At 39.5% G+C, this 144179-nt stretch overlaps 1 protein-coding gene and 1 pseudogene across 4 annotated transcripts; one reads left to right on the top strand and one right to left on the bottom strand.

Moving 5' to 3' along the window:
• The first annotated feature begins 46104 nt into the window (after positions 1 to 46104).
• Positions 46105 to 109714, top strand: TMEM260 (transmembrane protein 260). Of its 4 annotated transcripts, XR_002523366.2 has the most exons (17): positions 46106 to 46576; positions 51456 to 51487; positions 52218 to 52369; positions 69631 to 69808; positions 71374 to 71487; positions 74908 to 75087; positions 77993 to 78033; positions 81680 to 81763; positions 82930 to 83044; positions 84352 to 84521; positions 87319 to 87490; positions 91152 to 91300; positions 98989 to 99165; positions 101478 to 101617; positions 101698 to 101863; positions 102987 to 103077; positions 107439 to 107616. XR_002523366.2 is itself a non-coding variant. In XM_021941252.2 (16 exons), the coding sequence occupies exons 1-16, from the start codon at positions 46417 to 46419 to the stop codon at positions 107691 to 107693; spliced, it is 2124 nt and encodes a 707-aa protein (XP_021796944.1). In that variant the 5' UTR covers positions 46110 to 46416; the 3' UTR covers positions 107694 to 109714. The 4 variants fall into 4 exon arrangements, 3 of the variants coding, with proteins under 3 accessions (XP_031523946.1, XP_021796945.1, XP_021796944.1); XM_021941252.2 differs by lacking the exon at positions 101698 to 101863 and having other exon boundaries at positions 46110 to 46576; positions 101478 to 101531; positions 107439 to 109714; XM_031668086.1 differs by lacking the exons at positions 71374 to 71487; positions 101698 to 101863 and having other exon boundaries at positions 46105 to 46576; positions 101478 to 101531; positions 107439 to 109714.
• Positions 109715 to 139056: 29342 nt separating this feature from the next.
• Positions 139057 to 141514, bottom strand: LOC110743783 (annotated as a pseudogene).
• Between the last annotated feature and the right edge of the window lie 2665 nt (positions 141515 to 144179).

The raw sequence follows: 144179 nt of genomic DNA, 5'->3' as shown, positions 1-144179 counted from the left end.
TATTATATTACTATAATGGCTGTGATATTCCTAGTGAATAGCCAAGCAGCCTATAGTGTTGAATTAAATGTTTGCTATTTATATGATAAAAGTCAAAAGTATCTACAAGGTTTAAACACTTAAAAAGTAAGACAATTCTTTTTCAAATTTTTGCTTATTTTATTTTAGTGTAAAGCTATCGCTACATCCATTTGATGAGTATATCTATAATCAGGTGCAATTATTTCAGATAAAATGGACTTCGTGTGTGTGTTTGTTAATCATTAGCAATTCCAAACAGCTTCCCAATTTTAAAAACTGGCCTCATGAGCACATCAAGCCCTGTAGGCTGAACTACGCAAGTGCCTTGGCCTAGAAATGTGAGTTTCACCCTGGAAACTTATTATAATAACAGAAAAGCAACAGGAAAAGACAGAGAAGAGGGAATGGTCAAACTAAGAATCTCTCACAGAAGTTTAATCCAAGGAAGTTTAAACCATTGTGATAGAAAATGATTGCCAGAAGCTTATAGCTAAAGGCAAGTATTTCACACATGACAGTTCACGACACATCACCAAACATTTGGGCTGCAATGGGACAGAGTATTTAAAATTGGGACTTCCCTAGAAAATCTCACTCCACAAGGGTTTCCTTATGAGGGATTCTGATGCTATCCTGGAAGAAAGTCATGTTAATGATGACTTCTCTGGCTTCTTCCTTAGCTCTGCAATTTGCAGTTACCTCATCAGCTGCTGTCCTCAAAAAACTTTTCCTCCACATGTGTATACAGACAGGCTCAAGCACAATCACTCATTTGTTTTCCAATTACGAAAATATCCCGTGTCTAGTAGCATCCATGTCTCCTAAGGAGAAAATGTGAGTTTAGCAAAAATATGAAGCTTAGTGCCAATAACTTGCTGCTTAAAGGCAAAGGATTTGAGGCAGGTCTTACGGGCTAAGAACATATTAGTAAAAGCTTAGATAGAGGGAGAGACAAGAGTAGTCTCAGAATTGTTTTCTGTATCTAGCTGTTGGAGAAATCTTTTCATGTAAATGGTCTCCAAACCTTTTAAAAACCACTTAGCAAAGCAGTAAGGCTTAGCATCCCTGCCTTTTTTTTTTTTTTTTCAATATCCCTAAGCAGAGACTTTAATGGTGTTCAACTGAACTGCAGCCAATTGTGCAGCATTTGCTGTCATCCAGGGGAAATTATAAGGCAGGTACTTACATAGGAGGATACTCAAACTTCTCTATTTGGTGGGATTTCAACATGGTGCCTTGGGTGGCTACTATGTGCTAGTCACTGGGAATATGATTAATAAGATAAGGTCCTTTGGAGGCTGCAAAGCATTTATGATGAAACCATCCCAAAGTGATAGATCTTATAGTTACTTGCCTAATCGTTCTCCCTTTGCTCCTTGCTAAAATAATCCTGCTTTGGGTTCTTTGTCCAGATAAAAATACTGTTTCCTGGCCTTTCCTGCAAACAAGTAGCCATCAGACAGGTTCTGGACAATGAGATGCTGGATGGGATTGCAGGGAAGTTTAATTAAGAGAAGCAGCCTAAGCTGTCAGGTTTCTTTGCCTCTCTGTCTTTGCTTCTTCCTTCTAGAGATGTAGCAGCCATATGGCAATGATGAATACAAGGACAAAACCCAACATACTCTGAAGGACAGAGTGGAAAGACACAAGGAGCCTGGGACCCTGGGATCTTTGATCCAATAGAGCAACCCTAGATGGCGTCCTCATGAGCTCTTGTTGCATGAGTCAAATAAATGCCAACTTCCTTAAGCCACCAATTATCAGATATTCTGTTATTTGCAGCCAGAGTCATTTCTGATGATAAGCTAATGATGTCTCAGAACTTCATTTTCCTCATGTGTGAAATGTGTATCTAGTCTTTGCCAACTTTGAAGCTTTGCCATAAAGCCTAGTTGGTATATGTATAATTCCTAGCCCAGTGCTTGGCTCACAGTAATAATTGGAGATTATTATTAATAATATGTAATTATTATTATTCAGAATAAAATGAGTCTTTTTGGGGGGAAACTTAAAGAGCAGACCCAAACTTATCTTGAGGTGGGACTGTCTTCTGGGCAAGGTGTTGAGGCCATACTGGAGTGGAAACCAACTGGCTGAGTTCAGCTTTGTAGACCCTTACCTTGTTAGGATGGTCTGTAAATAGTTTCTAAAAACTGTGTCCCCGCTGCTCTGACTTTCGGAGATTTCTCTGCTTACGGCTAATGCATGCTCAGTGTTTCTAACACTTGGAGAGCAAGCTGTTGCTTTGTTTATAGTGAAACCAAATCCCGTGGCTGCATTTGATTCCTGAGTGGTTATCACACCAGCACATGGCAAAATTAACCTCTATTAGAGCATTTCAATGAGAAAACAGAAACATTCTTTAGATGCCCAGTTTTTGCCTCCAAACACTGAACTTCCCACCGCCCGGCCACTCCTTTTTTAGTCAGTTTTTTTCTGAGTATGTAAAATTGTGCTAATTCCAATTTGTTTAGTGTTATATGCATTTGGCCTTCATTTTAGTAGACAAAATAATCATTTGTTGTTCATTTCTTTAACCTGTTAATTCATGTTATTTGAAGCCCGCTGATATTTTTGGACAGCATAGTCAAGGTATAGGGGCTTAGAGATGTATCCTGTGTAAGATTTAGAGCATCTTCTGCCATGCACATCACAGAAGAAAGGGATGAGATTCCTGCCGGGATTCCTGTCCTACCTGAGGCCCCTTCTGGTGCTTTGCCATAATGCAGTTCAAAAACCTAATGGTGAAATCTCTTTTTCTGAACTTTGGTTAAGCCAATTTGGAATGTAGTAAATGAAGGCTGAGACTCAGTCAGGACCAGGAAAATACCCCACCTGTTTGTGAGGCGCCTGTTTGAGGAGTGATAAGTAGAATAAGTTGCTAAAATGAGCTCTCTTGGTCAGGTAAGTAGAGGTTTTCATGCTACAAAGATTTTAACCGGCTGGGTGTGGTGGCTCACGCCTGTAATCCCAGCAGTTTGGGAGGCTGAGGCAGGTGGATCATGAGGTCAAGAGATAGAGACCATCCTGGCCAACATGGTGAAACCCCGTCTCTACTAAAAATACAAAAATAAGCTGGGCATGGTGGTGCATGCCTGTAGTCCCAGCTACTCAGGAGGCTGAGGCAGGAGAATCACTTGAACCTGGGAGGCAGAGGTTGCAATGAGCTGAGATCGTGCCACTGCACTCCAGCCTGGCAACAAAGCGAGACTCTGTTTTTTTTTTTTTTTTTAATTAAAATTAAAATATTTTTAAAAAGATTGTAACCAACTGTTGCTGAATATTTTGAATTTCTCAGTTTTCTAGAGGAAGCTTAATGCCATTGTTATCCAATAAAAACATAATGCAAACCATAAATATGAGCCACATATGTAATTTTAAATCTTCCTATAGTCATGTTTTTTAAACAAAAATATATAGGTAAAAATAATTTCAATAATATATTTTCCTTAACTGAAAACTATACCTAAAATATCATTCCAACAAGTAACTGATTAAAAAGTAGTGAAATTTTTCACATTCTTTTTTTCATAGTAGGTCTTTAAAATCTGGTGTATATTTCATACTTGCAGCATATCTCAGTTCAGACTAGCCATATTTCATGAGTTTAACAGCCACATGTAGCCAGTGGCTAACATATTAAAATGTCCTGTGCTATCTCGACATCATTGAGATTCATGCGGACTCCCAAAACTGAAATGCAGTTTCTTCTGCTCTCTCCCCAAAATAGTAGGAATGGCTCCCTACCCAGCTAGTTCCCCTGACAGCCAGAGTAGCCACTGCTCACCTGGTTCTCAACCTAATGAGCCATTTCCCTGCCAGCCTGCAGAATTATCCAAACAAGCTAATTACATCCTCCTGTGAGAACCAGGAGTCATCTCCCCATCTTGTTACTACAACACCAGCCTTCCACAGCCTCTGCTGGTTCACCTTGCCCCTGAGTGCAACCCCTGCATGACCCTGGCTGGCATACAGCATCCTCCTTCCTAAGTATTTGAGTGTGAGAATATGGGACTAATAACTGCTGTCAATCTCATCTGCCCAGTGTCCAGCGTCATGTATTCAGCTCTCTCCAGAACCACAGGGCGGCATTCCCTTCCTCACCCACAATGCGGTTGTGGTTCTGCAGAGAGGAAACAAAACATCAGCGTGGGTCTATACTTTTTAAGAGAGTTTTATAGTCAATTTTTCAAACATATTTGGAAGAATTTGGGCTTGTCTCCTAGCCCTCCTACATGTACATTGTCCAAAAATGTTTAGTTGTGGCTCTCCATAATTTTTCTTTTTTTGTTAGTATTTCTAGTATCTTCTGGTGCTTTTTAGTATCTCATGGTGCTTACATTTTAGGCCAGCTCTACAGCTGATGTGTGTTGGTTTAGATCAGCTTTGCAGCTGATGTGTATTATCTTATTACACATCTTCTGGTCTTCAGCAATCACGCTGATGGTGACCAATCAAATTATTATTAGACACTAACATAAATTTGATTCAAAAACAAAGGGCTGCTCCATGGATGGGCTGATAAATACCTGACCAGCGTGCTGCCACTGCTCTTGCCATGCCTGCAGCAAGATCACCCAGCCAGTTCTCCACCCCAGAATCCTCTTGGCATTTGAGATGAAATCTGATGGTCACATCTGGCCTAGAAACTCTGGGCTATCCTTGAGTCTTCTTCTTAATCCTTAATCTATATGCAGTAATCGGTGGACTGTCTCTCTACCCCCACCTGAATCATTCCACCGCCAAAACCTCTTTTGAATATGTGTCCTTTCCTCTTCATGAATGAAGGAAATAATGTATGTAGTGGTCCATTTCCAAGAAAAAGTGCCTTAAATCGGCTTAGGTCAGCAAACTACAGAAAAAACAGAATATACTAGGCCCCTGCTTTGATAACTGATGCCTACTTGCCCAGTCCCCCTACCCTTAGTTACCCTCACCCGAACCAAAGAAGTTTAGTCTTAAGATAAAAGTTTACTAGCCTGCAAAATAGCTCACTTTGTCTGTTCTTATCAGCCTGCCCAACTACGTAGGTCATAAGTCAAAGACTTTAAAATCCCCTGACCTGATGAGGTTGTAGCAAGGCAACCCCTAAAGAAAACTCCTAAAGCCCCAACCCAACAACCAATAGGCGACGTCCAGAAGTTTGTGACCCCACAGTATTCAGCCTATGAGAAACCGGAACCTGTGAAGGACCTGCGCACTAGGGGATAAATTGCTTGTTGAAACTGTGCTGGGTGTGCCCGCCCATCTGATCTTGCAAGAGCATCATTAAAAGTCTCACTTTGGCTGTTCTCCAGGTCTCTAAGTCCATTCTTTAGGTTTGGACGGGTGGGTTTGTTTCTCACAATGAACATTGTGTGATCTCTAATCCAGGTTTTTGTTGTGTCTAAGGTGATCTATCAGACTCGAGTTCCAGTGGATCTTTCTGCCCCCATACCCCCTGGATTCCCCCCCATCCTCCACTCTGCTGCCTATGTGATCCAAGACTCAGAGCTCATTGATGACCTTTTGTCTTAAACACCTCCAACGGCTCCCTGCTGCTACCTGATATCAAGATATCTTAGCGTGATAATCAAGACATGTAATTAAGCCCCAATCTATCATTTCATTTTAACCTTCGGCTATGCCTTCTCATTGATTCCCCTTCCAACTATTTCCCATACTCCAAACAAACCTGGCACCTTCCTACTCTGGTGCCTTTATGGAAGCTGCTCTTTACTTCACTTGCCCCTAGGTGCTACCTCAAGGAAAGAGCGAGAGATTGAATGAATGTATTAAAGGAAAACCCCCTGAAAGGTAGACCCTTGTGTTCCTCACTAAGTCCTACCAAGCATCCCGAAGGCTGTTGTAGAATGGGGCCTTCAGCTCAGGGGACATTGCCAGCCACAATCCCTTGAGCTATGAGCAACCCAAATAAGGTAGAGTCTTTTATTTCTCTCATTTAAGACACCAAAATAGTAACATAATTAAAAAGAATCTAGTCTTCTAAAAGACAAATTACATGTAACTTCCTACAGTCTAGGCCCTAATCAATAATAAATAGTATGTCAAAAAAGGTACAAGATCCTAGAGAATTTAATTAGTTAATTAACTAGTTAATTAAGTGCTTAGTAACTTATTTACTTAATTAAAAATATGAAAGCAAAAACCTGCTTCAACGGTGCTGTTTTCTGCATGCATTTCAGATTTGAGGCCTTGAGCAGACACCTGTGGGCAGAACAAACAGTGGGACAGACAAGTAAGCTGCCCAGGCTCTTGTTTGCTGGTTGTGCACACGTCCATTCACCCAGGTATGCTAGTGGTGAAGTCTGTGTACACCAGAGGTAGCCCAGAGTCATCAGCTGTGCCCAACAGATTTATTTGTGTGATTTGCTTTATTGATAAAAGTAAGTGTAAAGAAAAAGTCCATCTATAAACCCATAATAAAATAAAAATTACATTTAACTTCAATAAACTTAGTTTATTGAGGCCCAACTTTGTGAGAAAGGATTCCATAACACTGTAGGGTAAAGAATACCATCTTTGTATTCATTTCAAAGGAGCTATCAATCCCAGCATAAGCAATTCGTTATTTAGCCTCTCAGGCCTCAGTTTTCTCATCTGAACATTGTAAAATGCAAACAAGTTAACTATGTAGAATTTTTAAAGGATGTAATGAGAAAATCCATGTTATGTACATATACAACATATGCGAATATTACCATTATTGTAAATGTAATACACTTATATATTTTAAAATATATTTATTTTTATTTTTCCAACTATCACAGAAATGTGTCTTAGAAAACTGTTTGCAAAAATGCTTTAGTAAATGCCTGCTACAGAATATTGAACCCCAAAAGTCTGTTTTGGCTTTGCTTATTTTTCTATATCACAACCCCGCCAGTAATTAGAGTCAGAGAACAGAGGTTTTTTGATATCTCTAGTGCCTGGCACCTAATAAAAGCAGAAGGCTTCTCTATCCACAGACTGCTGGCTACACATCTACTTTTAGAATTTCACTTCACGTGTCAGTTATTTACTCACATTTTTTCAGCCTGGAGAAAGTTTAGATTTATGTCCCTGATAATAGGTGCTTTATACAGAAGACATGGAAGCATAGGGTGAAGAAGCCTCACCAGGGAGGAAAAGGGGCACAGAAGAGAGAATGTGCCAAAACAAATTTCTCCCACTTTCACCACTTCCTAAGAAGGGAGTAAATATTTATTGGGTGTCTAATTCACAACATGTACTTTGCTCAGTATTTTATATAATAATAAAAACAGCATTTGCTATTATTTATTAACTAATAACCATTTGCCAGGCATTGCACTAATTGTTGTACGAGTATTTTCAGTTAATTCTTATCACAATGTTATAAGCATTTAGGTAGATATCTTCATTTTATGGAAGAGAAAAGTGAGGCTCAGAGAAGCTGAATCATGTGTCAAGGTCATGCAGCTAGTTCTAATTCCAGCTGGAGCTAGACACTGGAGCTACCTGACTCTGGTTTGTCTGCCCGCTGTTTTCCATGTACCATGACCTCTCCACTGGAAAACACCTCCATGGGAAACACTGCCATTTTCTAGTAGTCTTCCTGGGCCCAATTCCAGTAGATCCCTCACTCATAGTAGGCACCCAGTAAATGTTTATAGAGTGTATAAAAGTAGAGAAAAGGGCTGGGCGCAGTGGCTTACACCTGTAATCCCAGCACTTTGGGAGGCCGAGGCAAGTGGATAACTTAAGGTCAGGAGTTTGAGACCCACCTGGTCAACATGATGAAACCCATCTCTACTAAATATACAAAAATTAGCCAGATGTGGTGGCATGCGCCTGTAATCCCAGATACTTGGGAGGCTGAGGCAGGATAATTGCTTGAAGCTAGAAGGTGGAGGTTGCAGTGAGCTGAGATCGCGCCATTGCACTCCAGCCTGGGGGACAGAGCAAGACTCCATCTCAAAAAAACAAAACAAAGGTGGAGAAAAGACAAGAGGAAGGTAGGTAGGAGTGTTAATACATTGCAAACTGAGCAAGAGAAGGAAACAAGGGACAAGTGGGTGTCCCTCAGAGTGACACCATGCAACATATAACATTATTCTTGGTCGGCTACATTTAACAATGCCCATACCTGATTTATATAGTCAGAAATAAACTCATCTGCAGCGACCATCATTTTGTGAGCCTGGCTGGGTTCTTTATACCTGCTGATTTACATTAAATGCTGTTTAGAAAAATGATTGTGTAACTCTGCCCTGTTGGCATTAAATATAAATCATTGATTTGGCTGCTAAAATATAACATTCAAGGTGAGCAGAGAGACAAGCAATCTTTTTTTCTTCCCCCACGATGCTTTAACTCAAGACAGGAGCTCCCGGATGGCTTCCCATCGCAATTTGCCACACATGCACTGATGGCTCTGCTGGTGGTGCTGGGCTGCCGACGTCACGGAGCCATCAGTCGTGGATTATGGCTGCAAGGGGTGCCCAGGTTTAATCTCATTTTTGAATGAATTAATATTATTAGTTTTGAAGAATTAATGGTATTAAATGTGCAAGGTTCATATAAATTATGTCCACATCCACCTATTACTAAATGTGTCTCATTCTTGTGCAAGAAAGCTTCAAGAAGCAATTCAGTGGAATCCTCTCTTTTCTATTTTTCTAAAATGCCCTCCTAAAAGAGTTAGAAAGATAGAAAGAGTTAGAAAGAGTTAGAAAGAAAGTAATATATACCTAGGACAAGTGCTTAATGATACAAATCTGTACTTTGGTCCATGCTCAAGGGGATGACATAATTGAGTTAGTTACCAGAGGAAGACATAACTTTGTGGTGGTTTATCATAGGCCCTTACAAATGTAGACATAAGTATACACCATCCAAGAAAATCCTATATTTTGGAAGAGCCTTGAGCTTCCTCACTCTCATTTCCCCCTGCAATAAAAAAAATAAGTGCTAAGGTATACCCAATTTGTAGCATTGAGAGAGAGAGAGGAAGAGAGAGAGAGAGGATCATGTTTATGTGTATCTTTTTCAATCTGAAACCAATTTTTGTCCTTACCCAAGTCTAAATGAAATGCATATTGGACTGGGAGCAGTGGCTCATGCCTGTAATCCCAGCACTTTGGGAGGCCAAGGAGGTGAATCGCTTGAGTCCAGGTGTTTGAGATCAGCCTGGACACCATAGCAAAACCCCATCTCTACAAACAGTAAATTAGCTGGGCATGGTGGTGCATGCCTATAGTCCCAGCTCCTCAGGGGAACTGAGGTAGGAAGATTGCATGAACCTGGGAGGCTGAGGCTACAGTGAGTCGTGATTGTGCCACTGCACTCCAGGCTGGGTGACAGAGTGAGACCCTGTCTCAAAAAAAAAAAAAAAAAAACACAAAAAGAAATCATTTAAAATAAAAGCAAGAAATGCCTATTGTTGGAATCCTATGCTAGCAAGACTAAAATTCATCTTTGTGGTAGAAGCTTTTGGGAAGATGATGATCAAATGTGGATGAGTCCAGTGCCTCTTTTTTCTGAATGATATTTCTATTAACTTAAGGGATCTATAAGGTTGAATCCTGTGAAGTGAAGTATACTTACCTTTTAACCTGGACACCGTGACACACTGATTGTTACATACAGCAATTGTCACCTTTATTGCCTGCTTAAAAACTCAAATTGCATTCAGGTATATGGGTGAGATGACTTGATTTCAAGAAAGATGAAGCAATATTTGCTTTACTGTGGCAGTTTGGATCCAAACTCACAGTTATTTCTGAGGTGTGCCTATATCTCAATTTGGACTGGTCATTACTAGCCAGACTTTCTAACTTTTTCCCCAGTATAGCTTCTCAACCTGCTGACCTGATTAATTTCATATCATGCTCAATATTTTGAAATGTTTGTTTTTCCCAGCCTATCAAATTCTCCCTCCTTTTATATCTTTCAGTTTAACAAGCAGTTAATATTTAGTGCCTACTATAAGACAAAGAAAATATTTCCTACCTCTAAGCTGAGTACACATTTGGTGAAGAGAGCCACAGTCCGAACAATGGGCTTCTTCTTTTCTGTTCTACTACACTTTACATGCACCTCTCTTACAGCACTTGTTAGGCTTCCTGCACGTAGGGAATAGCTATGGAGACAGGACTGCTTCCACTTACAGAAGAGATTTTTGTCTGTACACTAGTGTTAAGTAGGATTTTATATCATAAGGGTTTAAATTGGAAGGGATGCTAGAAGGTGTGATGGTTAATTTTATGTGCAAACTTGACTAGACCACAGAATCACAGGATACCCAGATATTTGGTCAGACATTATTCGGGGTGTTTCTATGAGGGTGTTTTTGGATGAGATTAACATTTAAATCAGTAGACTGAGTAAAACAGGTTGCCTTCTCCAATGTGGGTGGGCCTCACCCAAACAGGCCAGAATAGACAAAAAGGCCGACCTTCCCCTGAGTAAGACATAATTTTTCCTGCCTGAACACCTTTGAACTGAGAAATTGGCTTTTTTCCGCCTTTGGACTAAAAATATTGCTCTTCCTGAGTTTTGAGCCTCCTGGCCTTTGAACTGGAACTACAACGTCAGCTCTCCTGGGTCTCCAACTTGCTGACTCACCCTGCCTCCATAATGGCATGAACTAACTCCATATATAAGCTATGTATACACACACATTCACACACACAGGGTTTGAATAGGCTGTGAATAAGGTTCAGAATAGGGTCTGAATATAGAACAAGGTTCTGTTTCTCTGGAGAACCCTAATATAGAAGGCTTTTCATCCAAACTCCTCATTTTAGAATTGACTCAACTAAGGACCAGAGAGGCCAGTGACTTGCTCGAGGTTACACAGCCACTTGGGAATAAATCAGGATCAGAAATAAGTTCTCAAATTCTTACTTCAGCGTTCTTGCACACGGTGCCACTTGTGCACTGTATTACATTGGTGTGCACATACACACTCACACAGACATGCATGTACTTTCAAAACATGAAAACAACTTATTTAAATGAGAATTTTGCATTTGTACCAAACAGAAAAGGATATTTGAAACTCGAGTAAATTGTGGTGGAAAGTCCACCAGGATTCCATGGAGAGAATTCATTAGCTAGAGGATGCAAATAAGATTGGTGGAGAGAAGACTGGAGAGACAGCAATAATAGTTTTCCAGTAAGAATGGAAAAAACTGACTGAGGTTTTGACTAGGTCTGCAGATCTGGGTTAGTGATTTTATGAGTAAGCCAATTCAAGATGGCAGGATTCTGTCTGGCCTGTCTTCCTACTATAGTGCATTCCAACCCAGAAGTATTAGACCCTTCAGAAGCTCAGGTGTCTGGGCTAGAAAACAGCCACATTGGATTGAGCTAGAGGTCCAACAACAGGCTGAACACAACAGAGGATGGACACAACTGCTGAGAGAGCCTCTCGTGGCTAAGGTGTGGTAAGAATAGTAATAGCCATTGAGTTATATGGGCGAGGCACTCTTCTAAGTCCTCTCCTTGAATTGACTCATTTAAGCCAACAATAACTCTACAAGGAGGTACTGTCATTATCCCCTTTTTACATGTGGCAAAATTGAAGTACAGAGAGATCAGTAAATGGTGGGCCTGGGATCTAGAGCAGGTGGTCTGGCTCCAGAGCCTCTGCCCTTAACACTGTAACACCCCTTACCTGCAGAAGCCTAGGTGGATTTCCTTGGAAAACTCAGAAAGTCTTATGTTCTATTGAACTATCCATGCTAAGAAAGGTTGCGACCTTCTACACTGCTTCCTGGATGAGAATGAGGAGACTTGGGTCTAGCTCTGCCATTCATTAGCCACCTGGCCTTTGGCAAGTCACATGACCTCCCTAGGCATCCACGTCCTTCCTTACATATGAATTATGTTGTTAGGCTGATTCCTACAATCACATCTAGCTATGAAATTCTATCATCCTGATCATTATGAGATTATACTATTCACAAATGTTTTTTATCATTATATATATATATTATTATTACAATCTTTTTCATTATATTTGGGAAATACTTTTAATGATAAATAGATGACTTACTAATTTGTGAGTAATAAATCTTCTGAGGGAAAATGTCTTATCCCTTGAACAATATGTTATCATCATGCCCCTTCTAATATTTTCAAATGAGATCTGGAAAGAAAAAAGAGTAAGGGCTGAGCAATGCATTGTTAATTTCTAAGTATACATGGAAATATCATGAATGGGGAAATACACAATGCTTTGATTAATAGAGAGCCATTCATACCATAGTTCATATAAGTAATTGCCCAGTAAAATCTCTATGGTTTATCTAGGCCAACTTGAGATGGGAATTTCAGATCCAGCTCTGGCATAAGCTAGACCTGTGATCTTGAGCAAATCCCCGTGCCTCCTTGTTGTCAGTATTTGAAGGAAGATGTTTGGGCCATCTGGTTTTCTTATGAATATGATGATGCAGATGTGGGCAGGGCTTCCCTGGAAGAGCTCTGTTCCCAAGGCAATTCTGCCAGTGTGGACCCAAGTCAATTGCACCTGAAAGGAGGCCTCAATCTTGGCATCTTTGACAGGCTCCATAAGATACATTGCTAAAGGTGGAAATTTCCAAGTTACATCTAAATAATGTTCAGAAAATGGCAGAGGATATGACATCTCTTACCATCTCCCCAACTCCATGCATAGGGTTCACCAGGAGAAGCTGCCCCAGGTATCATGCATGCTCAGCAGGTAGGTGCTACAGGACCACCCTTCAAAAGCTATTGTTTTCCTCTGAGTATAATGGAAGGTTGTTGCCTCTGTGAGTAGCTCCCTTAGAAACAGGACTGTCAGAACTATTCCCAAGTCCCAGCAGAGCTGCCATAAGCTGTGCTTGGCCCTTTAGTATGAAGGCCACTTTAAGTTCTATCTGGTCCTGTCCCCCAAAACCCCGTGTAATTCAGTCTCTTCAGTTCAATACAATTTGCCTCTGAGTGCACCATTTGGGGAGATGAGAGGTTCAGCCTCGGCTCTCTCACTGTCTAGACCTGTGATCCTAGGCAAATCTTCTCCACCCACTCCTACCCATAGCCTATTATCTGCTCTAGCATTTCCTCATTAGTGCTCTATCAGAATTCCAGAACTCTGCCAGGCACGGTGGCTCACTCCTATAATTCCAGCACTTCGGGAGGCCAGGAAAGGAGGATGGCTTGAACCCAGGAGTTCGAGACCAGCCTGGGCCCTGTGAAGAGATCTCATCTCTACAAAAAGATTTTTTAAAATTAGCCTGGTGTGGTGGTGTGGGATTATAGTTCCAGCCACTCTGGAGGCTGAGGTGGGAGACTCACTTGAGCCCAGGAGTTCGAGGCTGCAATGAACCATGATTGTGCCACTGTACTCCAGCCTGGGTAACAGACCCATCTCAAAAAAAAAGAAAAAAAAAAAAAAAGGAAAATTAAAAAAAGAATTCCATAATTCCTAAGCTAATCTTTCTATATTTTGCTGGTTGGGCAACTAGTCAGTTAACTACTGTACTGGTAAATTCTATAATTCTACAGGTAAACACAGGCAACTGCTCATTTCCATGGCCATCATGAGTGTGGTCCATGTGCATGTGTGTGTTTGTGTGTGTGCGTGCCCGCAGTTTCCCAACGCTTTTTCCAAACTTGGGTTTTGCAATTCTTAAACACCTATTCGGTTCTTCTCCAAAGATTCTGAGTGTTCCTTTTGTACCAGTATATTTGTACCACACCTACCAACCCTCAAGTAAGCGCTAATCCCCCACAGTAATTAGCCCTAACCAATATTTAAGTGCTTAATTTTTTTCAAGTTCTGTTTGTTTTGCCCATGACACTAATTTATGGTTAGGTTATAATGATGGCAACCATGACCATTTAAACTGCTAAGAAATTCATAAGCTTTTAGGGACCTTATTTTGGGGAGGCAACTCCCCCCCCAAAGTGTTGTTTATTATTATTATTTTTTTAAAATTCTCCCAGGATTTTCTCTCCGCGCTTTACCTCATTCTAGGTATTTTAGGAATAACTAACAGTGAACTTGTCTGGGTAAAACTGCCCTGAGCTATTCTTTAAGTTAATTATCACTTCTTTTGCTTCTGTGAATGGCTGTTCAATGACACTGTCAGCAAGTGGAATGAACCAAATTACTTTAATTATGGAGTAATTGCACAGAGTGATGGTAATTAAATCTTGATCAGTTTAAGTGAGTGAATTAATTGCTCTAACTTGGAATGCACACCACAGCAAGAGGAGTTGTTTTGTAGTTTAATTAACACCATCCACTAAAGTCACATCATATCTAAAATGTAGACAATTAATGAGTTTGATATTATTCTCACCTTTGCAAGAACTAGGACAGAATACATGCTGAGAAAGGTAGTGTACTAAGGGAATGACAGAAAACTTAATATTCTTGTCACTTGTATAGATATATTGGTTGCAGTCTCTACTTTGCCTTCTGGAGAAATGTGCAAATAGAAATATTTCCATATAATTAGCTTCTGGCCCCATTTCATTTCAATATTCCCTGATCTGTGCAACAGTATACATTTCCAAATTTGTTAATGTTTTAAATTTCTACAGCCTGAATTTCACAGTGAATCTATCCATCATTTACTTCCTTTTTGTTTGAGAAATTCCAACCGTTTTGAAGGTGTGCTTTAGGGTCTTCATAAAATTTGATTATTTGTCAGTCATCGTTTATTGGAAACAGATTTCCATGCTTCTTCTATTACCCATTCCCTAGCACTAGGAAATGCTTTGTGTTTTTATGGCAACTTTTCTGCCTTTATCTAGATCAGCAGTGTTCACTCTTGATGTTGCTTTAGAATCATCTATGGAATTTTAAAAAATTGCCAGTGCCTAGGCCTCACTCCAGAATTTAGAAGGGTGAGACCCAGGCATGGGTATGTTTTTAAAACTCTTCAGGTGATTCTAGTATACATCGCCAGCTGATAACCACTGATTGAGAAATTTCATCTGTCTCATCCCATTAACCCTTAGAGGAAGATGGTATTATCACAGATTTCCAGATGGAGAGCTCTCTGTGGTCAGGACAGAGTCTGAGGCTTGAGAGCTGGACCTAATCCTCAGACAATCTTCCACTGCCTCTCTCTCTTAATAGCCAATTTATCTAAATATTTCACCACTATGCTCCAGAATAAATCAAGTTGGTAAGTCCTAGTTTATAAACTAGAGAAGCAAAGAAGCAAAAGAAATAAACACGGTTTATTTAGCAGTCTTAGGCATCGTCCTATTAAGCTTCCAATAAGAAAAAGATGTGTTTCTCTCTGTCCCAGGATCGTGATATGTGTGCAGTTGCTTCATTAAGTGTCAATGGGTAGTAATGATTGAGTAGAATCGATGGGGGGAAGTAGCATTTGCCAATTCTGCCAGATATGTGTAATAAGTGAGATTCTCAAGGTTGTACATTGTCAAAGGCAGGAGGAATTAGGTCTTCTCTGATTTCCATGTCCATACGCATTGAGGCTCTATGCTATAGGCTCCAGCTCAGAGTTAACACAAGACAATGGAAACTTGATCCAATTCTATGAGTAGATTCTTGGATGTATTCACATGTGAGTTAAAACGTGAATTGGGTTTTGAAAAATAAAATTTTTCTATGCAAAAAAAGGAAGAAAATGTCCTACAAACCAAAGGTACTTCTGCAGGTCCAAAACATGTATGTCTGGAAAACTTACATGGTCTTGGCATGACTAGAGCATGCACTGTGGAGGGAAGACATTTTATTAAAGCCAATGGACCAAAACTGCCAATCATCCACTTCTAGGCTGAAAAGGTAAAAGTATTTAGCTTGTTGTAGCAAGAGAGAATGAACGGCAGAGAGTTTGTGGAGCAGCCCAGTAATACGGAGTTGGGAAGGGCTTATTATAGGGCTTGTGCTTTTGCTGAGTGGTTCTAAGGTTTAAAAAAGTGCAGGCCCATTCTGGATTGAGAGCCATCAAGAACAGAGGCACTTCAGTGATTGGGTATTGAATAATTTGATTGAGGAGATAGAATAATTAAAGTGGGGCTAGCATCATCAACAGTAAAGTCTTTTGTGTTAGCTGGGAGACGGGGAGCGTTGTAGTCATTTCCGTGGTTGCGGAGTATCCTTGTCTCTGTTTGCTTCAGACACGGTCATGGAGGGAACTTGTCTGATCCTTGCGCTGTGAGCCTAGTTTACGTTCAGCTGCGGCATCAATGCAGTTGCTTCTCACTTTGTCAAGGGACCAAGCCCTTGACTGCCATTTTAAGGAGCTAGGACTTAAATGTTGAAAAGTTTTGAGAAGTGAAAAAACAAAATTTCTGTCTTGGAAAGACCCCTCAGGTGGCTGTATGCAGGGTGGCTTTTAATACAAGACGAGGTATAGATGGCCGCATAGGAACAGAAGAAAGAGAATGCTCCGGGCAGTAAGGCCGGAGAGCAAAGGACTGAGAAAAGATGCTTTCGGGGCAGAAAAGAGAAAACTTGTGCTGCTTAACAATTCAAAGAGAAGCAACAATAACAAGTTCCTTGGACAAATCATAGCAAGCCTCTTTATCTTCATGATTTAATGGGGGGAAATAGCGTTTTAAAAAGTTTCCTTTTTCACTGGGCGCAGTGGCTCACGCCTGTAATCCCAGCACCTTGGGAGTCCGAGGTGGGCGGATCACGAGGTCAGCAGGTGGAGACCATCTTGGCTAACACGGTGAAAACCCTCTGTACTAAAAATACAAAAAATTAGCCGGGCGCGGTGGCGGGCGCCTGTAGGCCCAGCTACTCGGTAGGCTGAGGCAGGAGAATGGCGTGAACCCGGGAGGCGGAGCTTGCAGTGAGCCGAGATCGCGCCACTGCACTCCAGCCTGGGCGACAGAGCGAGACTCCGTCGCGAGGAGGGAGAGGGGGAGTTTCCTTTTTCTTGAAAAGTAAAACCCAGTGTTTACTAAGTTCCTGCCTGGACAAATAGCTTCTGGGGTCACCTAAAACTTGTAGCCTTTTGGCTTCAGCTCTGGTAATGCCCCTACAGTAGCCTTTCCCACTTAGGGTGGAAAGAGTTTGCAATATGTTCCTCCTGGCACAGTTCAGAGGAAATATACCAAAGCAAAGAGACAGCTGGTTCCAGATTTTCTTTGGGAGATAAACTCTGTCTGTTTGTCCACGACTGTGAGTCCTGAATCACCTGCCAAGAGTCTGAGCAGCAGAGAGAGGGACAGGTGAGGAAATAGGTGAGGTCACTCTGCTCAGGCCTGGTTCTCCAGCTCTCGCTTCATCTGATTTTGCCCCAAAGGAAGAGTAAATGGGCCATTCTGGAGAAACAAGAAATTAGTAGAATACAACAAAATACTGGAAATGAGGAGAAAAAAAGGGAGAAAACTTTGGTGTCAGGCAGGAGGTTGGCAGGATCTGGGCAGAGAGGAGAGGGAACGGTCTTACTTTTAAAAACCGGGTCCTAATTATATTGTTTTCCTGATTTTTTTAATCCACAAGATTGTCATTTACTGATGTAAAAACAGACAGAGAAGACTCACATGATAGAAGGAAAGATTAACTGAACGATGAAATCAGTAACAGCAAATCACTTAGTATTATAACTACTAATGACCATAAGGAATTTTAGTTATTTGGGTGGAGGGGGAAGGATATGAAGAGATCCAAAAGTCTTTTCTTTTAGTCTTTTTGGGTAGGGGGGAAATTGCCTCAAGTCGCTTAACTATAATCTGTGACAGCACATTTATGTAAATAGCTTTGAGCAGAGTGCTTCTCAACATTTACTTCTATCCCATTTAACATAAATGTTTTGAGGAGCAGATATTGGTTTGAGAGCAACATTTTATAAAATTCAGATGACTTATTTACCCAGTACTTTTACAAGCCTATTCTGCAGATTAATTTTTCTAAAACTGGTTTTTTTTTAAAGCCAAATGAAACCCTCAGAAAGTGAGGATTCCATTAGTTAATGACCTTATGTTTTAGTGGCGAAAAAGTGGCTTTGGAACCCATAAAATGTGTTAATGTAGGGATAGAAATCTTTATCCTTCCACTTATACTAGGTCCAATCAACAGAATGGATTGGGCCTAAATAATCTGACATTAGTATTAAAACAAATATTTAAAAACACATGTATCCATTACTGGTACATTACGTATGGAGTTTAGTTCTTGGTATTAAGATACATCTTGACCCCAAAAACGTTCAGTAGAAACCATCACTATATGTGAAGTTAGGTAGGGAATACAGATTATGATTTATATCAGTTTTTCAATTAGTAGCTGAGAAAAGATTTGATGGCCATTTACAAATTGATTAGCAAGACAGCAGATTAAAAAGATGGTACCTTGTGGCATTCTCTGCTTTATTGTCTTTGCCTGTGACTGGCTGCAGTGTTGAAGGACATTTGCCATGAGCAAACCGTGCACCGATTTTCAGATTTCACAAGTAAGCAATGCTGGCACTAGCACAAAAGGCATGCCAAAGCCTCCAAAAACCATAAGCCAGTTCAGTGATCAACAAGGTGGAAGTGGCATTACCTACGGCTATATGGTTAATTTTAATTGTTTTCCAAAAATACAGTTTTACTTATTGCAAAATATATCTCACTTTCCATTCAATTGCCCAGGTTTTCCAGTACCTAATATGTTAATTACCCAATAACTCAGTGGTCTCCAGCCTTTTCGGCACCAGGGACCAGTTTAGTGGAAGACAATATTTTCATAGGCTGAGGGGTCGGGGCGATGGTTTTGGGATGAAACTGGTCAGCATCAGATCATAGGCATTAGTTAGATTCTCCTAAGGATCACATAACCTAGATCCCTCGCATGAGCAGTTCACAACAGGATTCATGCTCTTATGAGAATCTAATGCCACTGTTGATCTGACCCCAAGGTGGAGCTCAGGCAGTAATGCTCCCTCACCCGCTGCTCATGTTCCTGTGTGCGGCCCAGTTCCTAACAGGGTGAGGACCAGTACAGGTCCATGGCCAGGGAGTTGAGGACCCCTGCAATAACTCATTTCTTTAGCATATATCATTTTGAGCACCTGCCATTTGTTTTCATTCTGTCAAACCCTCATGAGAGTCTATACATAGATGCATAATACATGGCCCCTGCCCTCATGGAGCTTACACTTTACATGAAGACTCATTAAACATTAAATGGTGGTCTGTTAAGAAGATAACACTAAGTCATTAACCAAAGGCACAGTAAATTGCTTAAGTGTCAAATAAGTGGAATAGCTGGCATAAGTGCTCTCAGCTCATGTCAAGCAGGAAATCACTGTTGGGTTGGAGTTGTCAGTTGAAGCTTCATGAGAAAATAGGTAGCAAGCTGATTCATGAAAGATGAATTGGGGAAGAGGTATGCTGGTAAAAATCAGCTTCTGGGATGGGGAGCCTGATTTGTAGCATTTGTCAATGTCCACAAATACTCCCACCATGGCTGACTTAGAACTGCCAATCAAATATTAATGAATTAGAAGTAGGATGCCCACACTTGGCACACACGAGCCACACTGGTGCAAGCCAACTCCCGCACCACTGAATGGAAGATTGACAAGCGATCAAGATTCATTCAGCTCAACAAGTATTTTGAAAAAGGAAAGAATGGTATGGTTTTAAGTTCTCTCAGTAAGTACAATAGCATTTTACCTTACTTCCTTCTCCTCCCCAATTCCCTCTGCATAGTCCTAATTATAAACTGAATACCTTCTAAAACTGCATGAAGCACCTTTCCTATTAAAGGTGACAATGCTGACATAGCACCATCACTGCCTTTAAGGTGCTTTTCTCTGGAGTACTGGCCTCACCCTAATCCATTTACTTCATCTTTCTCAGCATCTCTTATGAACAGGACACACATTTCCAAGACAATGGGTCCAGAGCAGAAGTGCAGGCTGGGCCCCCAGAACACATCAAAGTTACATACAAGCACAGCATTAGACCACATTTAACACTTGGTAGAACTTGGCTGATTTGCTCCCTCTTAGCTATCCATTTGAAGTGTGCAGTGAGGACCCCAAGTCCTGATCTCATCATTCAAGAGGTGTTAAAATGCCTGTGGTGAATCTGACTTTAATTTGCCACGACTGCTAACACGGAGGCTTTGGAAACTAAAGCAGTAGCAAGTCTCCTGTGTGAGGCCAGAGCTCTTGAGGGGGCATTTAGCAGCAGCAGATTTTACATGTATGAATCCAAAAAAATTAGTGTGTCTTAAATATTTCTAGCAACCTTCCAGGTTCCCAGTTCATGGCTCAACAGGGGAAAGGCAAGGGGCTCATTCATTCATTCATTCACTGCAAAAGGATTAAAATAGATCTCGTTTTTTCTGGCTTCAACCCTTGTCTCCTTTTTCCTTTTTCTTTTCTCACCCCTGCCCCACCCCCTACTTTTTTTTTTGCTACCTCCCCTTCTGTGAACCCTGACTAACAGACAACTCACATGCTTATAAAAACAGCTCTTGAAAGAACAGTTCTGACAGTTACTGGGATGAGACTGCTCCAGTGCTCCCAAGCAGGAGGCATAAAAAACCCAGAGCAATCTCCAGCTGTTCCAAAGGCAGATTGGACAGCAGTTAGAGATACAGAAAATTGCAACCTCCACCAGACCACAAGGACAGGCCCCCACTCTTCTCAATCTTTGAGACCCCCAATACTGCTTCATCTTGGGGAGTTTCTGGGTCTTCAGATCTAGATTCCCATCAGTTGAATAAAGCCTTTAACCTGTATTTGAATCACTTGAACTATTGATTTTTCCCTGACACAACAAATGTATATTGACCATCTCCTCTTGCCAAGTACTCATTCAGGTGCTTTGGGTATGTTGAGGCTCAGAAAACAATATGCCAAAGTAAAAAACTTAGAAGCAGCCTCAGAAGCAAACATTTTTCTCTGACCTTCTCCTGCTCTCTTATTCCGTAGTTCCATTCTCCCTCAAGGCAGGTCATAGAAACCAGAACCACCTTTCCCCAACGCCAGGCATAAAACCTAAAAAAGCCTTACTCTAACTTTCCCGCTGCCTTTCTATGTAAAAACTGGCCATAAAGAAATGATCTGACTTACCTTGTTTAGGTCATTAGACCGCCATTCCAGAGAAGGAGGAAATGCATGCTCAGAGAGGCCAAGAAGAATCTAAATGGGCTTTGCTGGGCTTCCCAGCTCAGTCTATAGCTAGTATTAGATGTTACCCTTTCTACCCAATCATATTTCTACACAGTTGTCCAGACTTTGTTGAACCTAAGCATAAAAATGGACAGCTCCTCTATTATCCTTGATTCTTCATTCTGAAGGCTCCTGTGTATACACATTAAAGAAATTTGCATGGGTTTTCTCTAATTAATCTGCCTTTTGTGAGTTGATTTTTCCGCAAACTTTCAGAGGGCCAAAGGGAAAGCTCTCTCTCTTGGCCCCCGCAGCTGTATCAGCTAACAGAGTAAAGAAAAGACTTCCTGCTCTCATGGGAGTCTACAGCCTGGCCATCCACAAAACCATGGGCTGCCTGCTTTTGGTTGGGACAGCGGTTTCATATAGGGGGGCCATAAAAATAATGACTGAAGTAGAATTCTAAGATTCCAGACCCACTGCCCATTCCCCAAATATTGTTTATGACCATAATCCTCTCTCTGACTTCCTGTTTTCATTCTAAATTGGAATAAATGACCTGGTCTTTACCAAACACTGCATGTTCCAGAAAGGAATTCGAAAAGGACTTTCCAGAAAGTACCAGATTCTTAGCAATGGCGTGAGGTAGGAAATTAAAAATACATTCTTAATTTATTTGATAGGAGCAATGGGGAGGTCAAATAGCTTACTGATTTCTCTAATTGTATGTCTAAATCACCCAACTCATTGTGTTTGCTAAGAATTACTAAAACAATAAACGATTACTACCAGAATGGTCTTTTATTGTCTAGAATTTCTGGTGTATGGTGATAATAAAAAGTGAACTGACTTTTAGTTGGTTTTGTTTTTAAATTCTCTCCAGACAATGTACTCTATATTGCCTGCACCCTGATCTGACATTCCCACCCTTTCTCCTCCCTTGGGACACCACAGCTCTTATTTCAAATGTTTTCTTAGATCTATCTCATCTAGAAAGTCTCTTCTGACCAATCCATGCCAAGCTGACTCCCAATATCTGTTTCTTCTGCGATTTCTGTAGCTGTTATACTCTATCTCTTTATAGCCCTTATTTAAATGCAATGCTAAATGTGTTTAACTATTTCTTCCTGTAAATCATGTTTCTCCTCAAACAGAATTTAATGAGGATGTAACTGGATCTGGCATCCATCACCTTCCAAATGACAGAAATTGTTCATCAATTGGTAGTGGATGAAGGTGTGCACTTGCCACGTGCAAACCAGTACCTCTCAAAGGCCCTGCTCCCATGCTGTAGGAAAGCGTATCAATGCCCCAGCCTGTGCCCAAGTTGTGCTCCTTGCAGAGACTCAGCTATGTCTAGCAATGTCTAATGACCTAGTGCAGTAGCCCACCAAGTATCTCCTAGGAGGGAGTGGGGAGTCAGGCCAGTGAGCGTAATCTGGCAGCAACATTTCAGGAATAATGGGCAGAATGATTCTGAGTACAGGGCGGGCACTTAGCCTAGGGTGAGAGAGTAAAAAGGAAGAATGTAAAAGCTCCTCGAAACTTCAGGGCCCCAGTCGTACTGCTGGGGGCCTCTGTAACAAGTCTTACAAAAGGTTGGGACCCTGCCCACCTTTGCCACAATTTCTTGTGCAGATTCCACAGCATGGTCTCCAGACAATGACAGGAGCCCTGTGCAGAAGCAATATGATGAGAAGAAATAGCATCAGGAAGGGGTCGTAGTGTCTGACAAAGGCAGTGCCTGTCAGCGATGGTCAAGCCCAGCAGGTGCCACCTATTAATTGTAAAACCTTAATATTTATTAAAAACATAACCTTGCTCCCAGCACTAAGCTAGTGTACTTTATGCATGTTATTTTATTAATTGTTCACCATCTTATGAGGTAGTTTGATCTCATGGATACAGTGTTATAGAATCAGCATGGCAGCTGACTGGATTTGTTCAAGAACACACAAGGCACACCCCAGGAAACAGACACACTTGTGGGGTGAGCTCTCCAGGAGCTGAATATCGGATGAATGTTTCCAGTGGCTGTTTTATTCATGTGACCCCATTCTATTTCACAGGTTGGTGAACCCCTGGAAAATGTGGGTGGTAATAATAAAGAAATCATTCTGGGTTAATAAGAAGGTAGATAAACACAAATCATGAATAACGCAAAATAATCTATGCTCAAATATCCGGAGGGATGGCACTGTCCTGACAACCCCAGGATAGCTCTGTAACTAGGAGCAAACTGATTAGCACTGATTGCTAGCAGATTGCTGTCCCCTGCAGGGCGAGAAGAGTGAAGACACGCCTTGGGAGTGTGCATGAGGGTGGGAAGCTTCTCACCATCCTCCCTCTCCCCCTGCCACCCCTAGGGGAGGCTAATTAGCTGGTGCCTGTTCCTAGGCCCCAAAGAAGTGACTGCTCCTTAACTACACTTAGGTCAGTGGTCTCAACTTCAGCTACTGGCTGTTAGAACCACCTGGGGGCTTTAAGAGTGTCCCCATTCACCCTCTGAGAGATTTATAATGTAATTGGTGTAGGGTATGGCCTGGGGGCATCAGGAATTTTTAAGGGTCCCCCAGCTGTTTCTGATGTGCAGTTGCCAAGGTTGAAAACACCTGGGTTACAGCAAGCCCTGACAAAGGAGAATTGATTGCACCTACATTTATTGAGCAACTATTATCCCCAGCCGTTGTGTTGGGTGCTTTATACAGATCCTTTATAATCCTTAAAATCAACTTGCAAGTGGCTATGATCATCTTAAGACTGAGTCAAGGTCACAGACAGTCCATTCCATTTGCCAGTCCCCAAACCCAATCTTTTTCTGCTAATCTGTTTCCTCTTCTGGAAGGACACCACCATCATTCCAAACACTGAAAGAGAGATAAAAAGAGACCACAGATTATCTTCTCAAACACTCTTTGTTAAAGATATCTGTGAAGAATTGTAAAGAGAGGCTCTATGACACCTTTTCCACCAAGATTGCATAATTGCTGTTGAACCTGCCTCCTTCCTCACAGTTTTGCTGCCCATACCTCCAGAAAGGGTCTGTCTCTGTTACTTGGTACTTCCTTTTTCTCATCCTTATAATGGTGCTATGCTAGGTGCTAAGGGATATAGCAGAGATAGAGTACACAGTGCTGGTCTTCAGGAAAATCCTGACTTCAGTGATTGACTGAAGTGACAAGTATTAAATGAAACTACTTTGGAATAGTAATATAGGGCAGGGGGCTAATTACACGAAAGGCAGTGAATTGCTCTAACCCCTTATTTAAAATGTGACCCTTAGACCAGCTGCACCAACATCACGTTAGAACTTATTAGAAATGCGGACGCTCAGGCCCCGCCCAGACCTGCTGATTCAGAATCTGCATCTTCAGCGATCTCCGCGTGATGCATTTGTACATTAGCGTTTGAGAAGTCATGGTCATGAGCCGTAGCAGCATTACTTTGGTCCCATTTCGTTGCCGTAGGAACATCTGTTTTATCCCTTTTTTTTTTTTTTTTTTTGAGAACTAAAACTCACCGCCCCTCCCCCAACACACACAGTTTTTTTAAGGGCATAGTTACAATTCTCCCTGCCCTTCTTAAAGTACAGAAAACCAAGATGAGCAGAGAACTGGGATCTTGTTCATAACTAAGTCTTTTGTAAGGCTTCCTTATATGGCCCCAGGTGCCCTGGCACAGCTGCTGATATTTAGTTACGTTCTGCACCAGCAATTCTAGCATTTGGGAATGAAATTCATTTTTCTCTCTCTGGATTATGAAGGCCTGGGGCAAAGGAGGTGAAGAAAGCGGCACTCGGAGGAAATCTGTATTGGAAGTATCAGGTGTGGCAGCGAGGTCAGAAGCATTTTCATTTTAGGTTCTGGCGTTTTATTTAGGCCTTGGCAATCTATCCCTTTAAATGGAGATGGGAGAATTTCTTTAATAAGGCCACAAAGAAAGATTTGTAGTTCTAAAGGGCTCAACATTTGACTCACAAGCCCTCATATTGAGTTACACCCTAAATAGGGTTTGTGTTCTCTCTGTTTGCAATAATTACTCTCGGAAACGTTCAGTGAAGTCTTCTCGATCATGATCTTCAAACACTTGTAATATTAATTGTTCCGTTTAATAAGGAAATCGCAGCCCCATTTAACCTTACGTCAGTGTATGATTTTCATTTAGTCAAGTAATGAAGGGAATAGGTTCTTCAGATCCTGGATCTCTTTAATGAAACTGTTCTGCAACTTGTTTTATCATTAAGAATAAAGACCCACCTTTGCTATTGAACATAACCGGAAACAAAACCTGCTCAAAGGGAGGAAAGAATGTGCACAGACTGGGAAACTCTGGAGTTCAAAGGATGTGGGTGACTTTAAAACAAACTGTGTTGATTCTTGCGAAGTTGCAGAATTATGCAATATAATGTTTGCATTTAGGAAAATTAATTACGATCCCGAGTCATGGGTTAGAAATATAATTAAACTGATTAGTGTCATAGGATAAAAATAAAACACGAGGCTGTGACAGCTTCCCGCGTCCCCTTACCCTCCCCCAGAAAGACTCTTAAAGGAACTTTTAAAACATAAGCCTTTGTTCCCTCAATCTATGGTGCCCAGGTCAGGTGGACCCTGCGGCGTGGCTGAAATATTTCAAACAGTCACTCACAAATGCGTCATTTGACCTGCTGTTCTTCCAAAGAGGTATGAAAAATATGTTTCTTGCTGAGATAACTTGAAATCAAATAAACATAATCTTTTTAATTCTTTCTAAATAGTTCCATATTTTAAGTCTAAACACAATAGAACACAAAGCTTCTGGCTTTAAAAAAAGTTTTTAAAAATTTTTTATGTGTGTGGTGGTGGTGGATTTTTCTTCCTTTTAGTTCATATTAGTTTGAATGTAAGAGTATAATTTACATTTAAAACCGTGGGAATATATTTCCCTTGGTTTGGAGACACACACAGCATATGGCAATGAGGTTACTTGGTTAAATGTGTAAGTTTGCTTTTATGAGTGCTATCTTTAACAAGGACAGATGTTCTTATTTATATTAACCATCACTTGATAGACCAGGGGAGTCTTCACCACGGCTTGCAACAAATTGAACAATATTTTCTTATGTAAAATTGGTTCTGGTCCATTGTTTTTATTTATCTGAAATAATGACATTCACTCAAGTTTGTAATAACACTGTCATGGCTGAAGGGAGTTTGCTTTAGGTATTATATCTATTATCTGCTCCCTCTCCTTTCTTTAAACAGAATCTCTAAGGGGAAAGTCTAAATGTGGCTCGGATTTAAGAAGAAGAAGGGGAAAAAAAACAACCCCAAAAGCTTCCCTAAAACCTCACAGTGTAGGATGTTATTTTAGATTGTTTTAAGATTTTTAATAATTCTTGTTTGCTTGCCCTTGGCTTTGAGCATTGGATAAAACAGAACTTGCCTTATTCTTAAGGGAGAATTATATGGCGTGGAGCTGTCACACAATGCTCCATCCATTTTCTTTGCTGTTTTATGAGGCAAGCCTACCTAACCTTTTGCCCAAACAAGAAGTGTTTACCTAGGACTCCCCAGCAGTGGATACAGTTAGCAGTTTGGAAGTGTTTGCTTTTCTTCACCACCACTAGAGTATGCTCTAGTGCCATGAGATTTGCATGTTTTTTTCTTTAGATCGTTGGCAAGGTGGATGATGAAATGCCTAGAAAAAAACAAAACAAACCCCCCCCCCCAAAAAGGCACCTCTCTATCTAATTACAGAAGTGTCCCTTTAATTATCTTAGTAAGACTGGATTATGTTCGCCAGTTTGATTAAGGTGGAACTGAAGACAACTTCAACATTCACACATGACAATATTTTGAGTGAGTTTATATTTTGTATTTGAAGTTGTTCTACTCAGTTCCAGTGCAGTGGTGAGAAATACTATGTCCCTTCCACTCATGAGCTACATTTTCAGGCAATAACTCTTTCACTTTACTTATAAGCATCACTGTGGGCCCAGCACATGAATGTGTGGTGAGGTTACTTGGGCAGAATTAACTCCTTCGAAGACAGAAAGGTGTCTGCAAGCCAGATGGATGTGTCTCCCATTTTTGTTCATCCCCACTATCTTTAAAAAACAAAAACAAACAAAAAAACCTAATCACTATCTGAGTGGCAGACCTTCATCAATATCAATACGTTCTCTAGAATTAGAAGGCTTAGCTTGAGGATCTGCTGCCCTCGTCTCAAACCCCTGGCAGAAGCGCCCGCACTTGATCTTGAGTGCCCGGGGTGGTGGTAAGAGCACAGTGCAGGATCCCCGTGGTGGCTGCCTATGCTGGAGAACTGCTCTGTGTTCATCACTGTGATTCTAGCACATTTGAGCAGCACCTCCTCCTTCATCCCTCTATTAGAACATCTTCATTCCTATCTTCCATCTTCCTTCTTCCCTAGGAGGGGGCAGGTCATGGAGATTTTCTCTTGGCACTGTGGGCCTTCAGTTCCTTTTATGCCTCTGGTGACCTAATGTCCTTTTGCTCCTCGACCTTTAAACAGCTTCAAATCCCAAATAACTTCCTCCTCCAGTACGTTAATCAGAATTTCTCCGAAAAGGCTACAACGAGGTCCTTAGAGCTGGGACTGTCTATCTCCCTGGATGTCTAAGACTCCTGCTCAGGGTTCAGTGACTACCACCTCTGGGTCTCACATTCTCCTTCTGACCAGGGAAGGTTGCCCAAGACTGCTTTCCCAAAAGTATGTGACTGGGTCTGCCTGGACAGACAGAGGCCCAGCTCAGGGGGAAGCTTTGTGGGCCAACTTGAACAGATTGGCTCTGGAGGGACCACAGCCCAGAGAGCCACCTGAGATGGCCCAGGATGCCAAGCTTCCTTTGCCTCTAGATGGGTTATAGGGACCCCCATAGATGTCAAGTACCACCTGTGTGGTATTTGATGATCCTCTATTCCTGTGAACATCAAGTTAGATTCCGAGTTGACAGTGTTCCAGCTTCCTTTTCAGGTGGTGGGCAATGCTCTTCAGTTGAAGTTGTCTCTTGCACAACGGGGATACAAAGAGGTATCTTGGGAGATTTAGAAACACCCTCCCAGTAATCTCCACGCAGCCCCTTTCAAAGCCATCCCAAATAAAAGTAGAATCTAAACAAAAGCAGTGCACCTGCTATGCAGGTACAACTTGAAGCCAAGTCATGTAGCGAGAGGCCCTTCAAAGTTCTAACCAGAGCCCCATCCCTATGGACATCAAGTCATCACTCTTCTGGTGTGAAGACCCCCCCGACTCCTGAACAAACCCTTAAGATTCCTGTTCCAGAGACTTAGGAGAGCTAGCCCCTACTGGGCTCTAAGCCTCTGGGGACAAATGAGCACAGTCTGCCCTATTCCTTATCCTGGGGTTCTGTCAGGACCAGGAGCCCCCGGAATGCCAGGTTCTGTGGACCACAGAAATCTGTGAGAATACCCACGAAGATGGCTTATGTGATTAACAAAGCTCCCACACTGACTGTCACTGACCCTAAGTCTCCTCTTACTCTCTTGCAGTCTCTTCTGCCTCTGTGCTTGTGTGACTTGCAGACATCTTTGGGCATCAAAAGCAAAAGCAAACCCAGCAATCTTCTTCTTCTTACCTGGGCAGCAGCATAAAACTATGCACAGAAAAAGCACAGGCTCCAAATTCCTCCACTTGTTAGTGGTGTAATCTAGGAGGACTATGCAAACTTTCTGTGTCTAAGTTTTCTTTTTTGTAAAAGAAAGGTAACATGTGACACCAGGCTTAGTGTGGCATACTGCCATCCCCAAAGTGAAAATTAGTGCTAGTAATTGAGGCAGAGAATTTGTCAAGCTAAGTGCATTAACTGATCCATTCATCTGAAGTTGGTTTACTCAATCATATTTGTCAAAACCTCCTTTAAGAAGGAAGTATTATATTATTCCTTCATGGATTTATATCACTTATCAAACAAGCTGTAATTCACATGGCAAATGTTTGACAGACTTGAAAAAAAATTCTGAGGTTTGCAAAAGCATAAATATGTTTTCACACCATGCTATTGCATTTTCCCCACCAAACGTATCATAATATATTGACTTTTTTGGTCATTATGATTATTTAACTGACATTTATTAAATGTACTATGGGAAAAGTTGGAGGTATAAAAATGAAAAAAAAAAAGTTCCAATTATAAGCTGCTCATATCCCACCTGGGGATACAGCCACACACCTAGGAGCTGTAAAGACAGTTTGTCAAATAGAATTCGTGCATAATTATGGTTGCTCAAAGTTTATGACGATGAATGCTATTTGATACTCTTATATCAAAATACAAATGCATTTATATTTGGGAGTATTTTCCCCCAAGGTACTTTACCCATTGAATATAGTGACAGGAATGTATATTATAGAAAGAACTTTGGACTAAAACCCAGTTTCAGTTCTGCCATCAACCAGCTGTGTGGCTCAGGTGAGATGCTTAACCTCCCTGCTGTCAGCTTCCTTACCTGTTAAATGAAGAGTTGTTGCATGTTCTCACAAGTGGGAGCTGAACATTGAACACACATAAATGTGGGAACAACAAACACTGTGGATTACTAGAGGGTGGGGGGTGGGGTGAGTTAAAAAACTACATACTGGGTACTCCGCTCACTGCCTGGGTGACAGAATCAGTACTGCAAACCTCAGCATCACACAATATTCCCATATAACAAATCTGCATACGTACCCCCTGTATCTAAAATAAAAGTTGAAATTTTAAAAAATCTGAAGGGCTATACCTTTAGATCACTGGGCCCCAGACCAAGCTAATCAATACCTGGGAAGCTCTGAAAATGTTCAGCTATTCAGGTTCCATCTGGAACTACTAATTAGCATTGACAGGGGTAAGCCCAGGAATGGGCATTTTTGAAAAGCTCCACCGGATGTTTCTGATAATAAGCCATGTTTCAGAAATATTAATACTCATTAGAAGGCCGGGTGTGGTGACTCATGCATGTAATCCCAGCATTTTGGGAGGCCGAGGTGGGCAGAGCACTTGAGGTTAGGAGTTCAAGACCAGTCTGGCCAACATAGTGAAACCTTATCTCTACTAAAAATACAAAAATTAGCTGGGCCTGGTGGCGCACACCTGTAATCTGAACTACTTGAGAGGCTGAGGCAGGAGAATCACTTGAGCCCAGGAGGTGGAGTTTGCAGTGAGCTGAGATCACACCACTGCACTCCAGCCTGAAAGACAGAACGAGACTCTATCTCAAAAAAAAAAAAAAAAAAAAAAAAGAAAGAAAGAAAGAAAAGAAAAGAAAAGAAAGAAAGAAAAGAAATACTACGTTAGAAAACTGGCTACAGTTGGTCTTTCATTGGCATGGCTCTCTTCTCACTCTATTTAAAGAAATACCTGAAGAAGAATCTCTCAAATTCAACTCATCTCTACCATCACCCTCCTTGCTCCATCCTGACTGATTTCAGGACACGCTGCTTTGCACCTGCAGCCTTGACCACACACCTCTGCTCCTCCTGTGTCCTTGGGCCCTCCTCCACTGGGAGTCCTGTGCTGTCTGACTGCTTGGGTTCTGCCCAGGTAGCTCACTAATTCCTATATCTGAAGCCAGTTATGGGGATAAATCCAGTTCCTCCTACCCCAATCCCACCCCCACCACCCCTCTTATGCACACACTCAGGCTCTGGAGCCAATTCTAGCCCGAGACAAGGACACTTAAAAAACTAACTCCAGGACTCATATCAAATCAAGTGGTATAGATGAGATAGCATCCTATCATAATTGGTACGTGGGCCCTGAGATGAAATTGCTGGGTTTGGATTCCTGCTTTGCTGCTCATTGGCTATGTGACTTGGCTATGTCAGGTAACCTGTCTATGGTTCCCTTTTCTCATCTGTAAATGGGAATACAATTTTTTTTTTTTTTTTTTGAGACGAAGTTTGCTCTTGTTGCCCAGGCTGGAGTGCAGTGGCGTGATCTCGGCTCACCACAACCTCTGCCTCCCAGGTTCAAGTGATTCTCCTGCCTCAGTCTCTCAAGTAGCTGGGATTACAGGTACTCGCCACCACACCTGGATAGTTTTTGTATTTTTAGTAGAGATGGACTTTCATGATGTTGGCCAGGCTGGTCTCAAACTCCTGACCTCAGGTGATCCACCTGCCTCGGCCTCCCAAAGTGCTGGGATTACAGGCGTGAGCCACTGTACCCAGTCAATATTTTTCTATCTTATAGGGTTACTGGGAATGTAAAATGAGATCCTGTGTAACAGCTAAGATTTTTGAGTGCTAACTTTGCAGCAGGCATTTTTCTAAGCATTGTGGGTCTATTAACTCATTTCACTGGTGGAGATAGGTCTCAGACCCAGGGAGGCTCAGAATTCATGGTCTCATCCACTATACTATAATTTATATAATGTGTTTGATAAAGTACTTAGCATTAGTAGGAGTGCAGTAAATATTAATCTACAGAAAGTCTGCCATGCGTTCATCCTGATTCTGATCCATTTTTTATTTAGGACAGAATCTGGATTATTGCTTTATATGCTGTAACTATTCTTTTATCCTACGGTCCAATTATTGGTGGATTCTCCAGTGTTCTCTGAGACTCCAGCTTACTACATTCTCCAGTCACCCATTTCCCTCAGGACTTGGGTTCTTTCTGTTTCAGCCATCTTCTAAGAGATCCTAGGGGATGGGCTCACTAGCTCATGCCTGTAATCCCAGCACTTTGGGAGACTGAGGCGGGCAGATCACAAGTTCAGGAGTTTCAGACCAGCCTGGCCAATATGGTGAAACCCTGTCTCTACTAAAAATGCAAATCCGGAGGCTGAGGCAGGAGAATGGCGTGAACCCGGGAGGCAGAGCTTGCAGTGAGCTGAGAACCGGCCACTCCCCCCAACCTTGGCAGACAAGGGGAACCCCCTCCAAAAAAAAAAAAAAAAAAAAATGCAAAAACTAGGCAGGTGTGGTGGCACGTGCCTGTAGTCCCAACTACTTGGGAGGCGGAGGCAGGAATAACGCTTGAAAATCGCTTGAACCGGGGAGGCAGAGGTTGCAGTGAGCCAAGATGGCACCACTGGACTCCAGCCTGGGTGACAGAGCAAGACTCTGTCTCAAAGAAAAAAAAAAAAAAAAAAGAAACAGCAAAAAAAAAAACACAAAAAAAACCCAGAGATCCCTCATGTCCCTCATGTGAGGCCTTGCTGACCCCTGTGTCTTTAACCCTAGCAATCTTTGTGTTCTGGTTTCTGTCATCACCATGAGAAGGACATGGTTGTGCTAATTTAATGGAAGATGAGAGATACATAGAAGAGAATTCAGTCACCCCAGTCCTCCCAGCCAAGGTCATCCTATCCCAGCTGGGAGCTAGCCAACTGACCCTCAGACAGGCAAGCAAGTTTAGCCAAGATCAGCAAAGTCACCTTGCCAATTTCCCCAGATGCATGAGCAGCAATAAACCCTTATTGTTGTATGCCGTTGAGGTTTTGTGGTGTTTTCTTACAAAACATTATTGAAGCAATAGATCCATAAATGTTAAGTGATAGCACATGGACGCAATCAACGAAAACCAGAATGTGGGAAATTATCGAGGATAAACAATGTAGTTTCTTCTCTTGTCCTGTATATTCTCTCATCCTTGTATTCTGGAGGAAGAAATGTTATAGATTAAAGAAGACTTACGAGACATATGAGCCAAAGGCAATGTCTGCATCTTTTTTTTTTTCAACAGGATCTCGCTCTGTCACGAAGGCTGGAGTACAGTGGTGTGATCATGACTCACTGCAGCCTCAACCTACCGGACTCAAGCAATCCTCTCATCTCAGCTTCCCAAGTAGCTGGGACCATGGGCTTGTGCCACCATGCCTGGCTAATTTTTAAAATTTTTTTTGTAGAGACAGGGTCTCCTTATGGTGCCCAGGTTGGTCTTGAACTCCTGGACTCAAGTGATCCTCCTACCTTGACCTCTCGAAGTTCTGGGATTACAGGTGTGAGGCACCACACCCTGCCAATGGCAGCTTATGTGAACTTTAATGCAAGCAAAACTGCTACAAAAATATTTATGAAATAATCAGGGACATTTAACACCAACAGCTTAGTAATATTAAAAAATTACTAATTTGGCTAGGCGTGGTGGCTCATGCCTGTAATCCCAGCACTTTGGGAGGCTGAGGTGGGCAGATCACAAGGTCAGGAGTTCAAGACCAGCCTGCCCAACATAGTAAAACCCCGTCTCCACTAAAAATACAAAAAATTAACCAGGCATTGTGGTGGGCACCTGTAATCCCAGCTACCCGGGAGGCTGAGGCAGGGGAATTGCTTGAACCTGGGAGGCAGAGGTTGCAGTAAGCCGAGATCACACCACTGTGCTCCAGCCTGGGTGACAAGAGTGAAACTCTGTCTCAAAAAAAAAAAAAAAAAAAAAGATTACTAATTTTTGCATGTCATAAGAGCATTATGGTTATGTGTTTTTAAAGAAGACAATACTTCTGAGACATAGATACTGAAACATTCATGGATAAATGATACAATGTCTGGGATTTTCTTTAAAATAATCCAGCGAGGTAGAAAGTAGGAGAGAGGTATAAATGAAACAAGATTAGGCATATACTGATAAGTGTTAAAGCTGGGTAATAGGTACCAGAGGCTTGTTATACTATTCACACTAGTTCTATGTATGTTTGAACATTTTTATAATAAAAAGTAAGAAAGGACAAAAAGGAAGGAGAGAAGGAAGGGAAGGATGGAGGGAGGAAATGAAACTTCCAGGGACAGAGGATGAGTCACAAAATGAAGTCAGGACTTGGGACCTGCCATGCAATATTACTTATGATGAGAACCCCAGGCTGAGCTGTTAAGACCTACTTGTGCATCCTTTAGTGTTGAAGTAGGAGCAACCATTATATAGCCTCAGAGTAAATGTGGGAAAAAATACAGTAGAAAATATGCACGCAAGCAATAATCTTAAGGCCAAAGAAGGTCTAATGGCATAAAATAGAATCAACAGATCTAACAAATGGGAAAATTCACACCTGAGGAAGTAAATACAATAGAGCAATCCTTAAGACATTAAGAAGAAAATAGCAATAATACAACAAAAATTGGAAGTTATAAGAAAGAATGTACAATTTCATATGCACAACATATAATTCAATTATGAAGTAAGAATTAGAAAAGTGAAGAATAAGAAGAAACTGGAAATCATGAAAGTGAAAAATACAGTTGATTATTATACCACTAAAGATTCATTAGATAGGCTAGCTGGTTTATAACTGAAGAGAATATAAGCACACTGAAAGAAAGAGCTAAGTCTCTCAAAATGTAGCTCAGAGAGATAAGAAATAGGGAATACACAACAGATGTAGAAACAAGGAAATGCCCAGAGTTCCAGAAGAGAAGGAGAGATGGTATGATAGAGAAACAATCTTTGAAAAGATAATGGCTGACAATTTTCTAAAACTAAAAGAAGATTCGAATCTTCAAGTTGAAAAGAACAAATGAGTACCAAACAGAATAAATTAAAAAAGATCTATGCTCAGATACATTACAGAAATATTTTAAAACAATAAAGACAAAGTGAAAAAAAATCCTAGAAGCTGACACAGTGAAAAGGCAAAATAGCTAAGGGAATGACAATTTGATTGATAACAGATTTCTCATCAATAGATTCCATGGGGAAAAGAAAATGGAATGAAGAAAAAGCACTAAGGGGCTGGGCACGGTGGCTTATGCCTGTAATCCCAACACTTTGGGAGGCTGAGGCGGGTGGATCACCTGAGGTCAGGAGTTCGAGACCACCCTGGCCAACATGGTGAAACCCTGCCCCTACTAAAAACACAAAAATTAGCTGGGTGTGGTAGTGGGCACCTGTAATCTCAGCTACTTGGGAGGCTAAGGCAGGAGAATCACTTGAACCCAGAAGGCAGAAGTTGCAGTGAGCCAAGATGGTACCACTATACTCCAGTCTGGGTGACAGAACAAGACTCTGTCTTAAAAAAAAAAAAAAAAAAGAAGAAGAAGAAGAAGAAGAAGAAGAAAAGAGAAAAGTACTGAGGGGAAAAATAATGAATCTAAAATTCTATACCCAGCTAAATCATTCAAAATCAAAATCAATATAAAGAAGAAACAAGTTCAGATATACAGAGATTCAGAAACTACTAAAAGATATATTTCAGAAAAAAAGAAAAATGAGTCCAGAAGGAAGTGGCAGATTAAAAAATGTTAGTAAATCAGAAAATTGCCTGGAAAAGCAAGGATCTGTATTTAAATATGAATATTATACTGTGTTTAATTTTGTTTTTCTTCATTTCCATTAACGTTACCCTGGATAGGACCAAAGTCAACTCTTACCTAGATTGCTGGGATGGTTATTTCTAATCACTTTCCCTGCCTCTACTGTTACCCACCTCTTCCTCTCCACTCTGTAGCCACTGTGAACTTTCTGAAATGCAAATCATAGACCCTTTAAATGTTCCCTAATGTGTTTCCGGATAAAGGTTCTAGAATAACATGTGACAAGATGAGTTTTGTTTTGAGTGTCATTTTTGCTGCTCTAGATATTTTTCCTTCCCCCATCTCAAGAAAGTAGTCAGATTTTTGTGTTTTCTTGGAGTCTGTGTTAGAGAACTGAAAGGAGAGGTTATCAGGAAGAAGATAACTCCTGTCACAGATTTTATTTGTGACCTTTGGGCTCATGGATGTTAGCTTGTCCCAGAGAAGGAGAGGAAGGGGTCAAGAGCTGGGTGTTTAAGAGTGACAGAAGTAGACAAACTAGAGGGCTGAGAGAGATTTCCAGAGTTAAGAGATGAGTTTCTGAAAGGTTTTCAATCAGATAGAGGCCCTGAGTCACTTGTTAGTAACACTTCAGACTAAGGACCGATGGAAGATGGTGAAGTGGATTAACGGGAACTAGGACGGTGCTATTCACAGAGAGCCATGTTTTTGGTATCCAGAGGGGGAAAACCTCTGCAGGCTCAAACGTGGCACTGGTGTTGCTTGCACCTGCTTTCAAGAGACCATGTGGATGTGGACAATGAGCACATCAGCATAGGCCACTGTGCAGATTAAGCCCGGAATGCTGTGGCTGTGTAAGCTCCCAAGACTCACATATGAACCTGGTGGGGTGGGGCTGGAGAAGAAAGGAGCCCCAGTAATGACTGAGTGAATATTCTGACAACAAAGTGGGACATGGATTCAAAACAGATTAAATTTGGCTTATTAAAGTAAAGCCAATGTGCCCTTGTGGTGTGAATTAAAATTCCTTGTCTCCTCCACCTGAGTTACCATCTCTGCATAACGTGTCCTCTCACAACCCATGCCCTCAGCATCACCCTTGACTGCCTACCCTGTCCTCGGCACATAAGGCCCACAGACCTACTGGCTTCAGTGCACCATTCCTCTTTAACTCTAGGTCTTCATGTGTGCTACCCTTTCTTTCTTCCCCCAGCAGCCCTCACCTGGTGAACTCCTGTTCTACTTCAAGTCTCAGCTTCTTTGAAGCCACCGTGATCCCATAACACCCTGCATTTTCCCAATGATACCCCTTTTTAATACAATGTTGTCATTGCCAGATTGCGTATTGTATCTCCCACTGGTCTGTGAGCTCTGGGAGGAGAGAAATAATGCATGCCATACTTGTAACTGTTTACCAGTGCACAGAGCCTGGAACACAGTACACTCAATAGATACTTCTAAAGTGAATAACAACAATAACCCACATTTGTTCAGTGCTTACTCTGTGCCAGGCTGGGTGCTAAACTCTGACTCTAGATTATTTTTATTTAATTCTCATGATATCTCCATTTAATAGATGGGGGAAAATAAGGTAAGTGAAGTAACTTGCCCAACTAGTGAGTGATGGAGATGGGATTTGAACTCGAAGTCTAACTCCAAAGACCATAAACATAACTATTACCCTACAGTCATGAAAGGAACATAGCTCCTGGTAGGCCAGGCACTCCATGCTGGTGGGCTCTAGCAAGAGTGACTTTCTGATGAGAGAACCATCTTCTTGCTCATGACAGTTTCCTGCAGCCCACGCGTGCTGCCTGTTCCTTCCCTGTTGCCACTCCTGCTGCTCTTGCGACCTTCCCCCACTTCTATAAACACGTGTGCTCTCTGTACTTCTCTTGTGTCTAAGGCATTGCTTTTCAAGATAAAGTCTCTAAAACCTATTAAACCTGTCTTTATTCAAGTACACAGGGAAGAAAATTCTCATGTGTCCCTTGGGTAGTATATTTGAATCTTAGTAACATTTGCAAAATGGTCCCCTGGACTACCTCCACTGATTTATAATCTGCTTATTCCAGATGTGCTGAGCCCAACCACATAGTTCAACAGAATAACATACTCAACATGAGGCATTACCACAGAGAAACAAAGCCCTTTTATTGGGTTTGTGGAAAAATAAAACACTAGGAATGGCATTACCTGCCCAGTTTGCCATTCCCCTTCCAATGCCTGATAGAAGTCTTGCATGTTCAGACAGTCTTCATTTCAGCATAAGGTTTACTGTGGACTTGCCCATGATATCCTCCCAAGATGAGGACTTAACTGTCGGCATCTCACTTTTCCCACGTGGGGAGATGCAAACAGTAGGGATGGATCTATGGCATCATCTAATATACATGGTGCCAGTCCCAGAAGTCTTGGTGTATGTGGGTCCCGGACCTACTGAAGTATTTTCCTCTCCCTACTCCATTTGCATTCCCATTCTTATTGGCACTCCCACTTTTCAGAGAAAAGGCAGTTTCCCACTGGGGTCTGTTATGTGAGAAGTAAAGGGCTTCTCCCTCACTTATTCACTCCTAAGACCCAGGCAAATGAAAAATGATCTGTCTTACCTTAGGAAGATAAATTTAACTTTGACACTCTTCCAATTGGTCGTGAAAACACTAACGTGTCTTTTGACTCCTGAAACATTTTTGAGCCAATATTTGCCTTCTTCTAAATCCCAACACTTAGTGTGGCTCTTTTCTAAAGGGGTAGGAAACTATTAGTCTCAGAAAATCCTTAAAATACAGTCTGACACCTATTATGCTTTTTTTTTTTCTTTCCAACTTCCAAGATTAGATAATCACAAACAAACTGACACTTCTGGAGACATTTCCAACTTTAGTGTTTAGTGTGGCTGAATGACTCGAATCATAAGAATTTCATGTCAGGGAGAAGGAGAGAGCATTAGCATACAGCAACATTGGCCATTGGGGTCTTGGATTATTGATGTTCAAAGTGCACCATCCAGGAACTCCATTGCTATATGCACAGAGACCACTCACTGCTAGCCCATAGCAGGCAAACTTTAATTATATGTGGAATTGCCATTTGTATGCATATGCATGAAACTATTCATTTTATCAACTACTTTAAACTCATCAAGATGTTATACACCTGTCTATCCCTTGGTTATTTTTCTTCAAATCTTGACAACATCAATGCAGGAAACATGAGATAGAAGAACATGTACTAGAGCAGGAGCCATGTACTGGATCATTAACTATGTCTGTGATCCGGAGCACATAAATCCTGTTACATGGAAGGTCCTTTAGTCTACTAATTAAATACCTTGATGATGTTAGGTCATCAAAGGTAGTTTAGAGATAGCTTACCCTAAGGTAAGCTAACATGATGTGCAGAAGAGAGGAGAGGAAAGAGTTTGCAAGGGCAAGTTTGGGAGAAGGAGAAATCAGGGGGAGAGTGAGCAGGAACCTGGGGAGATGGTTGTTGGTTGAACACTCTTCTTTCCATTCTCTTAGAAATCAGCTTGTTTGGAACCAGTGGGTTTTTTTTTTTTTTTTTTTTGAGATAGAGTCTCCCTGTTTCACCCAGGCTGGAGTGCAGTGGCGCGGTCTCGGCTCACTGCAAGCTCCGCCTCCCAGGTTCACGCCATTCTCCTGCCTCAGCCTCCCGAGTAGCTGGGACTACAGGCGCCCGCCACCGCGCCCGGCTAATTTTTTGTATTTTTAGTAGAGACAGGGTTTCACCGTGTTAGCCAGGATGGTCTCGATCTCCTGACCTGGTGATCCACCCGCCTTGGCCTCCCAAAGTGCTGGGGTTACAGGCGTAAGCCACTGCGCCCGGCGGGAACCAGTGGGTTTCTCTGGAGACTGAAGAAAGGACTAAGTTTGAGCTGATGCAGAATAGTTGAAGAGCTAGAGATGAGTAGAACAAGGCAGCAAGATTTCCTGGAAATATTGGGATGGGGTTTGGACTTGCACAAACCATGGAATTGAAGTTTTTAATCCAAGGCTAAGTCTCTAGGGAGCACAAAGCTTCCCAGATCACGTCCTGGTTGCGAATGGATAGTTTGTCTGTCTCATATATTTTCAGTTCTAGCTAATTACCTTTGAAATGGAAGTAGAAAAGTATCAGTTTTACTTGCCCTATTTTCAAATAATATCCTATAGAATTTCTTCTAAATGTTAGATAACAGTTAATATTTATTGTGACTCCCAATGGGCCAAGTTCTGTTTTTTGTGGTGGTGGTTGTTATTTTACTTAATCTTCACATAAAACTTAAGAGGATGGCACTGTCATCATTCTCATTTTTCAGATGAGTCATATGGGGGCCAGGTAATTTAAGAACTTTCAAGATCACAATGATAATTAGTAGAGCCAGGATTTGAATACAGGCTGCTCCCTGAATGATTATGAAAATACTTAATATTTTATAAGTTCCATAATTACCTTCTAAATTACCATTTATAATTATATACCTCTTACATTTCCTTTGTCATTTGGTTTGTATCTTGGGTCTGGGTTAGGAGAGACTTTCCTTAGGGTTGGGGGTTTAGATGTAATCTTTTCTGAAAGCAGTTAGCAAGGTGAGAGATCCTCTCTGTCCCTTCTACAGTCAATCTTCAAATCATTCCCGGTACTTACTATGTTCTAGGTACTGTGCTAGGTACTTGAATACATTCACAGTCCTAGTATTCATAATTTGTTTTCCATCTGATAGATTTTACTATCATTTTCTTACTAAATGTAAAAACTTAATTCTTTGAACTTGAAATAGAACAAAAAGATTTTGAAAATAACACAAACCTTTTAAAACTCTAATTAAATAATTCAAATATTAGCTGCATCAGATTTTGAAAAAGTATTAACTTAATATTTGTTAGAAGACTCTTTAGTGTTGAGGCCAAACAATATTTATTTTCCAAACTGCATATTGAGTTAACTATTTGAATTTTCCCACAATCCTGATTCACATATGATTGTTTCCCCCTTCAGGCAGAAAAAAAAATATTTGCCCCATATATATTTTTTATTTTTGTATCACACGTCTTGTTGGGGGATGTATAGATTAAAGATAGCTGCAAATTCTTTACGTTTGAGAGGTAAAGTCGAATTCCCCTCCCCTTGAATCTGGGCTGGCTTTACTGACTTGCCTGATCTAGAGAATATAGCAGAAGCAATATTCTGTGTCTTCTAAGCCTAAGACATAAAAACCTTGCAGCTTCTGCCTAGGCTTCTTATAACTCTGGAAACTTAGTTCAACTACTCTGAGACTGCAATGTTGGAGAAGCCACATGGGACCATTCAGATCAAAAGTCTCAGCTGAGCCCAGCATTCCGGCCATCCCAACCAAGGCATCAGGCATGTAATAAAGGCATTTTGGACTTCCCAGACTGGCCTATCTGCCAGCTGAATACCATCCAGTGACCCCAGTCAATGCTACACGAAACAGAAGACTCTCCTAGCTGAGCCCTGTATACATTTTGGACCCATAAAATTATAAGATATATTAAATGGTTGTTATATGCCACCAGGGGGATAGTTTTAACATAATAACAGGTAACTGGAACAAAGATTTTTGAAATACTTTATGAACATTTAATTTCTCTAATGTAGAAAAAATTATATTTAGAACATAAAATACAATGATTAAACAAGGGGATTTTTAAATGTAATTTAAACATATGGAGATACATATAGAGAGATATATGATATAGTATACACTTTTTCAATGTATACCTATTGTTTAGATATACATTGTGCGTATATAGCATATATAATATTATATATACACAATGTATATCTAAATAATATAGTTTAGTTTCACTATGGCTCACGCCTGTAATCCCAGCACTTGGGAGGCCGAGGCACGTGGATCACCTGAGGTCAGGAGTTTGAGACCAGCCTGGCCAACATGGTGAAACCCTATCTCTACTAAAAATACAAAATTAGCCACGTGTTGTGGCACACATCTGTAATCCCAGCTACTTGGGAGGCTGAGGCAGAAGAATCACTTAAACCCAGGAGATGGAGGTTGCAGTGAGCCGAGACCATGCCATTGCACTCCAGCCTGGGGAACAAGAGTGAAACTCCATCTCATAAATAAATAAATAAATAAATAAATAAATAAATAAATATCATTACCCACGTGTTCTATCATAACTTGTTCCTTTTGCCCAATATTTTGTTTGTGAGAACCACCCAGATTGTTCCATGGTAGCTAGCTATAGTTTGTTCATTCTCTTTGTTGTATACTATTTTATTGTATGAATATGAGAGGATTTATTGCTCTAGTCTGCCGTCGATAGATGTTTGAGGCTGTTCCTGTATGGGGGCTATTATGAACAACACTGCTATGGACATGTTGTATGTGTCTCCTGGCTTCTCTAGGTATAAACCTGGAGTAGAATTACTGAGTGGTAGACTCCAAACACCTTTGACTCCACTAGACATGTCTGTTTTCCAAGTAGTTGGAAGTGGTTTCTAACTCCTGGTAACATTTCTGTTTTTCCACACACTTGCCAACATCATATATAGCTAGACTTTAACTTTTGCAAACCTAGTAGATGTGTAGTATCTCATTGAGGTTTTCATTTGTATTTCTCTGATTACTAGTAAAGTTAAAGATGTATACAAATATTTACTTACAATTAATTCTAGGTCAAATTATATTAATATCTTTACAAATTTTTGATACACATAGATAACTTGACCTCTAAAATACTATACCAAATTCCTTTATCACCAATCCCCCATATTTATTAAATACCTTTGACAGTTGGAAAGGTAGAAATGGCGTTCCTTTATTTTTATTTCAAATTCCTTTGGTTACTAATATATTTATATGTTTAAAATTACTTTTCTGAGGCATTTGACAGGGGTATTTGTATCTCTTGTATTTTCCTATTGTAGGTGGATTACTGGATAGCATTCTAGGTATCTAATTTCTAGTCTAAAATTTCTAACCGTAAATTTCACTGATATTAGAAATATTAAGATATTGATCGTATCAAGTGGGGTGTGGGGGAATTAGACATCTAAGTTGTAATTTTTAGGTGAATTTCAGTGCATTAATGTCTGTGAAGCTACTCTGAATGCTCAGAAAGGATAAAACAAAGAGGAGTGACTTTTGCTTTCAGAAAGATGAAATAGGTATTTTTTTGCAAGACAGATGCATTTAGAAAACAATCACTCTACTGTAGCCAAAACCAAAGAATAAACCATGAGGAAGGCTGAGTGGAGAGCCGAGACTTCTACCCTCTCCAGGTGCCTCCACATACCACCAGGGTCATGTCAAAGAAGGCAAAGGGAGAAGCCAGAACTTTCATTCCAGTTGGGTGGTAATGAGAACCCTCTTCTCCATGGCAGCAGTGGAGACCACATGGGAATCTTAGACTTCCACCCCTGCCCAGAAATAATGAGGTCCCCCTCTCCTTCCCTTCTGGGGTAGTATCAGACGGAGCCTAGTGAGAGTCAGGACTTTCACCACTGTCCAAGGAAAAGGAGGCCATCTCCCTACCCCCGTAACTATGTGGGTAGGGAGATGTGGTGCTAGTGGAAACCATAAGTGGAACAGTGATGAGGCATTCCTTCACCTCGCAGCAGGGAGGCAGCAGTAGAGGCCCGGTGGGTAGGGGGAATGTCCCCCTCTGCTCAGCAATAAGGAGGAGCCACCTCCTTGGTTTCGATAGAAGCTAGATGCTGGCCATAAATCCCAGGAAGACTCCCAGAGCCAAATTTAGGGTACCATAGGGCCACGGATCTATGCATTTACTTTCCATCAATCTGATGTACTATATCTAATTCAGTGTTCCCTGGCCTCTGTGATGTTCTTTGAATGTATCAGCTTGGCTTGGCTACATTCCTGTTTTTCAATCAAACACAAATCTTGGTGTTGCTGTGATGGTATTTTGTAGATATGACTAAAGTTCATAATCAGTTGACTTTTTTTTTTTTTTCTGCAAGCAGAGTCTTGCTTTGTCACCCAGGCTGGAGTGATCTCTGCCTGGGTGACATCCTTTCTTTTTCTTCCTCAAGAACAGATGTAATGTCTGGAGCATTAGCAGCCACCTTGGATCAGTAGATGACCTTGAGAATGTAAGCTGAGTGGGATGGTGCAGAAAGATATGAGGACTTCAGCTTTGTCCCTAGTGGAAGCAGGGAGTTGCCAAGCCAGTGTTAGACTGACTTCCTCCAGACTTCTGACTTCTTTTACATAAGAGAATGATTGTTTTAATGTTTAAGACACTGTAGCAGGATCTGTCACTAGTAGCTAAATGCAATCCCTAATGGATACACCAATGATCTCTGATTGTTCATGTATTCATTTATTACATAAATATTTGTTTAGCACCCATTTTGTGCCAGGTGTCATTTTAAATATGATGGAAATTAGACAAAGTCTATCAGGTTTGACAGGCTATTTAGACATAGAAATGGAGAGGTTGGGGGCAGTCGGGTGTTTTAAAATAATCAGTCACTTAAAAAAGAGAAGCAGAGGAGGTATACTTTTGAGATATATTGCCCCATAGTTGCCCTTTAAAGCTTTAATATGATCATCTCAGGAAAGAAGACAGAAAGAGAGAAAAGCCTAGAACAGCCCAGGAATACTCTAGCATTTAGAGGACTGATAGAAGCAGAGCCAGGGCAGGGAGGCCATTGATAAGAGGAAAACCAAAGAGTGTGCTATCAATGAAGGTCAGAAAAGAAAATACTTCTGGAGAGGAAGGAATAGTCAGATGCTTACTAAGAGGTAGAGTCAGACACAAACAGAGAACTGGAAGTTCTTAATCTTCAAAGGAAAACAACTGTGAAGCGAATGAAGCTTGGGCTTCACAGTTCCTCTCTAGTCCAGGTGTCTTCCAATATCTGGTGCCTAATTCTGTATCTGAAGTTTGATTTATATCAGTTTGCTTACAGATAATTCTCCAAGTTTTATACACTTGCGCTTCACAAAATCTAGACACGCCTTTCTTCATTGTCCTTTACTTCTCTGTAACATCCTGACCACATGTACTTCATTGACTTTCCTTCTTTAACCTCTGATGACGCTTCATTCCCTTCCACTGTTCTCTTCCCTTCTCCAACCATTCCCTAAATGAGAATATGGGCTGACATTAGACCTCAGCCTTGTTCTTTCTACACTATCTCCTTATCGAGTTAGTCATTTATATCATCCTTACGCGAGAAACTCCTAAATTTGTACTTCCAGCTCTGATCTCTACCTCCCAGACACGGACAAAGAATTATTCCCCTTCAAAATAAAAAATTGTAAAATAAAACTCATAAGCAAAAGTGAAATCCACAAAAAGGAAAAGAAGTATATGCTTGACTCAGTCAATGTTACTCATTGGTATGTTCTTTCAGCAAAGAAAGAGAAGACAGCCTATCTTAGTTATCTATTGCTGATAACTGACATTACCCTGTATTTATCGACTTAAAACAACATGTATTATCTCGCAGTTTCTGTAGGACAGCAGTCTGGATGGGGCTTAGTTAGGTCCTCTGCTTCAGGGTCATCCGCAGGCTGCAATCCAGTCTTGACAGGATTTATAGTTATCTCAAGGCTTATGTGGGGGAAGGACCCACCTTCTAGCTCCCTCACATGGTGTTTCCTAGATTCAGTTCCTCTAAGGTTGTTGGACTGAGGGTCTCCGTTTCTTGCCAGCTGTTGACTAGAGGCGACTCTCAGTTTCTTCCCATGTGGAACTTTCCACAGGGCAGCTTACACCATATGGGGTAGGTGGTTTCATCAGAGAGAACAAATGAGAGGACAAGAGGGAGGGCCAGCAAGATGAAAGTTAGTCTCTTATAACCTAATCTTGAAACTGACATCCATCACTTTGCCTTATTGTATTGATAGAAACCAATCCTTAGGTTAAGCTCACACATAAAGGGAGCAGATTATACAGGAAGTGAGTGAGGAGGCAGGGCTATCTGGGAAGCCATTTTAGAAGCACTCTACCACACAGCCCCTCTCCTCCAGGAACTCACACTACAGCTGAGAAAATACCTGGAAAAGGTTGGAAATTGTATAAGTGCCTGGAAAAGACTAAGGTGTGCTGGTCCCATGACCGTCAAGGTACGTATATGTTACTCTATAGTTTAGTCACTGTGTCCCTATCAAACTGCATGTAACACATTTGAGATTGTCACTGGTTTTCAGTGTGTCTGCAAGATACATTCTATGGGGGTTGCCCTCCTCCCCTCCCACTCCAGGATAATTGCTTTAATAACATAAAATATAAGCTTAAAAAGCTTAATTGCACTGTTATGTGGTTGTCCTATTAACAAACCCGATTCTTTTTTTGCGTTACAGCTCATTGTAAAATACTGTGATTCAATTTCATTTCCCACTTTGTTGTGTCGAAAGCTCCAGCAAAACACTCCTCTTCATTAAACTAGGAGACACCTTTATCATGGTATGAGTTATTTGCATGAATACAGGAACTCAAATTTCCCGACTCATCTACAGAGTTTTCATCATGCTATCATGCTATGGAATGGAAAAAAAAAAAAAAAAGACTAGCATATTCTAATCTCTCTAAAAATTACTCAGTGATTTAATAAGTAGCACAAAGACTTATTGTAATTAATCATAGCAACGTAATAAATCGTAATAAATACATAATTGCGATTAATGTATTTATTGACTTACTTCGCACATACAGTAAATACACCACCCTTTGTTTTAGCACAGGTAGGGGATCCTGGCTGATCATGGCCCTTTTGTGCAGTTCCACCCCGCACCGTAGGGGGCAGGAGCAGCCCTTCCGCGCTCGCGGTTTTCGATGCTGCTTTGGTCTCTGTCAGACCCAACCAAGTCAGTATAAAAGGGGGCAACAGCATGGAGACGGTAGGGCCGTGGCCAGGCTTGCTTTTTAAAGGGAAGGCTCTCCCGGTGATTAGGAACCTTAAATCACATTATAAGTAGGTGAACGCCAATGCGTGGTGCACTGCGGGAAAACTCCCAGGGCCTGGCTCAAGCGAGGCCTGGCATTTTCTCCTCCCTGCGCTCAGACGGAGAAAGGTGCGGTCCAATCCGCGGAGGCTCGACCCGGAAGTCGCTGTGGCCGCCGCACAGGCTCCGCTCGCCTCTCGACTGGGGAACTCTGTGTCGCACCGAGTCCTTGGGCCAGCCGTGTCCTCCTCCCTCGGTCGCCACTGGCCCATGAGTCCCCATGGCGACGGCAGGGGCCAGGCCCGGGGGCGGGCAGTCCGAGTGGGGACGCGGCGCTCCGGGGGCATCCGCGGCGGCATCGCGGTGTTCGCCGCCGTGGCCGCAGTGTTCACCCTCACGCTGCCCCCCTCGGTGCCTGGGGGAGACTCGGGTAAAGTACTCGCAGGGTTGCCCCTCCTGTCCCTCTCCCCTGATCCTAGAACGGGCGGTGGCTGCGTCTGGCCCCCGCTCTTGGCATTGGGTTTGGTCAGCTCTGGGCCTCCATCCACCCACCTGTGCACAGGACACTATTGTGTGTTTCAGAGCCCACTTCTGTTTCCTTCCCTGTCGTTCTCGTTTCTTTAGTTCTCAGGCTTTCGAGATGGGGCTTATTGTTGGTTTCGCCTGGTGGGGCTTAATGATCTCTCCACTTCCCCAGATCTTTTTTCCTGGTCCTAAGTATTTGCATCCTTTTTTAATCCACAGATATTACTCACCGAGTCCTTATTATGTTTCAGACAAAAGAACAGTAGTGGCGAACAGATAATTGCGAGTGTTCCAGTGCGGTTAGACAATACCCAAGTTAATGAATAAACAGCATATTAAACTGGTGATAAGTTATGGAGACGGTAGGAGGGAAATGTGATTGAGAGTGGGGGTAAGTAGTGGGTCCTTCCGAATGGCTATTCAGGAAAGACCTCTGAAGAAGTGGTATTTTAGTCGAAACCTGAATATTGAGAAGGAACTAGCCATGCAGAATATTTGCAGAACTCTTAAAAAGGTGGAAGCCAGGTGCGGCTGTTTCTATGAAAAAGAAAAGCATGACTCATCGGCCAGTTAAATCACATTGTTTTATATTTGAGGCAAGAAACGAGATCTATGTTTTGTTTTTGGATTCAATAATGCCATATCGTGGCCAGGAATTTTGTCAGAATGGTGCTGTAATTTCAGGTGGTGAACCTGTGGACTGAAGCAGCAGTTTTTGCTGCATGACCAGTTATCCTTAAATTGAGCAGCTTAAACAGCAAACGTTTATCGTCTCCCGTTTCTGTTAATCAGGAATCTGGGTCCAGTTTAAGCTAGTTGCTCGTACTCAGAACAAGTTTGCTGTCATCGTGTGGGTTGGGGGCTGCGGTCTTTTCAAGGCTCAATTTGGGGAGAAACGCCATCTAGTTCTTTGCTGTGTGGGTCTCCATAAGTTAACTGACTTCTGTCAAGAAAAAGATGAAGGATACCTCTCTGTCTGACACCTCTGTGTCATTTTGTAGCCGAATACTGTAAGTGATATACCACTTCTCCATTTTATTCCTGGAAGTTCATCAGTAAACCCAACCCATATTCAAGGGGGAGAGGATTACACAGGTGAGAATACCAGGAGTTGGGGATTAGTGGGAATCATATTTAGGGCTGCCTACCACATTGAAGATCCTTGATGTTCCATCTTCAGATTGTTACCTTCTTTCGGGTCCTATTGCACAAATACGGATAGTGTTTCATTCGTGTAGCAGGGAGTTTCTGTACCATGTTTCTAAGATTTGTATTTCATAATGGAAGTAACTTTATAGTTGTGAGAGTTTTGATGCTGGAGGGCATTTTTCAGAGGTTAGGTAGTTCTGTTACCTGTAAAAAAAATACAAAGATTGACAGCTACTTATGATTGGTTGAGTGTGAAAGATGAGAGTGAGATTTATAATAACTGAAGTTCCTTGAGCACTTACTATGCGCCAGACACTGTTCCAAGTGCTTTATATGGGTGGTTGTTTTAACCCCCTCAGCTACCCTTAAAAGTAGGTGCGATCATTATTTTCCTTTTATAAATGAGAAAACTAAGGCTAAGCTATGCCCAAAGTCACACAGAGTAGTCAGGAAAAGAACCCAAGTATATTGACTTTAGAATATGCCCCCTTAACCTCTACTTTTTGTCAAAACATTTCAAGAAATTCTTTTCTAAATCCATCATCACATATGTAGTGATATTTAAAATCTACTTAAAATGTTTATTGCCTTGCCTTTATTAATACTGTATTTTATTTTTTCCCAGAAGAATAAAGTTGTGTATTCACCTTGAGTTACCAAACTTTAGGTGCTTCTAATTTGTTTGGTTTCATGTTAAATAGTGGTTGCTTCTAATATTTTTATGTTCATTTTTGGGAATGATAAATAAACTGTTTTCCAAGTATATGCCAATATGGAAAATTTGCTTAATTGTATATTTGATAATTGTGTTTACATGTTGAATGTACTATTCTTGAATATTTGTTTATGAATTATATTTTCATCAATAAACAGAACACATCTCAAAACCAATACAAAGCATGTATTCTTCTTCCTGATAAGTCTTACATTTTACTCCATAGATTCATCACATTGTGTGGTCTTGCCAAAATTATTCTTTGTACCACTTGACACACATAGTTCATTTATGGGCAGGGGTGCTCGTGGTGCTTTTCGGGGAGGGGGTAGGAAGCTGGCCTTCACTAAATTAGTTTGTACATGAGACTGTCTTTAACAGATGTGATGTGTGACAATCTAGTCTAATTAATATTGAGACCTATGATATAAAGGGAGCTGGTTGTTGTAAAGGTTAAGCATCCGCTGACGACTCTGGGCTTGCCATTAGTTTGTATTGCAGACAACAAAGCTGTGGTTCTCAAACTGGAACATATTTCAGAATTACCTGGGACACTTGAGCCCCCAGTGCCAGTGGGTCTTAGTAGATTAGGGAGTTTAGAGGTATGGGCAAGGAGCCTTCATTTTTAAAAAGCAGATTAATTCTGATGCAGGTAGACATAACTCTGAGGAACCCTTCGTGTACAGGATTGAGAGAAAGCCAAGACTCTGGAAGCTCTGAGGTTTTTTTTTTTTTGCTATTCACTTCCTCTTTATCATAATGAATTTAAGAGTAGTATTTCCCCTTAGATCTTTATCAAAGATACATTTAGAATGGGGGCATCTTTTCTATTTCTATTTTAGTTTAACATTTGATAAGAATTGATGGAAGTTTGTCACTTTCCAGATTTATCTTGATAGCAGCAGAACTCCGGGAAATAATAACAACACACTGACTTTTCCATGGTAAAAAGAAGTTAGAGAAAAATAGGCTGTTTTTCTTAATGTTAAATATAATTCTGAATACATTTTAAATGGAGGAGTATGAATAGTGACCTTGAAATTTTGAACTTATGGTGGCTTCGTCACAAAAACATACAAGAACAAAAAAAATCGATGAAAATAGTTTGGCGCTAAGGACTTCAGAGCTAATCCGTTATGGAGTAAACTGTAAAATCATATCCTTTACAGTAGTTAACAAAGGGAACAGTTCTTTGAGACATTGTGAGACCATAAACTAATTAAAAAGAAGCATTTAGGGTATAAAATGTGCTGGTTTCTAAGGTGCTCTTGAATATCTAACAAATGTCTGTAAGTAATTGACTTAATCTGTCTTCAGGTGCCCTTATAACACTTCCATGATGCAGTCACTCACCGAAGACAGGGGTGTCTTAGTAGCAAGGATGACAATATGATGTGTCTTTTTGTTGACCTCTATGTGCATGGCTTGAATTGATTGTGTGTGGCCAGAGGGGAGAAGTGTTGGTATCTTGGCAGGATCGTGAAATGGATAGGTTAATGTTTTTAAACTTAGTGGGAGAGAGAAATGAAAACCAACCAGAATATAAGGCAATCTAAAGTGCTAAATAGACTCAAGCAGGTTCTATGGAGGAGGAAGAAGTGATTAATTCTGATGGGGAGGCTGGGGAAGCAGGTGTCTAAGGAAAGGTGTTACCGAGAAGGTGGCAATTGAACTAGGCTTTGAAGGATTTAGGGAGAGAATGCTAGGGAAAATACTCCAGGGTGAGAAAATGAGTGAGAAGAGGTGCAAAAGAGGACCACTCCAGAGAAACAGTGGGTAATCAGATTTGACTGGAGAGAACGTAGGTTTCATGGATATAAGCCTAGAAAAGGGACCTTGAAACCATGGAAAGCTTGAACATCATGCTGAGGAATGTGAACTTCATTCAGTAAGCAGAGAGCAGCCATTGAGAAATGTTAGACTAGGGATGCAATCCAGCCGTGTGTGTGTGTGTGTGTGTGTGTGTGTGTGTGTGTGTAGGCAGGGGGAAAGGCAGGTGTTGATTATAAGTGATTTCAGTATGAACATGAATTGAAGTAGAAGATTGGTCAAGTCTGTTGCCATAGTCCAGGCCAGAGAGAGTAAAGGTCTAAATTGTAGCTGGGACAGAAATTAGAAGCAGAGTATTGCTAGCTATGAAAGGATAGGAAATGGACATTAGTATATTTCCTAATAGGTACTAGTAACTTTCATGAGTCATTCATCAATATTGATTCATTCAGGGTTGAGTCAGAAATAGTCCTTGTGCTCTGAATATGTAAAAGATTAACAAATAAGCATTACATTACTGCATTATAATTTTAGAAATAGTCACTAATGGTGAGGAACTATAAAGGACTATGTAAAGAATATTATTTAATGGTTTGAAAAAATGTCTTACAGTAGACCTTACCGAAATAACCTGCAGTTAATAGACACTTGGAAATCGTTTAAAGATATCCAATGCAATTAATGTGGAGAAGATATCCAAATGCCAGTTTTAGGGTAGTATGGGACATTTTAGGGAGTGTCCAAACCTCAGATGTCTGCACATTTTATGTTATCATAAGATTACATCTTTATAGACTTTCGTGCTAATTTATTGAGGGATAACAAAGCATGTTACACTAGTGCCCCAACAGTATTTGTATATTTACAAGTGGATACAACTTTCAAGAGAGAAAAAAAGCATTTTTAAAAAACCGGAATTTACCTATATTTCCACTGACCACTTCTTAAAGACTACCAAAGATAGTTTGTTCAATAAGACCTAAGGGAGAAAATGTTCTCAGACTATTTCATGCTGTTAAATCTCTACAGATTTACAGTTTTATCCAGTCAAATTAATGCAAAACCCCAATGCAAGCATTTGGATTTTGAAAACTTTGGAGGAGTGTCATTCTCTAATAGTAATTATTGGTTTTACATTATTTTTTCACAGGGGAACTGATCACAGCTGCACATGAGCTCGGAGTAAGTATTAGTTTTATTGTTTAATCAATGCTCTCATTAACAGTTTTAGGAATTAAGAAAGTTTAATTAAGCATGGAGTAAAGTAGATTAATTTATTTTCAAACCCCAGTTTTTAGTAACTTATAAGTACAGTATGTGACAATTTACTTTAAGTTTTAAATCCAATTAAACTAAATTATAAAGCAAAGCCTCTACTATATATACAGTAGCTGCTTATTATCACCCCAAATTTTGTATAAGCTGTGGAGAATAAAATAAATCGGGTTAACAGTTTTAATAAGTTTATTATTTAATAAACTTTATTATGGTGCATGATCCCTTTAGGCAAGACCTTACGACTGTCAGCATGGTGGTAATCCGATAGCAGTGTGGTCTTTCAACTTTCTAACCAATACGATATTTCAGAACCTGCTTTTTTTCAATAGCCTTTTAAATGACCCTAATGTACTGTGAACCCAGAGAACAAACTGCTTAAGAACTGACAATGAAATATGTCACCCTTTCTCTGGGTGATGCTCCATGTGATAGACGCTGCCAAATCCACTAAAGAAAATATTTATTTGTATTGCCACAAGAGGATTACAATAGAAAACCACTATTCAAACATTTAATCATTGGTGCCTAATCTTTATAGTTGCCTGAGAAAAGGGCTGCTTTTCAGTTAAGGCCTGTGTAACTCTTCCTTTCCTAGATGAAACCCTTCTTCTAACTGTTGCTAATATTTCTGTAGGTTGCCCATCCTCCTGGCTATCCTTTGTTCACGCTGGTGGCTAAACTGGCAATTACACTGTTTCCTTTTGGTTCAATTGCCTACCGCGTCAATCTTCTCTGTGGCTTATTTGGAGCAGTAGCTGCATCGTTACTTTTTTTCACCGTTTTCAGGTAAAGTAGTTGATTAGTTAAAATTAATTTTGAGCAGTTGGAGATATAGATTTCTTATGGCTGAAGTACATGCATTAAAAACATCTTTTGTTGCTTGGTTTCCCTAACACATGTGATTTCACTTTCTTAATTTATAATAATTTCATATGCATTTGACCCCTCAAATGCAGTTGGTTTTGTTTCATACAATGGAGTGAAGGTGTCGACAGTTCATTATCACAATTCTCTGATTAGGCAGAACTAATGAGGTTTGTCATTTTATGAAGATGCAGATGGGCCGGTTTAATTCAACAATATGAGGTTCATCTTTTGGTAAGTGGTAAATATCATTTAATTACTCACAGTATTGCTGATGGGCAGCTGCCTGTCAGGTCCAGGGCTAATTGTATTATATTCTAAATATGAACATGTATACTTTTTGAAATAAGGTTATTAACTAAGGAAATAAATTTGGGATGTGGTTTTAGTAAGGTTTCACTCTGCTCCATTATGGCTGTAGGAAAGGTAGGCAAATTAGATCCCAAGTACTTCACTGATAGAAGACTTTTTTAGTTGGGAAGGCTACCCTGCTTTTAAAACATTGGTCCTTAGTTTAGAATGCTGGTGACTCAGTTGTCTTTGATGTTTCTGTCTCCTTCATTCTTAACTCCGTGTATCCTATACCTAAGAGGATTATAGTGAAAAATACAAATTACACTTTCTGCAAAAGGAAAAACCAAATTAAGACACTTCTTCTAAAAACTTTTGCTTGTCTTATTATAAAACAAATGATTTCTGTATGTAAATATAATTTGAATAGGTACAATTTCAAATGTCATTTTTGGAGACCAATATTTTTATTTGTGTTAAAGTCATAATACTACCCTTTAGCTAAATTCTAAATCTCTTTTAATTATTCATAGAAAGATAAGAGTTAGTATAACTATAACTCAGAAGTTTACTTTTAATCTGCATGGGAAAAAACTTTCAGATTCAAGTATTATAACTTGATCTTCTCCAGAATTTTTGTATTATTACATTTGTTGTTATTTTAGTCTTTATGAAATATTTAAAATAATGTCTCTGCTTAGATTCATTCGTACTATTAATATTTTTCTTTTTCTCAATGGTTAGGATAATTTTTATTAGAATTGTTCCTTCTGAGTCTTTGGTGATTAAGAATCTGGCAGTATTTCCACTGAGAGAAAAAGTGGTTTTTGTTTTTAAATATCTAGGTTGAACAGGAACTTCCTTGTTCCGTATTGAATGAGTACATTGTTAATTTTCACAACATACTTTAGAACAAAAACATTTAAAGAAAACGAATATGTTCATTTGGATAGTCTGTATTTTAGATCATTTATGTAACATATACATCTATTTAAATGTTATGTAGCTATAATAGCTCTGTGCAAGTAAAGGGATTCATTTTCTAAAACTTCCATGTTTTTCAACATTATTAATTGGTGATGCCATTCCACATGAGAACCACTGTAAAAATCATAAATAAAAATCTTAAAAACAAATTTGCAGAATCCGGATAGCTCTGGACAGTACTTTTCTTTAAAAATAGCTTTTATTAATTATTATGATTGATTATAATGGGTTTAGATTAGCACACTAGCCTATAACGCTTTTCTTTTAATATACATGGCTAATGATATATTTTATACTTGCTGACATGTGCTTTAAATTCAATCTCTTATATGACTAAATTAGGTATTTGAGTGGTTTTAATGTGCCCTGGAAAAGTTGCTTTCCTTCAGAAAAGGGATCTAACAATATTATCTCTTACATAATTTTAATATGAAAATACTTCATTATTTTGAATACAAATAATTGACAAGGTACACGTCCTTTGGGAATAACTTAGTTCAAGTGGCAAATCTGTTTTGTCAAACAATAGACACCCTTCAAAAAGGAGAAGCCATCTCTATGGTAATAGGACTAACAGTAGCCTATTGATTGAGTGGAAGAAGACATTATACAATGTCAGCTGGCTTGTTACAATTTCATTTGTTGTATGACCTGAACTTAACCTTTAAAACCTTTCTTCTGTGAATATAAACCCAACAGCAGGACACAGTTTTTGTACAACCATTACAGTGATGGCTTTTTTCCTGTCCCAGCGTACAGTAAATGTGCTTCTTTGCAGGTTGACTCCCTTATCAGAATTTGTTTAGGAGACATTTCACTACTTTATTCATTTACAAACCAAATCATCATTCCATTTTGTTGTTGAATATTGAAGGGTTTTGATCCAGGAAACAGTTTTATTCTTTCTTTCCCCCATCACTTAAGAGACCATTACTGTACATGTAGGATTAGTGCTGACTGGTGTGCAGTAAATTAATTCTTTTAACAGGTTTAGGTTTTTTTCAGGTAATTGTTCACATAGCATTCACTATATTTAGCTCTTGGGGTGGACATAAAGACTTTCTGTACCTTTTAAACAAAGATTTTATTTCAAAAGCAAATTTCTGTTTAAATGTGTTGATGTAAAAAGCTCCATTTTTTTCAGTAAACATGACTTAGATTGAAAGACCAATTTATTCGTTGTTTCCAATTACTATGTAATTTTTGCTTTTCTTGCATCTTTCTCTTGCTTTTAAAAGCTGTAAGATGTCATTAACACTGCATTTTTTGTCAATCTTTCCTAATGGTTGGCAAGAACTCATTTATATTTGCTTTGCTTTAATGTAGAAAGCATGTGAGTAAAACAGCACATTGAAAGCCCTATGTGTCACTGTAGTTTATTGAATTAAAAATAGTGAGCTTGTGGCAGTTGTTTCCGTATGTATTTATTTATGTATTGTCCCCTTAAAGAGTATTTTTAAGCATGTATTATGTTAGGGGAGTTTAATCTAGTACATTTCATTTATATGAAATAGTATTCATTTTATTAATGTGTACATCTGTGTTTCTGAGACTGTAATATAGTTAGTGATTTCTGGGAACTGGGGTTTTCTTTTTTAAGGCTATTAAAGTAAATGATTTTTAAATTTAATAGCATAATATTTAAAATGCCCTATTCTATTTGAAATTCACAAATCCTATTAATATAAAATGTTAAAGTTATACGTAATATAAATAATTAACATGAACAGCATTTAACATTATTTAATGCTTGAATTTCAAAATTATCTGCTAGGAAATATCAAACTAGGTCTTATTTACTGAATAAAGAAGGAGTACTGAAGTCACTATCATTAAACATCTATATTCTAACCCTTCATATGTTCCAGTATCACTAAAAGAGAAGGGAGCATGTTGATAGCATTGTATAAAAATTCTTTACCTCAGGGAAGATTTAAATTGTTTATGATATCAGAGGAGGGTATATGTTATGTCATTTATTTTGGTAGTTACAGTGCAGGGGATATATTCTCAACAGGCCTGAGAGTCAGCCTATCCTTTTCAAAGTATTACCAGCCAAATGGAACTATAGAAGAATTCATTCCACGATATTTGTTGAACACTCATGTGAATTAAAAGTAAAGCTCTTAGTTTTTATAATCAAAATTCAGTGCTTATTTTAAAGTAATACAAAGTCACCATTAAATAGGCAGTTTTTCAAATATTTTTTCTAAAAGGTGTAGTTTCAGGAAACTTACATTAAAATGCTTTCTAACATCATTAATATTGCACAGTAAGACATCAGATCTCTTAATGTCGAGTAGACTACCTAGAATATAGGAATATTAATAATATTAAAGGTATATTGAAACTTTGCTTACTACAAAGAATGTACAATCATTTTCAGTAATCCTTAAATATCTTCTGGCAGATTGTTTTGTGCCAGTATTTAACTCATGGATTTTGTAATTGTATACCTTATATATTTTTAAACATTATGTTGCTTCTAAAAATTCGATTAAATTTTAGAAGGCGAAGACTTGATTCTGAGCACTGGGTCTGCTATTCTTTTAGCTTCAGCTAAGATTCCATTCAATAAACAATAGAAAATTAAAATGCCATACCTTAGAGAATGCAGAATCTCCTGCTTAAGGGACATTTGGATTTTCCAGCTCAAAGAGTATTTTAGATTATTGCCATAGAGAATAATGTGAAGCTCTTCCTAATTTCACAAGTAACTATGCATAAGTAACAAATAGTCACCAAGTTTTTGTAGTTGAAGAAGAATGGAAAGTACTAGAGAGTTAATTTCCATTCAGGAGAATATCTGTCTTGATCCCTGGTTAATTGATCATATATTTCTCTCGTACTTGTATTAAAATTGCATTGACTTAGACTGCTTAAGAATATTAAGAGCTTGGTTCATTTGCATTTTCTTATAAGTAGAGGGACATATTAGGCTCAAATAGCAGCGCTTCATTTTGAAGGGAAAAAAAGCAAGGCAAAAACTCTTTTTTAAGACTGTAGAGTCTTTTCTGACAGCTAGTCAGAGTTAGAATTAGTTCAAGGAAATGTTAATAATGCACTGCCTGGCCTAATCCCTTTGATATCACCAGGTATCCTCCTGTTCATGGGTTAATTGCTTTAAAAGCGAAGGCAATATTCTGAGCGGTGGGCCGCTTCACCTTTTCACAGCTGTTACCATTGAGTGACAACTAAATCCCATGTGTAAGATGAGGAAGAGCTCAATCTCCAATTGGGAGAAAATTTATGTAAACCACAATCCCTTCAGAATGTGCGGAAGTCATAGACTTTCTTGATTTACTCTGCTTTTCCCAGAAAGCTCTATTGTTCACTTTCCTAAGTCCCATCAACCCTTTGTAGCAGAATATCACAGCGGCAGCAGATAGCTTGAAATATATAAATGCTATCATAGCTCTGATTAATAGCAGTGCTTATGAGTCAAGTCTGATAACAGTGCAGCTCTCCACTCAATTTCAGATACTGCTAATGGAATCTGTCTTCTCCAATTGTAATATGAGAAGGCCTAATTTGCCATGGAGCTTGGAGCTGTCACCAGTAGGGGATTGTGGGGTCAGATGGGAGCTGCCAGGTTTTTGCCCTGCAGCTTGTATCTCTCACTTTGAATAGAGCAGCCCCCTGCCTGCCAGTTAGCTGATAGGCCGCCGTGGGGTTTATGCCACTATATACAATAGGAAAGGGCTACATAGGCTGACTTTATAATTGTGAAGCTAGCTCATATTTCCACAGCTACTGTGCTGCATAATTTCTAATAAGTGGTTTTAACAAATGTCAGATTATGAAAAGTTTCCTCAATTACAAAAACTTATAAAACATTTAAATTGCTAAATCTGTTTCCTGCCGAGATTTTGCCACTGGAACTAGTCATCAGTTATTATGGTTGTAATAATAAACGCACATATTTCTTTAAATTACAAATAACATTATAGCTCATAACTCATATAGATTTGGTGCTTTTCAAAGCCATAAAAATAGAAAATAGTCAATGAATTGAGATATTAAGATATACTTCATAACTTTGCGTAAGACTACTTAATATTAAATCTCTTGTTTATTAAGTTGGTTAGTATTGCTGATGAAAGTAGTTTAATACCCTCATTCTGTTGACTTTAGTTATTTGGATGTTTTACATTGACTTCCTATACTTTTTGTATCTTAACATTGTAAGAATTACACAGCATCTTCTAAGTTTTCAGTTAAAAAGGACTTAGCGTGATGATATGCCTTGGCCGGTGCCTTTGAGAATACTCTGATGCAATATCCTTTTAACCAATTTCAGTCTTGTTACTGAATGCAAAATACATTTTGAAGATTGAGTAACAAACTAATCTTGAGGTTTTATATGTTTTTATACATTTTAAACAAAATAGACTAAAGTCTGTAATTGGGGAGTTATTTTAAACCAGGCTGTACTGTTGTGCAAGTTACCTGGCATACTGTGAAAACTTAGTAAAACGTGAAGTAAATTGCGGTTGTTCCTATAAAGCCTAGTTCAGTGTTTTCTTCCACATATTCAGGAATACGTTGATGGAGTATAATAAAATGAGTTGTTTTAAACTTTGAATAGCTTTATCATTTAATAGCTAATGCACAACTCTTAATTCTAATGGAAATTGTGTGATTACATTTGATTTATGGGAGCTATTCCTAACCTTACTCCCTGCATTTTAGTTGTGCTTTTTTCCTTTTTGAAGACTTTAAATTTTTTACTCTAATTTTATGTAGTGGTTTTGAATCAGGAATAATACTTTATACTTTTCCTTTTAGAGTACTGGTAGTGAATATTTATATAGCTGAAAATTCTGAGTAAAACAGTTCTCCTTTTGATCAAACCTCATGAAGTAGAACTAACCTTAGTAAGATTTTATCTGGAATGACAGTAAATTTTTCTAAAATGTGGAAGAAAGGACTTATTTGCAAATTCATTAAAGATAGAAATATTTTAAATTTTTTTAGGTTCAGTGGTGATGACTTCTCAGATGTACCTTTTATATCATGTCCTAAATTATTGATTTATGTTCTTAGGTGTAAACTTGACAATGAGAAGATTTATATTCTGCTCTCTCAGTGGCCTCATTATAATTTTCCCACAGAGCACCTAGCACATATTAGATACCCAGAACATATTTGTCGAAAGACTGTTGAGTGAGCTGCCACCAAAAGAAGGAGGCTTAGCAGGACTTAGATTTTCAGTAACTTAGCTCCCTAGTTTGACCATTCTCCAGGTAGACTGGAGAGAGAAATACATGGTGTTGATTATGTGAGTGAGCCTAAAGGGAACTTCTATATCATTTTCGTGAACCGGACCCAGAAAGATAAGAACGTGGAAGGATAAGGGTGGTAGATTTGCCGTTCATTTTTATCCTCCTTTACCATACTTCTTCCCTGTAGTCAGCTGCACTATTTTAGTTGTCACTGTGAATTGATACTAATAGTAATTTATTAAACAATAACGTTCAGATGCTGCACTGTGGCCTGCCCAGTCAAATTCCATTTCAAGTAGGAATTCTCAGTACACTCAGTATAGACGTAGTGCAGTGTACCTTCCGTGTTGGGTTCTTTGCATACAAGTAACACTGAAGACAAATACATTCATGAATTTTATGAGGCATGTCAAATGTGTGTTCGGAAAGAATTTCAGGTTTCTGTTATTTGCCTTTTGATTAAGGGTTATACAAACATGTGACTACACATGAAAATCAAATACTGTGTAGCGGAAAGAAAAATATACCTTATCAATAGCAAACTTATGTCAATGGTGTAAATTGTAACCTCGTGATTTATCCATTGTGTCAACAGATGAATAGTATTCCATCAGTGAGAAAACTGCTACACAATCAGTACATTTCTTAGGAATTTTATCTAGGTCTCATGAATTTTGTGGACCAAAAAAAGAAGACAGTTGTGTTTTAAGCAGAGAATTCTGATGCTTACATTTGATGCTTAATAGCATCACATCATCCTTACTCCAGTGGAGAATTTCTGTCATTTGCATGATCTGGGTGAGATTTTAAACACTTGACTGCCCTACCCATACTATCTATCATACTCTTGGTGTGTCTTTTTTTGTTGACTAAACACTGTGCTCTCCTGGAATATAAACTACGTGGTTTTATTGTTAACCTAAGTAAAAAGCAATCAGGAAGATTTATCTACTTCAAATATACTGTAAAGCATATTTTTTATATGAAGTATAAAATTATTTATATAAAACAAAATGTACTTCAGTGACTTTTGGATTTGATATTTTGAATAATCTATATCAGTGCTTTCCCCCATTATTATGAGATCTTAGAATTAAGTTTACTTCTCTAACAGTGTAAAAAATTGATTTTGATTATTGATATTGACAGGTAAGTATCTGTTATAATACAAGGGTTGTGTTATTAAAATTGTCATAGTGGTAGTGTTTGAAGATTGTGATCTTTTCCTCATATGACCTAATATGATTTTTATCTTTCTATAAGTCAGGTTAGATGATAAAAATATGTATTTCATTTGAAGGGATCCCTCATTTGACCTTGCTCTATTGGGGCTCTGTGAGAATTAGATTGAGAATGGAAAACATGTTTTCTCATATCTAATTCATCATAAAGTGTTCTTAAGTTAAAATAGAAAAGAGTTTAAACTATTAGTCATGTATGTATCTGTGAGTTCTGGTGAAAAGAGTTCTCATTTATTCACAACCTCATTTGAATTTCTCTTTTGCTTTTACTTTGGTTGAATTAATAATCAATTTCAGTGGAAAAAAATGTCTTTTCACTTTAATGGGCTAATTTTAAGATTCTACTTTAGCATGTTATTAACTCCTTAGTTACTCTTTAAAAATAATAAGCATATTTGTTCAAAAGAATAAAATGGAAATTGAAAATAGGTATCCTGGATTGCCAAGTTAAAACACAATCATGTTTTTGATTATGTCATTTTTATTTGAAAAAAATCATCAGACTTACTCTATGGGTAGATGACAATTGTTTGTCTGTCTTATTTTGGGTGTAGTTTTATTTATAGTTCATCTACACTTTAGACTTTATGGATTACACAAGATAGCTTATTTTGTGAGCTCAGATTAACAATTTCATTTAAATCTCCTATTTAAATAATGTCAGATTGGACATTCCTTCCATTTATTTTTAATAGATTACTTAAGTCAGAAATTTGGACTACCAATTCATTTAATAGTATTGTATGCAAAAGATTTATGAATAATGTTTTACTCTACTTATATAATTTACCTCTGCCAAAAAAATTTTAAATATATGTTGTAGCCTTTCCAGGGGAAAATTTTTTTATAGAGTATGTCTCCTGATTAGAGTTATTCCCAAAAAGAGATTGCAACTAACTTGTCTGATCACTCACTCACAGGTTCCCTTCATTGACAGGGATGATGATTGGCCACGATCATAAGATAATAAAGGCCCCAGCGATCCAAAAGGATAGTGGATTAATTAGAAGCTCTAGGAATTCTGTAAATTCATAGGAAAATGACTTTCTTTTAAACTCGTAATAAACAGATGATAAAAGTGCTTCTCAGTAATCTCTCTTAGCAAGTGTGAGACTAGATATGCCTTCAGATATATTTGTTATGATTTTTGTAGCATCACAACCTCATTTGAATTTCTGCACAGGTAAGAAAGCCTTCTGCACATTTAACTTTTTTTTCCTAGCTCCAATATGTAGTGCCTTACTGATTTGGATGGTTCATTGTTGTTTGGCTCAATAAAATATAAAATGGGAAATTTGATGTGTTTTGTTTGAAATTTCACAAAAGTTTGAGAAAATTGAGGAACTGTCTCTACAAATCAGTGTGTGAAAGGCAATATGAGTAACTGTGAACCTATATTTTATCTTATTTTATTTTTTGGAGTCAGGCCTGTCACCCAGGCCAGAGTACAGTGGTGCTATGATAGCTCACTGCAGCTTCAACCTCCTGGGCTCAAGCCATCCTCCCGCTTCAGCCTCCCACATAGCTGGGACTACAGGCATGTGCCACCATGCCCAGCTAATTTTTATTTTTTAAAATTTTTTAGTAGAGATGAAATCTCAGTATGTTGCCCAGGCTGGTTATGAACCCCCAAGCACAAGCGATTCTCTGCCTTGGCCTTGCAAAGTGCTGGGATTACAGGGATGAGCCACCACGCCCAGTCTATATTTTATTATTCTCTTTGAAATATTTATTTTATAGACAAGGAAGAAAGTAATATGAAAATAGAAAGTTTTTAAAAATAAATTATTACTTCTATACCCTTGCCAAACGAATATTTAAACACTTGAATTAAAGTACAGCATGATAAAATAGTATTCCTTAGTTTCTGGAAAATCTGTCCATACAAACATCATTTTATTTAAGAAAACAAGAATCAATGTAACAAGTTTAAAATGAATTCTTTAACTTTTCCCTTAATAGCATTTGTTACCAAGACATCGTTTATATAATAATAAAGGACATGACTCTTAAAATTTACCCCAAGACCGAAACATCTTTTGTCTTAAAATATTTCTTTCCAAATAATGGCGTAAGTAATTTTATCCAACATTATTTGAAAATGTTTGGAGTTACACTGAGTTCATTAGAAACCATTGCTACTTGGAGAGCATTAAAAACTACAAATAAAGTATGTCTAAAATAATATATATATGGGAAACAGTTTTTCAAAAAATCAAATAGTTTTTCTAGGGACACACATATATGTGAGTGTGTGCATATATATATACACACACACATATATATTGAGATATATTTTTAATTAAAAAGTATATCAATATGCTGACAGATTATCCAATATTATCAATAGTCCAAAAATAATTTTTTGACTTTGTAATATATTATATAGAGGATTTTAAGTTATTCAAATCTGATTTCTTTATAGTGTTTTGATTAGGTTACAGTTAAAAATTTATATTCCTCAGAGTCATTTTTTTAATACAGAAAAATCTATTTCATAACTATTTATTGCGTTTAATTGGATGAGAACCTAGAGAAGGGGCAGGTATCCTAGTCTTAGAGAAAATGTTTCAGGGAATACTTGCCAAAGACGATGCTTATACTGAGTTGTAAATAGTTACATGGGAGTTAGCGAAGTGAAGGCAAAACAGTGTTCCACATACAAGTTAAGCATCCCTAATCAAAAAATCCGAAATCCAGGATGTTCCAAAATCTGAAACTTTTTGAATACTGACATGATGCCCAAAGGAAGTGCTCATTGGAGCATATTGGATTTCAGATTTTCTGATTAGAAATGTTTCACTGATACGTGTTCTTCAGATACTCCAAAATCTGAAAAAATCCGAAATTTGAAAGACTTCTGGTCCCAGGCATTTCAGATAGGGATCCTCAGCCTGTATAGAGAACCTCATTTGCAAAGTAACCCCGAAGTGGAGAAACAGCTTTTGAGTATAGGGACTTGCAAGTCATTTAGTGTTGCTGAAACATAAAGTTTGATGTGTTACGTTAAAAGACCAGATCATGAAAGGTTTTTTTATGTCATGATGAGGGGCTTATATTATGTTTTCTCATTAAAGGAGAGGTCATTAAAGGGTTGGAGTCAGAAAGGTGTGAGGTCAGATATGTTTTGAATCTCTTACTCTGTTGGCAGTGGCGGGCATAGGCCTGGAGGTGGCTTACCACGTTGTTGGATTGGTTTGAGTCTGAGGTGATGATAATAGCTAACATGGGATGGTGGTGGTATGGATGGAAGTTAGATGAGCTTTAAAAATTATTATGAAATGAAATTGGCAGGATGTGTTATTTTTGACAGAGAGAGAGAGGGGGAAAAGAAGCTTTGATGATCACTACCAGGTATCTTAACTTAAATAACTAGGTAGATAATGAAAGTCACTAAGACAGAGAATACAAGAGTAGGAAATCGTTTTTAGAAAAGAGAATGAGAAATTAGTTTTGTACATGTTGACACTGAGGTTCTATGGGGCATCCAGAGTTGGACTGGCATTGGGGTGTACCATAGTTGGTTGGAGATATTTAAGTCCAACAGTACAGGAGAGTGCAGTGCTGGGAACAGATCTGTTTTTTTTTCAGTTTGTGGTTAGCAGTTGAAATCAAGATAGTGGATAAAGTTACTCTAGCTAGCCAGAGTGTGTAGAGTGAGAAAAGCAGTTGTCTGAGAATGAAATCTGGGGAAATAACCAGCTTTAAAGAAATTAATGGAAAAAGAGGAGACATTCAGAAAACACACACACACACACACACACACACACACACACACACACACGGAAGATCCAGAGCCATAAAAGGAAAACCAGGGGGATATGCAGTCCCAGACATCAACTCAGTAAAGTGTGTCGAGAGGAGTGGTCATCAACAGGGATCAACACAGCAGAGAGGTCCAGAAAGCCTGTTGTCACTGGGGACCTCAGCAAGAGCAATTTCAATAGAGGGCTACAGTGAGAAGAGAGGTAGAGGCTGCAGATGTGGACATGTGAGGCTGATACTGAGCCTAGCCCTTACCCTGAATTGTGTCTTCATGAAATCATCCCTGATGCCAACCTGCTTTGTAGTCATTTATCTTTGTCTCACTAAGGTTAAATGAAGCATGCTCAGATAATGCATAGGAAATATGACTTGAGCAATATAATGAGACTATCTTCTTACAGAATCAGTGAATTAACTGAAGACTTGCAAAGTCTTCAGAAAATCATCATCCTTATCACTACTGGCATCATCCTTTGATGTGTGAGCACAAATCACAGACATGACTTGCTGTGTCCTGACGTGGGGGTCACAGCTCCTTAGTAGCATGCCTGTGAAGCCATGGCAGTGGGCCACAGACATTATTTCTACGTTGCTCTCAGCCTGCAGACTTACTAGTGCACATGTACCAACCACTGGCAGACTTTCAGGACAAATACTTAGTTTATTGAAAATCTTAGTATTTTGAGAATAGCTTTCTAAAACTGTATTCCATCATTGGCTGCTTTCAACAGTAGAGTCTAATCTTGTGTAACTGGCCTGTTCCATCCACTAACAATTTGATGTTCCCTTCTCCAACCCACTTTTTACTCCCTGGTATGACATTAGCTTTCATTTCACTCATTTCATTGATGGCTCACACTGTCTCTTTACTTCCTTTTCTATTCAGTCTAGGCCCCATGATTCATTACTTTAACTCTCCTTCTTGTCCTGTCCTTTTGCCCTTCTGTCCCTCTGACCTAGTAAAGCCCCAAAGGATGGCTCCATCCAGCTTCTCTAGGATAAAATAATATTTTATTTTATTATCGTAATAAAGCCTGGCTCAGACTCCTGCAGACCTATCCATAGCCATGTGTACTGACGCTGCTGCTCCATCTCCACAGTCGCTGTAGTCTTCAAACTCAGCTGAGCATTAATTGCTACCTACAAAGCCTTATTGTATCCCTCTTGAGCTGTGGAATTTTTCCATAACAGATGTTTCAAGTTATTTCAACCTCTTAATCTACTAGTTTGTATATGTTACATGGCAAGTAACAGTTGATTGATTCTGAGTCTTAGCATAAAGTAAAATTAAAAATTTTTTTTGTATTAACAGAGGAATCTTATTATATATATAGCTCTGATAAACTGGCTCATGATCTTCAGTCTGTTTTCGTTGCTGCATAACTGGATAAGGTGTGAAGGAAAAACAAAAACAAACAAAAAAACTCCTGATTTGGAAGACTTAGCTGAACCTATCTTTGGAAACAGAATCAATTAAACATGTATGTGTTACTTGGACTAAATACAACATAAACCCATACAAAATGGTAGTTCAAGCATCTCAAGTTTTTTAGAGAATGTTAGAATCTATTGTCTAAATTGTCTATCGTCCTCTTTGGAAAAATCCAAAGTCATTGGGTCTTACAAATTATTTGGATAATTTTTCTTCCAAAATGAAAAGAGATGATGATTAGTCAGATGCAGTAGATAATTTGGTCAACATTTAAATAAGCAGTAAATAGCCTACATATTAACTGTCATAAAGTAAACATTTAAAGGCAGTGTGTTGAAATATGTGCATTTTAAGGAGCATTCAGAGTTTAACTTATAAAATACTATTGAAATCAAAGAAATTCATACAGGCTTACCCCATATAGATTATTGTACGAAAACATGAATACTGGGTCCTCCAAAACATTTCACTTTCTATATATCCTATATATGGATGTACACATGACTTTCTGCTCTTAGAGGCATGCTTCCTGTCTTCTGTTTTGCACAAGACTAGGAGAACAGGAGCATTTTATTTTCAGAATTTCTTCACACTTTTCCTTGAAAAAATAATGGGAAGTATACTAAAGAGATAAGATAGTGTGTTTCAGTCAGGGTTCTTGGTTGCAAGCAGGTGACTCTGGCTGTGGTTAGCTGAAAAGAAACATAGTAAAAGGAAGTTGAGAAGGACTCTACAATTCAATAATAAAAAGACAATCCAATTTAAGCAATGAGCAAAGGATCTGAATAGACATTTCTTTACGGGAGATACACAAATGGCCAATAACACAGAAAAAGATGCTCAGCCGCATTAGCCATTAGGAAAATGCAAATCCAAACTTCAGTGAGATGCCACTTCACACTGACTAGGGTGGCTAGATTTAAACTAGATAGTAAGTGCCCACTAGGATGTGGAAACATCAGACCCTCATATGCTGCTGTTGGGAAACAAACAAATTGAAAGATCCACTACGCTTTTGTGTGCCATACATTAGGACTACAAGGCAAATTCCTGTAGACTTAGTTTGATTTCCGAGCAAGTTTATCCGATGCTAAAAAGGTTGAGATTTTAGATTTGATTCCCATTACTGATTTCATAATCAGTTACCTTGTCTTCTACTATTCGACTCAGCGGTCTCACAAATTATTTCTCTAATGCCAAGGAAAATCAGGTGAAAGAGTACATGGATTATTTATTGCAAAACCATCTTGACCTTAGTGGAGAGACGGAGAGAGAGAATTCAGATTATAGACCTTGCTGATATGGGATTAGTCTTCAGTAAAATACTCATGTACCTAACTTTGTGTAACAATCTAAGGTAACTAGATAAATGTCATCATTAAAGTCAAAATTTTTACCTTATATTCTTCAGTTTTTAAAACCTTATGAAATATTTGAAAAGACAGTTAATGTAGTTCATAATTCTAATCCCACCTCAGCCTCCCAAGTAGGTGGGACTACAGGTGCCCGCCACCACGCCCGGCTAATTTTTTTGTATTTTTAGTAGAGACAGGGTTTCACCATGTTAGCCAGGATGGTCTCGATGTCTTGATCTCCTGCCCTCGTGATCCGCCTGCCTTGGCCTCCCAGAGTGCTGGGATTACAGGCGTGAGCCACTGCGCCCAGCCTAGGATGCCTTTCTGAGTGTAAGAATATGTGTTAAAAGTCATTGTAGATTAGTGAATGTTGAGTTTTCTTCCTGAGGATTCATTTATATCAGGATTTTATTCCGCTTCGCTTCAGGTAACACATTTCTGCAGGAATGCTGTAGAAATGATGCTGTATTCTTTTCACTGGAATAGATTGGGAAGCATATGATGTTTGTCCTATTACTAATGCTGTTAATTTTGGTCACGTGGTTAAGATTGTGTCTGACAGTTTTCACCACTGTAAAGTTACCATTTTTCCCTTGGTAATTCATCTATTTATAGGGCGGTACCTTGAGACTGTACATATTCTGCTACTCTAAAATTTTTACCCACTAGTTTTGGTATTTATTGATTATTATTAAGATGGCTGCCAAATGGTGGTTTCTAATTCCATCATTTGTTCTATAATTATTAGTTGGCTTTCTACAGAAAGGCCAATGATGTCCTTCTCACTTTGTTATTTACATCACTAAATTCATAGATTCTTAGGTATTAAGTGATTTATAAGCAATTACTATAATTATTTTTGATGCTTACATTATCCCAGATTTGGCCAGTGGGAGCCTCTTTAAGCCAGCTCCTGTGTCCTTCTGTCATGCCCCCATCATTCTTTGAGCACTTCTTGACTTTCCGGCACAAGATGTTTCAGACTAATTTTGTGCTAGAGCTACTCCAGCTCTAGTATCAGCCATTTCTCCAAGGATGCTAATTTCGGTTTTAAGTTGAGGAAGGAATCTTGTATCTTATGCTGACTTTCCCAAATAATATTGACATATGAAACATAGAAGTTCCTTTAAAAATGTTAGAAATACTTTAACTTGTTCTCTTGTTCACTAAGTTTCCTTTGTGTGTTTGGGGCTAGATACTTCCAACATAAATGAAATTTAACTCCAATTCACATTTCAAAACCAGTGTTAAAGTAATTGTTACAGACAAATACTATAGATGTGCAGAATGGGCTGAAACCTAGGAATTGAAGAAACATTTGAGAAAGAAGTAGGATTTAAATAAATAGAAAGGAGCAGGGAGGACATTAGATTCAGGGGTACAGAATGAGCAAAAGTATAGTACTAGGCATAGGCATGTCTTATTAGGAAGTTTTGATGAGCCTGACTAATGGGTGGAGAGAATAATGTTGATCATTAGTGAGTGAGTGGGAGCTAGTTTATTGGAAGCCTGGATTCCAGGCAGTCTCATTTAGAACTTATCCCTCAAGCAGTGGAGAGTCCTTAAGTTTTTGGGCTGGGTAGTCATAAAGAATATGTTTTAGGAAACTTGATATGATGTTATTATTGCAGAATAGATTGAAAACCAGAAGACAAATTAGGGAATTCTTAATTAAGTGTAAGGCAGTAAAAATACAAATAGAAAGGAATGAGTACACAGGAAAGTAATTTGGAAGGAAGAAATAATATGTTGAATCAGGATCACTGGAAGACTGGGAAACTGAAAGAAATGGGAAACTGCTGATTTTTATAAGAGAAAGAAAACAGAAATAAATTGCAAACAGAAACTCAAAGAAGAAAGAGGTTTACTGATATTGGGATTTTTATGTAATCATTTAAAAATAATGATTGACTAAAAGCCATAGAACTACTCTGTAACTTTTTATACAAAAGAATATAGTTGAAAATTGATGATTTGGAGCTATAGAATATGGTAATTGTTAGACGCAGTAATGCTTGCTGAATTTTCTAACACTATTAGAAATAGGCATTTCATAATCACTTTCATTTTCATAGTTTTAGATTTATAAGGAAATAGAAACTTGTTTTGGTTTGATATGCATTAGTAAATTCAACCACACTACCAGTCTCAAATCAAATCTCTGAACTGAGATCCAGATTCCTGATTGTTTTGAATGGTATGGGTTTTGTTGGCATTTGTGGGTGAGAAATTTGTTTTTAAGTGTAGCATCTGATTCTTCTGGTGTTATTGAAATTTACATTCCCATCTTTAGAGAAAAAAATTAGTTTTAACTTCAACTTTGTCTAAAGAAAAAACCCTCGCAAACTAAGAACTGCACTGTATAAGATACTGAAATCATCAAATATTGTGATCAAGACATTCTTTGGCATATGCTGAGAGATGAAAATAAAAGGTACCTGGGTCCAAACATTGTACCTGAAGTGAGAATGCATTTTCCTGAATAAATATTTTTTCATTTCATTAATTTTTACAATCAAACATTTAGGTCTTAACTAGACCATCCTTCTTCATGGAGAGAGCAAGAAAATGACACAGGTTTGTTCTCTCTCTAGCTGCTATGTCTTCAGGTTTTCTGAACTGGCGTGAATTCTAGCAGTTACATCTGAAGACTGAACCTCATTCTAGCCATAGATTTGTTTATTTGTTCATTAATAAGTTAACATATGAACTTCCTAATTAAAATTTGTTGAAAGAAATTATTATATGAGGTAATGTATTAACCATATAATGTGTTGGAGTAGTGCTGGGTGACTGTCATAATTTCTGCTGGTACAGTTTACAAAAAGGAAAATAAAGTTAGTTCTTTTTGTTGGGAAAGAAGATTTCATGTTATCTGTGTTTGCAGGCTTTCTGGCTCATCTGCTGGAGGAATCCTTGCTGCGGGGGTGTTTTCATTTTCTCGTCTAACATGGCAGTGGTCCATTGCAGCAGAGGTTTTTAGCTTAAACAATCTGTTTGTGGGGCTGCTTATGGCTCTTACTGTACATTTTGAGGAAGCAGCAACTGCTAAGGAGAGATCAAAGGTAACCTATTTTGATCAAAGTGAAATCAGTTTTTGTTTTAATTTTTAGACAGATGTATTTCTTTTTAATGTTGGCTTAAATACCATTTATCTATTCTGATTACTGTCAGGATAATCTGGCATGTTGAGAGAGAAAATAATCTCAGTCTTTTTTATTATGGATGGAACCACAATAGCCCTTATAAAACATGGCGCTTTTCTTCCCTCAGAGTTTAAAAGTTTTTTGGAGAGTGAGAGGATTATGAAATCCCCTGTGTGTCCCGTGGGAAAGATAGGCTTGTTGGTTAGTTCACCATCATTTATTTGTGTATGTTATCAGAAAGTGCCAAGTTCTAGACTGGCCCCCTTAAATTAGGATACATTGACTCGCTCTTAAATTGCCAAAAAATGTTGAATTTGTAATTTACTTAACTAAGAGAAAAGTATCAAATGTAAACCATGAAGTAGTTCAGAAGAAATTACAATGAATTTTAAGGTAAACACTCATCAGAATCACTTGACATGTAAAAGAACCCTATCTTCTAAGAACCTACAGTCTATACACTGGGAAATGCCAAAGCATCTTAGGATAGGCAGCTTTGTGTTGTTAAAGAGTGTAGAAACAAAAGAACATCATGGTTTATATGTGGTTTTCTGTGATGCTATTAGAAGGTTTTTTTGGGGCTTAAAAAATGTCTGATTATGTTAAAATATTCAATAGACTTTTTATGAGAAGGCACACTGTTCAGGTTCAGGTATAGGGACAACTGCAATGGGGTTTTGTAGTAGGGGAAAGAAATCAGGCTCAACTCCAAATAGGAAAAGTGGGAATTTATAGCCCAGGAGCAGGGTGGGAGTCAGGGGATGGAAAATTACTGAGAGGAAACATCAGGGTAAAGTGACTGAATTCTTGCTGAAAGCAAGCCAGGGTGATCAGACATCACCTAAGGAATGGTAGTGGATGAAGAACTTGATCAGATATTGAGGATGAGGGTTCTGGCTAAACTGACTAGACAGGATTGATGCTAAAACTGGACAATGCAGAGATGAACATGGAAACTCAAAAGTCAGGACCTAATTGGAAAGAGTTTAGAGGAGCCTGACTTGAGTTTGGTCAAAGGAGAGAATCTTTGCCAATTATGAAACTAACACATGTTGAAAAAACTGAAAAACACCACCCAGAGATAACCAGGTTTCTAAACAAAACAGGCTATATTTCATTTGCTTAATAGGAGAAAAAACAATTGCTGAATTTCAATTATAGATTTAATTGAATAAGCATTACACAATACCCTATTACTATTACAACTTACCTGTTTATCATACAGGATTTTCTAAAAGTTGGTTTGAAAACAGTTATTTAAGATCAAACTACAATTATTTGATGAACATGGAAAATATTAACAAAAATAATAGTAACAAATATTAGTGATTATTTAAAAAAAGTATAACTGCTTGCATCTTAGAGGTTGATTTTAACCTAACTTAGGATACAAATGCTTGGTTTTAATATAAAAATGGCTTTTTGTTATTGTTCTTAGAGTGTTAGGTGAATTTTTTACTTAATTTTTTAAAATTTATTTTCAGATAGCTAAAATTGGTGCTTTCTGCTGTGGCCTTAGCTTATGTAACCAGCACACAATAATACTCTATGTTTTGTGCATAATACCTTGGATTCTCTTTCAACTTTTAAAAAAAAAGGTAGGTTTTTGAGTTTTGTAAAAATAAAAATGTACAATATTTTACTTAGGTTTTATATAACATTTTTATCATGAGAAAATTTCAGACTTTAATTTTTCTTGGGTTTCATGTAAAGCATAAATAACCCTAGGGCCTAACAATATTGACTGAAAAAAATAGGATTTACAGAAATTATGCGGTATTGATTGCAGTGGCATCTGGCCTGTTCCATAATTTTGTGACTGATTCTGAATAGCGTCTCGATGAAAGTAGGCTGAAAGGACTTAAAGCAACAATATAAAATTTTCTTAATTATCATTTTATACATTCTAAGACACAGAGTGGTGTGCCATCATACTTCATTTATTTAACTGTGTGCCGAGTCCTTGCCCTGTGCCATATGCTTGCTCCAGGTGCTGAAGAGTCAGCTCTCAACAAAACAGACATCACTGCTATTGTGAACTAAATAATAAAATCTCTGGTAACAGTGTTGTTTTCTCAAAATAGATTCCCTAGAATTAAAAAGGATTTATTGTTATTTCTTCTCTGAAAGAAAAAAAAATGATTGTGAATTAAAATGGCAATATAAAGCAACATAGGAAAATTACTTCATTAGGCAATGAGAGATTTAGGTACCCAGAGGTTAAAGTAGTCTATATACAAAGCCAGCACTAGAGTCTTTTTACCTTATTGTTTGTTTGTGTACAAACTCAGCTTTACTTATCCTTTTATTATTTGTTCATTATACCCAGTTATAATCAGAATTACAATAGAAAACATATAAAACAAATAAAATTATTATCTAGAGATAGGGAAATAATTATACCAAAGCTTTAGATAGCTTTATTTACTGTGCTTGAACACATTAGCTTCTTAACAGTAAAGCAAAAACGGTAATATGGAGGTTATAAAATTTTTATGATGTGATTAAAAAGTAAGTAAAAGGGGCTGGGTGTGGTGGCTCATGCCTGTAATCTTAGCACTTTGGGAGGCCAAGGCAGGTGGATTGCCTGAGCTCAGGAGTTCGAGACCAGTCTGGGCAACATGGTGAAACTCTGTCTCTACTAAAAATACAAAAAAAAGTAGCCAGGCGTAGCAGTGTGTGCCTGTAGTCCCAGTTACTTGGGAGGCTGAGGCAGGAGAATCGCTTGAACCCAAGAGGCGGAGGTTGCAGTGAGCCAATATCGTGCCACCGCACTCCAGCCTGGGTGACAGAGCAAGACTCTGTCTCCAAAAAATAAAAATAAAAAATAAAATAAAATGAGTAAAAGGGAAACATAGCAGTTGACAGGAAAGAACTTTTCGTTGGCACTGAATTTTGTGAAGTCAATCATGTAGGTCCTTATGTAAAGCTTATTAAACGGCATAACAAGCAGTGTCTTTAACAGTGGTTTTATAGTGTATAGTAAGTTCTTTATATGGCCTTTTATTATATAAATGCTTGATTAAAAATGGAGGTATGAAATATAACTCAGTGAATCTTTTCTGTGGAATACAAGAAAGAGGCCCAAATATTTCTCTTGTGAATCAGTGGGGGTGGATGGATTCATCTCCCTCTAATATCAGTCATCTTAGCCAGGCTTCTAACCTGAACAGACATCAGAGGGGTGCATTCTCAGCACATATTTCACGTTAATTGATTGAAAGGAGAGACATGTAGTTTCTGTAAAACATGGAGGATTCAGAGTTGATAATTTCGGAGCCTGTACTAAGGGCCTGTTTTCCCTGTACTGAGGTAAGCTACAGAGAGTGATGAAATTGTGAGAACTGTGACTCTTTATTTCCCATTAGTTAAAAAGCAGAGGCTAGAAAATAAGGCCTACCAATGAAGTAACAGGGTAGTTGGATCTCACTGTGAGGTGATTTGAGACAGAGCAGAAAGTCCTGAGTCAGTTGGTTTCAACCCTGGCTGCTTATCTGAGAAACTTTTTAAAAGTTCGTGTTTGTTTGTGTGTATATATACACAAATGTACCTATGTATATAGTAATGTAGGTACATATGTGTATGTGTATCTATATGTACATATATACATGGGGGTGTGTGTGTATATATATTTATTTATTTATTTATTTATGCTAAAACTTGATTCTACCCCAAAATAATTCTGATATAAATGATCTGGGGTGAGGCCCAGATATCAGTATTTTTAAGAAGTTCCCCAGGTGATTTTAATGTGCAGTTAGGATTAGGAACCACTTATTCCCCAACTCTGCAATAGCTCTTATGCAATTGTCTCCCTGTTTATTTTTCACACAAAAGGAAAATTCTGCAGCAACTCATCTTACCAATCTAAATTCAACTTTATAATATGCAGAAACTGTGCAAAAATAAGCATTTACTTTCTTTAAAACTAATTTTAAGAATAGCAAAGGCATGTTGTTAGATTAGTTATTTCTTACACTCCTTTCATGCCATCATTTTTTTGCATCTCATTACTGCTATAGAAATCTCAAATGAAATCAGTACTGTAATAAAACACTTCATTTTCAATTACGAATGTTTATTTGAAAATGCTAATGTAAATCAACTGCTTGTTCTACCTCTGGTGAATGTGAACCTTGATTCTTATATTCATTCTCACATATGAATTTCTCTTTTTTGTAAAGGAAAAATTGGCAATTTCCAAATACGATATTTGTGAGAGAACACCTCTCCCAGTTACTAAAGTAAGCAGTATTTGAATCTTGGTTCAGATACACAGGAATTGATTGAATATACCAGAATTCATATTCTTTTGGATTTAATATTTGTAAAACTTTGCCAATATTGTCCTTTAAGAAAAGTATTTTACAAATGAGAAATATGTTTTCCCAAATAAGGTATATGAAGCAGCATTTTTATAACAACTAATTTTCTTTAATTAGGGGAAATTAATTGTAAATTGAGGGGGGAAAAAAAGCATTTGAATGAGCTTGGAGTTTATATAAAAGCTAGTTGCATTTATGCCAACATTGAAATGTTCAAAACCCTTGTTGAAAGAATTGTCAACGTATAATCATAATAATAGATATAGTTGAAGTCTACTCCTAATGATGATGATAAAGTGAATTGGTCTTAGAATTGTATTTTGGGCATATTCAAAATCAGCCAAACAACACATAATCACTTCCAAGCAGGTTATCTTAGCTGTGCAATGCTGCTTGTCATGACATGGTTTTAAATGTAAGTGATGCAGTAAACATGATACTCATGAGCCTTTGCTAATATTGTTTGCTTCACTCAGCTTTCACCTGCCATGCAGAGGAGTTCAGGCTGATGCAATTTTCTAGTAATCCATAGTAATCAGAAGGTTTAACATAGTATTCTGTGGTGACTTAATATAAATTGGGAGATCAGCTCTGAGTAAACATATTTGGTGTTTTCCTTGATATGTTCTTGAAGTTCCAGGATGAATCTACTAAAATAAACATTGTTTTACCACCCGATGTGCTCTGATGCAGGAACTCTCCCTGGGCTCTTTGTTGAAGTTGAGCCTGTACTTCTCTGCTGGTTTGCTGCCCTATATCCACCTTCCCATCTCATCTTACCTTAATCACGCCCGGTGGACCTGGGGAGACCAGACAACGCTGCAAGGATTTTTGACACATTTTCTCAGGGAAGAATATGGAACCTTCAGCCTGGTAAAACTTCAGTGTTCTACCTGGGCCTTGATTAAAAAAAACAATATTTATCAGTGACAGTGGATCAGATTTTTATTTTGGTTATTTATGTAACAAACTTGCCCCTTGGAATAGGGCCTTTGATATATGTTAGAGAAAAGTTGGAATCACTTAATTTAACATCATGTAGTTGTATATCCTGAATATACTTTTTAGGATAGCAATCATTAAAAAGTCTTCCACCTACAGTTGAAGAATTTCAGTCTTGTTAGCAGTGAGTCACTATGGGCAATTGATCTGTGAATAAAACTATTTGGAAAAGATCGAAGGCAAAAAAAAAATCCTCCATTTAAAAAATTTTCTTTGACCAAACCACTTCTTATTATTTATTTTTTTACATATTTCATGAACAGTGTTTATGTTAGTATCTAGTTTTTAAAACTCAAGACATATCTGTAAATGCCTCATAAGATATGAGTTCACTAAATGGAAACAGTGTGCTCCAAAGAAGTTGAAAAGGCCTTGCTTTTCCTAAGACATATTAAGGGAACACACTAAATATAGTCGCAGTAAAGATAATCTGAAAAATGAAAGGATAAGCAGAAGATTTTTTATTTTCATATAGACAGTTATATCAGGTTTTTCTTTCTTGGTTTGTCCTTTTGTGTCCTACTTAAGAAGGCAAGTCTCAGAAGAGTATGTAGTATATAATACCACTTATACAGAACTCTAAACCATGCAAAAACTAAACAATCTATTGTTCAAGGGTACACACAAAAGTAGTAGAACTATGTATTTATAAAAAATAGGGAAATAATTAACACCAAATTCAAGGTAGTAGTTACTGCTGTGGGATAAGGGAGAAAAAGTCTTTGAGGGCTTTGTGAGATACCTTATGATCTTGATTAGGTTTTGTTTCTTGAATGATGGATCTGTAGATTTTTAAAAAGCTCTTTGACCCTTAAAGATGTATTATATATGTTTTTTGTATGTAGGAGATGTTTCATAATAAAATAGAATAATAAAAAGGAAAAATATTAATTATTTTGACTTAGAGAGTTTGATACTTTACATTTATATTCTGCTTTACTTATTTTGGTTATTCCATAAAAATATTGTCTGAAGACCATTCTAGATTTGAAATTTATATAATTCATACATAATTGTGAAATTATAGATGAACAGGTTGTAATGAATTTTAATCAAAGTGCCCATAAAGAGCTTAAGGAAAGTCTATCATGGAAGTATAAAAAGGTTATTAATTTATTAACATGTAAATCATTTTTGCTGGAATAGTTCAACTGATTTCTAACCAATTATTGTTTCTTTTTTTTTTTTTTTTTTTTTTTGAGACGGAGTCTCCCTCTGTCACCCAGGCTGGAGTGCAGTGGCGCGATCTCTGCTCACTGCAAGCTCCGCCTCCCGGGTTTACGCCATTCTCCTGCCTCAGCCTCCCGAGTAGCTGGGACTACAGGCACCCGCCACCTCGCCCGGCTAGTTTTTCGTAGTTTTTAGTAGAGACGGAGTTTCACCGTATTAGCCAGGATGATTTCGATCTCCTGACCTCGTGATCCGCCCGTCTCGGTGTCCCAAAGTGCTGGGATTACAGGCTTGAGCCACCGCGCCCACCGCTTTTTTTTTTTTTTGTTTTTTGAGACAGAGTCTCACTCTGTCGCTGAGGCTGGAGTGCAGTGGAGTGATCTCAGCTCGCTGCAACCTCCATCTCCTGGGTTCAAGTGATTCTCCTGCCTCAGCTTCCTGAGTAACTGGGATTATAGATGTGCACCACCATGCCCGGCTAAGTTTTTGTATTTTTAGTAGAGATGGGGTTTCACCATGTTGACCAGGCTGGTCTTGAGCTCCTGACCTCGTAATCCACCCACCTCAGCCTCCCAAAGTGCTGGGATTACAGGTGTGAGCCACCGTGCCCAGCCTGCCAATTATTACTTCTAAAATTCTTCCTAAACGATGTCCAAATTAGTTTTCACTGACTTCTCTTTAAAAATTCAGTAAGACTCTGAACTAAAGACTTTGAGTGAAGAGAAATGATACATTGTACATTTAAAACCTGTATCTTTTAGACATACACACAGCCAAAAAGCATATGAAAAAGTGCTCAATATCACTAATCATTAGAGAAATGAAAGTTGGAACCACAATGAAATACCATCTTACACAAGTCAGAATGGTTATTATATGAAAAAGTCAAAAAACATACTGGTGAGGTTTTGGAGAAAAGAGAATGCTTATACACTGCTAGTGGGAGTGTAAATTAGTTCAGCCATTGTGGAAAGCAATGTGGCGATTTCTGAAAGAACTTGAAACAGAATTACCATTCAACCCAGCAATCCCATTATTGGCCATATATCCAAAGGAATATAAATTGTTCTGCTATAAAGATACATATGCACATATGTTCATCACAACACTATTCACAATAGAAAAGACATAGAATCAACCTAAATGCCCATCAACAGTAGACTGGATTTTTTAAAATGTGGTACATATACACCATGGAATACTACACAGCCATAAAAAAGGAATGAGTTAATGTCCTAAGTGAACTAATGCAGGAACAGAACACCAAATACCACATGTTCTCATTTATAAGTGGGAGCTAAACATTGAGTACACATGAACACATGTGTACTTGAGGGCAGAGGGTAGGAGGAGGGAATGGATCAAAAAAAACTACCTATTGGGTACTATGCTTATTACCTGGGTGATGAAATCATCTGTACACCAAACCCCCTTGACATGCAACTTAACCTATGTTACAAACCTGCTCATGTACCCCGGAACCTAAAATAAAAAAAAATTTTTTAAGAAAACCCATGTCTTTTAAGTCAAGATTGTTAAAATACAATAGCCTAATAAAGCTTCAGTTTAATGCTTATGCAAATAAACGTTGGTCTTTTGTGTTTAGGCCAAATCTGAAATAGGATCCAGTATGTCTGAAATATTGCTGTGAGTATGAAATATTTGAAACTATTTTAAAATGAATTCTCTATTAGTTCCTTTAAGTGATTTTAGGGATTTCTGAGTTCATTTCTTTGTAACAAAGTGTGTCTGAGAAGTAGTTTTTACCTCTACAGTTGACAGTTGTTTGTATTTATAGTTGTGCCTCGGTATCCATGGGGTATTGGTTATAGGAACTCCTGAGGATGTAAAACTCCATGGGTGCTCAAGTCCTGATATAAAATGGCATAATATTTGTATATAACCTGTGTACATCCTCTTGTATACTGTAAATCATCTCTAGATTACTTATCATACTTAGTACAATGTCAATGCTGTGTAAATAGTTGTTATGCTGTATTGTCTAGGGAATTATGACAAGAAAAAACATCTGTATATGTTTGTGCAGACAGTTTTTTCCCCAAAGTTTTTTGATTTAAGGTTAGTTGAATCCACGGAGGCAGAACCCATGGAGGCAGAGGGCCAACTGTACTCTCAAATATTTTTAGCACCTCCCTCAATAAGATAGAGCTTAAAATGAGCAATAAACACAACAGTGAATATTAGAATACTATATAGAGTATTTATAGAACGAAAATGTTTCAACCTTGCATTGAACAACTGTTTTCTTGTTATTTTGGTTTTTAGTATTTCAGAGCTTAATTTATGTAATGTCTCCTATGACTTCCTTAGGCTATCCTTGCCATAAGCTCTATCTTTGGCTTCCGTATTTTTAACATCCAACCTTATTAGAGCTGGCTTAAGCAAATATATTTTCATCTATATTATTTAATAGTGTTCTTTGAAAACTGGGTTAATATTTGCTTTAAAACCTACAGATTAAGACAAGTGGAAAGATATCCATACCAACCTGATACAAAATTTTGGAAGAAAATAGGTTTCTACAACACTGAAGTGATGTCCTAACTAATTACTAATTTGGAACTCTTGGGGCTGTTTGGAAAAAACTGTGAGGAGAATATTTCAACTTTATACGTGAGGCAGTTTATGAGTTCTCACAATTTTGGTGTAATTTACTTACTAGCTTGCTTTCTTCCAGCCATCCTTCCTTCCTTTCTGTTTAAATGACTTCTTTTTTCTACTTCAAAAAAGGTACATAATCTCTATAGAAAACTTAGAAAATACAGGTAAGCAAAGATAAGAAAATTAAAACTACCTATAAATCCAACATGCAGAGATAACCACTATTATTAATCTGTTAATATTTTGGACTACATTTTTCTAATATTTTTAGGATTTTTGTTTCTTTTTAAAAGTAGGATCATAGTAAACATACTGTTTCATTAGCCTGCTGTTTTCTACTTTACATTATATCTTGGAAATATCTCCCTGCCATCAGTTACTTTCACATAACCTTTTGATGGTTCTCACCATTGATTTTAAATATTTCTTTTTATGTGTGAGACTTTTGTGGCTTTCTCATTTTCACTGGGAGAATGTAACAAGAAGCTCAGTTTTCTTTTCAAAGATAAAGATGGCACTAGGTGCAGTGGCTCATGCCTGTAATCCCAGCACTTTGGGAAGCCAAAGTGGGAGGATCGCTTGAGCACAGGAGTTTGAGACCAGCCTGGGCAACATAGTGAGACCTTGTCTCTGCAAAAAAAAAAAAAAAAAATGTTTTTTGAGGTGGAGTCTTGCCCTGTCACCGAGGCTGGAGTGCAGTGGTGAGATCTCTGCTCACTGCAACCTCCGCCTCCCGGGTTCAAGCGATCCTCCCACCTCAGCCTCCTGAGTAGCTGGGATTACAGGTACGTGCTACCACACCCAGCTAATTTTTGTATTTTTAGTAGAGACAGGGTCTCGCCATGTTGGCCAGACTGGTCTCAAACTCCTGGCCTCAAGTGATCCACCTGCCTTGGCCTCCCAAAGTGCTGGGATTACAGGAGTGAGCTAACACAACCAGCCTAAAAAACATTAAAAAAAAAAAAAAATTAGACAGGCATAGTGGTATGCACCTGTAGTCACAGCTACTCAGGAGGCTGAGGTGAGAGGATCACTTGAGCCCAGGAGGTCGAGGCTGCAGTGAGTCCTCATCGTATCATGCCACTGTACTCCAGCCTGGGCAACAGAGTGAGACCCTGTCTCGATAAATAAATAAATAAAATAAAGATAAAGACAGTCATATGTCATATCAATGTCTCTGAGCTTTCATTTTATTCTGCTTTGCTCCATGCAGGACTCACTGCCTGCCCTTTTCTATCTACCTTCCAGAGATTGTTATAGCATTAAGGATAGCTGTTATATTTTGCCTTAGCAAACCCTACATGAACTCCAAAGAACGCTAGAGAGTAATCCTAGACCATATGTCTAACTTTTATTAGTTGCACGTAAAAGTCATCTATTGAGACCCTTAACGGCCTCCTTCACATTAAAATAATAGCAGGCTGTATACCCAGAAAAAAAGACTTGACAAAAGTGATGACCACTCACACCCACACTTTTGTGTGGACCAAGTCGTCATGTAGAATGAAGGCATAATCTTAGCACTCCCTGAATGAGAATTTCTAGTCTTTAATTGTTTCAGGTGGGCAGGAATGTTGAAAAAGGCAACTGATAATTAACTTATGAGAAAATCCTTCAAAATGATAGAAGCTAATCATCTACCCTTTTCCAGTCAAGCAAATTAAATTTTTTCCCCATGCATATCTCTAAATTGCAATCCTGTACAAGGAAATTATTGAATCTAACCTTAGGCAGTGACCATCTTTTAGCGCTTACACTTAAGCAATAGATCTCCAAGAATTAATTTTGAGACTGACTTCATTCCTTTTGAAGAATGGTTTGAACTGGGCCTCATGCTGGAATCAATTTTTCAAGTGTATTTGAAAATGAGTAAGGACGTCTTCTCATAGTAGATGAGTCTTCATTAGTAAAATACACATTGTATGGTTTCCATAATTATGGTATCACATTTTCTCCAGTAAAATTGCCGGTAGGGAGAAGAAAGTTATTTGAGATGATGTATAGAGTCATTTCTTTTTTAAAAATTGGAGACAGCTAGAGCAGAAGCTATTTTAGAACTCACATAATAACTTAAAATGCATATGAGTTAATGGAAAAATTTAGTTTATTTGTAGGAAAAAGAATAATACATTTCTCTGAGATTGCTAAAATGTTTTTTGAACCAAAACAAATGATATAGAAAACAAGGAAACCATTTAAGGAAAAAGATAACCCACAAAAGAATGGCTGGGAATTCTCTCTCATGGCCTTTATTTTCTTCATATTAGATCTCCAGAAAGCTATTTGAATTAATTTTATTATTAGTTGCGAAATCACTAGAGGCCATGTCTACACTGCCAACAGAAAAAAGTTCAAAAGTTCATTTCAAACAGCTTCCTATCAAACCAGTCGCGGATATTCTATGCAGTATACCAATATCAAAAATACAGAAAAATTATTTGTCTTGATTCTATTCCAAATTATGTAAGTTGGTAACCAAATGTTACCATTGGAAAACATCTTGGAACTATTTAACTCTTTCTATTGCACTTTTTCTTCCAACTTTAAAAGACATAATTTGAAAATCTGACCCAAGCCCAGTGTATAATCAAATGTATCCTACAAGGAATGTTTTACATGGAATTAATGAAATTTGTTTCCTGCCAACAATAAGTTAGGTTGTTTTTTGCAGTTCTCAAGTAACAAATATGAGGACCGAACTCTCATTCAACATCCAAGCCCTTGCAGTTTGTGCAAATATATGTTTAGCAAGAAAGTAAGTAATACAATTCCTTTTCCTGTTATTTTTCTATGTTCATGAATTGAATTAATGTTTTCAGTATGTCACTGTAGGACATTGCCAGTATTATTTTATACTCCAAATAAATGACTCTCCTAACTATCTATTGAAATAAATATGTATTGTTTTCTTACTTTTATTCTGATTCTAAATCAATGATTTCAAGAAATTGAGCATTATATTACTGTCTAAGTAGGCAGTCATTTGATGTCCTAAACTTCAGGTTTGATTCCTTACTCTGCCATAACCGATTATTATTGCTGATTTTAAAAAGAAGCTATTATTTAAATTCCTCTGATGATAAAAGTAATCCCTGATGACAAAAGAAACCCTGGAAAATGCAGCACTGTAAATCTCCATTAATTTATTCATTTATGATCTAGTCTGTTGAATGTATGTATTTGTATGTAAATATATATTTGTACATGTATCTATAGTTTTGTTTACTTGACACTTAAACATTTTATTGTGAACATTTTTTCATACTATAAAAATACTTAAAATCATTTAAATGTCTATGTAATAGAACATCCTATGACCATAGGAGAATTAATTTAACCGTTCTTCTATTGAGAACTCTTTAGATTGCTTCCACTTTTTCCACTATTATAAGTAATACCAAAACATTTTTATGGATTAATCTTTATTTACATTTCTGGTTATTGTTTAAAGATTTATGCCTGCATGACAAATAACTGAGTCAATGATTATTAATATTTTAAGGCTTCTAATAAAAATATTATCAAATTAACTTTTCTGAAGGATTATACTAACATTTATTGTCATACCACTGCATTCACACCAACATTGAGATTTATTGTTCTTAAATCTTTATTATTTCAAGCATGAAAATATTTGTATTTTGCCTATATTTGATCACTTCTGAAATTTAACAAAATTAGTAGTTTGCATTTCTTCTGTGAATGTTAGCTTTATATCCTTTTACTGTGTAGTCCCAAGTTGTAGTTCGAGTTTATTACTATATTTTGGTTGTTTCAACTCAGATTTTAAAAACCGAGATCTCTCTTTGCTTCTAGTTAAAAATGGAAAGTTTTTATAGATCTAATAGTTTAAAGTCCTGTGATATTATATTTGACATTCGTGTATATAAATATTTTAGACATTTTTATTATTTTTTGTAGGGACCGACAGAATCCATCATTAGTATGGCTTTTTACTGGGATGTTTTGCATTTATTCATTGTTCTTTGCTTGGAGAGCAAATTTAGATATTTCAAAACCACTTTTCATGGGTGTGGTAAGTTTTACTTAGATATATCCTTTGACCAGAAAGTTTGTGAAGAATGTACAAATTTGCATTTCATAAATCTTGTAGAAGAGCAAATTACTTAAGGAATAGTTAAAATTTTATATACATTTTTATAAATCAAAGTTAAATTATTGAGCCAATACAGCTAAGGCCTCTTTTTAGGATAAAAAGAATGCATTGTTTCATTAACACAGTTGTTAAATAGAAAAATGAATGTAAAGTAGATTTAAGTCAGTCATTGTATGTGTGTGTGCTTGCAAATATAGGTACAACTGCATTTCTCCTGGAATTTTTTTAATAGCAAAAGAAATATGAATTATAATTGAGGGCACTTAACAACATATATCCTTATTTCTTACCTACCCAGTCCGAGGCCTAGGCAAAAAAAGCAACCGTGTTTCTGTTTTCTGTGGCAGCAGTCTCTGAGATTAGAGTATTTCTTCTACTTATAATAGAATCTCTGTAAATGTCAATAGCTGTTTTTTGACAGCTGAAACTGAGTGGTCTGTGTGTGTGTGTGTTTAGGAAGCCTAATAAATAATACCCTACTTGATCACCTGAGTTCTGAATCAATTGAGAAACAACGTAACACAGTACAACGGGTGGGAGAATCACTTTTAATCTGGTAATATTGAGATTGGAAAATGTGGCTTATATCTGTAGCCAAGGGGGCTTCCTCTTCCAGCATCCCAGAATAGGCAGATTTACCCACTAGTCATAGGCAGTACTGTGGAGGTCTAGCCTCTTCCCATGTCTCCCCCACCCAACTCGTGCCATAGAGATAGACTCTGGACCTGGACAGGTGCTTGCTGTGGGTAGCTCACTTCCAGGAGAAAGTGAGAGGAAAAGAAAGGGTGCTGCAGGTCCAGTCCCAGCTCCCAAACTCCCCAGTTGGATAAGTCCTTACATCCTATAGGAGGAAATACGTGAGGGGTCAGAGAGAGGCCAGGACAGTGGAGCTTCTCCCTGGGGAAGGAAATATCAGGAGGAAAGCAAAAGCATTCTCTGACTCCTTCGGCCTGTGTATTACTGGAGTTCAAGACGAAGGCCACAGTATTGAAGTGAATGTGTGGATCTAAAAAGGGAGATGCACTTGTCAAACTGGGAAGGAAGAATGTTTGAAAATAGAAAAATGAAATGACCTGGGCTTGGATTGGGGAAATCAGTTAACAAAACCTGAATGACAATAGGTACACACAACTAAATGCAGGCAGTATATTTTAAAAATATATAAGTAGCTGACTGATAGCATAAACTAGTCAACTGGACCTACTGATTGCTTGTCTCTTTCACAGGTGGAACGATTCTGGATGCAGAGCAATGCGGTAGTGGCTGTCCTCGCTGGCATTGGTTTGGCTGCAGTTGTGTCTGAGACTAACAGAGTGCTGAATAGCAATGGGCTTCAGTGTCTGGAATGGCTTTCTGCAACTCTTTTTGTAGTTTACCAAATATATTCTAATTACAGGTAACACATGGTTATTTTTATGAAAAGTAGCTGTCAAGCCAGAGATACCTGAATATTTAGATTCTAACACTTTATTTCATTTTTAACTTCTACTGGTTTTCAGGACTCAAAGTGAGACAGCTTGGTTGAATGCAGTAGTTCTTTAGCTTTTAGGGTTGTTAAACCTCCTGAACCAGAATCTTAGTATGGGCGACGTATGGTTTCAGGCCATTGCAAACAAGGGTTTAGGTGGTGCATGTAGACTATTTGTATCTTTTTCTCTAAAGAACTCAAGAGATACTTTTAGAATCCCTAGTATAGGTAAAATTTCGTGACCTAAAATACCACTTAGATGGAGAGTAAAATGATTTAGGGTTTTTTGTATACCCTAAAATAATTCACTTTATGCTTCCCTTTATGTCCAGTTTACTCTGTAGTAGTAAATATTAACTTTTTTTTTTTTTTGAGACAAGGTCTTATTCTGTGCCCTAGGCTGGAGTACAGTGGCATGATTGTAGCTTACTACAGCCTTGAACTCCTGGGCTCAAGCAGTCCTCTGCCTCAGCCTCCTCAGTGGCTGGGACTATGGACACATGCCACCGTTGGCATGCCTTTTTTCTTTCTTCTTTTTTTTTTTTTTTTTGTAGAGACAAGGTCTCACTATGTTGCCTAGGCTGGTCTCAAGCAAGCCTCCCTCTTCAGCCTCCCAAAGTGCTGGAATTACAGGTGTGAGCCACTACACCAGCCTTAATTATTTTAAAATTAAGTTCCAAAGTTTCTTAACTCATATATTATTACTATTACATATATGTTTCCAAATCTGTTTAATAACCATTTTAATAAGAATCTCAGTCTAACATAAAGATGTCTAAGTCTTAGACTATAGTTCGTTTATTTCTAGCAATATCAAGTACACATTATGGAACTGGAAGAGAGAGTCCCTTAGAATTTTGCTATAGTAAGATTTAACTGGTATTATTTTAAAGGATTAAATTTTCTCTTTTAACTTAACTTTAAAAACCAATGTTCTTACCATTCAACCCTGCAATCTTATTACTGGGTATATACCCAAAGGAATAGAAATCATTCTACCATAAAGACACATGCATGCAAATGTTTATTGCAGTGCTATTCACAGTAACAAAGACATGGAATCAACCTAAATGCCCATCAGTGGCAGATTGGAAAAAGAAAAAGTGGTCCATGTGTACCATGGAATACTATGCAGCAATAAAAAGAATGAGATCATGTCCTTTTTAGGAACATGGATGGAGCTGGAGGCCATTATCCTTGGCAAATTAACACAGGAACAGAAAACCTAATACTGCATCTTCTCACTTACAAGTGGGAGCTAAATGATGAGAAATAATGGATACAAAGATGGGGAACAACAGACACTGGGGCCTACTTGAGAGTGGAGGCTTGGAGGAGGAAGAGGATCAGAAAAAAGTAACTATTGTGTACCAGGCTTAGTAACCTGGGTGACAAAATAATCTGTACAACAAACCCTGTGACACGAATTTACCTGTATAACAAATAACAAACCCACACATGTACCCCTGAACCTAAAATAAAAGTTAAAGAAAAACAAACAACATTGTTCTTTATAATACTGGGGTAGAGCTGGTGTTAGGAAGGCCAGCAGGAGACCTTGAGAGAAGGGGCTGCATGTCCTGGACACAACATCATCGCTAGCTCAAGCAGGTGCACCAAACTCACAGTGTGTTTCCCAGCCTTTTCTTATCCCAGTCATCTCCTGGCTCAGGCCATTCGGGCAGTCCAGGTTCGACCCCAGACGTGTTTGCACAGGCTAGGTGTTTTTATCTTGTTTTGATTTTTTTCATTTGCCCCAGGGGAATGGAATACGTAGCACCTTTGCTAGATGGCAAAATGTGCCTCATCACTCTGCAACATAGGGAAGCAGGTAGGAAACAGTAATTTTTACATTGATTACAAAGGCAGGGATAGTATTCTGTTCCTAGAGGTGTTCCTTTGCTTTGTGATACTAACCCAGGTATTCAACTTGAGGCTGTGTTTCTCAGCTCCGTCAAATGTAATGGACCTGATAACAACAGAAAGGACATTGCTTGTCTCATTTTTTAATACTAATTACTGTTTTGTCGTCTTTTTCTTTTTTCATAGAATGCTCTTAGAACTCATGGCAGTTTTTCTTTGAAGTTAGAAAGTTCACTTCATTCTTGAAAAGGATGAAGTTATTGGCAATAGCAAATAATGCCTGGAGAGAAGTAAACAACTCAGGAAACTCTTCCTCCCCTTGCTTCTCATTGGTCTCATCCCCTAGCGATTTCTTGATCTCCAAAGGCAGAGAGGAACACAGGAGGGGAGAAGTGGAAAGGATCAACCTCTACATGCAAGAAAATCATACAAATGTCATACAAATTCAAGTCAGAAATGGGCAGATTTCCTTTTGCATTTCTGAAAGTTCCTTTGAGTAAATGGAGTTAACATAAAATTGCCTTGAATTCCAAGTGGAATCAGAAATCTTAATTTCTAAAAATAAAATTGGATTGCACTTAGGGGGAAAAAGGACCTGTTCTTGTGTACTGATTCCCTCTTTGTGGGGGTGATTATAAACTCCAGAAGTAAGCAGTAGACTGATTTTTTTTTCAGTTGCACAATTAGCTGCTGCTTATCAGACGATAATATTTTCTTCAGATATATGTATTATTTTAGAATATATTGAAACACTGAATGTGTATTGTATGATGGGAAAAGAATGGCATTGAAAATAAGCCTAGTCTTGTTAAAACTGTAGCAAAGTGTTGCTATTTTAATTTTTTTGGACCCTTTTATTTAGCATTTGTGACCAAAGGACCAACTATGTGATCGATAAATTCGCAAAGAACCTTCTCACCTCTATGCCTCATGATGCAATTATCTTACTGAGAGGAGATTTGCCAGGAAATTCTCTCCGTTACATGCATTACTGTGAGGGGTTGAGGCCTGACATTTCATTAGTGGATCAGGAAGTAAGTATATGAAACATATACTTAGAATATAGCAATGATTTAAAAATATGTTTTGGAAAAAACATCTTTTTTAAAATGGTGGGTACCATTTTCATGATCACTGTTAGAATATATATGACATTTTACATGTTAGGTGGAATATGTATGAGCATACTTGTTTTTTTATTTTAATTAATAGCGTAAGTCACACTAGTTGCTTCTCATTTAAAAACATTTAAACTGAATGTTTTAAGAATTAATGTGTTTCATGTTAGATTCATAATATTTTAGGTCTCTCGTTCATGTGACAAACCATAAAAGTGTTCGTTGTATTGTAAATCTATTTTTAAATTGTTATTTTACATTCAGGCCGGGCGCAGTGGCTCACGCCTGTAATCCCAGCACTTTGGGAGGCCGAGGCAGACAGATCATGAGGTCAGGAGATCAAGACCATGCTGGCTAACACGGTGAAACCCCATCTCTACTAAAAATACAAAAAATTAGCCGGGCATGGTGGCACACGCCTGTAGTCCCAGCTACTCGGGAGGCTGAGGCAGGAGAATGGTGTGAACCTGGGAGGTGGAGCTTGCAGTGAGCCAAGATTGCACCACTGTACTCCAGCCTAGGTGACAGAGCGAGACTCAGTCTCAAAAAAAAAATTGTTATTTTATGTTCAGCTAACTCAACCATTCGAATTTACCTTGCCCATTGGTCCAGGGATTAAAATAAATTATATTGAATATGAAATAAATCATACTGTAGGTAAGTAAACATTTTACTCAAAATAGAAATTTTTAACTATAATTACGCTATAGAATTGTTATATAAACTTTGTTAATGCTATGACAAAAATACATTAAAAGAGGACTTGTGAAAATTTTGAGGGCTATGAAAACATTTTTTTTTTCGTTGAAGAACTATTTAAACTGTAAGATTTATTATTTGAGCCATAGATTCGTAAAAGGGAGGAAGCCTGTCTCTGGTGTTTTTAGAGCAGTCATTAGGAAAAGAGAAATTCTTAATCTTAAAAGAATAATATGATTAATTCAATTGAACAAATTATTAGGCATAGTACTGAATGCATTTTATTGAATTAATGAATAATTATAATTTTTGGAGAAAACTTTGAACAGGTTCGTAAATATACAGTTTTACATTTTAAGAAGCAGTTGCATTTATATCATGGATGCCGATTGATTAATTTGATCTTCAGTCTAGTTTCTGACAAAAGCTAGGTTATTTGTTAATAACGTGGTTCCACACTATGATTTTAAACACTGTTTAGGATGTCAGCTACTGTAGTTGAGAAGCATGGATTAGGAAGTGAATTAGACCTAAACTCAAGTCCTCATTCTGTCACTTCCTGGATGTGTGACTTGGGGCTAATGATTTTTCCTCTCAGAGCTTCTGTTTCCTTATTTATGAAATGTAAGTCATCATTATATAAGTTAGGATGCATTTGAATGCAAGAAACCGAATATCTGACTGAAATTACTGAGTTTTTAGCCTCACATGACGAGCAGTCTGGAGATAGGTGATGTTAGGATCACCTATCTAACATAATATGAGCAGTTCAGGGACGTCAGTTTCTGAGGGCTTTTCTGCCATTCTCTTGACTTTTCCCTCCCAGTCACAGGATGGATGCCCAGTTCCAAACATCACAACCTAAAACAAAGCACGGTGCTTCTTCTGGGTGTCTCCCTCTCTCTTTCTATTTACTGGGAATAACATGTGCCCCAGAAGTCCCTCAGCAGACCTCCACTCAGGCCCCACTGACCCATACTGAGTCATATACTCACACCTAAACTGCTCATTAGCAAAGGAGAACGACTAGACTGAAAACATTGCAGCCTGAGCTACCTGATCAAAATCAAGATTGCATTAGTGAAAAAGAAGAAGGTATTCACTGTGGAGTGCACAATCAACAGTGTCTGATACAGTTATTCTCACATAGCAAGGTTATTATGAGATTAAATGAGGAACAATAAAGTCCATAGCACACAGTGGGTATGTAATTAATGTTAATATCCTCCAGAACTGGAACTATTGGGCAATAAAGCCTAATTCAGTAAGTATTTTTCTGAGTATTTACAGTTTAGACTTAGATTAAAATTACTTTGTCATTTGCTAGTTAAATATATAAGACAAGTAAAACATAAGCACAATTTCTCAAATGATGATATCCAAACATAACAAAGCTTTGGTGGTATAAATGGGAGTCTCTTCTTTAAAAAGAGGGAATGGATACATATCAAAGTATAGAGTTAAGTATGTATTAAGTATAGAATTAAGTAAAATGATTTTTTCTAATATAAGTAAATTATTTAAATCAAAAGAATGTGTAAACGTGTAAGGATATGTAATTAATATAGGGCTGCTAATAAATTCAGATAATTTGAAATGCCAAAAGAGTTTTTAACTTTGAGGCCTAGATTATTACATGATTGAGCTTCTCCAGGGCAGGGGTTATATCTTATTCATTATAGATGAGCATACTTGTTTTTTTGAATGAATAAAATAATGGCTATTTTGTCTAGGTTGTCTAGTCTGGCCATCAAAGGCATTTCAACTTCAGCAAACATGAGAACTGGCCAGGCGTGGTGGCTCATGCCTGTAATCCCAGAACTTTGGGAGGCCAACGCGGGTGTATCACTTGAGGCCAGGAGTTCGATACCAGCCTGGCCAACATGGTGAAACCCCGTGTCTACCAAAAACACAAAAATTAGTTGGGCATAGTGGCACATGCCTGTAATCTCAGCTACACGGGAGACTGAGGTAGGAGAATCGCTTGAACCCAGGAGGCGGAGCTTACAGTGAGCCGAGGTCGTATCACTGTACTCCAGCCTTGGTGACAGAGTAAGACTGTCTCAAAATAATAATAAATGTGAGAACTATTCTATGCCAGCCGATGTGCTAGGTGCAGAGACACAGAGATGAAAAAATACAGTGCCTTTTCTCTAGGAGCTCACAGTCTGGTGAGGAGCAGGCTCTAATAGAGGTGAGTACAAAGTACTAGAGGAGCATGCCATTCTGGCTGTGGAGACAGAGGAGGGCATCAAAGGAAGTGATATTTACACTGGTTCTTAAAGTTGAATGCACGTTCTCTAGGTCAGTGGTCCCCAACCTTTTTTACACCAGGGACTGGTTTCATGAAGGACAGTATTTCCACAGACTGGGGGTTGGGGGTGGGGGTGGGGAATGGTCTTGGGATGAAACTGTTCCACCTCAGATCATCAGGCATTAGATTCTCATAAGGAGCGTGTAGCTTAGATCCCTCACATGTGCAGTTCACAATAGGTTGACGCTCCTGTGAAAAATCTAATGCTGCCACTGATCTGACAGGAGGCAGAGCACAGCAGTAATGCTGGCCCCTGCTGTGCAGCCCAGTTTGGGGGCTCCTGCTCTAGGTATTAGAATGGGGGAAGATCCTTCTGGGGAATCAAATGTGGGAGGTAAATTGGAAGAAGGTACTGATGTGACTGATGATAGTCATAATAAAATCCAAGGTTTACATCACTAAAAAAGTAATCATTACCACATTCTCAGTTGTGCTTATATTTTTCAATTATATATGTATTAGATTGGTGCAAAAGTAATTTAGGTTTTTGCCATTACTTGATAAACTTGATTCTTTTTAAGAAATATATTAGAAGTCTGACATCATGTGTGACTTTTCTGGCAGATGATGACTTATGAGTGGTATTTACCCAAGATGGCAAAGCACTTGCCAGGTGTCAACTTTCCTGGGAACCGGTGGAATCCTGTGGAAGGAATATTACCTAGTGGAATGGTCACATTTAATCTTTATCATTTTCTTGAAGTAAATAAACAGTAAGCATTCTTTTTATGTAATAGCTTTTCTAAAATCTTAAGCTTTTCTGAAATTGTTTCTGTAGCAGCTGTGCCTCATCCAAAAGACCAATTTTCTATACCTATTTCCCTGTCACTGGTGAGATTATCTTTGTAATTAAATTGAATATCTGTGCATAAATAAGGCCAGGCAGAAATAAATGTTATTGTTTTGGGTAAAGGAAAAATAAAGACAGATTAGCAAGAACAGCAAATAAGATCTGAGTACAATTCACAGAAATTGGAGATGTGCCTGCCTACTTGAAATCATTGCAGGTGGATGGCAAGCAATTATAGTTCCCCCGATCAACACTATGGTCCCCCTTTTAAGTGTAAAGCAAATGTTTTCAGGAATAATCACTGTATAAAAATAGCTTAAAGATTTTTATAAAGGATAAGACATTTTTATAAATAAGAAAAACACGTAGTTTATGCTAGCTGAGATAAAATATGAGAATTGTGAATTCTATACTTGAGAACATAAAATTATTTGTAGTTAGGTCAAGAATAAATAATTCCCCCAATGGTATAGTGTTGAACATTTCTTCTGCCATGAAGCGCTTAAGATTGTCCAGAGCTTGAAGAAGAAACACTTATTTCATGATTTCTTTTTTCTTATAAAGAAGACTTCAGAATATCTTTGTAAATCCCAAAGTTAAATTATCCCTTGCTAAGAACATAATAATGTGGTATTTTGGGTGTTTAGAGCCTGAAGTTTATGTGGCTCATGGAGTAAACGAAAGTAATGGGTATAAATGTGCTGTGAGAGTAACATTTAATTATTCTATTCTAGATAAAATATTAGGAACCATTAACATCCCCAAATTGGCATTTTTGTGAATTTTCAAGAATTCAATCCCACAAGCATTTACTGAATGTCTACTGCGTTACAACTTGTATTAGGCTCCGGCAGTAGAAAGATGAATGAGGTTCAGTTACAAATCCAAGTAGAACACAATCTAGTTGTGTACATACATAGATGTGAATACGACTAGCCATAATTTGGTGGGATAAGTTCTATACTATCAATGCCTTGTAAAGTGTCAGACATAGTAAATGCTCAGTAGGTGTTTACTGAACAGATAGATAACTTAACTGACAACATATGCCAAGTATTCTGGCAGCATGGATAAGGAAGCCATTAATTCTGTTTGGGGACATTCATTCAGCATTTTTAAAATAAAAACTGCATGTCCAAAATGTTCCAAGAACAATATGATGGAAATGTCGTATGTTCTTTGAGGAAACTTAAACAACACAGAAAAGTGTAAAGATGATCAGTATCATCTGTCTCCCAAGGACAGGTGCTGTTAGTATTTTGATAAATATTGTTGGATTCCACTCATCTTTTACATGAATGACTTATTTTTAAAATACACATACTCATACATACTGTATTATAGATAGCTGAGATATCATTATCTGTCCAATTTTTTTTAACCTACCATTATATCATGAGCATTTCTCCATGTATATTATTGTCATTTTTGGCTAATATTCTCATAAGATGCATAATAATATAACAAATATTCGATTTTTTGTGATATTCTCTCTGTTTCTAGACTTTTGCTATTATAATATACAATGATGATGAACATTCTGCCCCATAAAGTTTTATTGTTAATATTTTTGACTAACAAAGATCACTGCATAAATATGACTTATTAATATCAGTTCTTTAAATAGTTTTTAATTGTAAAAGTTGCATGTGTTTGTTACAGAATGAGAATTTTTTTTTAAAACTAGAAGAAAACATTGTCCTAGTCACTCAGAAACAACACACATATAAAAAATGCATATGTCTTACAAAGGTAAAAGCATAAGTGTCCTGTTTTTTATACTTACTATCATAAAACAATTTCCTTATGTTTTTACAAACTATTTGTAAATACATGTACTATAATTTAAACATAATAAGTGAATAAAACTATTAGGAGATATTTAACATGGTATCTAATTTTAACTATAATAAATTTATACCTACAACAACTGCTTTGTATATGTAGGTTTTTTTGTGGAGGGGCAGAATTTTAAATTATTAGCATCGATTATCAGAAGTAAAATTACTAAGTCAAAGGACATGCATTATTTAAAGGCATGTGATAGATATTTTTTTTCCCCTCAAAGGGATGGACCATCATCACATGAAAGTTATCTAAATGTGTACCTCTGAAAGGAAGCTAGCTAATGTTTAGTGAGCACCTATTATTTTAACAAGCAGTAATATTTACTTTTCTTTTTAGGGGGTGTGGTATACAGTTCTATGAATTTTAACACATGTGTACATTTGTGTAACCACCACAGCAGTCAGGACACAGAGCAGTCCATGATTCCATGAACTTTCCTGTGCTGCTCCTGTATAGTCATACTGTCCCCTCAGGCCTAACTTTGGCAACCACTGATCTGTTCTTCATCATTATAGCTTTACCTTTTCCTGAATGTCATATGAATAGAATCAAAGTATGTATGTAACCTGTTGATATTGGTATATTTCACTCAGTGTAATGCCTTTGAGAACCATCCTAGTTGCTGTGTGTATCGATAGTTCATTCTTTTTGTTTCTAAGTAATGTTTCATTGTATGGATGTACTGTGGTTTGTTTATCCTTCTACTCATTGAAGGACAGTTGGGTTGTTTCCAGTTTGGGGTGTTTATACGTAGAGCTGCTATAAACGTTCATCTACGTTTGTGTGTGAGTATGTTTTTCTGCATAGGGTTGGGATTGAGTTGTTTGTTTTCTTATTGTTGAGTTTTGAAAGATCTGTATATGTTCTAGGTACACAACCTCTGTCAAATATGCAGTTTGTAAATATTGTCTCGCAGTTAGTTGCTTGTCTTTTACAAGTGTCTTTTGCAGAGCAAAACTTTTTTATTTCTTTGAAATTCAAATCCAATTTTTTTCTTCTATGAATTATATTGTTGGTATCATATCTAAGAACTCTTTGCCTAATGCCAGGTCACAAAGATTTTCTCATGTTTTGTTCTATGAGTTCTGTAGTTTTGTTTTTGTGTTTGGATATCAAATTGTCCTCATACTCTTTGCTACAAAGATTATCCTTTCTTCATTGCATTATATTTGCACTTTTCTCTGTCTATACCAAAGGAAAAAAATCTTCTGGGGTTTTTTATTGGTTTTAACTTAATTCATGTTTTTGTGGTTTATCTTTTTCATCCTTTTGTTTCTAACCAACCTATATCATATTTAAAATGGGTGTTTTGTAGACAGTATATATTTGAGTCTTGTTTTACTATCTCAGATATCTCTATCTTTAATTGCTGTGTTTAGACCATTTGCTTTTAATATAAATATTGATATGCTTACATGTATGTCTACTATTTTATTGTATTTTTTTAGATTAATTGACTTTTTGTATTTCTTTTTTTTTTTTTTTTTCTTTTGAGACGAAGTCTCACTCTGTCACCCAGGCAGGAGTACAGTGGCACAATCTTGGCTCACTGCAACCTCTGCCTCCCAGGTTCTAGCGATTCTCCTGCCTCAGCCTCTTAAGTAGCTGGGATTACAGGCATGTGCCACCATGCCCAGCTAATTTTTGTATTTTTGGTAGAGACGGAGGTTTCACCATTTTGGCCAGGCTGGTCTCAAACTCCTGACCTCAAGTGATCCACCTGCCTTGGCCTCCCAAAGTGCTAGGATTACAGGCGTGAGCCACTGTGCCTGGCTGACTTTTTGTATTTCTTTTTAAAATGTGTGTTGAGATTTTTTACTGTATCGCTTGGTAAAGTTTTTGTTGTTTAGTTTTTTTTGAAGTTGGTTGCTGTTGAGATTGCAGCATCCACACTTAACTTTTCATGGTCTATGTAGGAGTAATAATTTACCACTTCAAGCAGAATGTGGAAACCTTACTGCCATATAAGTCTTTTACTTTTTGTGTTATATGTTATGTCAGATCGGGTCATTTTTATTTCAGTAGTCATACAGATATTAAAGAACTTAAGAGAAAAAAATAGTCTACAATATTTATTCAGATACTTACCAGATCTGTTGTTCTTTCTTCAATCCTGATATTCCACATTTTCCTCTTGTATGATTTCCCTTCATTCTGAGAACCAAGACTATTAACAGTGAATTCTCTTAGTTTTCCTTTATCTAAAAATGTCTTTATTTCACCTTCTTTTTTGAAGAATATTTGTGGAAATAGAATTCTGGGTTGATAATACTATTTTCTTCAGCATTTTAAAAATAATACTTTAGGCTGGGCACAATGGCTCATGCCTGTAATTCCAGCACTTTGGGAGGCTGAGGGCAGGAGGATTGCTTGAGCCCAGGAGTTCAAGACCAACCTTTACTACATAGGGAAACCCTGTTGCTACAAAAAAAAAAAAAAAATTAGCTGGCCGTGGTGGTGCACACCTGTGATCCCAACTACTTGGGCAGCTGAGGTGGGAAGATTGTTTGAATCCAGGAGTTTGAGGCTGCAGTGAGCTATGATTGTGCCACTGTACTCCAGCCTAGGCAACAGAACAAAACCCTATCTCAAAAAAAAAAAAAAAATGTAAGTTACATTTCTTTGGCCTGTGTAGTAGCTTCTAAGTAGAAATCTATGGTAATTCAAATAATTGTTCCCCTAGGTGAAATGTATTGTTTTTCTCTGGCCATTATCAAGACTTTTTATTTGTCTTTAGTTTTCAGTTGTTTGATTATAATATATTTTAGCATGGATTTCTTTGAGTTAACTTGTTTGGAGTTCACCAAGTTTCTTCAACCTGTAAGACTGTATCTTTCAAAACATTTGGGAACTTTCCATATATTATGTCTTTAAATATTTTTTCCTGTTTCACAGTCTTTCTTTTCTCCTTCTGAGACTCCGATGAAATGAATTTAGACCTTTTGGTACTGTCCCACAGATGCCTGAACTCTGTACTTTTTTTCAGTGTTTTTCTTTTTTTGTTTAAATTGTATCTTTCTCTCTCTCTCTCTCTCTCTCTCTCTCTCTCCAAATTCCCTGACATACTGTCTCGCCAAACTTATATTAAGCTATTTGGTTCCTTTTTATATATTTTACTTTTTTATTGAGCTTCTCCATCTTTCCTTTTGTTTCTAGAGTATTTGCCCTTCTTTGCATGGTTATAATCGTTGTTTTAAAGTCTTTGACTGACAATTCTAGCATTTGTGTCATCTTAGAATTGACATCTATTGATTGTCTTTTCCTTTATCAGTTGAGGTTTTTCTGGTTCTTCATATGCTGAGTAATTTTGAATTGTAAAAAAAATTTTGTGTATTTGGGTCTTATTTAAATCCCAAGGAGAATGATGACTTTTTGGTTTGTTTGTTTAGCAAGCCCTTGGCCAGGTTAATCTCAGCTTTCAAATTCTGGCCTGCCTTCTGTGAACTGTGGTTCCAATACCAGTTCTGTTTCCAAAGCATTTGCAGTGCTATTTGGATCAATCCCATGGGTCTGCTACTGTTACCGGTGGCGAGTGTCTGAGTTACTGGCAGCAAACCCATAGAGGTCTGCAGCAACTTCAATTCTTGCCTCCTCAGAAGAAATAATTCAACTGAGGGGCATAAGACAGAAGGAGAGATCAGGGCAAGTTTTAGAGCAGGAGTAAAATTTATTAAAAGCTCTAAAGCAGAAGTGAAAGGAAGGAAACTACACTTGGAAGAAGGCCAAGCAGGTGACTTGAAAGACAAGTTGCCCCATTTGACCTTTGACTCAGGGTTACTATGTTGGCATACTTCTAAGGTCTTGCGTCCCTTCTGCCCTGATTCTTCCCTGGGGTTGAACTGCCTGGTTGTGCAGTAGCCTGCTAGCACTTGGGAGGTGAGAATGTGCACTGTGGACCAGGCACAGTGATTCATGCCCACAATCCCAGCACTTTGGGAAGCTAAGGCCAGTGGATCACCTGAGGTCAGGAGTTCAAGACCAGCCTGGCCAACATGGAAAAACCCTGGCTTTACTAAAAATACAAAAATTAGCCAGGCATGGTGGTGCATGCCTGTAATCCCAGCTACTCTGGAGGCTGAGGCAGGATGATTGCTTGAGCCTGGGAGGTGGAAGCTGCAGTGAGCCAAGATCGTGCCACTGCACTCCATCCTGGGCTACAAAGCAAGACTCTGTCTCAAAAAAAAAAAAAAAAAGAGAGAGAGAGAGAGACTGTGCAGTGTGTTTACTGGAGTTGTATGCATGCTCACTTGCGTTCTTCCCTCACTGGTGGAATGGCCCTAGAAGATCATATACCCATTAAACTCTGCTATTTTGCCTCTTAGTGCACATGCTTGAGCCCACTTGTTCAGTTCCTGAGATCTTTTCAGGAAGTTGCTGATCACCAGTTTCAGGTGTTTCTATCTATTGGGAAACTGCCTTTTCCTGGTGCTGGCTGTGACCAGTTACTATTTTAGAGAAGCAGTGTGACAACTGTCTGACCATCACCTGATGGTTTTCTGAAATTCCTGGTGGGGTTGGGGTGGGACGGAGCGGAGCCCTCTCCTGCCCTGCTCATCCTGACTAGCTACCTATGGTAACACTACTGGGTACCCAGTCTGGAACCTGGGTGGTGGTCTGCCCTGTGGTTAATTTTACAAACTCTGTTTAGGGTCAGAGCTGTGCATGCTCAGCTCAGAGATAAGCAAGGAGCTTATATACAACTTTATGGGATTACTCTCTTCATCTCTCTCCTTTCTGTGGTCACCCCATTACTTTCCAACTTGCTGGGGCCTTCCTTTTTGGTTCTCTGGCCAGAAAGCTGGGGCTTTAATTTCTTTCTTCTGCTATGCCCTTCCCGTGACTGTGTCTGCATCTGGAGCCAGGCTGAAGGACAGAGAGAGACAAAAAGCAATGGAGATTTGCCCCACACTCTTGGAACCACAATGCCTCTGCTTAGAGAGAAGTTTTGGGTGCCTGCCAACCCACCGCTACTCTCACTATGCTGCTGCCTCCACTAATGCCACAGTGTTGCCTGGCACCTGGGAAAGGAGAGAAGGAAAAAGACCTGGGGGATTTCCTCCACTGTCTCCAAACCTTAGTCCCCTTTTCTACTTCTTGGGCTACAAAAAAATGTGGGGACTTTTCTTGGAGCTTTTTTGGTCCTTATTTGAAACATACTTCTGAGTTTTGAGCTTCCTTTTTTCCCCCATGGTGGCAGAAAAATGGTAAACTTATCACTAATGTGGTAGAACGTCTAATTCTGGTCTTTTTTCTCAATCTTCTTTCTACCATTTACTTTTCAGAGTCCTCAGATAGCTGCTCCACATATTCTGTGTCCAGGAATTAAAGTTGTGTACAGTGGGAGAGACAAGGTAGACTATAGTTATTCCTTCTTCTCCAGAACTAGAACTTTATTATTATTTTTTTAAATAAATAGAGATGGGGATCTCACTGTGTTGCCCAGGCTGGTCTCAAACCCCTGACCTCACCTCAGCCCCAAAGTGTTGGGATTACAAGTGTGAACCACCACGTCCAGCCTCTATTATGTTTTGACACTTAATTATATCAGATATCTCATTAATCTTAAACAGCTCTGAAAGATAGTTGTTGTACCTGTTTCACAAATGAGAAGACTAGACCCAGATAGTTCAGTAATTTTTCCAAAATCATATAGGTAATAAATATTGGGAAAAAAATCTAAAAATGATCTTTCATTAATTATATTTACTTAACATTTAGAACTTTAAATTTTAAGTACATCATGTATTTTTCTGTTTCCAACAGAAAAGAAACATTTGTTTGCATAGGAATTCATGAAGGCGACCCAACCTGGAAAAAGAACTACTCACTTTGGCCATGGGGGTCTTGTGACAAATTAGTTCCTTTGGAGATTGTATTCAACCCTGAGGAATGGATTAAACTTACAAAAAATATCTACAACTGGACTGAAGAATATGGAAGGTATGAACAGCAGTTGCATTTTGATGCATATAAACATAGCAGTTTTGAGTACCCAAAAAAACTACTACATTTTGAGATGCCTTTTAATTTTTTTGTTTTACTTTTTATTAATTGTTAATATTGTTACTTGCTACCCACAAAATACCATGATACAACAGAAAGAGAACGTGTCTTTCTCGTTCTCCTATTTACAAAACAGTGGGGAGAGCGGAGGGAAGAGGGTGCTGGTTGTGTGGATACCATGATGGGGGATAGATGATGGCACCTTCTACTTCCAAGTCTTTGAATGCTACATCGTCCACCATCCTATAGCTCATTGCCCTAAAAGCGGAAGAGGTTCATTAACTGCAGTTGAACTTTAAAAGGCATTCTGTTGCTTATGATAGTTTCCATTTGCGCAAACTTGTCACTTTTTTTTTCTTTAGGAATGGCAGATAACTTCTCTGTGAGGGAAGACTCAGCTTTAAGTAACTTTGTTTTCAGAGTTTCTTGGCATCAACCTGGTTATGTTTTAGAGGCATTACTAGCCTTCCTTTAAGCATTTCTACATAGAGTTTACTCTTTCCTATACAGAAAATGAGTCACTATCTAGGCTGCTCTACCTATGGAGTAGCGATTCTTTTACTTGCTTTCACACATACACAGAGTCACTATCTAAAGAAATGTGCCTCCAATACTTACTTTTGAAATTATGAATTATTTAAAGATTATATAACCTATTGCTTATAGGTTAAGAGCAACAGACAAGATTATATTTTAAAATACTGTAAAGGTTTTTTGAAAAGTCAGTATGCACAAATACAGACCACATTGTTGTATAACAGCCAGAGATGGATGATCAAAGCACTCTACGGCCATCATAAGAAAAAGAGCAGCTGAACAACTAGTACCGGTACATAACATTGCTCACTATCCCCATTCTATCAAATATATACATAGTAAGAAAATTTTTAATTAAGAGAAAGAAAAGTCAAATGGCTTGGCCATTGTTCTTTGAGCAGCATCAAAGCTCCAGCAGTGATTTCCCAAGGCAGGAGTCCCTTCTCTTCAGGCTGATCCCCTTGTCTCACAGCTCTTTGGCTCTTACCTCTGTCCATAGAGTGACCTACACTTCACCTCTGCCCTGTTGCCATCTAACATACAGTTCTTATGAACGGCTGGCTCCCCAGATACTTCCAATGTCTTCCCATTGATCTTCTGTTTGCTCTCTTGAGGCATGGGAGCTCATTATGCAGATTAAGAAGATAGAACTAGAACTACCATTTGACCCAGCCAATAATAATATACCATTACTGGGTATATACCCAAAGGATTCTAAATCATGCTGCTATAAAGACATGCACACGTATGTTTATTGCAGCACTATTCACAATAGCAGAGACTTGGAACCAACCCAAATGTCCATCAGTGATAGACTGAATTAAGAAAATGTGGCACATATACACCATGGAATACTATGCAGCCATAAAAAAGGATAAGTTCATGTCCTTTGTAGGGACATGGATGAAGCTGGAAACCATCATTCTTAGCAAGCTATTACAAGGACAGAAAACCAAACACCACGTTTTCACTCATAGATGGGAATTGAACAATGAGAACACTTGGACACAGGAAGGGGAACATCACACACTGGGTCCTGTGGTGGGGTGATGGGAGTGGGGAGGGATACCATTAGGAGATATTCTTAATGTAAATGATGAGTTAATGGGTGCAGCACACCAACATGGCACATGTATACATATGTAGCAAACCTGCACATTGTGCACATGTACCCTAGAACTTAAAGTATAATTTTTAAAAATTTTAAAAAAGATATTTACCAAAACCCAAACTTCCTTATAATTCAACTTTTTTAGGAGAACAAGTTTATTAATTTGATCACTATCAGTATTTCAAGATTCATCTTATTTTATTGGCCTTGTCAGATGATAAAACAGTCATGATGTATCCTTTGCAAAGATGTGGATGATGGCTGGGCATAGTGGCTCACGCCTGTAATCCCAGTACTTTGGGAGGCCAAAGCAGGTGATCACTTAAGGTCAGGAGTTCGAAACCAGCCTAGCCAACATGGTGAAACTCCATTTCTACTAAAAATACAAAAATTAGCTGGATGTGGTGGCAGGTGCCTGTAATCCCAGCTACTTGGGAGGCCAGGGCTGGAGAATCACTTGAACCCAGGAGGCGGAGGTTGCAGTGAGCCGAGATCGCACCATTGCATTCCAGCCTGGGCAACAAGAGCAAAATTCTTTCTCAAAAAAAAAAAAAAAAAAAGTGGATGACAGAAAAATATTACTGTTTTCTTGTAACTACAGGTTTGATCCATCTTCTTGGGAATCTGTGGCCAATGAAGAAATGTGGCAAGCGAGGTGACTAATCTACATTTTTGTGTGTGCAGTCTATTTTTAATATGACAGGGAAGTAGCCTATGGCAGTTTTAATTTCAAGAGTAGGGGTGAGTAGTGATAATGAAAATAACATTTATGAGCAATTATGTTTTTGAGGCACTGTGCTAATCATACGTGAATATTTCAGTTCATCCCCACAATAACCTCTGAGGTTATTGTTTTATAAAAGAACAAACTGGATGTGGAAAGGCTACTTGTCCAAGGGCACACTGCTGCTATTGATGGAGTCCAAAGTTCACATCTGTCTGCCTCTGGAACACTCATCTCTCCTATGCTTTCTTGCCTTAATTAAAGTGAGTGTAATTGATTGAGTAGAAATTAATCATTACAACCTTGCCTCCATTTGTAATGTGCCTGTTAATTAGTTAAGCACTTATTTAATACTTACTGGAGGCCAGGCACCGTGCTAGGCATTGAAGCTACACATATGAATACGACACACTTCCTACCCTCATGAAGTGCATAGTCTAATGAGCAGACAGACATGTTAAAGGAGATTAGAATATTAATCTGATGGAGCCTATACTTTCCTGTAGTTCAGAGAAGAGAGAGGTCATCCTGTCCTATATGGAACATTTCATAGTGATGCAACTTCTTTTGGTTCCTGTCATTGTTTTTTTTTTTTTTTAAATCATAATAACACTAACAAACTTTGGCCTAAGTATTAATGTAAAAGTCCTAAGTAATGCAGACGGAGTATCTTGTACATAGGGAGTGCTTCCTTCAGCAAAAATGTATTGATGTCCAGTCTGAGCCAGGGACTGTACACGGAGAACAGTTATGATACAAAGAGCTTACATAAGTTCGAAGAGGTTTTTAAATAGTGGTCAAGAAATACAGCTGCAAAATAATGATTGTAAATATAGATCAAGGATATACCGTATGTTTGCACAATTTACTGTGATTGAATGTGGGAAAGCTGGGAAGAAATCACATAAAAGAAGAAAGCAGGTCATTATTTACACAGGTATTGATTTAATTGGTATTCTGAATACAACCTGGATGAGTTCATGGGGTCTAAGGGTCTAGTCACCTTGGAAGAACTGGGCACACATGGCATGAGCTTCATGATGGGTACCTTAAGGGATGTGTTCGCTAACTCAGCAGGTTTCCCTTTTCCTGGCTTCTCTTGCATAACAATAATGTACATTTGGAGGATGAACAGTGTATAATAGTGATGACGAGTGTAGGCTTTTTTCCTAAAAGATTTAGTCATTAGTGTGAATGCAGCATCTTGGCGGGTTGGTGGAGGGATTGTTGTTGGTTCAGAGCAAATGTCCATGAATATGAGAGAACTGAAAATAATACAATAAAGAATTTTGTACATCCCTTATCAGTGGAGAAGCCTGGAAGATTTAGCCCTGAATGTGCAACTGACTGTATGATTTTAATGAAGGTTCCTATCCCCACCCCCAGGATGAAAACACCATTCTTCATCTTTAACCTGGCAGAAACTGCTCACATGCCTTCAAAAGTGAAAGCTCAACTCTACGCTCATGCATATGACGTATGTTATACTTTTATATATAGATATAGATATATTTGGTGGGAAGGTGATGGTAATTGTTCAGGGTGGATAGAGGGTATATCACATTAGGATTTTTATTCTTTTATTTCCCTCTTAATTTGGGCATTATAAAGCAGCACATATGAACAAATCCTCAATTGTATCACAGTATCCAAAGTAAATGGCTCTGGTAAGCAGAATAATACCTCCCACCCAAAAAAAGATGTCTATGTCCTAATCTCCACAACCTATGAATATGTTACCTATGTAACAAAGCAGGGGTGGGGGAATTAAGTTAGGGGTCTTGAGACAGGGGTTATCCCAGATTATCCAGGTGGGCCCAACATAATCATAAAGGTCCTCATGAAAGGGAAGCAGGCAGGTCAGAGTCAGAGTAGTAGACCTGATGCAGACGCAGAGGGCAGAGAGAGAGACTTGAAGATTCTACATGCTGACTTTGCAGATGGAGGAAGGGGCCAGGAGTAAAAGAGTTCAGGCCACCTCTGGAGGAAGTAGGAAAGGGTAAGGAAACAGATTCTCCTCTAGAGCCTCCTGAAGGAGTCATGCTGGTTTTATGACTTCTCACCTCCAGAAGTGCGAGGTGATAATTGTATGTTGTTTTAAGCCACTATGTTTGTGGTAATTTGTTATAGTGGCAATAGGAAACTAATATAACAGCTTAATATAAAACAAGTTCTAGCTGGTTACTCTCTCTGCAAAAGTCATGACCCTGGCTCCACTTGAAATGATAGGGCCGTGGCTTGTTGAGATTTCATGAGAAGAGAGAGAGTCATGGAGGGTGGCTCTGTCTTCTAACTGGCCCCAGGAAGCCAAATGAACCTTCGGAAGACACAGCCACACTGAAGATCTTGCACACATTGGTCCTCTCTGATGGGAAGTGGGAGCAGATACAGGAGGCTTGCTGTGGCACTATTGTAACCAAGTCTCTGCTTTGCTGTGACTTATGGCACTGGGCACTTCAGACACTTGCAGAGTCTGCTCTATAGGAAACTAATATCCTGACAAGGGCCAATGAAAATAGAGGGTAGGACCTGTATATATGAGCAGCTGAGATATTTCTGCCATCTCTAGACTGCTGTGGTTCTACTCAGCCAGGACAAGTGTTTGGTGCTAAGACAAAATAGCATGGTGTCCAATCAGTATGACTACTTTTACTCCTCAATTGTGATCTCTGGTTCCTTGTTTATTCACTTATATTCACTCACAAGGCATTTCTTGAGCACCCACTCCATAGCAAATAGTGTGCTGCAGACAGTTAAGTCTTATTCCTGCTATCAAAAAGGTGGCAGGCTAGAGAGAGAGACAGAAGATCAAGTCCTCAGTCACAGTTCAGACTTGAGAGTGCTGTGAGAGGCACGCAGAGGTGCTACGGAAACCCAGAGCACTGGACCGGAGCAAGCTGGGGAGTAGGCTGGTGAGGGAGGAAGGAAGGGAAGGCTTCCAGAGGGGATGTCATTGGAGTGTCATCTTGAAAGATCAGAAGGAGCTAACCAGACAGATGGTAGGGCAAGGAGGCGAGAGAGGGAGGGGAGAGCAGTCCATAAGGAGCGAGCCATGGGGGCAAAGGCGGAACCCTCTGAGGCACCCCACTTGAGGACAGCAAGATACCCGATTATAGAAGGCAGCATGCTGGAGTTCTGTCTGGCAGTAGGGAGGCCCAGCTTCTAGGCCCACTCTGTTGTTAATTGTCAACTGTGAGTCAATGAACCTTTCCAGGCCTTTATTTTTTTTTTTTTCTAAAAAAGAAAATGGGCTTTAAACTTGAAAAGATCGTCTTTCATATCCTGTTCATATAATAATCCTGTTTATCTCTAATACCTTGTAGTTCTTGGAAAAACAAGTAATATTTAGTTGGGAGAAAGCTGAGACTTACTGATATTTTATATTCTCATCAGTGACCGCTTCCATGGTGCGTTGTTAGGCTACTACTAAAGCTCGCTTGTGGATTTGTTGTCCCTTTGGGTCAGCAAGCTCTATTTTTTTTCAGTGAATACAGATTATTGGTATCTCCTTTGCATAGTCTCCAGATGTGTGACAATGTTTACAAGACAAATGACGCCAATTACTTCATGGTAATTACTTAATTACCACCCCTAGTGCTAGTTTTTCAAGAATGTTCTTGTTAGGTGTAAAGAATATATTTTTGTTGCTGTTTACATTATCCTACTCAATAGCTCATACAGAATATTAAGTTCAGGTGACTTAATAATTTAGGCATGGTGGGGGAGCAGGGCAGGGAGTAGCCAATTTATTCCTATAGGAATAAATTGCATCATTTGAAGGTGTCCTGCTGCCTGAAGACTAGTAGGTGGGTCATGAATGAGCCTCCATTCTCTGGAGCAGTTGGGGAAATGCTCCTGGAAGTATTGGCATCTATTTTGGACTTCAGCATCTTAGTGTGGGTTGGTGGGGTGGGGATGGTTAATGGGTACAAAAATATAGTTAGACAGAATGAATACGATCTAGTATTTGATAGCACAACAGGGTAACTACAGCCAACAACATTATGATACATTTAAAAATAACTAGAAGAGTATAATTGGATTGTAACACAAAGAAGGGATAAATGCTTGAGGTGATGGATACCCCATTTACTCTGATGTGATTATTATGCATGGCAGGCCTGTATCAAAATATCTCATGTACCTTATAAATATATACACCAACTGTGTACCTGCAAAAATTAAAAATAAAAAAGTAGCAAACATGAATCTAACAGGTTCATATTTCTATAGAAATATGTATTATACTTAATTTACAAAATAAAATTGGTATGTGTAAAGCAACAACAACAACAACAAAAACTTAGTAGGATTTTGAAAACTGGACAGCTCCTGAATGCCTACTTTGTGTAGGGCAGCATGCTACAGCCTTTATATCCGTGTCTTATCAGAGGAGGCCTCAGGAAGAGAAACCACTGGACAAAAAATGATGAGGAAAAGGGTAAAGCAACTTTGGATATTTTACCAAGAGGATAAAAGGGTAGGAGGCTCACAGTAATCTTGATGTATATGAAAGCGCATGGTGATTCTTTCCCATTTTTTCTTTCTTTTCTATTTATTTATTTTTTATAACTAGAGATGGGGGTCTTGCTTTGTGGGCCAGGCTGGTCTCCCACTCCTGGTCTCCAGCAATCCTCTGGCCTCGGCCTCCCAAAGTGCAGGGATTGCAGGCATGGGCCACCATGCCCAGCCTCTTCCCTATTGTATAAAATCAAGGGAACTAAGGGGAAATTTGCTTTAAAAGGCAGCTGGATGACTGAGGGTTATTGACTATTGAAACAATATATCAAACATGGATTATGGAATTTTTCGTGAGGGTGGTATTTTAAAATAGGTATGCCTTTTGTCTGCCCTGGAGTAGGAATTGGAAAAATAGATAATATGATTGGGTTTCTTTTAACTAAACGATGTCATGTCTAATTCAAAAAGCACTTGTCCCTTGGAGAAAGCACTATTGCTTTCCTGTGGTCTCAGAAAGTCTACAGGTTAAACGCCTGTGAATACAGCTCTAACTTGACAATCTCCAAGAAAGCCGTGAGATTCCCAAATAAGCAACTGTAACATTCCATTTTGCAGATTTATGTGTTTTATTTGTTAAATTTTTGATGTGTTTCCTCTAGAAAACTCAATATCAAAAAATCTAACTCTATACAATTAATACTCTCTCTGATGTTGAAAAGCGAAATTCTAAATTCCTATGGGCAAAGTTTTAACTCTCAAAATTGTAAATTACAGGATACTGTGAAGCTTTTCAGTATCTCACTTTAAGGATATCTCTTAAATTCTGTCACACTCAGCCTCTGTGATGATGAATTTGTCTGGATTGTTTTATCGTTGCTATTGTTATTAGTGTTATTTTTAATGTAGAGAGAAATTTCTGTCAAAAATGTGGGACAAAAATTTAAATTCCTTCAAGTTCTTTTTCCAGGCAGTCTTCTAAAGAAAGCTGTTTCTTTTTCCTCCAACAGCTAAATTTAGAGTTTCAACTCTTCTGCCTGTTGAGTAAATAGCTTTCCATGAATTAAAACTAAATCCCTTCCCCAGAACATCTTTCTGGAGGAAGAGTATTTTGTCCTAACACAGTGTGTCTCAGGTTTCCCTGCAACATCCGAAAACCTCAGAAGCAGTTTTAGACGCAGCATATTTGCCTCCTGCTACTGTAATAATTACAGTAACATTCTTGCATTTTCTGCATGGCCTAGCAATGATTAGATTTTTACTGGAGACTGCTTGAATTTTTTGTTTCTTGTTATTAATTCCTCTGTGGTTTTTTTGTTTGTTTTTGAAAACAAAGTCAAAGAATAACAATGGAATACCAACATTTCTGCTGTTTTCTAGCTTTATAAGGAGATTGTCTATTTGCAAAAGGAGCATCCAGTGAATTGGCACAAGAACTATGCCATTGCCTGTGAGCGGATGCTGCGTCTTCAGGCAAGAGATGCAGACCCTGAAGTGCTGTTATCTGAAACCATCAGACATTTCCATCTGTACTCTCAGAAAGCACGGAATGATCCACAGCAAGCTGATATTTTAGGTGCTCTAAAGCACCTAAGAAAAGAACTGCAAAGTCTGAGAAACAGGAAAAATGTCTGACACAGCAAAATATGAAAAACCTGCTCATCATTCAGCTTCCAAAATTCTGAAGTCCGGAAGTTTTTTCTTCAAGAAAAGAAGCTGCATAAAAAATTTAAAACTAAGTCATCTCCCAGATATAAGTAACATGGTCCAGCAGTACTGTTTAATGGGGTGTTCAGTGACTAAGATCTACTATTTATGCAAAATTCTGTTTATCCCATGTTACCAAATTACCATTTCAGTGAGAAGCTTTATGAAAAGTCTTCTGACTTCCAGTCTTTTACCAGATGACTGCGCTGGATTAGATTCTAGAAGAGAATGAACCATTTTCATATAACTAAATATTGACCATGAACTGTTTAAGGGCCATGCTTATTGGAATCAGTTTTAAAGTTAAAATCTTTTGATATTAATACCAGACCAAAGACATTTTCTGTTTCCTGAACAAAAAGAATGAATCATGTTAGGCTTTAGGTGAGAGTACATTTTTTACAAAGTAGCTATAGTTGTTACATAGTCTTACACTTCAAGCTAAGCACCAAGTGGGTGATATTTTGAAAAAAGTTTGTGTTTTACTGTCTTAGATCGTTCTCGGAAATCACTGAAAAAAAAAAAGCTAATTTGATGTTTGCTTATTTCAGTTGCAGAAACTGGTGAGTAAAAAGGATTTTGCATTTTCTTAATTAATTTTATATTTATGTTTTATTTCTATTTGGACTCAGAGATCTAGGCCCAATAATTAGTAGGCTCTTGCTGCCAAAATGCAAAGGGGAAAAAAAAGGCAGGGATTGGGGGGGATGGGGGAAGTGGCTCAATAAATTCATTTCTGTTACAAGCATCTTTTATACATATTACTAAAGAGAACATAGTAAGAAATGCAAATAATAGTTCTTTATTTTATTATGACAGTTAATTAATAGCAACCTGTTTTAATGAATAAAGTCACTCAGAGTCCTTCAGCACTTCCTAAGTAGAGGCCAGAATCTGTAGGGCTTCTTTTCCCCCCAATTGTATAGCTCCTAGACTCCAAGCACTATATAGGCCCCTGTATAGAAATGCTCACTAATGAAGAGGGAGGGCTAGAAGCTTGTCTGCATTCAAAGATCACTGGTGAGTCATTCAGCAAGAAAAGGCCCCTTACCAGGAATAGTCACAGTTCCGTGGCATTGTACTAGCAAAAGGGTCTGATCAAAGGTCTCCTGTGGAGCTTGCATGGTTCCCTTTCATACTACGACCATAATTAAAACCACTAATTCTCTTTTAAAATGCTGCAGGATGCCATGTAGGCATCTGTCTGGAGTGTCCTTTGTGATGTCATAAGCTGTTAAGGACCAGTGCCGAGGGCTTTTGAGTGAAATGCCAGTCATGAAGGTGCTTCAAGACAAGGGTGCCTCTAAAAGCTTGACAGGGCCTTGACTGCACAATTCGAGCTGAATTTGCCCCTTGTCAGCTGCCAGTAAATAAATCTCAAAGGGGGAAAAGCTGAAGTTTCATTACCTGATCCATGGGGCTTTGTTGGTTTTGGCATCACACAGGGGAAGCTCTTGCCCCTCCATTCTCTGGATTTGAAGATGTCCATTGGAGCCTGCAGTGCCTGGACAGGGTTCAGAGCGGAACCTTTTGAAGAGTGTCAATAGTTGTAACAGTTCAGCTGTTAGGAAGACAAATAAATGGAGGAGCTCATTAATCCGCTTTTGGCTCTCAGTGCCTTTTGCCCTTTTATCACAGCCTTATTAGGCTCCTACTCATCTTGAACCAGAAAAAAATGAATTGAAGTTGTTGAGTACTAATTGGCAAAGACTTTTAATCATGGGCCAAGAACTTTCACTGACTTGAAAGTAACTTCTCCACAGGGAAGGACCAAAAACCTGGTTTACCTTAAAACAAAAACCTGTTGGAGTTCAGTGTGGTGTAAAAATGTAAGGAAGCGTTGATAAATTGTCTAAGTTTATCCATTCGAAAGAAGTTGTGTAAGATTATGATATTCTCTTTTCTTTTAAAAAAGAAAGTACAATAAAATTCAAACATTTCTTAGGAAAGCATTGTCTTTATTGGTTCGGAAAAGAGATTGCACACATGTGTGATGGTCGTGTTTGTTTCTGAACATCTACACACAGGTATGTGAATATCCATCTCTGCATCTGCATACACATGTGGTGTTTGAGGAACCTCATTGAAAGTGATATTTCCTATTAGTCGCCTTAAGAATGGCAAATGAAGACCTCTTTTTGAGAATCTCTGCTTTTAAATATTTTTAAAATATGTGTCTGTACTATGGAGATATGTGTATGGCTGAATGTGCTTTATGTATAGATTATTGTCAAACGGTACATAGATTATTTTGTGTGTGCGCAGCAACGGCTTTGGGCCACTCTGTCTTTGAGAAACCAATGATATAATAGCCCAGAGTAGATAGGATCATAATAAGTTTCTAAAAACCACTGGTAAATGAAAAACTAGTAAACTGAGCTGAGATTTAGGGATGTTGGGCTTCATTCCCAGATCAACTACTTTGGAGAATCCTTTCCTTTCTGTTAGACGAGGTTAAACAAGTTGCTTTCTTTTTCTTACTTTCCTTGGCTAGTGTACAGACACCACAAAATCTGATAAAAGCGGTTTCCTGTAGTCTGACCCCCAACATTGAGGGGACTGTGATGGAGGTGACTTCTCATGCAGGATTTGGCCAGCGTTCTCCTAGCAGTGTCCTGGGAGTGCCATGGGTTGGCAAGACGACAGGAACGCCACAAGGCCAAATTCTGCCTGGACTTCGGCCTGAGGTGCCAATGAAACTGTCTGCCTCTCCACATGCATCAGGGCCCTGCCGCCCTGGCACCAAGGCTGGCACGCACCAGAGGGCAAGTGGAGAAATGGATGGTGGCTCCCAAGTTATCTGACTAACCACTGGGTGGGCTGCACTCCCTGTGCCTCCCTGTTCCCTCTGATGGGAGTATGCTTGGTTCTTGGTATTGACTTGCCTTTTTTTGTTGTTTTTTTAAAAGGACCCATTTTGTTAAATGCTTCTGTTCTATTACTCAAAATGTGGCCAAAATAGAAGGGAATCAATTACTAGTGTATTATTTTGAAAGCTTAAAACAGAAATTGTGAAATGTTATTTCTGCTCATATTGTTAGTGTTTTCTCTTGATAGAACCATAATGTTTAGCCTTTATGATATTTAAAACCCATTTTGAGTGTTAGGGTTGTTTTTATGATACCCTGCTGGTAATTTTAAGTCATCAGGCTAGGATATGAAGAGGAGTTTTTTAAGTTTGTTTTAAAAGTGAAATATTGTGAATCTTTAATCATAGTTCTCATCAATATCCCTCAGAATGTTTAAATGTTAATGCTTTAATATTTAGGGGAAAATTTTATACCAAAGGTTGAAAAAAAAGAAAAAAGAATCCTGTTACTCTGACTTCTGGTATGTTTTATAAAGGCATCAACACAGGATATTACTTAAAATTCTGTTCTGACTGGCTTCAAGTCTTATGGTTAGGTAAAGAAAACAACTTCAGCCCAGTAAGAGATTCCCATTTTGTTGTGAATGCAAAACCATTCTAATGCTGATACTCACAAACAAATAACTAATGTTTCCAGGGATTCTGGGAACATCTAAAGGCCAGGATCTTGGCACAGCATTACAGAGCAAACAAGGAGCTAAAGCTTTAGCAGTGATCATATTCAATGAAGACATCATTGTCAGTACCCTCTAAAGGTCTGTTTGATTTGGATCAGCACAGACAGTATTTTTAAAATAGCCCCAGGAATAGTACAGTATGCTTACTCAGCTATAGAAAATTAAACAGGGGCCGGGCGCGGTGGCTCAAGCCTGTAATCCCAGCACTTTGGGAGGCCGAGGCGGGTGGATCACGAGGTCAGGAGATCGAGACCATCCTGGCTAACATGGTGAAACCCCGTCTCTACTAAAAATACAAAAAACTAGCCGGGCGTGGTGGCGGGCGCCTGTAGTCCCAGCTACTCGGAGGCTGAGGCAGGAGAATGGCGTGAACCTGAGAGGTGGAGCTTGCAGTGAGCCGAGATCGCGCCACTGCACTCCAGCATGGGTGACACAGCGCGAGACTCTGTCTCAAAAAAAAAAAAAAAAAAAAGAAAATTAAACAGGAAGATATCCTGAAAAGGGGGTTTTTCAGGAAAAAAAATTCTGATTGCTCTTCAACAATGTAATGTACATTTGATGGATATTATATGTACTAGAAAGATTAGCTCATGCCATAGTGGAAAAAAAAAAAAAAAGGGTGGTGATGCCACATGGGAAGGACAAGTAGCAGTTCCAACACTGTACATGTGAAGCCAACAATTATTAGCCTGAAAGTGGAGTTCTCTGGCTCTTTGCTGCAGATCCAAAGTTAGGGGTGAGGGTTAATTTTCAATACAGACATTGCTATGATATTAAAAAGTTGAGTTGACAAGGTTGAGAAAGTTACAAGATAAAGGTCAAGACACAAAGACACAATTATTAGACCCTACACCTATCCCAGTGATCCAGCCTCACAGAGCAGCTGCAGAGTTGCAAGTCTTCTGGTACATAGTTGCCATTAGATGAGGATAAGTATAATAAAAGATAAATAGAGATAAGCCAAATCTAAGTTTTAACCATTTCAAAACTTTAACTTTAGGATTTGTTGTAATTCTCGTATAAGAAGTATGGGGTGAAGAACAATATATGGAAATGGCATAAAATCTTTTTATCATTAAGTTCATTGTATAATAAATACTGCAAGCTAACAAATGGAGATTATGTCCTTTTTTTTTTAAAATTTTTTTTTTTGAGTTAGAGTCTCACTGTGTTGCCCAGGCTGGAGAGCAGTGGCGCAATCTTGGCTCACTGTAAGCTCCGCCTCCAAGGTTCACGCCATTCTCCTGCCTCAGCCTCCCGAGTAGCTGGGACTACAGGCGCCCGCCACCACACCCGGCTAATTTTTTGTATTTTTAGTAGAGACGGAGTTTCACCGTGTTAGCCAGGATGGTCTCGATCTCCTGACCTCGTGATCCACCTGCCTCGGCCTCCCAGAGTGCTGGGATTACAGGAGTGAGCCCCCGCGCCCGACCATGTCCTGTTTTCAAAATAACAAACGATGATCGTCTTCTATTTAGAAGTGTTATCTGAAAGGGCATTTTTTGAAATGTAACCTTTTGAAGAAGGTACTTGATATTTCTCTCAGCTAAATGAAATATTCCCTTAGATAGATGAACTGTTGAAGGTATCTTTAATACCAGTGGTGGTTGTTCACATATAAAAGCGTGTGTGATTAAAACTGAAAGGGGAAAACTGAAAGGGGAACACTGCTTGGAAAATCATACCCAGTTTTCTCATCCTTGGATTATGGACCTAAATGAATCACCCATTACCCTGGATCCTTGAGTGTCAGCTAAGACACAAGAATTCAGGGCCAGGAATGGTGGCTTATGCCTGTAATCCCAGAACTCTCGGAGGCTGAGGCAGGTGGATCGCTTGAGTCCAAGAGTTTGAGACCATCCTGGGCAACATGGTGAAACCTTGTCTCTACAAAAGAAATACAAAAATTAGCAGGGCAAGGTGGCATGCACCTGTAGTTCCAGCTACATGAGAGGCTGAGGGCAGGAGGGTCCCTTGAGCCTGGGAGGTGGAGGTTGAAGTGGGCTGTGATTGCACCACTGCCCTCCAGCCTTGGTGACACTGTCTCAAAAAAAAAAACAAAAAACAGTTATTATAAAACTTCAAGAGCTTTTAAAAATTACTCTTGCAAAAGCTACAAAAACTTTAAAGAGGATTGTTTATATATGGAAAATGATCTATTTATCAAAAAAACTAGGGTTCCTTAGTGTAACAGGTGAAAGGAAGTTTTCAAAAAAGTTCATTCTTAGAAGCATAAAAAACTAGAGTTCAATCATGCAGAGCTTAAAACAAGCAACTTCACCCATAGAGAATACTCGTACTTAGTGTTTGTTTTTAGTTAGAGAGTCATAATTTTCCACTAAAATTATAGCATATTCACTCAATATGTGGATTGTGTCTACACAGTTAAGTTTCTCTTTCAGTGATTAGAATTTTAGCCCTTAACCTATGCAGTCACCTGTATCCACCTGGAGGCAGTTCCTCCAGTTGCAGGATTGTGCTTATTTAAACTGATTGTCAAACTGTGGGTCATGAAGTCAATTGAATGGGAACTGACCATCTTTTTCTTAATGAAGTAGAATTAAAAATACCACAATGGGCTGGGTGCAGTGGCTCACACCTGTAATCCTAGCACTTTGGGAGGCCGAGGCAGGTGGATCACCTGAGATGAGGAGTTCAAGACCAGCCTGGCCAACATGGCAAAACCCCATCTCTACTAAAAATACAAAATTTAGCCGGGTATGGTGGCGGAAGCCTGTAATCCCAGCTACTCAGGAGGCTGAGGCAGGGAGAATTGCTTGAACCCAGAGGCGGAGGTTGCAGTGAGCCAAGATTGTGCCACTACACTCCAGCCTGGGCAACAGAGCAAGACTCCATCTCAAAAAAATAAATAAATAAAAATGCCACAATGCATTTGAGGTAACAAAGTATTGTTTCATGGAACCTTCAGTTTCATTTCATATGTGTATGCACATATGCATGTGAATATAACATATATGTCATACTTATGTATGTGTGTATGTAAAGAAATTGATAAATGTGCGTACTGAGTCAATATAAAATATACTCATTGTACGTCATAGTAAAAAATAAATTTGAAAGTCACTGGCTTACAAGAACTTAACACCAGACTAGGCGCCGTGGCTCACACCTATAATCCCAGCACTTTGAGAGGCTGCGGCATTTGGATCACTTGAGGTCAGGAGTTTGAGACCAGCCTGGGCAACATGGCAAAACTCCCATCTCTACTAAAACCAAAAATTAGCTGGACGTAGTGGTGCACACCTTTAATCTGAACCTGAGGCACACTCAGGAGGCTGAGGCTGAAGTTTTGCTTGAACCTGGGAAGCAGAGGTTGCAAGTGAGCCAAGATCGCACCCACTGCACTCCAGCCTGGGCAGAGCAAGACTCTGTCTCCAAAAAAAAAACCAAAAAAAAAAAAAAAAAAAAACAGAGAACATCAAAAGGGTTAGTAAAGGATCATCCAGTGTTAACTATCACAACTAATCTAGTTTAATAAATGAAGAAACTGACATCTGTACTAAACAAATGACTTGATTAATGTCACATGGCTAGGTAGTAACAGCACTGAGACTAGGACACAAGCTTCTTGGCTCAACCTGGTACAGTTTCCCTATTCCAGTCCCAGTTACATGAAACCAGCTATATTCCACCATCAACTCTCTGGCACATTAAAGTCCTCAATGCAGTCATTTTAAAATTAGCATAAACTTGTCTAGGGGTAAATGGTGTGTGAAATCAACTATGTTGCAGGAAATGAAAAGCTATACATTGAACTTTCCTTCTCTCCTTCAACTCTCCGGAATGTAAATTTTTTCCCCTTTCCTTTTAGATGGGGATAGTTATATCCCTGGCTTTTGACTGAAAATTTCCCTGCCCTTTCTGGACTTAGGAATATATACCCAAATTAAAAGGTTTTAGTGTGACAAGAAAAAAGTCACTTTGAAATCCAGGAACTTATTAGCATAAATTATATTCCAGCTGAATCGGCAGCTAGAAGCTCAATTTGAAAAATGTTGCACTAGTTTATATATTTGTTACCCCTCTTAAGTAGACATCAAAACACAATCATATTTCTATATTTTGGAGAAAGAAATATGTCCCAGCGCCACTGAAATTAGACTTTACCTCCCAGAAGCAGACCCCACCTACCACTGGTATTCATGACTCTTCTATTTGGTTCAGCCACTTTTTAAAAAATGTTAAATGTCAGGCCAGGTGCGGTGGCTCACACCTGTAATCCCAGCACTTTGGTAGGCCGAGGCAGGCGGATCACCTGAGGTCAGGAGTTCAAGACTAGCCTGGCTAATGTGGTGAAACCCCGTCTTTACTAAAAATACAAAATTAGCCAGGTGTTGTGGCACACACCTGTAATCTCAGCTACTTGGGAGACTGAGGCAGGAGAATCGCTGGAACCTGGGAGGCAGAGGTTGCAGTGAGCCGAGATCGCACCATTGCACTCCAGCCTGAGCAACAAGAGCAAAACTTCATCTCAAAAAAAAAAAAAAAAAAAAAAAAGTTAAATGTCCACAAGGCAGAAACCTCTTTGAAGACCTAAGTGTTTGATATCCTATATATGAACCTTACCGTATTCAATGTGTAAGTGACAATGATTTCTCCCAAATTTGACTCTTGGTTTATACGTATGATTTGTGAAAATATATACCGTAGTAAAAATAGTAATAATAGCTGTTATTATAACGATCTTGGTGACATTTGTTATCCACTGAATTGCTTCACCTAAATTTCCTTCATTTACTCTCAGAATTAGAAGTAATTTGGCCCTACTGGGCGTGGTAGCTCACTCCTGTAATCCCAGCACTTTGGGAGGCTGAGGCGGGTGGATCACGAGATCAGGAGTTAGAGACCAGCCTGGCCAAGATGAAACCTCGTCTCAACTAAAAATACAAAAATTAGCCAGGCAAGGTGGTGGATGCCTGTAATCCCAGCTACTAGGAAGGCTGAGGCAGAAGAATTGCTTAAACCCGGGAGGCGGAGGCTGCAGTGAGCTGAGATCGCGCCACTGCACTCTAACCTGGGCGACAGAGCAAGACTCTGTCTCACAACAATATAAAGAAAAAAGAAGTAATTTGGCCCATCATGTTCGGAGGCAAATAAGTTTGGCACCCCTCAAGAAACCAAAATCCCCTTCTGATGTGACCACATAAACCATGCTGCATGCACTTTGTGCATTTGATAAAGATATATAGATTACCTATTTCACAGGGTTCGCTTTTACTAGGACAAAACTTTTCCTCTTTCACTTGTCCCTTGCTGAACAAATAAATAGTTGATTTTAAGAGCCTAAACCTGGTAAGTGCATGAGCTCATTTGTACCAAGAAAATGTGTGAACCTGTACAAGACTAGAACTTTATTTTATAGTATCCCATGAAATCCCTTAATAATTGTGCTTATATTGTCATGTGAAACATGTGACCTGTTTATAATTTGGATACAACAGAGATTCTATTTTCCTTTTTTATTATAATGCACCTGGATGAAGTCAACACCTTAACACCTTCATCTCTTAAAGCTCCCATAGCCATGTGTATCTCCTGTGGGAAGTCACTGTGACTTCCCTCCCAGAAAGAGGGGACAACTCTAGTTCATATTGCTTGCTCGAAGAAGCACTTGGAAAGATGTGGGTCTGGAGTGTTCATTTTGCCCCTAAAAGAGCAAAGAGCAGAAACTAAGTTCTCTCTGGAACATAGGCTTTTTCTGGATTGCACCAGAAGCACTATAGTATAGAGTGATTACACTCCCAGCTCTGCCACTTCCTAGCTGTGTGACTTGGAGTAACTGTTTAAAGTTCTATGTGAGACAAGCACAGTGATTGATGCCTGTAATCCCACCACTTTGGGAGGCCGAGATGGGAGGATCACTTGAGACCAGGAGTTTGAGACCAGCCTGGGCAACATAGTTGAGACTTCATCTCTACAAAAAATTTTTAAAAATTGCCAAGCATGGTGGTGTGTGCCTGTGGTCCCAGCTACTCAGAAGGCTGAGGTGAGAGGATCGCTTGAGCCTGGGAGGTTGAGGCTGCAGTGAACTGTGTTTGTGCCACTGCACTCTAGCCTGGGCAATATAGTGAGACCTTATCTCAAAAAAATTAAAAATAGTGATAAAGCTCTGGCTGCCTTAATTTCCTTTCTGTAGAATAGAAATATAATAGACTACCTCATGATGCAGCTATAAGAATGAAAAAGGTTAATATTTATAAAGTGCATTGAACAGTGCCTGGTATGGACCAACTGCAAGTAATGTTGGCTGTTTTCATTAGTATGTCAGTAAAAACAGTTCTTCTCTACTTTCTACTCAGTAAAATAAATGTTCGAAGCCTCCTGGTACTTTGCTTGTCTCTCTAGTATGTTTAAAAACGTCTTTACTAAATATGCATCTGGAAAATTTAAATAATTCAATTTAAATTACAATGATAATTATAAATATAAATACATTATTTACATTATATGAGTATCTGGGAATCAGAAGAGAGTAACCAAAAAGCACTAAGCAGTTGAAGAAACGAAATCAGTCCCATTAATAAGGAAAACACATCTCAATCTGTGCACACGCATGCACACACACAAGTAAAAATCATGTGTTCACAATTCATTTTCATAAGGCCCCATGACCATGACCGTTCTTCCCTCTTTCTACTGGTTTCCCCAAACCATGGCCCATCTGGAAGCAGGCATCTACATTATCTCCTCTTCTTCCCAAACTTAGATTTTACCATCTATATATTTGATCTTAGTCTATCTTCCCCTGCATTCTACCCCCAGGGACTTCTCAAAGAACAGTCTCCTACCAGCACAGCTTCTGCAGGCGCTTCGAGGACTGGCACGGGGCAGAAAGCTTGCAGTCCGGAGCGCGGAGGCCCTGCTGGACCTCCAAAACCATCCTGGGGGATAGGGTCATAGATCGCTGAGCTTGGATGAGTGGAGCGTCCAAGAGTATGTCTTGTAAATGAGCACCCGATTTATTCACTTCTTTTTTTATTACTTTTTTAAAAATAGAGGTGAGGTATTGCTATGTTGCCCAGGCTGGTCATGAACTCCTGGACTCAAGCAATCCTGTCACCTCAGCCTCCTAAAAGTGCTGGGATTACAAGCATGAGCCACCATGCCCAGCCCATTCACTTATGTTTAATACGTTTAATCAGGCCGGGCGCGGTGGCTCATGCCTATAATCCCAGCACTTTGGGAGGCCGAGGCGGGCGGATTACGAGGTCAGGAGATCGAGACCATCCTAGCTAACACGGTGAAACCCCATCTCTACTAAAAAATACAAAAAACTAGCCAGGCGTGGTGGCACGCGCCTGTAGTCCCAGCTACTTGGGAGGCTGAGGCAGGAGAATGGCGTGAACCCGGGAGGCGGAGCTTGCAGTGAGCTGAGATCCGGCCACTGCACTCCACCCTGGGTGACAGAGCGAGACTCCATCTCCAAAAAAAAAAAAAAAAAAAAAAAAAAAATACATTTAATCAATAAACATTTTTTGAGCTGCTACAATGTACCAGGTCTGAATACGAGGTTTCCAGACGGGAACCAGCCAAGGGCCCTGTCCCCGACAGAGCTTCCATTCCAGAAGGGGAGAAAGTCAAAATGCAAGTCTAAAAATCTGCCCAAGGATCTTTGTTCACCACTACTACATTCTACCCAACTAAGGAATCAAACTTGCTTTCTCACTGTTAGAAGTGTTGCTTACGAATGTTTACCACTACCCCCTCAACCCAGGTTAACAAGTTTCCCACCTGTTGAGAAGTCTGCATCTCATTCTTGGGCTACCTGGAGCCCTGCTGAATCCACAAAGGGCTTCACCGGGCCCCAAAATGGTCGTTAGACCACACTTTTATTTTGGCACATCTCTCCCCACCTTCTTTCTCACACCAACATGAGTAATTCTCGGCTTTCGTTGGCTACCTTTATCCTTCTGCTGGTCACAGCAACATTGGACTAAAAAAAATTCATGCTGTCTATCTGTGGCGAAGAAATATTCCCACCTCTCCCATTGCCACTCATAGTAACAGAGAAAGGAGGCGAGAGGTAATAAAAGGGTGTCACCTGCTCTTAAGCTTGGTGCCTAACTCTCCTTAAAGCCACCACTCAAATTTCTAGAGGGATGTTGATCTCATTCAGGCTCTTATCCCATGCCCCTGCTTAGCTTCACTGCTAAGAAAGCAGGCCCTGCTTCCACAAAGCAATGAAGGGAATCATTGCTTCTGTAGTGTTCTTGCCAAAAATATATAATCTCAATTTAGTTTTTTTGTTTGTTTGTTTTTGAGACGGAGTCTTACTCTGTCCCCCATACCGGAGTACAGTGGGGCAATCTCGTCTCACTGCAAACTCCGCCTCCCAGGTTCAAGTGATTCTTGTACCTCAGCCTCCAGAGTAACTGGGAGTACAGGTGCCCACCACCATGCCCAGCTATTTTTGTATTTTTTGTAGAGATGGGGTTCACCATGTTAGCCAGGCTGGTCTCGAACTCCTGACCACTCGCCTCAGCCTCCTAAAGTGCTAGGATTATAGGCATGAGCCACCACACCCGGCCTTAATTTAATCATGAGAAAACATCTCACAAATTCAAATTGACAGACCATCTATACAATACCTGACCAGTACTCTTCAAATATATTAAGGTTAAGGTTATGAAAAACAAGGAAAGACAAGAGAGTGTCCTGAATTTAAGGAAACTAAAGAAACATGACAGCTATGTGCAATATGGGATCCTGGATTCAATCCTACGACAGAAAAATACTATTATTATTATCATTATTATTATTATTTTTAAACAAAGTCTCACTCTGTTGCCCAGGCTGGAGTGTAATGGTGTGATCTCAGCTCACCACAACCTCCGCCTCCCGGGTTCAAGCGATTCTCCTGCCTCAGCTTCCTGAGTAGCTGGGATTACAGGCATGTGCCAACACACCCAGCTGATTTTGTATTTTTAGTAGAGACAGGGTTTCTCCATGTTGGCCAGGCTGGTCTTGAACTCCCGACCTCAGTTGATCCGCCTGCCTCAGCCTCCCAAAGTGCTGGGATTACAGGCATGAGCCACCACACCCAACGAAAAATACAATTAGAAATAGTGGTGAAATCTGAATTTAAATCTATAGTGTGGTTAATAGTATTGCACTAATGTGCCAGTTTCTTGGTTTTGATCATTATGTAAGATGTTAAGGTGAGTGAATTTGGATGAAGGGTAGATAAGAACTTTCTGAACTATTTGCAACTTTTCTGTAATTCTAAAACTAGGAATAAAAGAGGGTTTTTGTTTTTCGTTTTTGGGTTTTTTTCTTTTTTTTAGTTTTTAAAGCAAGGCACTCCTTTTCCCCCTTACTCCTTGTCATTCTTTGTTAACTACTGCTTTAGGCCTCAAGACAAACAATAGATAGGACAGTGGTCTTTCCGACTTGGGTGCACCAATGATCAAAGAGACACAAGCCCTAAGGCCAAAGGCCACAGGCCTGCCACCAGCCCAGTCGTTAGGGTAGGTAGCTCTCGGCCCTGGGTCTGAGCCTTCTCCTAGTGGCTGTCTAGGTGGACCTGGGTGAGAACTGGGCAGCCCCAGGGAGCCTGAAGCTGTTTTCAGCACCTTGGGAGGCTCCTGAGAGGCCGGTGGGATTAAATTCCCCTCAAAGTCACTGGGCTCACACCCAGCTTGAAGACAGCAGGATCTAGTTGGGGATTATTTCTCCAGTCCGGGTTTCTCTCTTCAGGCAGCCACTACGGAGAAGAGGGAGTAGAGGCGAAGCACCCTTAATACCCTTATTCTTTCAAAAGATGAGTCAGGTTTTTGTAGCTTCATTAGCATTTGCAGATAAAAATACATTTTAAGTGGTATTATGCTAAGTAATTATTCTTACAAGATGTGAAATTAAACACATTTTACTCAGCATGAAATTATTCCTGCCACGTATTTAGTTTTGTGACAGCTTGAGAGTTTGGACAGTGGGTTGCAAGAAGAGGAGAAGCAATCTATGTACTCAAAAAAAAAAAAAAAAAAAACAAAAAATATTTTACCAAAGGTAAGTCCTTGTAGCGAAATGATTTTGGCTGGATGGAATATTAAACCTGCTACTATAAATTTCACGCCTTGCATTCCTAAAGCAGATGCAGAGTGATGATGCCAAAAATTAATTGGAAATAATGCGACTTGCCTTGTGTACTCTATCCAGTAGAGGGCATAGCAGATAAGCATTGTATGCGTTGGTGACTTAGCAGCAACTGATAAGACTTGTTTGTAATTGCTTCTGTAAAGATATGTAGCAGCATGCTTGGATGCTTATTTACATTTAGGAATGTGGTTCGGAATAGGAGGTTTAGATTTATAACTTTGGTTTTTCCTGTCAATACGTGGGAGACTTTTGGTTGTTGCGAGCATTATATTTACCAATGCTCAATGCTAAATTGCTGGATTTAATTGTTACAGTACAGTGAATTATTCTATTATTTCTTACTTTTTTATCCCAAGGAAAATTCAAACTTTCCAGGCTTAAGGGCAGGATAAAATGGCTCTGAGCATGTCAACGTCTCAAGAGCACATTATTTTCTTATTGGATTGTATTAACTTTACAGATGGAAATTTGAAGGAGAATTAGAAGGCTTAGAGATGGGAAATTTGGAGAAGAAAAGAATAGTGTCCTAAGATTTCTGGAGGGGCTAACTGGTAAGTCATTTTGAAAGCTGCTGATGCTAATTCTCATAGCAAAAGACATAGCAGACCCTAAAATTATCAGGAATGAGGCATGAGGCACAGAATTGCTAAGAAGGAAGTGAATCTTGTGTCACACTAAGAATTGCCAAAGGATTATTCAGGTTCTCTCTCTCTCATTCTCTCTCTCTCTCTACCTGTTACAATTGGCACAGATTTTTCTTATGTAAACTCCTAATAGTGCACCTGTCCACAAGCTGGGTGGAGGGCGTTTGGCAGTTCCACTTGGTTTAAAAACCAAACAGTCTCCTGCCTCAAATACACACATTTGTTCTGAAGGGACAGTGGCATGACATATGTAAACAAACATTCATCCATAGGCACTCCGATTTGCAGCTGAAGGAAAAGTTGGAGGCGGGAGTGGGGACACAACATAATAAAACCAAACAGACAACCGTGCTAAAGAAAAAGGCACCAGCCTCCCTCCCACTACTGCCCAGTTGTCAGGTGGCTGCAGGGAGCAACCACAGACTGTCCTGTCCACGCTGGAGGATCCAACCGTGGGCCAGGCACTAGCCTAGTGGATCTGGAATCTTGGTGGTCACCACTCCTCCTCCTCCTAGACTCCACCTCTCATCTGGAATTCTTTCCCACAATTTTGGATGCTTCCATAGGATCTGAGGTGAGAGGAGCCCCAGTGGGAAAATGAACAAGGGGAGAAACAACAGAGCCTGCTTCTGGGTAGGGAAAGAGGAATGCCCTCGGGGTGGAGCAGGAGACTTGCTTTCACTCTGTGCCCTTTTTAGCTTTGAATTTTGTACCATGAGCAAGTGTTACCCAATCTTAAAATGGATAGACAGACAGGTAGTTGGTGAAAGAAAGAAAAAGAAAGCAGGAAGGAAGGAAGGGAGGGAGGGAGGGAGGGAAGGGAAGGGAAGGGAAGGGAAGGGAAGGGAAGGGAAGGGAAGGGAAGGGAAGGGAGAGAGGGAAGGAAGGAATTTAAAAAGGGAACATTGTAGAGAAACAGGACCTGGCCTAAAGGAGTGACTAGCTAAATCCTAGACTTGTTCTCATGGTCAGCCTTTCCCTGCCATGTGAGTGACTTTCCCTCTTGCGCTTGTCATAGAGGAGTAATTGTCCTTTCCCCCAGCATATGTTCTATTGCAGATTTTGTTATCTTTTCTCCTTTGAAACTTGAGTTTGTTGTTTACATGACACTGTTTCTTTACAAATGGCCTTCTCCTGCCCACACGTGTGTATGTGGGGGTGGAGTGGGAGTCCTTACTCCTATGGGAAGGGGGAAAAAAGAGGTGGAGAATGGAGAGAGGCTATTCGTCATTAGAAAGGTTTGGCAGAAGAATTAGACCCTCGGGATTATAAATTTAGGTCTCAGTGTGAGTTCAAGTTGAATGTGAAAGTTAGGGCCCCTAGAGTTCTGCCTTTCATTCACCCCTCAAAATCCGATTGCTGTTACTGTCACAGAAAGTTGTACATGCACCCCAAGTGGCAAGAGCCATGATTTGGCTTCTACATAGCTGCAGCTATCAAGAAAAAGTCTAAATCTTGTCTTCTCAGACAGCTACTTTTCTTGTCTAAACATCTTTCCAACCAGAAGCTATATTTAATATTGCAAACAACTACTCCCATGGTATATAGGTCATGGATTTATTGCCAAGAACAGCATCCATTCCACCTAGTTTAAGCATGAAATGGCTGACAGAATTACGAGGAGGGTGAAGAGACAGACTCTAGGTTTAACCTTCCCAAAGATGACTCTCAAAACTTCTCTGCAGAGCCTGGCCACCAATAGAACTGCGGCCTTCGGCAACCAGGAAGCTCCCTAACAAGATGGGAAGCTACTGCTTTTGTCCCCAATTCCAGAACCATGACACCCCTGCCACTCTCAGAAGCCACCATGGTCGGGAAGTTACTGCAACCGCTATAACCAGAACCATGCCTGTGCCTACTAGAATCCACACAAATTAAATGGCCTCCCCAACACTGCCTTTCAACACACACAACGCTAGTGATTACACACAGGGAAACTAAGTATCTCCAACCAGGCTTGCCCGCAAAAACAATAGAAAATGTAGGCTGTGTCTCACTGCCACCTTCTGAATCCCACATGAGTATATATGAATGGCCGAACTGTGCTCACGTCCAGAACCCTCACTGCAAGGGCATTTGGGAAGCCCAGTTTTAATTGTCCCGCCTCTGCAGTCAGTACACAAGACATTCTAGAAGGCAGTTGCATTGGCCAGGCACGGTGGCTATGCCTGTAATCCTAGCACTTTGGGAGGCCAAGGCAGGTGGATCAGCTGAAGTTGGGAGTTCGAGACCAGCCTGACCAACATGGAGAAACCCCATCTCTACTAAAAATACAAAATTAGCCAGGTGTGGTGGCGCATACCTGTAATCCCAGCTACTGAGGCAGGAGAATCACTTGAACCCTGGAGGCGGAGGTTGGGGTGAGCCGAGATCGCGCTATTGCACTCCAGCCTGAGCAACAAGAGCAAAACTCCGTCTCAAAAAGAAGGAGGGGGGAAAAAAAAAAAAAAGGCAGTTGCATTAAATGTTGAGCATCGATACACTGTATCCTCTACTCTTCAACAATTACAGAAATGAAAACATGGGTTTTTTTTATTTTGAAAAAGCATATTTATAAACTACACAAGAGCAATTTTTTTTAAAAACCAAAAACCAAATGCACCTTCAGAAGTGGGTAAATTAGTAATGCAGGATTTTTCAACAAGGGTTTATGGGTACTGAGATCAATCCAAAACAATGGGGGTTAAGAATTCTATATTTCTGGCCAGGCACGGTGGCTTAAGCCTATCATCCCAGCACTTTGGGAGGCTGAGGCAGCGAGAAGATCATCTGAGATCAGGAGTTCGAGACCAGCCCGGCCAACATGTATCTATTTATGTGACATCCAAAGCACACTAATCAGTACATTGATTAGAACATGAGGAAGAGCAAAAGATAGCCAGTTTCACCCACTGATGACATGAAAGCTAGGTGAGGACTTCTCTGAAGACAAAAAACTTTGTTTTTAGTTTAAAAAAAAAAAAGCTTTGAGTTACTTATGACTTTCAGCATAGACATTAACTGTTCTAATATTTTCATTTATTTACTTATTTCACGTTTTTAAACTGAGAAGGGAAACTATTATTTCGTCAATGGAATGGGTTAAAGATGCAGAGTGATCTTGCCAGTCTGCAGGAATTGGATCTGCATGCATGAGCAGTTGAATCAGCATGCTTCCAAAAAGATCAGAAGGCCTCCATGTAGGAAAGTAATGCAAAACAGAAACCAGAGCATCTTCTGCTGCTTTTTTGTCATTTGAGAAGTCATTCTAGGACTACTTGGGTGTGAGTGGAAGCACATCCTTGGGACACTGCCTGAAGGCAGAGTAGGAAGTATGAGAACTGGGACAGTTATTTATGCTACAAGAAAAGAGCAGCTTACAATAACAATTTCTGGGAATTCAAAATCAAATGACCCGGGAGACTCCAAGACACACTCTTCCAAGGCTCTCAGAAGCTGAGTGAGCACTTACAAAGAAAAGCATTCCCTATGACCAAATAACAGAGACCACTAATTACAGAAGAGACAGGAGGTACAAAGAAGCAGAAAGACACAGCAGAAATTATCCTGCGGAGAACCCTCCCAAAGCCTCATGCAGTTCACGATGGAAGTCAGAAGTCCAACCGAGAAGCAGAGCATGAAACAGGGGCCTGAGTCCTGATGGCCATGTAGAGTGCAGTTCCCTGACATCCCCCGCATCAAGGTCAATCCCATTGTGCCTTGAGGGGAAGCAGAATCAATTGTTTGAAAGCTTTGAGTTACTTATGACTTTCAGCATAGACATTAACTGTTTTAATATTTTCATTTATTTACTTATTTCACATTTTAAAAAGTATCTGGCATGTGTCAAGGAATATGAAAAACAGGACACTTTAAGGGGTTTATACTTTTATGAGGACCTAAGATAGGCAAAGGAGCAATTGCATTATAAGGTGTACTTGCTCTAATAAGGGAAACATAGAGGGTTGTACGGGAAACCTATCTAGACTCAGAGTGGAGGATGTCAAAGAAAGCTGGCTGGCAGAGGGGACTAACTGAGCTGGAAGGAGGAGGAGAGTTAGGAGGAGAGGGCGGATGACTAGGGAGTGCTAGAGAAGAGGGGAAAGAGGGTTCAGAAACAGGGATGAGCAAGTGCAAAGCCTTGAAGGGGAGAGGACAGCACGTTCAAGGAATTTATAAAGTAATTCTGAGTGATTGAAATGCAGAATTTAGGTCAGGTGTGGTGGCTCACACCTGTAATCCCAGCTCTTGGGGAAGATGAGGTGGGAGGAACACTTGAGGACAGGGGTTTGAGACCAGCCTGAGCAACATAGTGAGACCCCCCCCCCACCACTACCCCACCCCAGCCGCCACTCCCTGTCTCTGAAAAAAGAAAAAGAAAAAAACTAACTGGGTGTGGTGGTGCAAGCCTGTAGTCCCAGCTACTCCAGAGGCTGAGGTGGGCTTAAGCCCAGGAGTTTCAGGCCACAGTGAGCTATGATCGCACTACTGCACTCCAGCCTGGGTGACAGAGTAAAACCCGTCTCAAAAACAAGTGCAGAATTTGAGTGGAAGTGGCAAGAAATGAGGCTAGTGAAGCATAAACCAGCTGATAACAATCTTGAGAGCCACAGTGAAGAGTTGGGTTTTATCTGGAGGGCAGTGGGAAACTAGGGGAAGGACTTTAAGGTGGAGAGTGATGCCACGTAAACTTCAAATGACCATGGTGACAGCAATGTGGGGAATAGACTGGGTTGGGATTGGGGTGGGGCACGATGGGAAGACGAGAACCCTATCAGAGGTGGTTGCAGTTACACAGGGTAATCGTATGGTCTGAACTAGGTAGATAACAGTGCGGAGAAAGAAAAATGAACATATTCTAGAAACCAAACCCTGAACAGACTCTTAACACTGCCCAGCCATCCTGGCAAGCATGACTTCTCACTCTCCAAGACAAACATCCCAAGCTTTCTTCTCCACACTTCACCTCCCATTCCTCCACCTCTTAGCTATCCAATATAATCAAGAAAATAGAAGCCTTTAGACACGATTTCCCTTTTCCCTTACCATCTGCTTCTGTGTCTATCTTCCCCTCTTCCACTCCTGAACCGCCACTTTCTCAAGGACTCTGCCCCTTTATTTCTGTCCTCTTCTGTATCCTTTCATTGCGCTCTCACTCTCTCTCTCTCTCTCTCTCTTTCTTTGTATCACACACTCTGATGTTCTTCATCTGGAGAGATGCTTTTCCTTACACTTCAGCCCTTTCCTGTTACAATCCTTCATACCCTGGGTCTGCCTCTTTCCCAGCTCACCTGGGTTTGTTCTACTCCTTGCGCCTACACTTCAGCCACCCTGGCTCCAAACACTCTAAGCCCTTTCACCTGAGGGCCTCTGTAAAAACTGCCCCGTATGCCTGTAAAAGAGTGTTCCTTTGTACTAGGTTGAATAGTGTCTCCACAAAATTCTGGCCTTATTTGAAAATAGGATCTCTGTAGATCCCAATTTATTAAGGTGAAGTCACACTTCACTTTAGGGTGAACCCTAAATCTAATGATTAGTAAACTCATAGGAGGAGAGGACACACAGAATAGAGACATGGAGGGAATGTGACCATGTGGAGGTGGAAACTGGAGTGATGTGTCCATAAGCCAAGGAATGACAAGAAGTGTCAGTTTTGATTGAGGAGAAAGGAAAAAAAAAATGATTAGGCAGACAGGGTGGCTCTTTGGTTGAATCCTTTCAAACAAAAAAACAGCCTGCAGGGACAGATAAGGGAACTTGCACAGGAGGGCTTGCCTGAGACATGCTACAGCCATAGAGATAAGAAAAGCTACACAGGTGACTTGCCCAGACATGCCCGCAATGGAAAATTCCATCCCTGACGCATGTGCAGTAAGGGGAACCAAGCAATATGGAGTAACTCAAGCTACGGGCCCACATGCCCACTAGGAAGACGGGGTGGAGCTACCAGAAATGTGTGCCTTAGGCAAATGAGACACCCAGCCCTCATCAATTTCCTGTAAAAGCCTTTGCATGCAACTGTAAAACGACAGCCCTCTTCCAGGTCCCCTCTCTGCAGCAAAGAACTTCTTTGGCTTTTTAAACTTTCGCTCCAACCTCACCCATTATGTCCAGGGTCCTGAGACAAAGAACTCTGGGTGATACCTTATCATGAGAAACTGCTACATTGTGGCATATTGGTGAGACTGTAACAGTTTGAGGGAATTTGTTACTGCAGCCCTAGGAAATTAATACATCATTCTTCACCGGTGACTCATCCCTTCTCAGGCATCTCTTCCTAAAGAGGTCCTTCCCTGGCCACCTTACCTAAGAGTATTGCTATTTTTCTCCTTTGTTGAAACTAGTTTCTTTATAGCCCTTAGCATGAGAGGAAGTCATATATGTAATGTTTCATTTTGGGTTTTGTTATCTGTTTCACACACTAAACTGTAAGCTCCCAGAGGGCAGAGACCATTATCTACCTTTCTAGTACTGGCCTGAAACATGGTCAGTATCCAGTAAATGTTTGACAAACTAGTGAAATAGTGAGTGAGTGAATGAATGAATGAATGAATGAATGGGATATTCAGAAGCTAGAGTGGACAGCACTTGTGACTGGTTTGATGTGAGGAAAAGGGGCTGCAGTGGGCAGAAATTCCAGGTTCTGGCTTGAGTCCTTAGTGGATTTGGGTGTCCTGAGCACGAGGAAGAGCAAGTTTAGAAGAAGGATAGTGAGCTCAGTGTTAGAGTTTTGAGTCTCAGGTGCCCATGGGGCATTTAAAAATAGATGTCCAGTAGCTGGTATCCCAGTTCCCACCTTTCTCTGCTCTCACTCCTATCCCCCTTCCCAGTCTATTTGCAACACAATAGCCAGAAAGAGCCTTTAGAAATACAAGCAGGTGACATCGCCCTCTGCTCACCATCCTCTGATAGTGCTAACATCTTATTTATTTACTGTCAGACCTCCCCAATTCTAGTGACCTCTATGCTTCATGAGGGTGGGATTTTTGTCTGTTTTGTTCACTACTTGTACATCCAGCACCTACAACAAGTGTTTGGAAGACAGGAGTAGTCAGCAAAATATTTGCGAAATAGAGAGATGATACTCCAGTAGGAATCCGGATTATGGGTCTGGCACTCAGTAGTGAGTTCTGGTCTAGAGATGAGGACTGGAGGCTACCAACATATAGGCGGTACATGAAACCCTTGCAGTGGATGTGACCTCCCATAGGAAGGACACAGAGTAGGAATAAATGAGGGGCAAGGAAAGGGCCCTGAGAAACATCCATCTTTAAGAGAAGGGCAGAGATGAGGCCAGGTGCTGTGGCTCATGCCTGTAATCCCAGTACTTTTGGAGGCCAAGGGGGGCAGATCACTTGAGGTCAGGAGTTCGAGACTAGCTTGGCCAACATGGTGAAACCCCATCTCTACCAAAATACAAAAATTAGCTGGGCATAGTGGCACACGCCAATAATCCCAGATACTCAGGAGGCTGATGCAGGAGAATCGCTTGAACCCGGGAGGCAGAGTTTGCAGTGAGCCGAGATCATGCCACTGCACTCCAGCCTAGGTGACAGAGCGAGACTCCATCTCAAAAAAAAAAAAAAAAAGAGAAGGTCAGAGAAACTGATGTCCCCAAAAGAAAAAAGGAAGAAGCCTGTGTGATACCAAAAGACCAAGAGGAAAGGGCATTTTGGAGAGGGGTGATCCAAGGTCAAAGCCACTAAGAAGCAGCAGTCTGAGAACAGAGATGTGAGGGTGGTTTCCTAGGATGACAGTGGAGAGTCCGATTTCGGTCTGGAGGAATGAGTGGGAAATTAGGATATGAAGACAGGAGCTGAGCAACTGACATGGACAACTCACCAAGAATTCAGACTGAGAAGGAGAGTGAGGATGATTACTGAAGGAGAACTTGGGGATCAATATGGATGTTTTAGTTTAATGATTGGAGCCAGCGGAGCCAGCTTAAATGTGGATTTGGAACAAGTGAAGAAAAAGCTTTCAAGCCGGGCGCGGTGGCTCAAGCCTGTAATCCCAGCACTTTGGGAGGCTGAGACGGGCGGATCACAAGGTCAGGAGATGGAGACTATCCTGGCTGACACGGTGAAACCCCGTCTCTACTAAAAAAAAATACAAAAAACTAGCCGGGCGAGGTGGCGGGCGCCTGTGGTCCCAGCTACTCCGGAGGCTGAGGCAGGAGAATGGCGTAAACCCGGAAGGCGGAGCTTGCAGTGAGCTGAGATCTGGCCACTGCACTCCAGCCTGGGCGACAGAGCCAGACTCAGTCTCAAAAAAAAAAAAAGAAAAGAAAAAGCTTTCAGACACAAGTGAGGGACGGAGATGCCTGGCAGAGTGCGGAGAACAGGCTATAAAACAGGTAAAGACTGGGGGGAGCCCTTCTGTGAAGGAGAGATACAGAAAGATGGGGCAGTAGTGTATGACAACGAGCACTTATTTCTTGCTTACACACCTGTGATAAGACTAGAGTTTGGCTGATCCAGGTTAGGCACAGCTGGACTTGGCTTCAGGCTATTTAGAATGTCTCATTTCCTGGGACTGGCAGAGCAGGATGTCTTTCTCATTGCCATGACAGGAGCCAAGAGGGAAAACCCAGCTATGCAAGCACATCTCTATGCAGCGTGTTTGGGAAGTAGCAAGTAGGTCTGAGTGCCTCATAAATAGGAGTGAAGGCTACAGTGATGGGGAAAGAGTATGGAATGGCTGGTGGGGCCATCTACAGAAGGGTGTTGTACGCCACGCTCAGGGCTTTGAACTTTAGAAGAGAGTTGAAGCAACATGAGGCCAGAGGAACAGACGGGTTTGGGGTATTCAGGGTTACCCAAGGTATATTTAGCCCTTCAAATAGCAGCCAGATGCCAAACAAATAATGAGAACCTGTTCCATCGACCGCCTGCTTCCTGTTTCAGGCTACCTCGCCCAAACCTGAAAGAGCGATCTTTGAGATGACTTTGCAGTTGCCTTTTCCTCTTTTCTCTCCTAACCAGCTGGCTTTTCTCTCTTAACCAGCTGGCTTTTCTCTCCTAACCAGCTCCCAGGGTATTGAATGGTGACCTCTCTATGCTGAGATAGGGCTACATTAACATCTGCAAGGCCCTCTTCACTCCTGCCTGTGGCAGCCAAGGAGTGGAATGTCCCCGTAGGCCCCCCTGCTAACTTAGGCTTGGTCTTGAACGTGACTTTCAATTTATCCCTGAATTGGAGTAGAGAGGATTTTTGCATTTCTCCATATTTTCAAAGTGTTGGCAGATACCATCTATAGGAGCCTGAGTTAGTCTGGCAGAGAAATACACACGATCTCTTTGGAATGTTTGATGCCCTTGGAGGCTGGTGATAATGGCAGTCCCCAGCCCAGGGTCAACTCTCAACATCACTGTGTGTTCTGGATGGTATTTGATAAGCACCAAGAAAGAGAAGGAGACCTCAGCATCATGAAGCTGTTTCTTCCTGGATTGTTTATATGCTCTTGCCTTTCCTTCCATAACTCAGAGCTAGTGCAGGGGTGGGTGCCTGTGGTTCAGACATTGCCTCTGTTCCCAGATCCTTCGTGCCCTGGCACTGTGCTTGCAAGATGCAACATTGCTTTCCCCCATCTCATATGCTGGCCAGAAGCAGGACACCCCAGCATCCCAAAGTTCCATAGGTCCACATGAGGAACACTCCATTTGCTACTACTTTTCGGCTACAATCTTATTTCTTTGCCTTTGGAGAGTGGCATAAAGCTTCCCACATAGTTCTCTACCTACACATTCAGAATGAAGTGCGTAATTTTTTGGTAAATTGCGAAGTTTCTAGGGCAAGTCAGTGATCCACACTGAGCTTTCAGACATTACTCACTAAGTCTGTTGTCCAAAATGCCTTTGCATTGCACTGACATAACCTATTTGTTTTCTTGAGATGACTGTGTGTTTCCCAGGTTATTAAGGTGGAGCTTGGCCAGCCCACTCCAGCCTTCTGAATGTGCAGAGCACCTGCTTTCTGTGTCTTAAGGCATTCTCTTCCAGGAGCAGTAGCCTTGGGTGAGGAGCTAGGGTGTGGCATGTGTTTAGGAGTTCATGATCCCATCTTTCCTTCTCATTTGGGAGACCCCTGCAGGGTCTTGGACCTGACCTCTCTGAGCATCAGCTTCATCTAGAAAATGTAGGCAATAATATTTCCTCTATAGCATGCTGAGGGGATTCGATGATATAATAAATGCAAACTGGCCCATGCTAAGTGCTCATTCAGAATCTATTGCTGTTATTATACCACAAGCCAGGACTAGGCAGTGGATTTCCCCCGACTGTTACTCCCTTCTGTCTTATTCCATTTGGGATGCTAGAACAGAATAACATTGAATGACATATAAACAATAGACATGAATTTCTCAGGAGTCTGGGAAGTCCAAGATCAAGGTGCTGGCAGACTCAGTGTCTAGTGAGGGCCTGTTTCCTGGTTCCTTGAGGGGCATCATCTTGCTGTGTCTTCACATGGCATAAGAGAGATCTTGGGGGTCCTTTTTTTTTTTTTTTTTTTTTTTTTTTTTAGATGGATTCTGGCTCTGTTGCCCAGGCTGGAGTACAGAGGCGCAATCTCAGCTCACTGCAAGCTCCGCCTCCCAGGTTTATGCCATTCTCCTGCCTCAGCTTCCCGAGTAGCTGGATTACAGGCGCCCGTCAACATGCCTGGCTAACTTTTTTGTATTTTTAGTAGAGATGGGGTTTCACTGTGTTAGTCAGGATGGTCTCGATCTCTTAACCTCGTGATCCACCCACCCCGGCCTCCCAAAGTGCTGGGATTACAGGCGTGAGCCACCATGCCCGGCCGGGGGTCCTTTTTATAAGGGCACTAATCCCATTCATAAGGGCTTCCCCATCATAACCTAATTACCTCCCAGAGGCCCAATCTCCAAATACCATCAGCTTGGGGATTAGGATTTCAACAGAGGAATTTGGGGGAAACACAAGCATTCAGTCATAGCACCTTCCTTCCCTCATTCCTGGACAATTTATTTCCCTTCTGGCTCAAACTCTGTTAGACTCAGCCTGTGGGCCACTCTGTGCTGCCCTCCATTTCCAGCCAGAGTGGCTCCAGTGACAGCTTGACCACTCCCCGGGTCATGGATCAAGGTCACTGCTGCTGCTGCTGTCACCCCAGCAGACAGAGGAGTCCACTGGCTGGATTGTTCTCTCAGGCAGGGGTGCTGGCCTCCCCAATGGCTGCACAGAGACAGGTAATGCAATCCACAGTGCAAAAAGGTAAACTACCTATGGGCCAGACTCTAGCCAATGGAAGACAGGGATGGAAGGCAACTCTTGGGATCACTTATCTCCCTTTCTTCTCCTGGACAGACTGTGATGCAGTTCACATGGTCTTTCTAATGAACCCCACAGGATTGAGCAATCAGTGGCCCCTGTTTCGAAGCTGAGACCAGCTCAGTAACATGCTCCCATATTTATCTCACTGCTTCTCTGCCTCAATCGACTTTCCCCTCACTTCTGCTTCCCTAGGATTGTAACCTGCACCCCAATAAAGGATAACCATGTAAACGATTGCCTTGGACACTGCCTTTTAGAGGACTTGGGCCAAGATGCACAGATATTTTTTTCCTAGCATACCTGGCAGGTGGTCATAAATGTGAGACAAAGACGTGGGAGGACAATGATGAGCAGAGCATAAGGAGCTCACCATGTCATGGCCAGTCTTTCCACCATGGCTTCAAGCACTCTTTTCTCTGTGAGTTGGTTTGCATTCATGTATGTTGGTTTTAGTCTTTCCTCCTGGAACACATGGTGTGAGTCCACTACTCCTCTACTAATAGTACTTTTCATTTTTTATCCACAACAATGGCCTTCCTCAGTTTTCTCCAAGTTAGACACAGCTAATCTCTTTATTCATTAAAAAAATGGTTTCTAGGCTCACACCTCCCATTGTTGTCACCTTCCAGGGCCGTGGTGTCCAAAATCAATGTTCCTGTTGAAAGGCAGCTTCCAAAACGAGATCCAATGTTGCAGGTGTAAACTGAGCAGGACAGAGGCTGCATGTGCCATGCTTTGGCCCCTCCCTTTGCTGACAACTGCATTAGATTAACCATCAACTCTCACCTGATCCACTGCATCTGAAGCATGGTCATCACCTCATTCTTATCAAATAGCAGAGGGAAGCCAGTTTTCAAAAAAAATAATAACAACATTTATTACGTAACTCCTTTTCAAAGTTTCCTAATCCAGAAAACTGGGCAGTACATTGACATCATAGAAAGAAAATTCATGAGTTTTGGGGTCCAGTGAAATTGGATTTGAATCTAGGCTCTCACTGGGAAAATTGTATAGCCAAATGCAGAAGAATGCAACTGAGCCCCATTTCTCCCCATATACAAAACCAACTCAAAGTGGATTAAAGACTTAAACATAAGACCCAAAACTATAGAAATACTAGAAGAAAACCTAAAAGAAAACTCTCCCAGACATTGGTCTAGGCAAATAATTTGTGACTAAGTCCTCAACAACACAGACAACAGAAACAAAAATAGATAAATTGGACTAAACTTAAAAGCTTCTATACAGCAAAGAAAGCAATCAACAGAGTGAAGAGAAAACTTGTTGAATGGGAGGAAATATTTGCAAACTATTCGTCTGAAAGAAACTAATTCCAGAATATATGAGGAACTCAACAGGACAAAAAGGTCCTATTAAAAAGTGAGCAAAGGAAATGAATAGATAGTTCTCAATAGAAGACATACAAATGGCCAACAGGCATGTGAAGTATATTTTTTGAATGCTCAGTATGACTAATCCTCAAAGAAATGCAAATCAAAACCACAATGAGATATCATTTTAGCCCCACCAGAATAGCTATTACTAAAAAGACAAAAATTAACAGATACTGGTGAGGATGCAGAGAAAAGGGAACTCTTACACATGGTTGGTGGGAATGTAAACTACTAAAGCCACTATGGAAGATTGCATGGAGATTTCTCACAAAATGAAAAATAGAATGACCATTTGATTCAGCAATCCCTCTACTGGGCATCTACCCAAAGAAAATGAAATTAACATATCAAAGGGATACCTGCACTCACATATTTATTGCAGCACTATTCACAATAGCAAAGCAATAGCAATAGCAAAGATATGGAATCAGCAGATGAATGAGTAAAGAAAATGTGGTATATATACACAATGGAATACTATTCTGCCATAAAAAGAATTAAATCCTGTCATTTGAAGCAACATGGATGGAGCTGGAGGTCCTTATGTTAAGTGAAATAAGCCAAGCACAAAAAGACAAATATCGCATGTTCTCACTTATATAAGGGAACTAGAAAATTTGATCATATGAAGGAAGGAAGTGGAAAAATAGCTAACAGAGACTAGGAAGGATGAGTGGGGTGACGGAGGAGGAAGAAGAGAACTGGGTTAAAGGGTACAAACATACAGTAAAAACGGAATAAATTCAATGTTTGATAGCAGAGTAGGGTGACTATACTTAACAAAAATGCATTGTACCTAGATGCCCTGAAAACCCTGACTTGATCGTTATGCATTATATGTATGGAACAAAATTTCTCATGTGCCTCATACGTTTGCATGAATAACTAAAAAATAAAACTTTGTGACCTTAGGCAAGTGACAATTTCAATGAGCCTGTTTTCTCTTCTTTAAAATAGAAATATTGAAATCTACCCCACAAGACTACTGTTAGCATTAAATTAGATAATATAACAGTGAGTGCTCAATAAGTGTTGGCCTTGTCCATCCTACTCATTGAGCCTCTGCTTCCTTAAGGGTGGCTTTGAGACACAGAGAAAGTGCTCTGGACTGGTCATGAAGAAACTTGGATGCTGGTCCCAATTTTCTTTCTTCACATAGCATGAGGACTATGATTTTTGTTCTACATGGTCTTTAGGGCTAATATGATATCAAAGAGATAGTGCAGGTAGAAGTGCCTTACAAAGGGTGAGATAAACATAGGGACCTTTATTTTATTTTTACTTAGCTGATATTCCAAGTGCATTTACTATGGGTCAGGCACTGTGCTAGGCAGAGTGGATACAGTAGTGTAAAAACTAACCACAACCTATCCTGTACTATATCGTGACTTTAAGGAGGCTAGGGCTAGTGTCTCCATTTATTCATGGGGTTGGAGGACGTTTTCAAGTCTTCTTTTCATGGATAGGCCCAGCTAGATTTCAGCTTGGCTTTTCAGGCTGAAATAATATGAAATAATTCAGCCTAATATGAAATAAGTTAGCTGCTGGGGCTACTTTCTGGGCTGTGTGGGGTGAAGCCACCAGCAGATGGTAATTCTGTTCTTGCAGAGCACTGAGTTTGAATCCAACTGTGCAACCTTCTAGTTCAGCAACCTTACCCAGATCCCTGATCTTCCCTGAGCCTTATTGCTACCCTGTAGAATGGGCACATTCCCTATATGGGAATATACTTTGGTAATAAACATGACAGTTGATACTCCATCTATTTCATTCCTTCACCATTGTATAGTGGCAGAATTACCATCTGAAGAAACAAAGATGCTTCCAGAAGCTATTTTAAAATAGGTGGGTAATTTTGATACTGTGGACTATAAACAACAAAACTGGATGAAACTCAGTACTGCAGTAAAAAATTCATGATGGGCCGGGCGCGGTGGCTCATACCTGTAATCCCAGCACTTTGGGAGGCCAAGGTGGGCGAATGATAAGGTTAGGAGTTTGAGACCAGCTTGGCCAACATGGTGAAACCCCGTCTCTACTAAAAAATTAGCTGGGCGTGGTGGCAGATGCCTGTAATTACAGCTACTCGGGAGGCAGAGGTTGCAGTAAGCCGAGATCACTCCACTGCAGTCCAGCCCGGGCGACAGTGCAAGACTGCCTGAAAAAAAAAAAAAAAAAGATGATGGTTGTTTGGGTGGTTTTCTTTCCAATAGATTGCGGGCTTCTCAAGGGTAGGGACTTTGACAGGCTTGGCACATAGTAGGCATGCAAGCAGTGCTTACCTTGATGCATAGAAGTTTGTCATGTCAGTCAGTCAGTCAGTGAATAAAGAAAGCAATATTCTAAGCAAAGTGCAATGTTCTGGACCCCCAAAAATAGCACTGCGTGGTTAGGAAAATGAGAAGTTCAAAAATGCAAAGGATATAGGCAAGAATTTGTGGGGCTAAGTTTAGGGCAAATGATACCATCTTGACAGTGAAGAGTCTTTTATGTCATAGTAAAGATTTTTTTAAATTAATAGACTTTTTTTGAACAATTTTAGATTTATAGAAAAATTGGTTGGAAAATACAGTTTCCACCCTCTCTTATCCCCTCTTCTCTTCCCCATCAGTTTCCCTCATTAATATCTTGCATTAGTGTGATACATTAGTTACAATTGATGAGCCAATATTGATACACTATTATTAACTAATATCTATAGTTTACATTAGGATTCACTCTTGGTGTTGTTCAGTTTTACGGGTTTCGACAAATGCACACCGTCATATACCCACAAGTGTGAGTCACACAAAAACAACCTCATTGCCCTAAAAGTCTACTATTTTCTATCCGTTAATCCTCCTCCATCTTCCCTGAAGCCCTTGGCAACCATGGATCTTTCTACTGTCTATATTTTTGCTTTTTACAGAATGTCATATAGTTGGAATCATATAGTATGTAGCCGTTTCAGAATTACTTTTTCTTTTTTTTAAAAAAAGAATTTTTAGAGGCAGAATCTCACTTTGTCACCCAGGCTGGGGTACAGTGGGATGATCATAGCTCACTGCAGCCTTGAACTCCTGGGATCAAGGGATCCCCCTACCTCTGCCTCCTGAGTAGTTTGGACTATAGATGCTAGTTACCTGGCTAATATAGGCCTGGCTAATATTTTTATTTTGTAGAAACAGGACCTTGCTACATTGCCCAGGATGGTCTCAAACTCCTGGCCTCAAGTCATCTTCCCATCTCATCCTCCCAAAGTACTGGGATCACAGGTGTGAGTCATACTGTGCTTGGTCCAGACTAGCTTATTTTACTTAGCAATGAGCATGTAAGGCCCCTCTGAGTCTTTTTGTGGCTTGATAGCTCACTTCTTATTACAGACTAATATTCCATTATATGGATATACTTGAGTTTGTTTATCCATTTGCTTATTGAAGGATATCTTGGTTGTTTTCAAATTTTCGACAATTGTAAATGTCAGGTTTTTGTGTGGGCATACATTTTCAACTCATTTTTGTAAAACACCAAAGAGTGTGATTGCTGGGTCATAGGGTAAGACTATGTTTAGCTTTGTAGGAAACTGCCAAACTGTCTTCAATAGTGGCTATACCATTTTGTATTCCCACCAGCAATAAACGAGAGTTCCTGTTGCTCTATATCCTCACCAGGATTTGATGTTGTCAGTGTTTTGGTTTTTATCCATTCTAATAGATATGTAATTGTACCTCACTGTTGTTTTAATTTGCAATTCCCTAATGTTGAGCATCTTTTCATGTGCTTAATTGCCATCTCTATATCTTTTTTGTTGAGATATCAATTCAGATCTTTCACCCAGTTTTAAATGGGGTTGTCTGTTTCCTTATTGTTAAATTTGAGGAGTTCTTTGTGTATTTTGAATACAAGTACTTTATCAGGTAGGTGTTTTGCAAATATTATCTCCCAGTCTGTAGCTTGTCTCTTCATTCTCTTAACAGTGTCTTTTGCAGAGCAGAAGTTTTTAATTCTAATAAAGTTCAACTTTTTGATTTTTTTCTTTCTTTCATTAATCATTTTTGTGTGTGTGTTGTATCTAAAAAGTCATCACCCAATCCAATGTTATCTAGATTTTCTCATATACTATCTCAAAAAGTTTAATAGTTTTGCATTTTACTTTAGGCTGATGATCCATTTTGAATTAATTTTGCAAAAGGTGTAAGATTTACATCTAGATTCTTTTTCTTTTTCCTTTCTTTGCATGGTCCAGTTGTTTCAGCACCATTTGTTGCAAAGAATATCCTTTCTCCATTGAATTGCCATTACTCCTTTGTCAAAAATCAGTTGGCTATACTTGTCTGTTTCTGTGAGTCTATTCTGTTTCATTGATCTATTTGTCTATTCTTTCACCAATACCATACTGCCTCGATTACTGTAGTTTTATCATAAGTCTTGAAGTTGGCTAGCTTCAGACCTCTGACTTTTTCTTCAATATTGTGTTTACTCTTCTTGGTTTTATTTGCCTTTCAATATAAACTTTCTTTTTTTTAACTCAAGATTTTATTGTCTTCCTAATCAAACAAAAGATGACACTTAGAACTGGATGACTTGGCCCTCTCTCTTCTTAACTCCTCCCCATTCAAAACGCTTGCATCTCTTCATAACCAGCATTCTTTCAGATCTGCAGTTGGGCTCAATGCACTCAAGCCTTAGCACAATCTTCTTTGTAATTTTAACCTTTTTCCAGAAAATTGGCTTAGTCTTCCCACCACAGCCGCTCTTCTTCCTGTCATAATACCACTTTCCCTGGGCATACAGAGAATCCTTGCCCTTCTTGTGCTGTATCACTTTGTGGGGTTGGTGCTTGCCTCACTTCTTACAGAAAGTGCGGTGGGTTTTAGGAACATTCACCATGTTTGCGGGAGTGCTATCGGTAAGGAAAAAAATAAACATATAAACTTTCCAATCAATTTGTTGATACTCACAAAATAACTTGCTGGAATTCTGATTAGCATTGCATTAAATCTATGGATCATGTTGGGAAGAACTGACATATTAATAATATTTAGCCTTCCTATCCATGAGCAGGGAATATCTTTTGATTTATTTAGCTCTACTTTGATTTCTTTCATAGGTTTTTTAGTTTTTCTAACATAAATGTCGTACAAATTTTGTTAGATGTACACCTAAATATTTTATTTTTTTGGTATGTTAATGCAAAGATGTTTAACTTTGTATTACAGGTGATAGCAAGTCAAAGAGGTTGCTATACAAGAGAATAATATTATACATTATCTTTGAGATGTTTCTACTAACAATGTGGAAGTTGGACTAGATTTGGGTAAGATTGGAGGTAGGAAGACCAGTTAAAAGAATTTTTTTTTTTTAATGTGTACAAACAAAAGTAAAGTCTTTAACCGAGGAATTGGCAGATAGGGAGAACAGGAAGTCTCAGTCAAGAAATCAGGCAAATAGTAAGGATTTGCTATTTAGTAAAGTTCTTTTCCTGAGATGCCTAGGTAGACAGACATTCCAACAGCCTTGATGACTCTACACTAATCTTCACATTCCCCAAAGGGTTGGCATTTAAAGGCCAAAATGATAGTGTTAGCTGTCTGCCCAGCATCCATTTCTCCCCTGCCTCTTCTTCCTTCCCAACACAACCACAATTTTGCTCGAGTGTCTTCCTTTCACACCTGGCCAAGAATTAGAGGGGAAGCCAACTCCAGGAGTGGCTTGGTTGGTCTAAGAGTGACCCCAGCCTCCATGACAGGATGGGATCAGAAATGGACATGTGGGCCATCTGGCCAGTGAGACAAAATAGTCTGACATGGGCTAGACCATTTTTCCTCCATCCTAAGAGAAAGCAACAGGAAGAAACAGTCTTCTGTGTTGCTCTGCAGCTTGTTCCTTTTGTGACTCCCAGAACTGTTGCAGTCGTATTGCTATGAGTCCAAGGATGGGGCCAACAGTGAAGATGGTATAACCCAGAGAAGGCGTTGCTGAGCCACTGAATTTAAAAAAAAAAAAAAAATCACATTTCTTTATTATTTAAGGCAGTTTGAGGTGAGATTTCTGAGATCTGTATCTGAAAGCACTCTATTTGTTACACCCACTCTTACTTAGCAACTGAACTCCAGGAATCTTGCCTGCTATCCACCCACTCCTCTGGGGATGGTAAGTTCTTTCTTAGCATCAAATTAGATCATACCCTGAGAGCAGGACTTTGCCCATTGCTTCACTGCTCTATTTCCCTTACTAGAGCCTGACACTTAGTAGGCACTTGATAAATATCAAATGCACCAGTGAATGAATGAAGTACCCCAAAACTAAATGTTATTTTTATTTTTTAGAGATGAGTTTTGCTATGTTCTGAAACACAGTGGCTATTCACCAGCATGATCATAGTGCACTGTCACCTCAAACTCCCAGGTTCAAGTGATTCTCATGATTCTCCCAACTCAGCCTCCCTGGTGGGCCTACAGGCACATACCACCATGGTGGACAAGAACTAAAATTTGATTCACATTTGTGTAGCCACCCTTCACCCCACACTTTGTTTTATCCCATTAAGATTTACCATTATTGAGTTGTGACTGATATATGCCCTTTGCAAATGCCAAAGATTATAGCAAGAAAGAGCAATATCAGAATAGCTTCTGCATTTACTATATAAGAAGATTGATAGACACACTGTATAATGTTCTCAAAGTTTCCTACACAAAGTCTCCTAAAAGAAAGTTAATGCGCTGGGCGTGGTGGCTCACCCCGGTAATCCCAGCACTTTGGGAGGCCAAGGCGGGCAGATTACCTGAGGTCAGGAGTTTAAGACCAGCCTGGCCAACATGGTGAAACCCTGTCTCTACTAAAATTACAAAAGTCAGCTGGGCGTGATGGTGGGCGCCTGTAATCCCAGCTACTTGGGAGACTGAGGCTGGAGAATCGCTTTAACCTGGGAGGCAGAGGTTGCAGTGAGCTGAGATCACACCACCGCACTCCAGCCTGGGCAACAAGAGTGGAACTCTGTCTCAGAAAACACACACACACACACACACACACACACACACACACACACGGAAAGAAAAGAAAGAAAGTTAATGCCGGAAGAAAAAACAAAACACCTCTCTTAGAGAATTGTCCCGCTTCCTTCTAAAAGGTTGTATGGACTGTCTCCTTGGGTATCCTTTCTTGCTCTGGCTGCCAGGAAGCTCAAGGCCTAATCTGATGCTAAATCACAGTAATTCTATTATACTTCCTAGTCAATGCTTGGTTCTTCCTCGTTTCCATGGCTTTGCTTCTCTAATTTTGGTTGAATGACTTTATTGTGTTTGCCTTTTTGTAAGTTGCTTCAAATCCTTTTCAGAAAGAGGTGCATATAAAAAAAAAATTTTAACAGCTCAATTCTAAAAAGCCATGGTTGGCACCACTTGCTCTTTGTAATAGCCTGGGAGGGCCCCCAAAGTAGCCTGGTGCTTTATCTTTATAAACACATGTCAGCCAGAGCAGCGGTGCTCACCGGAGATCTCAGGAGACAAGGGCAAAAATCACCCGTCATTTTCTACTGAATGGGTGTCTGGAGGACCATTCAGGCTCCTAGTGGCTGGATTTGGTGGGGAGGATTAATGTGGAGAGCCCTTGGAAAATCAGCATTGCTCCTGCCTGCACCAGCTATTGTTCCAGAGGTGAGTGTGCTGTCTATTTTGAAGATAGAATCTCTCTCCTGCCTGGCTCCCAGCCCTGCAAGCTTTGAATGCAGGGTGCTGCGCCCTTTCCCCTGACTCTGGGCCACAGGCCTCTCCAGCCAGCCCCCTGTGCCAACTGGCAGAGGGTGCTCTTGTATAGCAGATCTGACTCCCTCCCCATGCCTGAGCTCCTGATGCCTTTCTGCTCCAGCCTGCTGCCTCGACCTGCTGGGGGCCCAGGAACCCGGCAAGCACAGAGAGAAGGAAAATTCCTGTTTTTCCCCAAAACCTGGCCCCACCTCTCCCTAAAATCACCGCTGAGCTGGCCTCATTTACCTTGAGGCTCGTGTGCCCCTCTCTGTACCCCAATTTCCCCCAGATGTCACAGAGGCTATGTACATGTTGGGGGACTTGGGAGTTCGGCTTGCTTATAGCATATCATACATATGTGTTCACAAGCGGATAGGAGGAGGCAGAGAGAGACAGAGAAAAGAATGGGAAAGATACTGCCTTCTTAGAGCTCTGCAATAATAGATTTCATGATTTAATTGGAAATTTAGTAAATCTGCTAAAACATTTAGTGGTTTAAATTTTTCCTGTTCTGCAAAGAAACAAAGGCTTCTGGTTTACTCTGTGTCTTTCAACAACTTTAATTTCATTTGTAGATTATGGATGGAAGTAGCATTTCCACTCGATTGCATACTGGGCATTAAGAAGACAAAAACCTTCATTGTTTGCAGCCCTCAGAATTTTTTTTCCAGACATTAAGCTGTAGGTGGCATTCTTTATACCTGACATCAGAGCACTTTTGTCAGGCGTTTAGTTGACAGGATTTACTGCAAGCCCGTCCTAGGTGTGTGAAGCAGGGAAAACAAGAAAATATTTCATTCAGGTGGACAGAGAGAGGAGCGCAGAGCCCAATCAGGCCGATCGGGTAACCGCTGCTTTTCAAACTGTGTAATTAAAGATCTTTAGAGTTCTTCGAAGGGAATTAATTAGTAGAGAAAGGCTGTTTTGTTTACAGTCTTTATCATCAACATAATCAAAAGCAAGCCTTGACATTGGTGGCAAATTGGACTGAATTCTCCCGAAGCCAAGAAGGCCTCCTACAGCGCTTTTCTTGTGGTTTAAGGTTAGTTCCATCTGCAGTTAACTTGCCGTTGGGTGTCGGGGACAGAGTGGGATGCAGTGCCTCACGGATGGAATAGGACAGAGTGGGATGCAGTGCCTCGCGGATGGAATAGGGGAGGGGCACACTCAGTATTGTCAGAACACACTCAGCCTTGTTCCCATCACTGATCACCCACCTGTGCGTGGTGCAGCAGTGGGTTGGGATTAATGTTTACATTCACCTGTCTGGATGGCTTGTTCATGAGTGACTATGTTTTCAGGTCTGAACCATGCACCTGGGAATCCCTAAACATCCGGTAACATGTCACAGTGGATGTCACTGTCCCAGCCTAGTGGCATCAGAAATTCAGAAACGCCTGCACTGCTTCACAATAAATGCAATTTTTGGGTCCCACCTAGTCTAGGACCTCCTGGGATAGGGCTCAGGAATCTGTTATTAACTCACTACCCAGGTGCCTCTGATATGCAGCCAGGTTTGGGAACTACTGATCTAAATTATTAGGTAACATGAACATGAAGAGGGGAGAAAGGCAAGGGTGCCCAGGAGATGATCTCAGGCCAGAAAAGGCCGGTCACAACGCATTAGACCCATGGCCTCCGAATAGAGACTGAAGCTGCTGGGTGGCAGGGCAAAAGACTCGAAGGACTATCCTGTGCATCTTGACTGAGCAAC

Source organism: Papio anubis, chromosome 7, assembly GCF_008728515.1.
Source record: "Papio anubis isolate 15944 chromosome 7, Panubis1.0, whole genome shotgun sequence".
Lineage (NCBI taxonomy): Eukaryota > Metazoa > Chordata > Mammalia > Primates > Cercopithecidae > Papio > Papio anubis.
Note: the sequence above shows the minus strand (reverse complement) of the source record. Positions and strands in the feature narration are given on the sequence as shown.

Coding starts and splice junctions, on each gene's coding strand:
- TMEM260 (XM_021941252.2), top strand. CDS start 46,417: ATGAGTCCCCATGGCGACGGCAGGGGCCAGGCCCGGGGGCGGGCAGTC. Junction 87,491..91,151: donor TTTCATTAGTGGATCAGGAA/GTAAGTATATGA, acceptor CTTTTCTGGCAG/ATGATGACTTATGAGTGGTA. Junction 103,078..107,438: donor TCTACGCTCATGCATATGAC/GTATGTTATACT, acceptor GCTGTTTTCTAG/CTTTATAAGGAGATTGTCTA.